This window comes from Haemaphysalis longicornis, unplaced genomic scaffold (genome assembly GCF_048455015.1).
Source record: "Haemaphysalis longicornis isolate Haplotype H1 unplaced genomic scaffold, Haemaphysalis longicornis Haplotype H1 scaffold_8, whole genome shotgun sequence".
In the NCBI taxonomy this organism is placed as follows: domain Eukaryota; kingdom Metazoa; phylum Arthropoda; class Arachnida; order Ixodida; family Ixodidae; genus Haemaphysalis; species Haemaphysalis longicornis.
Window position 1 is genome coordinate 40,022,735 of NW_027526445.1, and position 144,179 is coordinate 40,166,913.

At 46.0% G+C, this 144,179-nt stretch overlaps 1 protein-coding gene across 5 annotated transcripts; it reads right to left on the reverse strand.

Moving 5' to 3' along the window:
• Positions 1-45,786: 45,786 nt before the first annotated feature.
• On the reverse strand, positions 45,787-107,404 carry LOC144149018 (cytochrome P450 2F3-like). 5 transcript variants are annotated; one of them, XM_077680560.1, is made up of 11 exons: positions 107,118-107,404; positions 100,670-100,790; positions 98,461-98,536; positions 96,610-96,853; positions 87,757-87,881; positions 85,340-85,446; positions 78,954-79,051; positions 74,556-74,671; positions 72,235-72,493; positions 52,583-52,773; positions 45,787-47,152 (listed from the first exon to the last, which is right to left on the reverse strand). In XM_077680560.1, exons 4-11 carry the CDS (start codon positions 96,831-96,833, stop codon positions 46,962-46,964), a joined length of 1,311 nt encoding a protein of 436 aa, XP_077536686.1. In that variant the 5' UTR covers positions 96,834-96,853; positions 98,461-98,536; positions 100,670-100,790; positions 107,118-107,404; the 3' UTR covers positions 45,787-46,961. The 5 variants fall into 5 exon arrangements, with proteins under 5 accessions (XP_077536686.1, XP_077536685.1, XP_077536681.1 ...); XM_077680559.1 differs by having other exon boundaries at positions 78,954-79,255; positions 85,379-85,446; positions 107,118-107,403; XM_077680555.1 differs by having other exon boundaries at positions 45,789-47,152; positions 78,954-79,255; positions 107,118-107,402.
• Positions 107,405-144,179: the final 36,775 nt, after the last annotated feature.

Below are 144,179 nucleotides of genomic sequence, written 5' to 3' on the forward strand. Positions count from 1 at the left end.
CGTCATATCGCGGCAAAAGGTGCGCTGTCGGCGCTGGGGCGAGGACAAGTGTTCTGGTGCTGAGCACAAAGACAGAGGTTCTACACCGGATAAGAGCAGTATTTATGGAATTGAAGCTAAAACAAAGACACTTGTGCGCCCAATTTCGGGATACGTGAAATATCCTCAGTGCGTTTTAATTATTCCGTGGCCGTCCATCGCAGCACACCACGACAATCATTTTCGTAAAACGTAGCACTTACAAACAGAATACCAACACCAGTGTTGGCCCTAGCACGTACAGGTATGCGTAACTGGAAATAATAAATGTAGCGCAAGTAGGAGTTTCTACCTCAAGCAAGCAGTAAACGCCACGTTGTTTCGCAAAAGGACCTACAGTATAAGGCTATGTTCAGTCTACCGACGCAAAAGCCATATCGTGATCTATGAACGTGAAAAAACGGCGTGTCACGCAGGTCGGCTGGCTGAGACGTGAATTGACGTCTCTGTTTCAAAGTTAGTACGACATTTGCGGCAACAGTCTAAAACCTGCCTAACGCCCCATTAGCTACATTCCAATACTAGCTGTTCATTCGAAGCCTTGTAGCAAACCCGGCCTCAACGAAGTGTAAGCTAAGTGCTGCAATCTAGCTTTCTGGCATTGTCTGTTGGTTTTTATGAACGCAGAAGAGTGCGGCAGTTGTGGTTATTAAGTGTAGCACTTTAGGGGCCCGGCTTGGCGTCGCAGTTCCTCCGCGGTAACGCTATCTAGCCACCGCAGTCAAGCGCCGTAACGGATGCAAACACAGTCCCACGGCGTCATGCACACAAACAGTGGCTTCGAAAAGGTGCCCGCTGGTCCCTCGGTTCGTCCTTCCGGACAGAGGTTAATTAGAGGACACTTGAACAAGAGGTTTCAAAAGCAGATGCGTTGGAAACTCCTGGAACCTTGGCCACTTGTCAAACATGTCCCCCTTATTTTGTGCAAGGAGAACTTCCGGCATATTTGAGGCAAAATATGTAATTACCAGAAGTCCCCGGGTCCATTTAGCTGGGAATGCTTATTGGGTTGGTTTTTACGATAGTAATAGCAAAAAAGTTGACGCCGAAGAAAAAATTAAAGCAGTAGCGCTCAAGGTTGAACCTGTGGCAAGTGCACACGAGTGATTCGCCATACGGGCTGTGGCGCCGTTCTTCGCTCTTTGCTATCAACCCTCACGCTCATACCCTTTCTGTCTCACTCTGCTCTTTTTTAAAGCAAAGCTTGTATACCTCTACTTCCCAAGGGTTCTTTCGCGACCGTTGCTGTCAACAGAAGACTCCGGCGAACAAATAAAAGAATTTACTGGCACCGCCAGGAATCGAACCTACAACTAATAGGGTCACAAAGTAAGAGTCCGCTGTCTTACCGATGTAGCTACGAGCATTTTGTTGCGCTATTGCAATATTTCAGTACAAAACTAGCCCCATCAAACAAAACACTACAACGATAAAACTGCTAGTCATCACCTTGCCAACAGAAAAACGCTTAAAATTGTTTGAGGTTGGTCCGTGTTTTCATCGCAGGCAACCACTTTGGAGGCTCAGGCTGAGCCCTCCACACTTCAATATACATACGCATTGAATCACCAAAATATTGTCTTGACCATTTAGCGTCAAATGGCCATGCGGGATTTCCAAATTGCATGTAGGGCCAGGACCATGACGAGGTCATAAGGTACGTCGTCACTCTTAATCGGTAAAAACCTAATACCGTGAGCGTCCAGGGGGAAATCTTTTTTGAGTGTCCGCTGAAGCACGTCCCAAAAGAACACCCCGTCCCAGTAGTCCAAAAACACGTGTTCTACAGTATCAGGTTTTCTGCACGGGTAGCAGTCAACCCCACCCGGCAAAAACATTCCCCTTTCCTTCTGGCACGTTTTCACATTAAGGACACCCGAGGGAAGTTGAAAGAAAAACGTCTTAACCCATCGGCCAATCGCCATCCATTTCACACGCGTAAGCACATCCTGTCCTGGCCCTACACGGTACAGCGATCTATACAAAGGAACGGGGTACGGAATCAACCAGGTCATTATACAATCTTTTACGCGTCAGACTAGATAAGTACTCTAGCGTGAAGCGTGCACGCAAAAAACGTGGTGGCTGGTACCACCTCACGGAAGTAGCCTTTCAGTGCGCCGAAAGAAAAAGAAGCTGACGTTACAACAAAATCAGGAAGGGCTCTGGCCAACTTCACCTGACACACAGTGCACAAAATGGGGTCCTTCACATCCCGAAGAAACAAAAAACGATTTACCACTTGACGCAAAAACAGATGCGATAATGACAGACCACCAAGATGCACGCGCCGAAACAGGTTCATGCGGCTGGTTCTCTCCCATGACGACTCCCAAATCAACACAGCAAAAACTCGGTGCAAGGCCTGTACATGCGCCCGCGAACAATGCAACACCTGAAACGTACCACACTTTGCTAATTAAAAACACATTACACACTGAGGCCCTCGCAAATATTGAAAGTCCGCTACCCTTCCATTTCTCAGCCTTTTCACGCAGTTCGACTCTTTGACTGCGCCAGTAAGGGTCGCTGTCTACATAGTTCTCGAGGGGTACTCCCCAGTACTTCACCGGCGTCGTCTGCCAGCTGATACACTCGAAAACACTAGGCGTACTGCCCCCATGTGGCCATGCCAGAAGCCTAGACATTTCTGCCAATTAACACCACTGGCACTGTACTCACAAAAAATTTTCAAGGTGTTTACAGCAATGCTTATGCTTCTCCTATCAACAACAAAAAAGCAATGTCGTCAGCGTGAGCTAACACCCGCACTTCACACGACTGAAGTTTAAACCCTTTGACGTCTTCGCTCCTGATTACACTTAAACAAAAGGCTTCAACGTACAAACAAAAAAGCAACGGAGCCAATGGACAACCCTGACGAACGGCACGTTGAACAGGAACGGGTGTGCCGAATGTTTTGTTAATAACAAGCCTAGTAGAACACCCAGTGTACGCCATGCGCACACTATTAAGAACAACAGAACCAACATTCACGTGTTCCAACATACTTAACAAAAGTTCGTGCGACACCTGATCGAAGGCTTTAGCCATGTCTACCTGGAGCATTGCCAAAGTCCCTTCCATGGCGTCACAACAATCGAGAACACTTCGGGCAGTATGAATATTTGTAACTCTCGAGCGCCCTTTGATCCCGCACGTTTGATGCGGCCCTACCACGTCCTTTATGACAGTCTCTAAGCGGCCAGCCAATATTTTCATTAAAACCTTATAATCGACACTTGTCAGAGCAATAGGACGGTACCCAGGGATCTTAGTTTCGCAACCTGCTCTGAATTCAATATAAACACAGTGTGCGACACGAGAAAAGAAGGTTGCAGTACACCGTTGTTGTACGCCTCAGAGTAAACTTTACATAAAACCGCGCTGATGTCACCCTTAGACGCCTTGTAGAAAGCAGCGCTCTGGCCATCAGGGCCTGGTTCCCTGGGCTCAACTCGTCGATAGCTCTGCGTATCTCTTCTACCGTAATATCTCTTTCGAGATCCGCCGTAACTTCCACGCCTAAGCACGGAAAGAAAGACGTAAACTCTTCTCTAAACTTGACAGCATCGACATGATGACGAGAAAACAAATATTTATGAAAGTCACAAAAACAACGCTCGATATTAGCCTGGTCCGTGTAAACCACGCCTTGGGCTTCAATTTCCACTATCGCAATTCTGCTAGCATACTTTTTTTTTCCGCGCTGATCGCTGCTCTTTCAGTCGGCGCTTCCCCATGCAAGAATCGTTCAGCCCTTGCGCGCACAAGCGCACCTTGATACTTCTCTTTATCTATTACATCGAGCTGCGCTTTTAATCCTCGAATGTCGCCCTTCAAAGCCCCGGGAAATTCACACTCTTCCTTAACGAAAACGTTCAGGGTACCTCGTAACCAGGCTTCTCTTCGTTTCTCGTCGTATTTGATTGCGGATGAACTTTCTATGGCCTTTAACTTAAGTTCTCGTTTGAAGAGCTCCCAATTTAGAGTAAAGTTAACGTTCTCTTCTCCATCGAAAAACGTTCGTGCGCATGCGTTAACGGCCTCAGTGAAATGTTCATCCTGCAGCAGCTTGTTATTAAGCTTCCAAAGCCCCCACCAGAACGCGTTGCCTGGTTTTGCAATCCTACCAACGGTTACAGTCACAAGGCAGTGATCGCTGAAGAAAAGGGGGAGACTCGGTAGCTATCACACCCCGGCAGAATCTCTGCCGAAACATACACTCTGTAGTGGCGCGCATGACTGCTGCCCTGGAAGTGTGTATAGCGAACGGTACTGCTACTGCCCACATCTTCCAGCGCAAAGTCAGCGACGATATCAGTTAAAACTCTCGTACTTGCATCGTGGAAACTTGTCGGGCTACATTTGTCTTGAGCGGAGCACACGCAATTAGAGTCGCCAAGTAAAATGACGAGCCTCTCCGTATCGCAAAACCCGCGAACATCCTCAAAAAAACCCTTCCTTTCCGCTGCCTTTGTGGGCGCGTACAAACAGATCAAGTGCCATTCGCTTGACGAAAAAACAAAATCACACACAACAAAACGCCCACACTGGGGCGCCGTGGCGGTCTCTAGGGTTGCCCCCAAGCTCCGTCGTACCAGCAGGGCAACGCCCGCAGACATCCCTACCGCGTGAGCGACGCACACGTCGTACCTCGACGCAGACGGGCGCACCATACGATCTGTCTGCTCCTCTCTCTCAACTTTCGTTTCTTGTACCGCCACTATATCAAGGTCTTGTTCGGTCACTAAACGATACAACTGATTCTGCCGTCTCCTGTCGGCAAGCCCCCTGACATTAAGCGTGGCAATGCGAATCGGCGTGTTTAAATACAGCAGGTTGAGAGAGAAAACAAATAGAACCCAAAACAATTACGCTGGTACTTTTGAAAATAAAAAAACACAATACCGTAAAACTACGAAAAACACCCCGCCGCCCCCACCCCCCCCCCCAAAAAAAAGGGGCCAACTTGATCCCGTCGATAGAGCTTCACGTGACGCTCGTACATACAAAACACCCCTAAAACCGCGCCATGACAGTAAGAAAAACCATTCGACACCCAACACAGAACCAAAACCCCACAAAATACAACTAATGAGCTTAAGCCCATCGCTAGAACACGCGCTACACTTTCCTTGCTCTTCGACGGCACACAAAGACAATTTAAAAATACTTTTAGCAATCTGAAAGCGAAGGCAAGGATGGCGCTCTTACGAATTCTTTAATGCCGAAGGTCCTCTATCGTATGGCGTGTTAAGCTTCGGCTTGAAGCTCGAGTGCCGCAACGTAGGTCCCACACTCACCGACCCCACCGGTGCGGAGCCGTCTCCCCCTCCTCGTTAACCGACACTGTCTTGACGCGGCCGCTTGGCCACAGACTGGTCCTGGTCGCCCGTTTCCAAGTCGACGCCCTCTTGGGGGGCGGGGGTTTCCAACGCCGGAAACTGACCCGCCACGCTCACCGGGTTCTCACCGTCGCCGTCGTACGTCAGCTGGTCTCCGTCGTTAGCACTTTGCACAGGTTGCACTACGGCGGCGTCCGGCTCCTTCACATCAGCACTCTTTTCAGGCGGTGCGTCTTCCGTCACCGGGTCTCCGCTGCCCCCTGCTGCAGCCGCCTCCGTCTCCTCCTCGTGCATGATGTGCTCCGTTCGGTCCGCATCCCCCACCGGTCTGGCCACCTTCGCGTACGTCCGCACGCACTCGTTTGCTTCGTGACCGAAGCGGCGACACAGAGTGCAGCGCGGCACCTTGCAGTCGCGCCTCATGTGCCCCGTGCCTGAGCAGCGACAGTATTGCAGGGCCCTGCCGGGCACGACCACGGGCGCCTGTTCGCCTGCGACACGGAGCTGGTGGGGCAGGTCCTCAGCCCTCACGCCCGCGTTGAGCTTGAGGGTGACGGACCGCGTCGTCGAACCCTTGTCCGTCACTCCCTGCACTCGCCAACATTCCCTGGAGACGTCGGTGACCCTCCCGAAAGGGGCCAGAGCGACGCGCACATCCTCTTCAGTCACATTGTACATACAGCAGCCACTGTAGCTTCAGCCGCACGTCTTGGTCGGTCCGATCAATGACGAGGCACCGGCGGCTTTTCACTTTGACATCCTTCGCTTCCAAAATTTTCTTCACGCCTTGCTCCGAATTGAATGTCACCGCGCATAAATGACTCATCTGGAACGCCCCCAAGGCGAGCACTTCGGGGAGAAATCCCAAACCAGCCAAAGTATCGCGGAAATCCTCGACGCGATATGGGCGGGCACGCAAATCACAGTGGAAAAAAACAGTATTAAAAGCGATCTGACCTGTTGGCAGTGTTGCAGCGATACTTGGTATTCCTTGTCGTCTTCAGCAAACATCCTGTTTTCACGGCCAGCATTGGCCGTGTTAACCGCCCCTGAGGAGCCCTGCATCCTGCGTCCGTTCACGGTAGTGGCAGGATGCAGAATCGATTTAGCTACGCGGATACCGGAAAAACAGGTGGTGAACTCACCAAGCACATCTACGGGTTTACCCCCTGCATTCTGGCAGAATGCCACGTGATACCGTCACGCACACGTGCCGCTGTGCGCTGCGAGCAAGGTGCATGTGCTAGGAGTTACAAAAAGTAATGCAAGCTCACACCAACGCATGGCATTTCAGTTCTAGTACGCCAATATTCTAAAAATTGTGGCCTCCAGTGTTCACGCCAAAAATTCCCGCTCCTTTTCGTCCGCCCTCACGCCAACCTACACATCAGAGAACACATTCAAATCCTCCTTGATGGCCAGGCCATCACTCTAAGCCCCTGAATCTAGATCCTGGGCCTACATCTCATGGCCAACGCCAAGAGTGACGCATTTTTGCAGCGCCTCAAAGACAGCTTCAATCAAATAGTACACAGGAACAGGCGAGTTGCCACCAAGAAGCGAGGCCTCAAGGAATCCGATACCTTTAGATTATTGAAGCTTTTCTCCGACCGAGATGCACTTACGTCAATCCCCCGTCTTCTTCTTGGCAAGGAGGACGTAAAGATGCTTTATATAATGAATAGAAAAGCGGTTAATGGGTCATTGGGCTTGCCATGAGTTCGTCCACGGACAGGCTGCTTAGGATGGGGCTCCACAACAACGTGTAAGAGTTGATAGAGGGGCATCTTTGTACCCAGAAGTTCCGAATGAGCGGAACAGAGGCGGGTCACCGCGTCCTTCACCAGATTGGCTGGGCAGCATAGAATGTCACTCAGCTTGATGTACTCCCGGAATATTGGCGGCAAGAACTAAAGGTGCCCCCTTTGCTTAGAAATATGAACCCCTCACACGACGAGGGTCGCCGAAAACCACGGGCTCAAGCGCTCAACCCCACCCTCGGTGAGGAACATGCAGTTATCTATACAGACGCCTCCCAACATTGAGGGCAGCAGTACGCCATCATCCTGGCTACCTCCAGAACCAGTCTCCTTGCTTGTGCATCTCTCAAGACCCAAGACATGACGGCAGCAGAAGAGGCAGCCATCGCCTTGGTTCTCACTCAACCAGGGGTGCATAAGCTAGTCAACGATTCCAAACAAGCATTATAGAATTACCAGTCGGGTTTGGTGTCCCGACCTGCACTGCGTGTGCTAAAAAAAGTTAAACCATCTTCCCGTAGGGGAACCCTGAGTAGTGTGCGAAGCAGCCATGGGGTCGATTCAAGAGCCCATTAGTTTGCAGTTCGTCGTTTCCGTTAGGGGTAGGTACGTAGCTACCGTTATATTTACCGCTTGGTTTCCATGGTCCCTACCACAATTTTCACTTACCGGAACTACGAAATGGGAAATTGTGTTAACCCCATGGCTCTTTCGCATACTACTCAGGGTTCCCCTACGGGAAGATGGTGTAATTTTATTGGAGGGGGGTGAGGATGTTAGGGTGAAGAGGCATTAAAGCGAGAGAGACGTTGTACGTGGTAGGAGTTTGTCTTTATTTAAGCATTATCATCATCATGTTCAACGTAGGTGTCGTCGAGCTGGGGTTGGCGTTCCGCTTTGATTATGACCGCCCTATGGGTGTGTGAAATGTAAAGTCAAGGGCTGTTGTAGTGGATGAACTCTAAAGTTGCTGAAGATGAGGTCGATGCCCGTTCCCCGGGTGGTTCTGGGCAGCTTGTAATGACGGGCCACCGAGAATCGCCAACGCACGCCGCTGCCAACGACGATGAAACTTCGAAGGCGCGTGAAGCGTGCTCGTCTCGTGCCGGCCGAGGAAGCCACCGGCAACACTGTCGCTCCAGGCAGCAAGCCGAGCATGGGCAGTGGGAGCGTGGACGGCGCAAAAACAACAAGGGGGGATGAAGGGGGGGACATAGCCCCGACCATGATATGCTTCGAACCTAAAACCGCTCCCCAAACGGTTCCATTCAGCTCATCTGGACACCCGCTCACGCTTCCATGGAGGGAAACGAATACGCCCACCAAGCCTGCACTTTTAAGCCCCGTGCTATGTTGCTGCACAAGGGCAGTCACGCGCTTGTCTAGTTCAGGAATTTTTTCTTGTCCTTCTTATTTTTTCTTTTTTTAACGCTTCATGTTTGTCTTCTTCCTGCTGTAACCCTGATGTCTGATATGCACCACTCATCAACGTAGTCACCCGCAATCTGGGGTAGCAAGCTTTGTCCCTAGCAGGGTTGACCTCACCAGTTCACATTAAAGAGCATTCTCTCTCTCTCTCTCTCTCTCTCTCTCTCATGACCCAGCATTATCGTCTGAGGCAGACCCTCCCTTAGCCTTACCCGGACCTTTGCGTAGACGAACAAACTACCCTACGGCTCATACAATCCGGCTCCTTTTCATACCCGACGCGTCTTCATTTAATGCACCCGAATCGCTGGGACGCCGAGTGTAAATTTTGCTCAGAAGTAGGAACACTCTGCCACATAATCCGGACGTGTGACTTTAGACCTGAGCACCGTCCTCTCTTCCCGTCGACTACCCAACAATAGCAACTGGAGATGGTGCTGTCTAGCCCCTCTCTGCCTACCTGGCTTCAGCTCGTGAACAGAGCTCAGGTGGCGTGGACTAAATATGGGCTACATTGAATAAGGAACCACTCTCCTGGGCCGCCCTTTGGGCCATACAGAAATATGAATAAAAGTATCTCCTCCTCCTGCCCCTCCTCCGCCTCCTCCTCGTCCTTCTCCGTCTCTGCTGCCGATGTTGCCGAACCCTTCCACGACGGCAGAGAGGGAGAAGTGAGATCGTCTAACACCGGGTCTGAGCTTCCTTTAATTTTATAAAAAAGAGTTTCCACTCATGTGCTAAACCAACATAACTCAGCCAACCACCGTTCATGCATCATGCATTAAGTTAGCCTTACCAAGAATATATCTTTGAAGTAATAAAGGGTGTGGTTAAGTGCATTTCACTTCTCTGGTTTCCCTATTTGTAGAGCGATGTGAGTGAATTTAAGGGACGCCGCATAAATAATCGTTGTGGGTGCCGTTTACAGCTTTCCTTTACAACCACATACACAGGGTGGATTGGCGCTAATTTTTTTGCCTCCCTCAGGAGTGTAATATAAAAGAAGGTTAGTCATGATCTCCTATACCAAATAAAGAACGTACCATAAGCATTTGAAGTATGTATGTTCAGCCCTTCGTGGTGGGAGTTGGTACCTCGTACTAGCCGTTTTCACATCCTAGTGGGGTAAATTGGAAAATGCTGCTGACCCTTTTCACGAATTCGTGAGCAAGATACTGAATTTTTTTCTTTCATTCTGCAGGTAACAATCTTATGCAAAGTTAACTTTATTATATCAACGCGCCGAATAATTATTGAGAAATCATACACCATTTTTGAGAAGCGTGTAGTTTACCAACAGCCAACTAAGGCTTATTATAGGCTAGTTGTGATAATGAAGGTAATTTGTTAATGGTGCAGGGCCAAGAGTAGGCAAAGAGCGCCGCGAAAACAGAATAAGAGACTTATTACACATTGGTACGCGTTCCTTCGCACCGAAAAAACAACAGGTCGAATTTGTCGGCGTGTATAAAGGATAACAGAAAGGTTAAATTTTAGCCCTCATCTAAGGACGCCTCTTACACGGAAAGTGTCTTAATACTAGCACTTTGGTTCCAAACAATAAAGTGTACTCATCACCATCACTCCTTGCCATCCTCGCGTAGGTGAAACGTTAAAGCTCTAGTATGTTGAGCTCCTGCCACATGATAAGAATGTCCTCCCGAAATTTCAAGCCTCCAAGAATTTCAGTATGGATAAACACTGATACCACTTTTCAGGTCTTTATTCTTTGTGAATGTTTGTATAAAAAAATCCCTCTCACCCTTTTAGCGACGCTTACAACGAAACATAAGCGTTTTCGTCATTTTATTGGGTAACGTCTGTCAGCCAAATACATATTTATATATAAAAGAACCGACAATTCAGTGAGGAATCTGTAACACAAGCAATTTGCTTAGCAACACAAAATATCTAAAGAAGGGTTACTCTGACCAAATCCATCAAAACTACTTTTACGGGTTTGGCTGTTTACATATATAAGCAAAAACCACTTTACTAGCTGCAAATGGAAGCGGGATAATTAAGAATTTAAAAAACCCAATTTTCTGGTTCAATACTTTAGGTTGAGTTTCCAAACATACAGCTTTAGTGACCCCCTGGCTCATGATAGAAATGAACTCTCAAACTTTCCAGCCTCGATTTCCAGTTGCTTTGGCTAGGAGTGCATGAGTGAGTTAGTGGGTCGGTCAGTCAATGGGTCAGTGAGACAATCCTGCCCATTATTGTATTGATAGGAATAGATTACTTTACTATCAAAATTAATACCAAAATTCAAAAATAATGACTTGGTATTTTAGTGCCATGTAAAGGCGGTTTAGTGTACTCTTCGGATTTTGTTATTCCTTGATTAACAACAAGCATGTGATGATGGTTTAGTAAGCTTTGCTAAACCAAGCCTGCCCTCTCAGTTGTAGGGAATTGTGTCACCCATCCGGCTTACCAGAACTTTGCTAAAAAGCTTGTAAACAACTGAGAATAGGCTGATGGGACCGTAATTCTTGAGGTTCTTGGAATCTCCCTTCTTATGAATCAGAATACCATTGGCGTTCTTCTTTGCTATGGGCCCTTTTAAAATAAAGCTTTTTACCTCTACCCCCCAAGGGTTCTCTCGCGACCGTTGGTGTCAACAAAAAACTCCCGCGAACAAATAAAACAATTTACTGGCACCTCCAGGAATCGAACCAGGAACTAATAGAGTAACAAAGCCAGAGCCCGTTGTCTTACCGATTAGCTGCCAGCCCACACGGAGACGGGCAAGTCAAGTGGTGCACTCAGCAGGCACATCTACGGGTTTAACCCCTGATTTCACGCTAAATGCGACGCGATAGCGATTAAATGAAGCTCACACCAACCCATGGCATCTCACTTCTAGTACGCAAATGTGCTAAAGCCTATGGTTTCGAGTGTTCACGTAAAAAATCTCAGTTCCTTGCCATCCGCCCTCACGCCAAATGACATCACAAGGAACACATTCAAATACTCCTTGATGGCCAGCCCATCACTCCTAGCCCCAGCATCAATATCCTGGGCCCACATCTTCAGGCCAACACCAAGAGTTACGTGTCCTTGCAGCGCCTCAAACACAGCATCAATAAATCATACACCTGATCAGGCGAGTGGCAACTACAAGCGATGCCTCAGGGAATCCAATACCTTTCGATTAGTTCAAGCTTTCGTCCTCTCGAGAATCACTTGCGTCAACCTTCTGTCTTCTTCTCGGCAAGGAGCACATAAAGATGCTTTAAATAAAGATTAGAAAGCTGGTTGAGCAAGCCATTGTCTTCCCATTTGTGCGTCCACAGAGAGGCTGCTTAGCACGGGGCTCTACAACACGGTGGAAGAGCTAAAAGTGGGCCATCTTTCTATCCTGAAGCTCCGAATGAGCAGAACTCCGCCGGGTCGCCGCATCCTTCACCAGTTTGGCTGGGCAGCACAGAATGTGACTCCGCTTGATGTACTCCCGCACTTTGGCGACAAGAACTAAAGGTGCTCCCTTGCTTAAAAATAGAAACCCTCACACGACGAGGGTCGCCGACAAGCATGGGCTCAAGCGCTCAACACCACCGTCAGGGGGAATCATGCAGTTATCTACAAAGACGCCTCCAACCTTGAGGGCAGCAGTACGCCATCATCGTGGCAACCTCCTTGCTTGTGCCTCTCTCAAGGCCGAAGACATGACGGCAGCAGAAGAGGCAGCCATCGCCTTGGCTCTCACTCAACCAGGGTTTGATAAACTAGTCACCGATTCCCAACAAGCCTTATGTAATTACCAGTCGACTTTGGTGTCCCGACCTGCACTGCGTATGCTAAAAAAATTACACCATCTTCCCGTAGGGGAACCCTGAGTAGTATGAGAAACAGCCATGGGGTCGATTGAAATGCCCATTAGTTTTCAGTTCGTCGTTTTCGTTAGATTGGGGTACGTAGCTACCGTTATATTTACCGCTTGGTTTCCATGGAAACTCCCACACCTTTATCTTACCGGAACTAGAAAATGGGAAATTTCGTTGATCCCATGGCTGTTTCGCATACTACTCAGGGTTCCCCTACGGGAAGATGGTGTAATTTTATTGGAGGGGGGTGAGGGCGTTAGGGTCTAGAGGCATTAAAGAGAGAGAGAGACGTTGTACATGGTATGAGTTTGTCTTTATTTAGGCATTATCATCATCATGATCAACGAAGGTGACGTCGAGCTGTGGTTGGCATTCCGCTTTGATTATGACCGCCTTATAGTCTGTGAAATGTAAATTCAATTGCTGTTGTAGTGGATGAACCCTAAAGTTGCTGAAGATGAGGTCGATGCACGTTCCGCGGATGGTTGTGGGCTGCTTGTAATCACGGCCGGCGGAGACTCGCTGACGCACGCCGCTGCCGACGATGATGAACCGTCGAAGGCGCGTGAAGCGTGCTCGTCTCGTGCCGGGGCAGGAAGACACCAGCAACGCTGTCGCTGCAGGAGCCCTTAAAGGGGAAGCATGCTCGTCTCGTGCCGGCCTAAGACGACACTGGCAACACCGTCGCTCTAGGCAGCAAGCCGAGCATGCGCATGAGGGGTGTGGACGGCGCAACAACAACAATGGAGGGACATAGCCCCGACCATGATATGCTTCGCGTCTAAAACCACTCCCCAAACGGTTCCATTCAGCTCATCTGGACACCCGCTCACGCTTCCATAGAGGGCAACAAATACGCCTACCAAACCTGCACTTTTAACCCCCGTGCTATGTAGCTGCACGCAGTGGCGTAACTAAGGGAGGGGGGGCAAGGGGGTACAAGTGCCCCGGGCGCCACTTGGGAGGGGGCGCCGAGCGCCGAGTCGTCCCAACATGTGGCCGAGAGAAAAAAGCGGCAGCGAGTTATCGTATGTCACTGGAGCGGGGCGGCACTGCCCCAAAAGTCGCTGTTGAAAAGAGCGCCAGTTTGGGGTTGTTGGCACGACATCGTAACAAAAGAAGAGCCCTGAGGAAGACAAGGACGACTAGAGGGGGTCACACATGCGGCGCAATGTCGGGGTACACACACGGGGCGCTAGCGCCCCGCGCACTTCCCGGCATAAGGCACCGTATATGTCCCCGTCTGTCCGTCCTTCTCTTCCTCAGCACTATTCTTTAGCTACAATGGGGCTGTTCAAGCAGTTAAACTACTTTCCTTGTCACGAAGCGCCGCCACCTATAGTGTGAATACTTAGGTACGGAGTCCAGAAGGCACCCCCAGATGATATCCAGTATGTGTGCGTGATGCGTGTCGGGGTGAACCACGGGTAGTAGATTTTAGGGATCCTATTTTATATTCATACCAAAGCATTATGGTGGAGTTCCATCAAAAACTACCTGCCGCGAATGCTCAATAGAAGGCGTTGCGCTCCTGAGCGTGCCCGGAACTCAGGGTACCTAACCCGGCTGATAGTTTCACAATTAAGCTTTATTCATTCATTCATTGCGCGGTTGCGTTGTATTTCCTGCCACGGCGGTTATTTTTCTGATGACGTTGAAACCCTGAAGCACCCAATGAACAACCGGTCAATGACTAACGATTGATTTAAGAACTTAGGCGATAATCATGGCGATAACCCGCTCGTGGCTAGCCTATCTTCTTTCAAACAGGCAGCATCTTGCATTCGTTGCCTCGTTTTTTTTTCCGCTCAGATCAACTAAGATCTTTGGAGAAAGAGGGGCGATTGAAGAAGTGGAAAGCACCCGAGCGCATCACACTTCCCGAAAATGCAAAAAGAGTCACCGAACGTGTTTCACACAATCGAAATAAATTTACTCGGTGCCGCGCGAATAATTGATGCCGACCTTCTATCACAGATGGAGAAAGATAAGCACAAGTGGCTTGAAATTTTGACGAGGGTCCTCCACTGGATAAAAATTCCTCGCTACTCAGAACTTAGCATTGCGAGGTCACCGAGAGTCTTCAAACAGCCACGAGAGCAATGTCGGAAATTTTCTTGGCCTTTTGGGGTTGCTGTTTTTGACCCCATCATGAAATAACACTTCCCATATTTTGAATGTCATCCCGCGTCACATCGTACCTATCACGCCTTGACCAAAACAAATTCACCCACGTGATGGTTGGCACAGTTCGCGAGTCCTTGTTGCAAAGACGCAGTAAAAACAAGTATTATGGCATTATGTTCGGCACGACTCCCTACCAGGCGCACCGTCAACAAATGTCAGAGGTAGTGCGATGCGTGGAAGTTGAATTCGACAAGAAATAAGATAATTTAGAGGAGCCCTTCCTCGGCTTTATCTAGGTAAGGAAGAAATATGCTGAGAGCTTTGTTGAGGTGATGTTACGGAAGCTAGAAGCGGAAAAAAATGGGCCTGCAGGACTGTCGGTCACAGTGCTACGACAACGCTGTTGTGATGGCTGGACAAAGAAGTGGTGTTAGTCCAAGAATACCGAAAAAAACCAACTGTCAATCTTCGTTATCTGCGACAATCACTCGCTCAACATGGTTGGAGTACATGCTGCAAAGCAAGACACCATGATGATGACCTTTTTTGGGACCACCGAAGCGCTTTACTTGTTTTTTCTCGCTCAATGTACAGTTGGGAGAAACTAAAAGATGCTGTGCCTGTTGTTTTCAAGTCAAAGTCACAAACCTACCAGATGGAGTGCGATGGTCGATGCGATAAATCCGGTCACTAGATATCTTGAGGACACGCTTGAAATTCCCCAAGGATTTCGAAGCACGTTAAAGTTCCGAGGTGGTCAAAATTAATCCGGAGCCCTCCACTATGGCGCGCCTCATCGCCTGCGTTGCGTCGGCACGTTAAACCCTACAGCCAATTATTCAAATTACCAAGGAATCGCAAATAGCGGCGAAGAAACAAGCGAAACTAGAAGTGAAGCCACACTATTGCACAAGCGGAAGTAAAGTTGTTTCTTTTGCTCGGCATTTAGAGCAAGATAGTGGTTCGCATATTCAAAAACGGATTCAAAGGCTGCAAGATTCAAAAACGGTTCTTTCACTACGCCGCCTTCATAAAAGCTCTCAGAGATCACTTTCGTGACGCAAGGGCAACGCTGGTGAGTGAGTCACTCGATGAAGGGCTTTGTCTCTGTGAGGCGTGGGATGTCGATGTTAAAGGCGTTCAAGACAAAAACAGTCACACGTCTGGTGAGAAACCGATATGTTAACTCACTCGAACTTGGGTAGGATAACAGAAATATGCAATTTTTACGCACAGATAAAATAAAGGCAATAAATAATAACAAGCCCGCAAGCTTTCGCTGACGTAGTGACATTGCTAGAGAAGAGTTTAACTATTTTGTTACTTTTTCGGGAAAGACTGCTAGTCACAGAGATTCGTTAAGGGGGGCAAGGAAATGTTTGTTTATTTTAAGGGGAAAGTTAAAAGCCGATTTTATGGCCCGGGAAAAACTGCTCTAGCTTTTGGTGCCGATGAATTGTGGTCGTCGTTCTCCAAATACGTTATTGGTAGGAGGCAGGCTGAAGTTACCAACAACAGAATTCCTAAATGAATTCTGTTGCTGTCTTAACAGAATGAACTAAAAATAAGTAACTACATCATTGGCGAGTTTTACGGTATCGAAGTTGACGCGCAGGATCTCTTAAAGATTTTAGATTGCCGACTGCTGCTATCCGGCGCGTTGAGAAAGTGTCAAGACCTCAAGAACTTCTGCAGTTTATCGCAAAGTATGAAGCCTATTTCCCAACCGTGGCATCTTCATTGAGATATAGCATAGCATTTTCCCTTACTTGCTGCGAGAGCTCCTTTAGCAAGATAGAATTGATACTTTCCTGTTTGTGGGACACAATGGGCTAGGGCAGAATTTCTGAACTCTATGCCGAGCGTGGGAAGAGTAGAAACCAAAAAAAAAAAAAAACTTTAATCACATTATCGAACGGTCTGCTTAAAAGCACGAAGAGTGGTGCTGCAGATTTTACGGGTGCCCTAGTGTACAGTGTTTTCATATTTGTGTTATTAATAACAAAATGAGGTAAATAAAGCGTTTCAAACATAAAGAAAAAGTTTTAAAGCAGCTTTCTCCCTCAACCATCCAACGGTTCCTTCGTGGCGTGCGGGACAAGAAACTTCCAGCGCGGGTGGGGAGGGAAAAGCGGTTTTCACTCACGGAGCACAATTTAGATGACGCGGCGAATGGGCGGTATTACCCAGCGTTCCCCGAGCTCACCCCGGCGGGCGCGTCGCCGGAACACTTCCGCCGGCTTCGCCGTCTGTTTTAGCGACGATTGTTTTGGGCTTGTTTTGGCGTAGCTACGCGTCCATTGCGCGCTTGCATTGTAGGTCTTGATTAACGTGTTCGACAGCACCTCCTGGGTAACCCGGACCCGACGGAATCAAGTGGTCGTACGGTTAAGGATTGGTTTGCAGGGCGGGAAAACAAAATGTAGAGGCCACATACAGACATCTGGCCGTTAGAGAAACGCTACCTTTCGCGCAGTGCTTGCCACGAATGGGACTCCGTATTATAAATGTGAATATCAATTGCTTATGTTTTATTTATTTTATTTTTTTATTTATTTTAGTACCCTACACTCTAAACTTTTTTTCCTCCCATATACTCCCTAGAGGTTCTTTTTCGCTTATCCTCTAGTGATCCTCCTTGTAGGAGTTTTTTTACTACATGGAACAGGGAGGTTTTGTTTACCTCCTCAAAACAGGGCGTTTTTAGGTTATAGAAAGGAGGTATTTAGGGAGTGTTAAGAAATGTTTGGGAGAATTTAAGGAGGTCAAAATGGAGTATTCTTTACTTACTGAAGGGCGTTTTTAAGTGATGTTTATGGAATTTTTAGGCGGTTGAATAGGAGCCTATTATGGCTCCCTTTGGAAGTACTTATGTTAGTTTAGGGGCGTTTTTAGGAGGTTCAAGGAAAACATTTACTTCTTTTGAATGGAGTTTGACGAAAGCTTGGGGAGTTTTGTAGGCCTTCCGAAAGGAGCTTTTCAAGGCCACAAGGGAGAATTTCTAGTTCCCTGCGGGAGTACTGATTTCACACGGTTTTTCTCGATTTCAGGTTTATTTCAAACGAACTTTCACAGACAAGTTTACATGGTACATGGGGTACACAAGGAGGTTCCGAACTAAATACTTAAGGCGACCTCATATCGGAAATCACAAATGGTACATTGCTAAATAACACGCCAGTTAGGAATTGAAGACAGCAATACGATGCTAGTTGAACAAACCGTAGAAACAATATTACTACAAGAACTCGAAATACGCGAAAAACAAAGATAGGCACAAACACAACCGCATGGAAGTGAAATCATTTAGAATACTATCGGATCGAGAACGCGTCAGTACTTATCAGAACTTATCAGTACGCATCAGCGCTCAGTACACAGTGAAAAAAAAAATGGTTGCAGTGGTTTACAACAACAACAAAAAAATTCAGTAGGTGCTGAAGTGAGCGAGAGCTGTGGGCTAGTTGAACAAATTGTAGAAACAATAATAATACAAGAACTGGAAATACTTGAAAAACAGATAGGCACAAACACAACCGCATGGTAAGTGAAATCATTATATAATACTAGAGGATCGAGAACGCGTCAGTATTTATCAGAACTTATCAGTACGCATTAGTACTAAGTACACAAAGTGAAGAAAAAATGGTTGCAGTGGTTTACAACAACAAAACAATTTTTCAATTTGTGGTGAAATGAGCGAGAGCTGTGCAACGATTTGATATTGAAAGGTAACAAGCATTTTGTAGGGGGTAAAGGCACAAGAGATAAATGATGTAGGAGAGAGACTGCAGTGAGATGGCTATGGATAAATGAGTAATATAAAGAACGAAAAATAGGCTGCGGAAAATACCAGTGCGTTTTGATACAGACACAAATGCGCCAAGAAAAGTGACCGAGTCTGACGGGTTAATTGCAATGATATAGAACAGAATGAGTGGTATCGCGACAGCTTCTTTAGATTGAGAACAAAAAGCCTTGAAATTCGTGTTTTTTGGATAATTTTTAGTTGATTCATTTCGCACCAGTTGCCAATATTATTTAGATAATTGTTTCACGTTAAATTATTTTGTAAATATTATTGCTTCACTGAAAGATAGCTGTATTGTCAGCATACAGAACGGCCCATCAAATATCCCCTTTTCAGTAAAAAACGAGAAAAGAAAAAGTCAGAAATATAATACGGAATTCGTTTTGACTACTATCCAATGATTACAGGATTGAAAACAAATATTAGTGAGCGATATTGATGCGATAAAAGTTAATTAGTTCTAAATCCTTCACACGTGGTTTGGTGCTTGCAAGGTCCAAAAAGGCATGTTCCACAAACGTTAGAGCTCTGTGTGCCTTCTTGGGATATTGAATGTTGAAAACCCAGAACGATGCAAACAGACTACACAGTCCTCCCAGTAAAGATGATGCAGTCAAGACACGCTGGCCATCGATGTGGAGGGTAACTTCCCCGTTCACAGAATGCAGGCAGGGAGTCAGAGGAACATCTGCCTGAAAAAGCAAAAAAGAAAAAAAAATGCCCCACACGTAAAATTCAAAACAGACACATTGGTTAAATGAACTTAATAATTCGGTACCGTAATAAAACTGTAAGGCCAGGTTCCCTCGAATTCCAGTACCTAAATTAGGAATGCAAAGGCTTCATAAAACCAAGTGCTAGTACATTAACCGTCGTGGCTTTGGCAGCAATACAAAAGATATTACTTCCGCACAATATAGTCGAGCACAACTTTAAAAGACAGTGAAGATAAAATGCAAGTCTCTGTAGGTTGATAGATTAGTTTTTGTTTTTGACTGAAAAACACTTTGGTATTGCATGATTTTGTTAACTGCTGTCTCTTGCTTTAAGATGCCAGCTTGCATCTATTCAAGTGAATCGGCACGCAGTTAAAGATGCAAACCCTTACACTGCCTCTCCCCTACCATGGTGGCTCACTTTCATAGAAAAAGTGCAGCTTTTTCGAGCTGGACGGCTGTTGCAAGCCGTGGCAATACTCGCTTCTGCTGGAGGGGCCAACTTGGTTTCCGAATGCAGCCTTGCCTTGTACAGCACAGCCTATCCTGCCTTAAGATCTATGAATTCATTCAACTCGATCATGTATCAGGATCTGCAGAAGAAAATTGTGTCAGCAAATAATGAATTCATGCCGGACAGGCCCCCACTGTTTCAGTTATACTTGCAGATACCTCCACCTATTTCCCTCCTGGTGTTACATCTAAAGCTAATTTATTACGGCTTGTCTCATCAAGTATGGCCATCTGTCATAACACAGCTAGTCATACAGGAAAGTCCTTCACTGGGTCAGAAAACACTTTCTTTTTTTACAGTAGTGATAAACTACGCGACTCAGTCATCCGTATTCTGACAACTTAATATTCTGTGTCACCGAGCTGACAAGCATGATTGGTGCATAAGGTCATTTGTAGCCGCAACCTTTACTACAGCCTTGTTAGCTAACGTAAACCTTGTTCATGGCACCAAATTACTTGTGATTGCATGGCAACCAAAAAAAACAGCTGAAATGGAAACGCTATTCTCGCAAACTTACCAACGCTGCATGCCACACACACCTGCCTTAGTTAATTTACCGTGATTGTAGAAGTTTCCGTCACGCAAAACCACAGTGCACTTTTTGGAGCTGCAAGCTCCATGTCAAAATCGAGTGCCAGATGAATCGAGTAATTTTTGTGTATGGTCTTACTATTGATTATGACAAAGTTATTACCAACAAAAGAAGAGTGTGTGCATTGTTCTTCTAAAAAATGATATCCTTTTTTATGCCCGGCAGACTTGTGTCATGCTACGGCAAACTCGGTTCTCTTCCATAAGGGCATGAATTTGTGTTTTTAATTACGTGGCCTTAGCTGGCGACTGACGGGCCCCGATTGTATACAGACCCCTCATTATCATCCGAAAGGGAATAAAAACATTTCGGTTTCGAACCACGTCGCCGTCGTGGTCCACACTGTATGCATTTAATCGTTCGATAGGCTCATAGCATCTTTTACGCATGTCACCGTTTCCTTAATAGGGTACGTTGTTAGATGTGAAGAGTCGACTCAAGCGAGCAAACAACCCCACCGAATCTCCAGGGCACAGTTTTCGAAGGGGGTGGCCGTCTGATCTGCGGCTTTCGCGAAAAGAGCGCTAAGAATGAGTCAGAGCCTTGAACGAAAACAACACAAAGACTTATATTTGGACAGGCAAGCCATCAGGAGCGTTAACAAATAGATATTACAAAGTAGAGCAGTTAACTAAAAAGAACACGAGCAGTTCGATGCATATGAAAGACAGAGTCCCACAATATTCACCGACCGGGCCCGACGATGCACCGCTGTCGGAGGCGATTCGGCTACCTGAGTAACCGTCACGTTGCTTTGAAACGACTCCGCGCGCGACAAACGATTTCATCTCAAATGCCCTGTTACAAACCGGCCTACAAAAGAATGCGAATGCATACCCCAAAAGCCACAAACAAGTACAATAAAACGAGTGTGCGCTTTTTTCTTTGCCCGTGCGTGTACGTGCTGTGTGCGGCACGGGCACTTCGCAGTTAACCCTATCCAAACGTTTGACAAACGCATCGACTGATGAAAGACCACTTACCAGCGAGCTGTCCACACCTGTCGCCGTATCCAAATGCTGTTTGCGGCCGTTCCTCGTGTGACAGGGGCACATCTTTCCACCAAATGGCACTACTAGTCCTTCACAAATAAGAAAAAACGACGGCCCAAGGCGAGGCTTGAAGCTCCGGCCCCACCGAGTCACCGGCCGCGCTGCGTTGATAGCACGGAGGTTGTTTACATCCGGGCAGCAAGTCTTGTCGCCAGGGCAAGTTGAGTCGCTGCAGTCGGGTGCGTTGGCGCGCTGGCACGAGAATTTCAATCGTCTATATATGCGCAAGCAAGCGAAGCAGATTAGCATTGCAATTGTTTGCAACGGCGAGAACTGTCTCTTTGTTATCAGCAGAGTTTGACAACACCAATCGCCAAAATAAACAGATTGAAACAACAAGGCCGCGCTGTCTGCCTGTGATCGCGCTGGCTGAAGCATCTATACGGGTATACGTACGGTATGGGGTTTGTAGCTGCATGCAACCGTCGCGTCCTGCTTACTCGTTCTAATTAGCATTAGGCCACGGTTGAAGTGCTGATACACGGAAACAACAGAAGACTAACATGGCGACCGCCCGCTTGAGATGATTATCCCAGATGGGGAGTTTATTGTGGACGTGGTACTATACAAGGAACCGAACGCCATCTCCCAAATGGTGTTAAGTGGTTCTAAATCCTCCCTTTTGGTACACGGATGGGCAATGGTACTACCATGGAGGTTCGTCCACATTTTTAGACCATGCCTAGAGAGTACATTTTTTGCTATAAGTACTTTTCAGGGCACATTACTTGATTAAAACTCCATTTCTGGCTAGTTTGCGTTTACAGTGTAAGGTACTAAAGTACTAAGTATTAAGGTACTAAGTTAGTACTGCACTAGGGTTATGTATAAGGTGCTAGCAAGAGCAACCCGTAAGAGCAAAATCGTCCGTAGTCAAATTGCAAAGCATACATACAATAAAATCAAACATTTCCAAACTTTGTGCACATTACAGAATTACACTAGACCACTTAAGCTGCAAAAAGTGCACATTTTAAAGCACTTTTTCAACAAAGCAGTTTGTAAGGCTTAGTGGTCAATGTTTTTGGTGATAAATGAGTGCAACGTGGTTTGAAAGGAAGATGATTCTGTCAGATGAACACGACTTGCCGGGAGCAAGTTTCATTCCTGTTTTGATAAAGCAAAGGGGAAGTTCTGATATTTTTTGCTCCTAGCAAAAATGGGCTGTACTTTGTGCGCATGATCAGTTCGGGAGGAAATGTCATGAGCCGGCAAAATATTGGACGACCTGAAAGATGACTCAGGGAGTGAAAAAAAGGGGGTGAAAAAAAAGGGAGTAAAAAAAAGCGCGAAAATTTCCTTCGAGTATCCAGATTAGGCAGATCACGAGAACGTTTCAGAGCAGATGCCCTTATATCAGAAGAGTAGGAATGCAGGATAAATCTTGCAGCTTTGTTCTGCTCGGCTTCGAGGGAGTTAATAAAGGACGCTTGATCTGGATCTTATTAATGAAATGTACGCATCCAGTTTGGTATTCCTGTTCACTTGAAAACGATATTACAAGAGGCGAAAGGAACAACTGGTTCGGATAAAAAGCGATTATAATATTTCCCTCAGCTTTATCGACTCTCTGATACTTGCTAAACTAACTAGTTTCAATTGGTATGAATAGGAATCACTAAGCTCACATGCCAAATTGTTCCGATATCTGCCCTTGTCGCGCGTGGTGGTGCATCCCCGAGCTAGCACATCAGCATGGCTACGTTACAGTGTAGCACCCTTCTAAAGACGTTCCTCGCCAGTTACTTCCGCTGCCTCACCGCCGGACTACAGCGGCGGCATCCGCCGCTCTAGCTCTGCCGTAGCAGACGCTGCTGCGTTCGTGACGCCGCCACCGGGAATTTTACGTAACGGCTGGCAGAATCTCTGCTTTCACTCTTTGTAGAGCCACGTGTGTGAATTCAAGTGACGTCGCATAGGCAGTTGTTGTGGGTGTCGTTTAAAGCTTTGCTTTCCAACCCCCTTCACAGCGTGGATTGGAGCCAACTTTTTAAATGCGGAGCATTTCTTAGGCTCGCGATGTCATTCGTCGATGTTGTCGGGGCCATCCACACGCTCACTGCGCATGCGCGTCGAGGCGCAGGTGCGCGTCTCTCCCCCGTACCCTCCTCGCTCTCAACAACAGGTGCGGCGGTGCGGGAGGATTGCGTGTACCCCGTGCGCTCCGTCGCTCTTAACAACAGCTGCGGCGGTGCGGGGGGAGCGCGTCTGTGCGCGCATGCGTCGTAGCTACCCGTGCGCTGCGTCGCGCTCAACAGTAACGGTGGCAGGGCGTGTTCACGTGATAACGGCGTGGTGGGTGCGTGGAAAGTTCGCGCGCTTGTGTACGGAAGTGTGCGCATGCGCGTCTCTCCCCCGTACTCCTCTCCCTCGAACGCGGGCCGTGTGTATATAAGCGGTGGAGAGCGCGTTCGGAATTCAGTCAAGGGCGTCTTTGCTTGGCTTTCGCTTGACTTGACGCTTTGCTTGACGGCACCAAGCAATAAAGACAGACTTTAACTTTACACTCTTTGCCTTCGCTTCTCCTTCATTCAATAAATAAGAATAATAAAGACGAAATAACAATTAAGCACTCCCAAACCATACCCAATTACGCAACATTCACGCGATACCCCCACCACTCTGCGGCGCATTTACTCGCGACTTCCCCCGTGGGAAGATGCGGGCGGGTTTTTTAAATGCAGAGCATTTCTTAGCCTCGCCTCTTCCTGCATCGGACGGCGTCCACAGCTTCGCGTCCGCAGCAGGTGCGCCTCTCCTCCTTCCCTCCCCTCTCTCAACAGCAGCTGGCGCGCGCATGCGTCGTAGTCAGCCCGTTCGCTCCGTCGCGGTCTCGGCGTAACAGGTGCGTGATAGCAGCGCGGTGGGGCGTGGAAGGGCGCGCGCTGCTTGCGCATACGCGCTCTTCCCCCCGTACTTCTCTCCCTCTACTGCGCGCGCTGCAAATATAAAGCGTCTAGCTCGTGCTTCAGTCACTGCGTTGCTCCTTCCTTCCTTGGTTGACGCTCGCTCCCACATTTACTCGTGTCTGCTACTCCAGCATCACGGAAGAAGCGATGGAAGCAACACTGCCTTCAACCAGTACTGAGGCCCCAATACTCTGCATTTACTCGTGTTCCCCTCGCGGGAAGGCCCGGGAATTTTTTTTTTCTTGGCAACTTGCTGACGACAAGCATCAGCACTGGCGTCACAAACGGCAGTGATATGCGACGTGGAAACAACAGGGATTGCCAGGATTAGTTTTTTATCGCATAATTTGCACTAATACAAAAATGTAGAAATAGCAATACATTTCATGGGCCTATTTCATTAAAGGAGCCATGAAGAGAAAACAAAAGTTTGTTTTATTCGAAAGATTAGGTGTTTCATAGTACCCCAAGCGCTTTCCCGGAAGCAAATGATGCTTTATTCACTGAGAAATAAGGCAATTTAAGCCAAAATTTTAAATCTCCCGCTAAAATTGAACATTCCGTGACGTGTACAATGGCGTCATAGAGCCGGTCCATGAAACAGATACTTAGTATGTCGACTCCATATAGCACCCACACGCGGGAGTCGATCGAGACGGCGGCCATTTTAAAAATACTAGTAAAACCTAGTGCACCCGCAGCCCTAGTCATGGAATCGCCTGATCCGGAGAACAAAACTCTCGCCGAGGAGCTCGGGCTTGCATTTAACAACCTCACACCACAAAAACGCTCAATGCTTCTACGTTCACGAGAGGCAAGAGTTGTGGGATACGCAGTGGACGGGAAAGCGACCATTCCGCGATAGCCACAACAGACGAACGCTCAGCCGTCGGCACCGCTGCCTCGTCAGCCCCGTCGCGACGGACAAATATAGACTGGTACGTATGTGCCGTATTTTGATTACGGTTAATAATAGTTCAATTTCAGTAGCAGTATCACTTATGCCAGTTGGCCGGTGTCGTGTATGGAAAGCCGTTCGCGCGAGCTCTCTGCTTCGACCAGAAAGATACGAGCGTCAATGCGCGGTGTTTACGGCATTGTTTTCCCCAAGGTCAGAGCGATTTGACGAAGTCGGCGACGAGCGCCAGCATGTCCCAGGAGTGAGCTAACGTAAGGGTCCCTGCCGTAACTGAACAAACTGAAGTTTTCAGTGGTTGTAAACTGGAAACGAGCTCGTAACGACAGCAGCAAGCCAACACCATTCGAAGCTTACGCGACGACTGGCACTATCTCGTCGCTTCTTGCTGTTCCTTACTCCCCTCGTTTCTATTTTTACCCTTGCTGGTTGGCGATATGACGGCCAACCTCCTGTGAAGGGATTACGATACGAAGCAAGGTCGCGGCTGTGCGTGCTTGAACGGTTCGTTGGCCCCGAAGAGCCTCGAACCCGAAAATTCGTCTGCGCGACGGCGAGATGTCGAGCTCGGCCGGCGCTAGTTTCGTACGCATTGGCGCACACGCTTGCGAGTTCGTTCGGACCTTCAACCGTTTGCTCCACCGTTCTTTGTCATAAAAAGAATGTGCAGTATGTTTCACGGGCATTTAGCTTGCTATGCAAACTGTAAGCCCTGCCTAACATGCGTTTGCTTTTGCCGGCCTCCGCCAATCGCAGAGCATTCCCAAGTGACATCACAGGTTCTGTTGCGGAAAATGAGCTGGTGGGTCGCATGGTCATTTCCTTTTTTCCTAATTATGTAGCTTATTTGAGCGAAGTTTGCGTTATAAGTGGTGTCGTTATGGTTCTAACGAGGCAATCTTTCGAATGAACCAAACTTGTGTTTTCTCTTCATGGCTCCTTTAAAGCAACGACCAACAAGGTCCATTTCTTTTTTCACTTTTCTTCACAACTTTATGGACTCCTGGCGTATGGTACGATGCATACATATTCTAAGATAGCTATAATCCACTGTAGCGAACAATAAATCAAAAATCACTCATTCGCTTTCCCAAAACTGCCAGATTGTCTTTTTTCAACATAGATCACGATGGTGATGATGATGATGATGATGATGATGATAAAATTAATAATAATAATAGTAATCAATCAATCAATCGTTTATTAACGTGCCCAGAAACAGCCGGAGGGCCTTTGTGCTGGCGCACGAAGAAAAAAGAAATAAAAAACAGGCAATGTGAGATGCCCACACCTCACACGTAATGCGATTAAAGGACAGCGATACTGACACACGCACACAAAAATTACACAGAGTCGTACACCAGAATATACATGCACCCACAGAAAACACAAACACACACATACACATAAAAGCAAGTACAGTGCCTTGCAGTAAGGCATGTGACATCACGCCAGTGGTCGTCATACACAGATAATTTCAAAAATATATTAAATGTTAAAGTTTCATTCCACGGAAACGGAGTGAATCAAGATAGCTTATATGTAAGAAAAGGAGCATGGAAGGAATGTACATGTAAAGAAAACCAAACATGGAATAAGGGGAATATATAAAAAAGAAATTCTTGTGTTGTCATCACTTCATGCTCAAATGACCGCGTGTGAACAGAGGATAAAAAACGTCACTTACATGACAAGCTGACAGACATGTTTGCGGAACTGTGTGGAGGAATTATTAAATATGTCTAAATATTCGTTGTACTGATTGTACGTACACTGGAGGCGAAACAAGGGGCACAAGCCACGCAGGCAGCTCGGAATTAAAGAATGTGTCTTGTCTTCTGGTGGATTTTTGCGGCACATGGAGTGCAACATGTTGCAGCATTTCACCACAAGACACTGCCGTGAATGATTTTGAACAGGAAACAAAGATCAGCCTTAAGACGTCTGGTGTATAAGCACTCTAGTATCGGTACAGATAATGACCCAAAATTGTTATGGCTAGCAAAGCGATGATTGAAGATAGAGATAAACTTTTTCTGGACACTTTCAATATGCATACAGATTGTTTTGCATGCGCTATTCCATACCACCGAAGCATACTCGAACTGCGGACGACAAATAGTCATGTACAGCTTGAGAAAAGAGCCCGGCTCCTTGAACTCCCTTGATAAGCGACATATAACGCCAAGAGGTCGGAGGGCCCGCCGAGTGACCTCCCGGATGTGCGGGGAGAAGCTCAATTTACTGTCGAAATTAACACAAAGATCTTTAACCTCACCAACACGTGGTAGTGCTTCACCGTTAATGTTCTAGGAGAACAATAAACTGTCAGTTTTTCTAGTGTAGGTCATTACCTTAGTTTTTGATGTATTGGTAAGGAGTTTGTTGCGTGAGCAGCAAAGCTGAAAAAGACGTGATCGCTCGCTGGAAAGCGGAACAGCTTGTAATGTTTGAAACAGCCTTAAATATTTTGACATCATCAGCATATAGGAGAAAGTGACAATCATGAATTACTGAGGAAACATCATTTATAAAAATTGAAAAAAGAAGTGGCCGAGAACAGATCCCTGAGGGACACCACTTGTGGCCTCGTAGGAGAGGGAAGACTGCCCGTTTGCATGCACGAAGCATGACCTATCCTATAAATAATTACATAAAAGGGATGGGATGGATGGTTGTAAATCGAGTTGACACAGCTTTCTGAATAATATATCATGGCAGACGACATCAAAAGCCTTGCTCAAATCGAGTTGTCCTCTTCCCTGCACAGCTTCCGAGGCATGCAGCACAAAATTTACAATATTAGTGGTGGTCGATCACCCAGCGAGAAATCCGTGTTGCTGAGGTAATAATATAGTTTTTACGCTGAAAGAGAGTAGTGTATGTAGTACAGTCTCAAAGAGTTTTGAAGCAGCGCAGAGAATAGAAATCGGGCGGTAGTTGGTGGGGTCTAACTTTGACCCTGACTTAAATATAGGAACAACCCGCGCAGTCTTCCAACGAGTGGGTAACTTACCGGTATTGAGTGACGTTCGAAATATTCGCGCCAAGACCGGAACAAGAAGATCCCCAAACGCCTTCAGTACTGCCGAAGGAATGCCATCAGGGCCGCACGAAAATGAGGGCTTAACTCGCTTCAGAGCTCTTGATACAAGACTTTCCGAAATAAAACATTCTGAGCTTTTATCATACCCCGGAAAGACTTGAGGGGGGCAGGCTGCACTTTTCTTGTCGAATACTGAACTGAATTGTTGAGGAAAAACATTAGGAACGTCAGGGATTCTGTCACCCCTCTAGTCAATGAGGTTAATATCTCCAGGGTTGTTTTTGGAAGTTTGTGCACGGACATGACCCCAGAAAGCTTTAGCATTGCGCGGCACATCAGCTTTAACCGCGGCAATATAACTGGACCTATCGCGCTTAAGCAGATTTTTACAATGCGACCTGAGTTGACGAAACTCGCTCTGCCACCTCTCTTGGCCAGTTTTTTTTTGCTTGTTTGTGAGCTCGATTCTTTCTACCAAGGGCCTTTCTTAGTTCAGATGAAAACCAGTGCGGATAATTGCTACTTTTTTTAGTGTTTTTGGGTACAAATCTGCTTAAGCCATCGTGAAGTACTTCAGTGAAGAAATCAGTCATTTCATCAGCGTCATTGAGAGTGTCCAACAGGGACCAATCCGTCTCAGCAAGGAAGTGAAACAAGCCAATATAGTCCCCACGAGCGAAGTTGTAACCACGGACGCCTGGTGTGTTGACGGGAGGACTGTGGTGGGCAAGAAATACGTTAGAAATTGAAATGAGTAAGAGGGGGTGAAGCCTGTCTGGTTTTACGAGGTCAATATAACTACTCGACACCTCAACGTGTTCCATGTTAGTAAAAGACAAGTCCAAAACGTTTCCACGCAGATTCCTAATTAAGTGGCGTTGCTGTAACGAAGTAAAAGAAATAAAATCTAGCAAAATTGCACACTTCTGTGATATCGGATGGACGCCCGATCAACCAACTGCGTTTCCCATGCAATGCCGGGTGCGGTAAAGTCACCAGTTATTAGAAAATCGTGATCACTGTGAGAGGTCACAACATTTTCTATTGAATTTAGGGTATGTTTGAAGTCAGTGGCATTTGTCTCGCGTGGTATGTAGTAAGTCTATAGTAAGAGGCGCTTGCCCCGAGAGCAAAGCACCTCTAACCAGATAGACTCAGTTTCCAATTCAAGGTCCAGGCGCCGTTTACATTTCATCGAATCGTGTAGGCCAACCAATACGCCATCTCCCCGTTGTTTGCCGCACGAAGGGTCTGAATGCCGGAAGACTTGGTTGTTTGGGGGAAAGAAGGAATTAGAGCTAATTTCCGGGCACAGCCAGGTTTCTGTAAGAATTATTACTGGAAAGCAGTAAGAAACTATATTTGAAAAAAATTCGGCAGATTTAGTACGAGCCCACGGACATTTTGGTAGAAAAAATCAAAACTGCAGTTACTCGCCATCGAAACGGTGTTCCTCGACATAGATCATTTGTTCACACAACTCACCGCGGAAGGGTTTAAACAGGCAGTGCCGCGGCCAAAGCGCGGGGTCTCTCAGTTTCTCGAAACACACGTCGTCCACGGCGACGTAGAAGGAAGCGTACCAGTGAGTCATGCCTCGTTTTCAGTCGCTTGCACATGATCGGCACAGCAAATAATAATAATAATAATCAATCAATCAATCAGTCAACCTTTATTTTTGGTGCCCAGGAACAACCCTAGGGTAATGGTACTGGTACACCATATACAAGCATTCATAAAAACAAACTAAAATCAAGACAACACAACACAGAAAACCATATATATGAAAGAAACAATAAAGTAAAAATAGTTACAGAGATCCCAGAAAGCAAAACAGCAAAAAAAAAGGAAGCCTAGTGTTAGAAGCCATGACACCCGGACAGCAAAACGTTGAGGGCACGTGAAAAATTGAAAATACACAAGCAAATACTCAATGAACATGACGGAGATAGATTATACACATAAAACAAAGGTTTTGTAACAAGATGTTAGGAAGTTTCAAAATGGAAAAAATAATAATAATAATAATAATATAATAATAATATTGATAACAATAATATCACTCATTATTATCATGATGGGCGGGAAAATATATTTGCCATGGGCGCCATACCTTTTAGTAACGCCACTGGCTGCACGAGGGCACTCATCCGCTCGTCTAGTTCAGGGACATAACCCAGCATTATCGTCTGAGACAGAGCCTACCTTAGCCTTACCTTTATTTTTGCATAGAACAACAAACTACCCTACGGCTCATACAATCCGGCACCTTCCCGCACCCGACGCGTCTTCATTTAATGCACGCGAATAGCTAGGACGCTGAATGTAAATTTTGCCCAGAAGTAGGAACACTCTGCCACATAATCGGGGCGTGCGACTTTATACCTGAGCACCGTCCTCTCTTCCCGTCGACTACCGAACAAGAGCGATTTGAGATGCTGCTGTCCAGTCCATCTCTGCCTACCCAGCTTCAGCTCGCGGACAGACCACAGGTGGCGCGCACTGAATATGGGCTACAGTGAATAAGGAACCACTCTCCTGGGCCGCCCTCTGAGCCATACAGAAATATGAGTAAAAGTATTTCCTCCTCCTCCTCCTTCTCCGTCTCTGCTGCCGATCTTGCCGAACCCTTCCGCGACGACAGAGAGGGAGAAGTGAGATCGTCTAACACCGGGTCTGAGCTTCCTTTAATTTTATCAAAAAAAGTTTCCACTCATGTGCTACACCAATACAACTCAACCAACCACCCTTCATGCATCGTGCATTAGTTTAACCTTACCAAGAATATCTCTTTGAAGTAATAAAGGGTGTTGTTAAGTGATTTTTACTTCTCTGGTTTCCCTATTTGTAGAGCGACGTGAGTGAATTTAAGGGACGTCGCATGAATAATCGTTGTGGGTGCCGTTTACAGCCTTGCTTTTCAACCACATTCACAGGGTGGATTGGCGCTAATTTTTTGAGTCTTCAAGCATTCCCCAAATAGTACAGCAAGCTTTTCCAGCACAATATCTCCTCCCTCCTTTAAAAGATGTACGGTTATGCCGTCGTCACCTGCAGCTTTTCCTAATTTCATGCCTTTGGGAGCCTTTCTGACTTCCGCTTCAGTTACTAATAGGAATAGGACATCGCAAGTTGAGGTTGTATTCTCAGTAGTTCCCCTGGTTTAACGTCGCTGGCATACAGCCGAGTGTAGAATCGTTCTGCTTCCTTATTTGTCTCGTCCAAGATGTGCGTAATGTTCCGCTGCTAATCTCTGAGTGTGTACATGCTGTCTTTACCGATGGCTAGCTTTCTCTTAAATGTCTTCAAACTTCCCCCTATATGCACTGTTTCCTCGATCACATATCACCGCCATGTTATATGCACGAATGTCCTTTGTTTAATTTCTGTTAATCAGTCTCGACAGCTCGGCCAATTCAATGCGATCTGCCGTACTCGAAACTTTTGTGTTCTTAAGTTTGGCAATTAGTTCCTTCGTTTTCTCATTTTTCCAGTTTGTTCACTACATAATGCTTTTCCCACCGATGCTGCTAATTCACTGAGTGCGGATAATAGGTTGTCATTTATCTTGTGTTCACCAACCTCGTACTCCTCGTTCAAAAGCGAGAATTTATTTGAAAGAGATATTTTAAACTGCTTTGATCTGGCTCGGACTGATTCAAGGCGAGGTTTCTTAGTTTCACGAGCTTTGTTCTTTTTCGTTTGAGATACAGCCGTAGCTTGCATCTAACAACCACGTGTTCACTTCTCTGAATCTTACTTAACACATCTACGTATTCCACGATACCGGTACGTCATTTAAAATGAAGTAAATGTTGTGTTTGGTTGTACCATCGGGACTTTTCCATCTCCATTTTCTTATTTTCGTTCGTAGAATAATGTGTTCATAGACCTCAGGTCATTTCTCTCTTGAAATCCCACCAGTGTATTTGCTCGACTGTTGTGATTGCCTAATCCGAATTTTCCCACTGACCGTTCTCCCATTTGCTTCTTACGGACCTTCTCGTTGAAACCTCCCATCACAATTGTGAGAGATGCGTTGTTGGGTTCTTCATTACTGATTCGAAGTCCTCCTGGAAGCTATTTACGGCTTCATCATCATATTTGGTTGTTGGCGCATAGTTTGGCACTATCTTTAACCTGTATCGTCTGTTCATCTTGATCACAACACCCGCAACACTCTCGCTAACGCTAAAAAACGCCTCCACGTTTCCTCCTCTTCCTCTCTGAATTAAAAATCTCACCATCCCTTCTTTTATTTTCTTAGGGTCCCCTGCAGCACACAATATGCCCTCTAGTGAGCTCCATGCAGCCTTCTCCTGTCCTTATAACTTCGCTTAAACCTAGATATCCCCCCTAATGTCAGAAAGATCCTGTAGTAGTACAGCTAAGCTTCTCTCGCTAGACAGAGTGCGTGGGTTGAACGTTGTCAGGGTCAAGTTACAATGGCGGCCTTTCCGGACGCAGATATTTCTAGCGCACTCTGCTGAATCGCTCTCGGACAGCCGCCGTGGAGAGGTGCTCTACGGTTGCTGGGACTGAGGGCCGAGAGTTGAGTTGCTTGTTCATGGGAGGTGGCCCCCAACTAGTACACCACGGTGGCCAGATGCTTCTCAGGTGAAGGAGTGCTGTTTGTTTCCGTAGGAGCCTTCCTAGCATGGTTGAACTTTCCTAGTTTAGCCCCTTAGGTATCCGGGATGATGGTGACTTCCGGAGCAGGCAACATTCTATACCGGCATGATTTGGGTACAGAGAGCTAGACGAAAAATAGCGAGAGGGCGAGAGACGTTTCCGCCGACGATGTTGTCCCGCACTCCTGTAGTAATACTGAGCCTGCGTTTGTCAGTTTTGCTCTTTAACGCACGGTTCTGAAGGAGAAAGCTCACACGCTGGCATACTGATGAGGTTCACTGACGTGTCGCCTTTGGAAAGGTAAGCTACTGCCATGCTCGAGTGTATAGCTACGAAAAAAGGGCTCCTTGGAAGCTCAACTGGCCAAAGAAAAGCTGGCCAATAGAAGCTGAACTTCTTAGCTGACGCTCAACTGGTTAGTTTGAAGCTCAGCTCGCGCCATGAATGGAAGCTTCTCGAACGTACGGCAACTCTTTGTTTACATTTCGACTTTTTGCTGTACCTCTACCAAAATGGCCCTAGAGAGCTGATTTAACTTGTCAAACAATCGGAACAGCGACGCCATAACGCGAGTGCCACCTTTAAAGAGTAACGTTTTCGCGTAAGTTAGCTATGTTTGTTTTGCTTGCACGTCACTCAGTGCGCGTGTCCAACCGGACGCCGAAGAAAACAAAGCGTTTATCACTGTAAAAATATTGATGCTACGAGGTTAAAATTCGGTACAAAGGTGCTCTTGATCTTAATGAAACACGAGCGTGAGAGTTAGAACTTATATGGCGGAATAAAAATTCGCGCAATCATGCCCAAATGTGTCCGCCATGAATTACGAATAAGCGGTTGGTTCCGTACTCACCGAAGCCCTTTCAGAAGCAGTACAAGACCAGTGAATAGAGGAAACCTACATGAGACTTCTACAAGTTATGTATAAGGGATGCACAGGCAGGATAGCCCTCCACAAGCAAAGCGACACATTTACGTTGTGAAAGGTAGCAAGACAGGAAGATACCACCTCTCCATAACTATTTACAGCATGTCTGGACGGAGAATTTAAAATGCTTGATTTGGAAAACACAGGATTAAGGGTGAACGGGGAATATTTCGGCCATTCCAGGTTTTCCGACGACATAATCTTGCTCAGTGAGACTGCAGAACACATGCAAACGACGCTTGAGGAACTACAGTCAGAAAGCACGGCCTTGGGGTCATCTTAGGAAACGAAACGGTAGACGAAGTAACAAAACATAACCACCTCGGATGAATGGCTTATGCTGACCCCAGTCACGAAAGACATCCGGCACAGAGTACGTACGGGCGTGGGTGCTGTCGACAAGCAGTCCCAGATAATTAAAAGTAAGCTACCCAGCTACCTAGATCACAGAAGAAACTATAGTTGACGATATCACAGTTCAAATGAAGAAAAACAAATGGACCTGGGCTGGCCATATAGTGAGACGAGCTAACAACCACTGGAAAAATGGGGCAACAGCGTGGATACCAAGTGATGGGTGTAGAAGACAGCGAAGGCCAATAACACAATGGAGGGATGGAAGGCGGAACTTCGGGGTAAACTGGGGACTCGAGTAGCACAGGACAGGAGCGGTTGGAGGTCAGTGGGAGAGGCCTTCAGTTTGCTGTGGGCCTGAGAAGGCTGCACTGCTGCTGCTGATGATGATGATGACGTCAGGGCCATATTGTAATTATCTGCCGCTTCCTAGAGGGTGTATAAATTTAAAGCCAATGTTTGCGTTCTGGAAGTTCTCCTTGTTAATCTGCAAACTAATGCGCACTGCTGCGGGAAACAGACGTGAAGTTCCCGAACCGCATCGTGACAGACTACATTTGCCAACAGAATTAACGGGACTCCAAACAAGAACTGGATTTAGGAAGCGAGAATTGAGTGATAGAAGAGGACAATGTCCCTTCCCAGTCGCGATAGCTGCTCATTCAGGTCGTAGTCATTGCAGCCGCCATCCGCCACCCTCTTCCCCACATCGAGCGGATCGTAACGATGCGGAACGATTGGTTCGGAAATATCTACCAAAATTGGACAAGGTTCGCATCCACTGAACTGGATTCGTTTTCCCAGAAATCTCTCATTTATTGCTTAGTTGACTATTTTCCAACAGCACGCACGTAGTATTTGTACACCCAAAAAAAGGATAAGTGTTACTTCAACTTGACCAGTACACAAATGAAGTTAGTCTTATGCCCCGAACTGCGTGTCGTAACGTTTTATGAATTGTAGCTGACGCATCGCATACGCCATCACATATACTTTTAACAAGAAGCCGACCAGCAGTTTTCCAGAGGAGACTCAATGTACCAATTTGAAATGTCCTGAGACTTTCCTACTTCATCCAACATCAAAAGAACAATCACACATTATTGTATTTTATCTTAACAGCTCTAAAAAGTTGTGTACAGTATGATGGCACACATTTCCCTAAATAACATAACGCAAATCGTATTTACTTGGAACGCTTTGACGTGTTGAACTGATGGAACTGGAAATTCGGTCCTACGTGCTAGGAAATGTACGTTCCGCGGGAAACATCTCTGGAACTGATGACAGAAGACCGCGTGTCACCGGGTCTGGTGTTCGAGCACTGCACCCTCGACCACGCCGGTGGGCGATGTTGGCGACCGCAACGGACGGCAGCAAATCACCACGGCTCCGTGTAATTTCCTCTAAATCGCAGAAAATTCATCTCGACCACGTCACCCTGTTTCCGAAAGTGCTTCTGACCATTCAAACCAATTTTGGACGACATAACTTCGCCTGGAAGAACTTTCGGTGTCGTTTTGTTGAAGTCCACTCTGTGACCGAACGGTAGGCCTAAGGCATAGGGACTGGTCAACTGGACGGGTGGCGCACTACTCGGCGCTCCCGTCGTTAGTGGAATGAGCCGGTGCATTGTACTACGCAGCCTCCCATTGTTTTTGCCTTTTTTGATTCTGTGCTTTGAATGTTTTGGTGGGGTTATGAGCGGATATGTCCGGCGAAACGAAGTCTCGACAGATGTGTTGGGTTCTTAGATGCAGTAACGGCTGCGTAAACTTGTCGGACGCTTCTAAACTTGGCTATGGGCTACAATGACATGAGCGCTATTGGCGGCGATGTACGCTTGGTTCCACCTGATCTGAGTATGAATAAAACTACTATTATTAGTATTCATTTCTTTTTACTTGCACTAACGGCTGTGTAAAATTGTTGGACGCTTCTAAGTTTGGGCACCGCCTTCATAGACATCAGCGTTTTCTGCGGCGCTCTTCGCCTGGCTCCGCGTTATTTGAGTAAAAATAAAACTATTATTATTAGTGTTCATTTATAGCACTTCCTTCGCTTGCTTCAATGACTACGGCTTGCACGCCAGCCTTAACGGTGGGATATCTCGATAGGCGTGCTTTGAAGAGAAAGGCATTTATGTACGAGATCACTACCGTGTGGCCGCGGAAACATCGCGGCAGTTTCCACTCTCTTTCTGCAACCGCGAGCTTTGTGCCTTCGGTTTTCTTGAGTGACAGCATGGAAGCCTGAGAGCTGAAGCGGAACTCGCACGTTTGTAGTGGTCATTGTAACAAGAGCCAAAGTTATTCAACCACCCATGGCCTAAGGTACAAACCACCACCCCCTTTCCTTCTAGTTTTACCACATGCGTGGAAAAAAGGCTGGCCCCGATAGTTAAAAAAATTTGGCAGTAATAACGTCAGCCTGGGTTTTTTATTGCCTAAGCATACTTGGTTGAGTACCTAAAAAATCGTGTAATGCCTTGTAAAGAAACCAAAAACGCGCGACTAGTTGCTTCAAATAGGGTTGCATAAGCCAGAGTCCTCCGGCACAGACGCATTTCCGTCATGCTGGAAGCAGTTAGGATACGGAGCGGGGTCATGGAAGTGCACAACTAAACAGCAAAATCATGCACTAACGACGACAACCGTTTTACACGAAGCTTTCTTTGTGCGAAATAGAATGGGAAATGGTCTAAGTGAAAGACGCTGGGATCAAAAGACCAAACTGCGCGCTGGTCAAATTCGAAGCTCAACTATTCAAACTTTAAATCCACAGGGCAACCAAGGAAATCCACACGAGAAAGCTTTGCGATAAACCATCACCGTTGTTAGACGGAGGTGTGCATCAGTTTTGAAGCGTCGATGGCAGCTTGTAAAATTGGACCGCAGAATTCAGTTATGCAACACAGGGCACAGTTTTAGCATCCTCTTGTCTCTTGTCCATCAGCCACGCAGGTATTGTTTTCTGAAAAACCATTAACCAACTAGCTAGCAACGGTTGCACGTCTTATAAAGCAATGCTTTTCCACGACAAGCAATACCGTTCTACTATCGTGCGCTATTGATTCTGTAAATAATTCCCGATTGCTGTAGTAAACGTATTTCTGTGAAATTAAACACGTTTCTAGCGTGGTTAATGAAGTTACGGAGCGTCGTCTATCATAGTTTATGTTTTCGGGTAAAGCTTATCAGGCACCCTTCCCCTGCAACGTTGTCTTTGCCTTGTGCACGACGCCGTTATGTCATCTACTGTTAAAGGCCAACGCCATAGAATTCATGAATCGGCTACACACGGCGGCTTTGTACGAGCATTTAGCTGCAATATATCCCTCAATACGCCAAGCTGTATGCAGGCATGATAAGTTTGCACGAACGAACGGACTTGCAGTTCCAGCTTGACTTCCAGCTTGGCGCATTGAGCGTCATCGGCTATTGGTACTTACTGAGTATAGGCGTAAATCACACACATGGCATGCCTTGTAAAGTTCGCCTCTACTTTCAAGATTTACCGATCTGAAAGAATCCCTTGTGGTTATTTACGCTTTGAAAACCGTTCCGCAGCAGAAGGACACAAAGCCATGCACACCTACGCTGCGTTGACCGCCACCGGCATTCCACTGACGAGCGGTTCGCCACCTGCGGCGCGTAACGAATCGGTATTCGTTCAAGAAGCAGCAATACCGTGGGTACCGGAATACAAATGTCTGGGCATATGGGTAAACGAAGGTCAGGCGTATCTAAAAACTCATGAGGAGCATTTAAGAATGAAAGGCAGAAGAAACGCCTCTATCATGAAGCACAGAGCACTGTGGGAATATAACAGATATGAAGAAGTGAGAGGAATCTGGAAGGGAGTAATGGTACCAGCACTCACCTTTTCAAACGCAGTAGTGCTTGTCAAATCAGAGATTCAATCAGGGATAGAAGTAAGTCAGAGGGCAATAGGTCGATTGGCATTAGGAGCATACAGTAAAACAACAAATGAGGCAGTGCAGGGAGACATGGGATGAGCATCCTTCGTAGTGAGAGAAGCAAAGAGGAAAATATGTTTTAAAGAACGACTTAGAAATATGGATGATCAGAGATGGGCGGCCAATGTGTTACGGTATGTTTACATGAAAAGCGTGCACATATAGCGGAGGAAAAGAACCAGAAGGCTCAGGACAAAGTATATACCTGGAAGTGCAGGGGACACGACCAAGGCAATAAAAAATGAAGTGAAAGAATCAGAGACAACTACCTGGAAAAAGAAGATGGACGCGAAGAAATCCTTAGATATCTGCAGGATCGGGAAGCAGGAGATCACAAGGGAAAAATAATTCGATAATACCAAATTGGCTCCATTGCTTGTTGAAGCCCGGGCGGGCCCGGACAAACACGCTTATCCGCGAGCCGGTACAGGAAGAACTATGCGGAGGCTGCGGAAATGAGCCAGAAACCATGCGACATATTGTAACGGAGTGCAAAAGTATCTGTCCAGTCCTCGGTGATGGAGCCATCCGGCTTCCGGAAGCCCTTGGCTTTAAGGCTAGCGGAAAAGTGAATTGGACAGCAGTACAGGTTAGTAAAAGAAGGCTACAATGTTGGTGGGAAAAGAGCAGAGAACAATCTAAGAAGACATACGAACACAGAAGTCAGACTAGCACAAAGATTTCGTAAACGTATTTTCTTTTTATTTTGACATTATGTTTATTTATTTTGTTTGTATTTTTGGCGAGGTGATTGTACAGTGGCGTTGCGACTAGGCCGCTGTGCAACGCCACCCCGTTACAAAGGGGAAGCCACTAAGCATCATCATCACGGTGGTGCCATACAACAACCGCCCGGTCCCGAGGACGGCCGCCCGGACGCATCGAAGGAACTCGACGGTGGCACTCCCAATGGACGCGATTACCAAATACAATCAAGGCGAGGACGAATGGTTTAATCTGGTCTCCCGAAACAAAGGGGGCAGCAATGAATTCACCAAACATACTACGAGCGATTGGAGGCCTTACCCTAACCGCATTCAACCCCCGCGGGCTTCACAGGAGCTAACCCTAAGAGCTGAACTCACCCCCAACGAGGGCACTAACTCAGCAGCGAGCATCGATCCTACCAGGAACCTTGCCGTCATATCATGGAACGACCCCACCGCAGCCAAGACATTGGAAGCATCGTAACGCAGAAGGGCTTTTAGGAGGTCAAAATACATGCGTCGGCCGCGAGGAAAACCTGGTACGGCGTCATCCATAACGTTAGCCCTCAAAACGAATTAGCGACCCTGAGGAAGCTTTCAAAAGAACCAGGCTTTGAAACTAGTGGAAATTCTACTTCCCTGCGCACGCCAGAATTGTCTCCTGAATAATTTCCCCGTTGCGTTGCTGTACTGAGCTCATCCGTAACACTGTACTACGGCTGTACGGAATGCAACAAACGTCCCTCTATATTGTCATCAGTTATCACCACAGGCGGTGCCTGACCAAGACCCCGCCATTCGGGAAATGTGGTTAACAGGGCCGTCCTCAGAATGCATGCAACAACTATTTGGCGGCGTGCAAGACTCAAACACTCGCAACGGCAGGTTGACTTCTTGTTTCGCTGAGGCTTCGCCCCACTTAACCGCGCTAACTACTACACGACAGCTCCGCACAACTCAGCTTCCAAGAACCAAGAATAGATCTGTTACACATGGACTAGTACAAAGCAATCTCTTCGGCGTTGTGGCGGTTTTTCACAATGTAAGCCTCCACATTTTTTGGGCAAGAGGACCACGATATAGAACGGTGAATATTGATAAACGGAATAACGTAAATATATTTATTCACAATGGTAATTATACAACCTGAAAACACCTCATATAATAAAGATTGCAGTAATACGCCCAATTTTTAAACAAGTACCTAAAAGCGAACAAGGTTTTATTGACCAGTTTGCTTTTTTTCAATAACTTTGCCGCACGATCGCATAGGCTTTTTATAAAGGAGGATGATCCTGTGAATAGAGTTTTTGGCAATTTTAAAACGCGTAATCCAGGTAGTGAACTTTCCCAGTCCGTTTTCACTGTTTCCACCAGAACACAGTTATGCTTTTTTGGCGACGTGATTGCTTACAGAGAATTTGCAAGCGGTTTGGGCTTTCGTCGCTCATGAGTTCAGAAGCCGACGATTTTACACATACATAACCGTTGTCAGCTGAACAAACTTGCAACACAATACAGGCGTCAATGAGCTAGCGGCGTCTGACGTTTAAAAATTTTGTGTTGATGTCTAATGTATGCTCTTCTTCATCATTGGGATTTAGCTGTTTCTCGCGTATAAGGCGCAGCTTCATTAGTTTTCTCATGTGTGGTCGCTAAGCACAGGTTGTACTTCTTGTTGCCTTAAAATTAAGGAAACGAAAGCAGTGTACATTCCCTGAGCGGAAACAATCCAAACAGCCGTAGAACAGAAACTGGTCTTGGTTTAAAGAAAATGTGAACGACCTAATGAACAAATACGTCTCTTTGCGCATGATCTCATCCCATTCTCGAGCCCCGTGGTAGATTAAAAACTTAAAGCGCTCTTCGAACAAGAAGAAACGCCTGGACTGTGCTGCAAAACATTCTTCTTGGGCTGTAAATGGGATGCTTACAAGGCGGCTAACCTTGACTACGTGTCAAAGGTAAAAGAAGCGAAAAAACATTTCTTTGAAAACACTTTACCTAACATGCTCTTAAACGATCCGAAAAAGTTCTGGCTAGTCATTAACCCGAACACTTGGAATTCATTCAAACTACTTGATGAGGATGGCTCGGTAATTTCTAATACAGTATGTTCAGTTATTCTAAACGATGTCTTTTGTAGTAATTTTGTTACTTCTGGTGCCAACATTGTAATTCCGAAAATACCGACTTATGAATTCCTACAAATGGATCCAATAATTATCGAAGATCAAGGAATAGAAAAAATAATTCAAGAGCTAAAGGTTTCCTCAAGCCCTGGTATTGACCTAATTATCCCCACATTCTTAAAAGGTACAAAATTTTATTTTTCTCTTATTTTTTCGAAGGTTTTCCAGCCATCTAGGGACTCCTGCACTCTTCCTGAGGACTGGAAGGTCGGGAACGTGGTGCCCATTCATAAGTCAGGTAGTAAAAATTCACCTTTCAACTTTCGCCCAATCTCTTTAACTAGCATTCCTTGCAAAATACTGGACCACATTTTTTGCTCGGGCATCGTAAAATTTCTCGAATCTAACTCGTTTTTTACCAGCGCCCAGCATGGCTTCCGCAGAACGTTCTGTTGTGGAACCCAACTTATTTCCTTTACTCATAGACTTAACATCATCCTCGATCGTTGTTCACTGGCAGACTGTATTTTTCTAGATTTTTCCAAACCGTTTGAAAACGTATCACACAAGCTATTAATTTTTAAATTAAGCAAACTAAATCTTAGTAGCGATCTTTTAACATGGCCGGAACACTTTCTTTGCAACAGAACGCAGTTTGTTTCTATTAGCACTTTTAACTCATCCTTTAGTAGTGTTCATTCCGGCGTCCCTCAGGGTTCAGTTTTAGGTCAGCTTTTCTTTTTAAAATATATTACCGACCTTCCCTCTGGTATTTCTTCTAACATTCACTTATTCGCGGACGACTGTTTAATATTTCGAAAGATTAGTGATATAAATGGCGTTCACATTCTGCAGACTGACATGAACGCAATTTGAAACTGGTGTGACACGTGGATAATGGACCTTAACACTACCAATTGTAAAGCAATGCGGGTTTCTCGCTCCTTATCTAGTCCTGTTACTTGCTATCTTAACACTTCCCTCTCGAGTCAGTCACTTCTTACCGCTATCTTGGTGTTCATATTACTTCCTGCCTCGCCTGGTCACTTCATATTAACACAAATATCAACAGTGCTAACAGAACGTTAGGGTATCTTCGCCGTAATTTCTTTCCCGAACCTATGTCAATTAAACTAACGTTATATAAACATTACGTCGTAGTACATTAGAATAAGCCTCTTCCATATGGGTTCACAGTACTGATTACTTAATTAGCTCCTTAGAACTGGTACAGAATAACTCCGCTCGTTTTATACTGCATAACTACAACCGTGCCGCAAGCATAACATCCATTAAAAGAACATTGCATCTTCCTTCCCTTGCACATCATAGTCAATTTTCTCGCCTATGGCAATTTGACAAAATATTTGGTCAAAGTTCTCATTTGCGCACCGAACTCATACTTCCACCAATGCACATTTCCCCACGAGTGGATCACATTCGCAAACATAGAATCCAGCCCTGCCGAACAAGAGCTTCCCTTCAGTCCTTTATACACCGCACTTCAAAAGAATGGAACCACCTTCCCAGACCAACAGCCACCATTGTCGATCACCAACTTTTGCGTAGCGCAATAGCTAATATTGTATACCCAGGAACCTAACAAGCCTAACAAGGAACCTAACAATCAATTTTGTATATTACCTGTATCTTTGTAATCACTCCCTGCTTTAACGCCTCTGGCTTTGAGGGTAAATGGAAACAAACAAATAAATAAAGGAACCACACCATGAAACGTGTCAAGCATTTCGTTAGAGTGCTCTTCCCATGGCAGATACTTGCTTTCCCCTAACATTAGAAATAAGTAGAATTTTTATTTTGCAGAAGCGTAAAACTCAAAACTCATCACAAGGACACACCCAGTGTTTTATAAAACTTCGCTTAATCGCCAAACGAGTTTCATTCACCGCGCCTAAAAACTAGCTTGCTCGAGCCAGTTGTAGTTTGACAGCACTAGTTCAGTCAAAAATCCGTCGTCAGTAGTACGAAAAATATCCGCTCTGGATATAACACCAATTATAGTTAACGGATGACACACAACACACGGCCTACTGCTGATAGGCTTCGTGTTGCCGTCTTTTTGAGCGGCTCTGGAGCAACGTTCCCGGTCGGTGTACTGACTGTCCGAGCATGCACATATATCCATGGCTGTTGACCCTTTATGCGTACGAAGGATGGGAAGGGATGCAGGCGCGAACAGGCTATGAGAGTTCAGCGTCATTCAAGGGCCACTGCATGGCTGCTGGATGAAACGCAGCAAATGCGCCCTGCCACATGGCACAACCTCGCACAAGCACGCTAATTGTACCATTAACAATAACTAGTTGAAAAAAAGTATGTCCCTGCTTAATGTCATCTTTGTTTGGGAAACAGGAATGCTTGTACTCACTGATTTATTACCACGCAATGAAGAGAAAGACACAAAAGGTAAAACAGGATGATAACAATAACAAAGGACATGCCCGTCCTGCAATTCTACGCTGAAGTTTTCGCATTCAGTGCATAGTAAAAAGGGCTTAGGTGACCAAGTATTTTTGCGACCGATGAATCTGAGGAGCACGAAAGCGAACGCTCGAATAAACAATTAAGGAATCGCAAGTTACGCAAAAAATATGTAATTCACCTGACTGCGTTTAGCAGTCATCGCTCGGTATACCGACGCAATCGCTACAACCAACAATCATGAACAAACAGAGAGAATCACAGGAGGAACCAAGGAGTGCAACCACGAAAGGCGAAGCGCAATTAGTGTACTCTGGTGGCACATTTGAACCTATGCTATGCTGGTAGCCCTATGGCACGTCTTACACGTATGCTGAGGCAAAACAACACCCGCAGCCACAAATAACCCTGCACATCCATTTCTCTAGGCGCATATTGATCGAGCTGCAGCCTAAAGATGACGGTGTAGAATCACACAAATTTTCAACAATCAAGGAAGCTCACACTAACGCGTACGACTTGAAGGGAGTGAACCTGCACGCAACCTTCACGACCACCATAAAGGTTCAAGTGCACGATTGCAGCCGATTTCCTTCTTTGCTGCCCCCGTGAACCTCACTCCATCATTGTTGCTACAAGTGTACAGGGTCTTTCCCGTTCGGTGCAAGTGTTGCCGCCATTACGAATAACGCTGGAGTTTCTTTTTTTGCCATTCTTGGCGAATCTTTTTAAGTGGCTATGCTTGGCTTGATAAAGTTGCGCCGGCAACGCTGCGTGCTAGCCGCGAGGCTCTCACAAATGAGCGCTCGGCATTGTCTTGGTTTTAGATGCGACGCTGAGAGGAGCATCTCTTGCCGGCGGCCCTGTCCTGCGTGCGACCGTCGTCCGCGTCCGCACAGCTGCGTCTCTCCTCCGCTCGCCTCCTCTCCTCTCTCCGATAGCGAACACTCTCTCCCCACATCTGCGGTCGCGCTGCGCGCGGCTGCGCACTGTGCGCATGTGCAGTACTCTCTCTCTCTCTCTCCGCAGTCTCCTCTCCTTCGGGCGCGCTGCGCATAGAAGCGGAGTGCCGCGCTCCGGCCGGTCTCTCAGTCGACGGCCGTCCGCGCTTGCGCTTGCTCTCTTGCCGTACCCGACGATTGCTTGATGCGACGCCGATGGCACCCCCTTCAGCGTCGCATCACACCAGGGTTCCCGCGAGGGGAGGTGGGCGTAATTTTTTGTTAACTTCCAGGCGGTCGCCGAAATCTTGACCAATCTCCGTAAGTGGGTATGCTCCGCTTGACAAACGTGCGCAGGGGACGTGGGAGGTCGTCGCGAGGCACGCACAAACGAGCTCTAGGCATTTTCTTCGGTTGTTAACTGCCGGGCGGTCGTCGCGAGGCCCGGGCTCACGTACGCGCGTTCGGCATTTTTTTTTTATTTTTAACTGCCGACAACAAAAATTAAGATTTTCTAAAGATCTTTGCTCTTAAAAAACAAGTTGAACACAAACTGCTAATGTGCAGCCTTGTCTGCAGATGATGTTTTCTGTAAAAAAAAAGGAGTTTTTTGCAAACTTGGATTAGGTCGCATCTTCTCGACATTGTAGCTCGCATTAAGAGAAAAAGATGGGTATGGCCGGGACAAAAGGTGGACAATCCGTTGGTTGGAGCGGCTGCCATTAGACCGTAAATGCAATAGAGGTCGGCAAAGGGCTCGATAGAAGGATGAGTTGCGAAAATAAGGGGGAAAAGGTGGACTCTGCTAGCATTCGATTAGTGTGGCTGGAAATCTTTGGGAGGGGCCTTCGTCCTGCACATGACATAACCAAGATGATGTTGATGATGATGTACGTAGACATATAGAGGTATGCAGTTCTCGCTGAATTGCGATGGTCACAGTTCCTCTAAGGCTAGTTTTTCTTTGTTGAAACACGTACACCCTTCATTACTTTATGTGGAGCCATGGACATTGTACCTTGGTTTCAATAAAATACCGCTGTTTGGCGCAGCAATGAAATTATTCAAAGAGTATTGTAATTTTCCGCGTCTGAAAGTTTTCCAGCCCATCAGATTTATTGAGTTGATTTCTCTCGCTATAATTAAAAATAGTTGTCGAAACAAGGAACCCATGTTTCGAACTCTTTTCGCAGTGAAGGGGGACGTTTCAGTCTCTGGGCTGAGCCGCGTTTTCCGCGTAACCGAGTAAACGATAGCAAGACCGACCAGTGAAAGAAAAAGCGAACGATAAAAGAGAGCGAAGGCGGAGAGTGTCACGAAATTGGGAGGGGCTTGAGCACGGCTCACCGTGGCTGCGTGAGTCAGCGCTCTCTGCAAGGGTGCGGTGGGGGAGGGGAGGGGGCAGTATTCTGGGCCCGCACGAGGCGTTCCACGGCGCGACGCTTGGCGACAACGTAAGAGGGCGTGCACGTGACTATGATGTGCGTTCGCTTAGGACGCAATTCGCGCTCCTTTCTTGAGACGCACTTCGCGCCGCCGACGTAGAGACTCATCATTGCTGCTGTCGACAGGACCCGCGAGTACGTACTCACTCAGCGCAATTCTGCTGCGCCCCAATATCTCCTTAGGGAGAATCGCAATCGCCAGCCAATTTTTTCTGTTTCTTTTATTTTCGGCATCTCATTTGAAAGTGGTGCATGAGTGAAAGAGACTTTATTGATCGCCGGCAACAGACGTAATATCTCCACTGCGCCAGGACGTAGCTACTCGTCGATCCTGGTGGCATTCTAGTAAGCAACACTTTCGCTACTCACTGGGGGGTGGACACCCTGGACCCCGAAGGGAGGGCGTCGGCCCGCAGCTTTGTCTCCTGTGCTGTCGTTCGAGAGCCGTTAGGACCTGCTGGACGGCTGAGGGTTGGATGTCCTTGTCGTAACTGCATTAGCGTCTTGCAAGGTTGGTCCTGGTTGAAGCTTCGTCTGGTCGCACTTCACAATCCCATAATATATGGGTTGCTGCTGCCCTGGAGTTATTGCACAACACACACGTGTCGCCCGTGTAGAGCTCTGGTTAGATATGCTTCATAATGAAGGGAGCATTAATGAATTCGTCTGTAGCTGTCTGAACGTGGACGCTTGTTCCCTAGTCAACTCGAGGTGAGGCGGTGCCAGCACCCACCTGTTATTCGTGTAATATTTATTGATACCTTGAAAGGTATCGTACGTATCATTTCTCTCCGTCGAACAGACGAATTCATTACAGCCGTGCGGGCTGCTAATCCTCGCGCCACTGAATTTGCCGCCTCGTTGTGGTTAGCAACCGATTCTGACACATCGTTCCCTGCGTGAGCGGGGAACCACTTCACTGCGACCTTACGTCCGTCTACGTTCACAGATTCGAGCAACCGCACTGCTCCACAGCACATCCGGCCTTTCGCGAAGTTACGCACTGCACTTTTGGAGTCACTTAGAATATCAGGATACATTAGATATGAACAAGCAGTGAACGATATGCGTAAAAGGCAGAGGCAGTCAACAGTTTCCTAGGTTATTAAGGTACGTTATCACGTTCGTAGAACTATGTAGGTTGGAAAAAGCCCGCGATTAATATGCTCATTCTCTGGAGGCCGTAAAAGGGCGACATTTCGGCTTTTTGAAATTTGTGTTTACGTTTTCGATATTGTTTTTTGTGTGCGTGGGAGAGAAAAGTGTCTTTAGCATTACGTGCAGAGCTCGGCAATTTTCGTACAACCTTAGGCCTCGGTGTGACGGCGGGGCACAAACCGAAGTTTGATTTGTCGTATTTGATGTGGAAGCATGTTGTAAAAATCCAGTTCTGAATTAATGGATTCGCAGGGAAGAACGCGGAAGTTTTGCAGCAGATATGTAACCATCAAAAATATTTCCATGGAAGCGAATGTTTCAGCGGGACAGCATCGACGGCCTGGGAAAGATATAAAAAATGGCGCATATTAAAAGCATTGTTATGCAGTTTAATGCAGAAAAAAAGCACAAATATACAAAGACGGGGGAAATAAACAGAAAATGCCGCGTTGTAGATTACTTTCCGGCAATATTCTCTCACAGCATATTTGGTTCAAAATAGTCGCAATTTTTGTACATGGCCAATACGCTATACAGAGAGGCAATTTATATAGGGACCAGGTCACACATAGAGATTACATTTATGGTTACCACGAAGAGAGTATTTAAAACGCAATGCAGAACAGGGCCCTCATATTTATGTACGCAGCCGTGGATGGTAAACTCTTCTTTACATAAATGGAAGCATTCGTTCAGCCGACAGCCGTGAACTCGTGATACGAGCCCTATGACTAGTAATAGTAATCTTGTTAGTCTGCCCGCAATAAATTTGCGAGCTTTCTATTAAACGGTTGGCCATATTCTAATCTGGTAACGAAAGTGACCTGTATGAGAGTGATTATGGCATCGAGAAAACGGTTTTTGACAATGTAGCGATTGCCGGCATGTAAGGATGGGAGAATAAGAGATCGCAGCGAAGTATTGGGTGTTTAGACATGATTACATCTACTTGTACTTTTCGTTAAAGTCACATAACACAAAGAGAACACGAAGAGCTTTGTTTTAAGGTTCCCATTTGCATTGTTAGCAAATTGCGTCTTTTAGAGTCTGTGGCCATCACGGTAGAGGAATAGCCATCCACATTGCTATACTAGTGCAATGTTACAGAGCGGAACTGAATTTCGCAATTGTACGCGCACAGTTTTTAAAGCGACACTTTCTATGCCTCACTGGTGGCGACTGTTCAGTCACCAAAACACACTGCAGGAAATTGGTTTTACAACGCTATGATAATGATAAGCGGGCACAACAAGTGCCTAAAAATATACGGTTCTCGTGTTCGGGATCGAACATGGGCCTTTTTCGTTATAAAGCCGATGTCTATCCGATTGCGCAATTCTGACACGTTCGACGAAGCTTTGTCCAACCTATGGCTTTCGTACCACCACCCAAACTCGATCAACCCCTAAAACCCCAACGACAACAAACGAATTTCTTACGGGAAAGCTCGACGTTTCAATCATCGTTGTGGTTAGATGAAGGTGATCGGCATTTGTTAATAATTATGTTCAGGGTTGAAAAGAAGCTAGTCGTGCATAAAGTGGTGTATAAAAATAGGTACATTAATCTTTTAGTTTAAATCGTGGTCTTCGGCACGTACACCAAAGGAAACACAGTTATCTGCGTCTACTCAACATTTTTAATACAGTGTAATTAAAATCCTACCTGCATTTGTTCCTGATAAAGCGAGAATTGTGGCATAGAGTCTCAAATCATATTTTAACATATCAACTCTTTTTCCTAACTACCAAAGTATGGAATTTAAGAACGCACGCACCCACACACACACGCACACGCACACACGCACACGCACGCACGCACGCGCACGCACACACGTGCGCACACCGGCACGCGCATGCACACGTACGCACGCACACATGCACGTACGCACGCACGCACACACACACACACACACACACACGAGACGCATACCCGCTTGCACACAGACACGCACGCATACGCCCACGCACAGGCACACGCGCACACGTAAACAGGCACGCGCACGCACGCACGCACACACACAAGCACACACGCCCACACACACGCACACATGCACACACGCGCACACACATACGCACACGCACGCATGCACACGCGCACGCACATGCACACACGCACACGCACACACAAGCTAACGCACACACACACGCAAACGCACACGCACACGCAGAAAGACACGCACGCCGCGCACGCACACGCTCGCACACACACGCACACACACATACGCACACACACAGGCACAGCCACACGCGCACGCACACGCACACGCACACACACGCACAGGCACAGCCACATGCGCACGCACACGCTCACACACGCGCACGCACGCACGCACACACACACGCACATGCACAGGCACACGCACACACGCACACACACCACACTTGCATGCACGCTCACACGCACGCAGACACATGCAAAGACACACACACACGCACTGGCACACGCACATGCAGACGCACGCACACCACACGCGCACGCGAACGCACGCACGCACACCCACACATGCACACACTCATTCAAACGGGTGCGCACGCGTACACGCACGCGCACACGCACGCGCACACACACACACACACACACACACACACACACACACACACACATGGACACACATAGCGAACCGCAATCGGAAAGGTGGGGCTTGTTGAATACATACAGGAATAAGGGTAGGAAGTTAAGAACGCCAAGGCAGGCAAAAACGTAAATTAGGTAGGTCATTTTTTTTTCTTGAAACATAGTTTTTCAAAGGTTCGAACGATAGAAAGAAAGTGAAGAAAAAATTCACCCCACCTCCCCGAAGGGAATCGTGAGGAAATGCGAAAACATTTCTTTTGCGCGAGAGTGCGCGGAATTTACAATTAATGAGGAGACGGTGATTGGTAGCGTAACCATTTATTTAGCACCTGTTTGTGTTGTCGTTGTACTTGACGGCCACGATCACTGCCTTGTGGTCGGTAAAGTGCACAGTCAAAGGGTCTTTGAGAAGCATGCGGGCGCGGGAGAGTGGGGCGAGCGTCGAGAGGAGAAGCACCGATGCACCGCGCCTACCCTCGCCTACACTCTCCCACACACGCGGGAGCACCGGCGAGCTCCCGCGATGCGAGCGCCCTCACACGCCCGAGCGCGCTCCTCCTCTCCACTCACTCGCCGCTGATCCGCCCGCACCACGTGCTCCGGTTGCTAGGGGAGACGAAGAGCGCGTGCGCTCACAGCTGTTGCTATGGGAGAGGGGGGGAGAGCGGAGAGATAACACCTGCGGGCGCGTGGACGCCGCACGGCGCCTGACATGGCTCGACTAAGAAATGCATTCGCATTTAAAACATGCACCCCGGGTGAGATCTCAAACAACGACCTCCAGAGTAAAGGTTTGGTGCGTTAACCATTACGCTACCTGATTGGCTGTGTTCCCTCCGCTTTGTTGGAAATTTGTGTGAAGGTAATTGTTTCCTTCTTCTTCTTCAGGGACAATATTCCAATGCATTGTAAGATTGTCTCTGAAGAAGAGGGTTACACTTTCGAAACTGCTGGACCAATTTCTAATGAATAAGGTATCCGTGAAAGTGTTCATATCTTTTGCTTAAATGTTTCTTCTGGTCGTTTGCAAAACTCATCGAATTTTACACATATATATATATATATATATATATATATATATATATATATATATATATATATATATATATATATATATATATATATATATATATAGATATATATATATATATACAGAAATAAGGGTTTGTAGTCAAGAAAACCTCGGAAAGCAAAAGAGATGATGTGGTAGGTCATTGACACAGATAAAGAATTTTGATAGAAAGAAAGTGGGTTCGGATCCAACCTGGCGGGCGTCTTTTCTCCACTTTTTTTTTCGAAATTCTTTATCTGTTTTAATGACCTACCACATCGTCCCCCTTTGCTTTCCCAGGTTTTCTTGACTGCCAACTCTTATTTCTGTATACAGGCGAGCCCGCTTATAACGAACACCACGGGAAACCGAAATAACTTCGTTATATCCGCTTTTCGCTGTATCTGGACAGAAAATCTATGTATACCAATGGTAACGGGAAATGAAGATTTCTTCGTTATAGCCGCTATATCGTTAAAACCGGGTTCGCTATAAGTGGGCTATACTGTATATATACATATATAATGGTTTCTTTTAAACCATGCTCTGCAAATGAAACCATTGTTCAATCCTCGATCTCTTGGGCAGTTGGTTTAAAGGAAACAGAACGTCTGAGTCCTTCTGTCTTTATTTCCTCTGCAAAAAAAATCGATTTCGGACTGCGCTTTTCTCACCAAACTCCCTCTCCTTCTCCTGCACTCCAGTTCCCTCTGAGGGCGTCCCAAGAATGACGGCGTTGGCCATGATCGTTAGCACCACGCTGAGGCTGTTAGCTTGTCGTGTTAGCACCACGGTGAGGCTGTTGCCTGCCCAAAGTTTTGTTCCCGGTTTTCCCCCTACCTTCCAAATTTCATCCGGCTCTCTTTCTCTCTCTTGATATTTATATATATTTAAGTACTCTTCTTTGCCGAATTAACAAAGGAATACTCATAAGTTAAAGGGACAGACAACCGATTTTTGTCGAGTATATATTCTCTAGCCCAAATAAAAGGGCATCACTTAAAGCACCTTGAAGAGAAACGGTTTTTTTGGTAACGCCCTAGAACTTTTTAAATCGAAATTTTTAGATCTACGAGCAGTATGTGTCCCTCCCAAAAATAATGCTGGCAACCATGACATGGAGTAGCTCGGCAACATACTTTTGTCTGTATGCGAAATAAAATACGATATTTAAAAACTTGTCTCCAGCTAAAAAAGTTTATTCGCAGGCTTTCCTGTTCCTTTATGTGTTTTTTAATGCAACGGTCTATTTTACACGAATGCGCCATCTGTTGGGATAGACGACAGGTAGAATCTGGCTTCACGTTGTGGAGGTGGGAAGTTCGATTCTCCCCGGGCACGACGTTTTTTTTTTTTTTATTTAAGCTGCCGTTGGCGTACTTGGAAACTGAAATCAAATATTATTGGCAGAACAAACGCCCCTGACTCAGGCAGAATCGTCAAATCTTCTTCGCTGGGTCTGTTTACTGAACGCTGCCGTTGATTCTGGGCATGGAGGCTCGTTAGCCACACTGAGAGCCACCCAGCGATGGCGAGCGGCGTGTCTTTAAAAATTGCAAAATAATGTTTAGAAATACATATACAATTTAACCTTGTTCAAATACTTGTGTTAAAAGGTTTTCAATACGTAAATAAACGTTTCTGCAGTTACACTAGCTGCTAGGTTTGCAGCTCACGTGACAGTGACACATATTGTAGTGCCAAGTTTTGACACTACGAACCGCCACCCTTCCGATTTCAGGAAGTTTGCTGCCAAATTAAAATTATTTCCGCCAATTTGTTTATAAATTGCTTGTGGTTACCGGGCTATGCAAAACGCTGGCTTTCATATGGGCTAGAGAACATATACGCGACAAAAATCGGTTGTCTGTCCCTTTAAATGTTGTGTACAAGTGCCCAATACCTGTCCTTCTATCAGGTGACATTTTTGTTCAATAGCTAATTGCCACCGTGAATGATCAGATAATCCTGTTCGACAAGCTTCAATTCGCGTGGAATATGTTAACTCAGTTTTTTCTTCTCAACTGTTGCAAGACAGACAAAATGTGTTTCCAGAACCCAAACGAAGGGCTTCCCCATTTTTTTAAATTCAAGGACATTCTCTTAAGTTAACACTTTCACTAAACGATGGTTAATACTTACCGGTGCTAAATGGAATCAAGTACTCGGGTTTATGTGCCAAGATGGAGCCGTCTTCATTTAAGAAGCGACCAGGATTAAATTTTTGTGGCTCCTTCCAAAGAACCGGGTCGTTGTGAACCGCCCAGATGTTGGGAAGAACAACTGTACCTCGTGGTATGAAGAAACCATCAATAACAACGTCTTCTGAACACCTGGGAATAGCAGGAAAATGCTCTCTTTAGGCACGCTCAGCAACATTAGAATTAATGGGATAGCGTCATACGTAACATGAATGTATAAATGACAATCCCTAAAACAAATATTCCTGTAGGTGTTAGTAAACCAACAAAGAGCATTACAAATTCCAAGAAATTTCTGACAAGACTTTCGTTCGAGAGAAGAGATGCTACTTCGTACCACGCATGGGCTTATTTAAAATTGTATACTTATTGACAGACAACCGTCAAAAGTTCGAGAAATCACACCTAAGCATCAACATAAACGTAACGCAATTGTTAAATTTAACTCAACCTAAAAAACACATTCATTCTAATCTATATTTCAGGATTAATATCCTTCTACATCTTAACGGGACAAGAAGCACGGGCAAACGAATTTATATTCCCAAATCCACAGAAAACACATTAAACAATTCATGTCCATTCAATAAACCCGAAATATGCATTGTTATCCTAAGTTACTGAATAAATGGGCACGTTCCAACCATTAGCAGCCCTAGCAAGCGTGCCTCGTATACTAACACTCTGACTAAGGCTTATCATCCTTGATTGTAAACCACGGGAATAAAAATATCCGTTCGTGGCGGGAACGTGTTTTGGTGGTGAATAAACACGACCGATGTTTATGTGCTACAAGAGACAACCATGGTCACATTGTTAAAGTGGACAGTATTTCTGTGAGGGTAAGACGTCCTATCTGCATACTCTAACTAACGTCCCCTGTAGACGGCGATGTGTGGCAAAGCGTATATACGTTCTTTGTGTTCAGACACGCAAAGAAGGTACGTGTGGGGGAAGCAGCCAGTGTAGACGATAGAAAACGGCCAATGTAAGAGGGGTTGTCCGCTTCACTATTTTGCTGTGAGTTTAGTGTGAAAAACCGAACCGTAATCAAGAATACGAGATAAGGTTCAAAGTCGGTTGGTGACACAAACGGTATTTACGAGGAGTGTAGCCCAGCCGTACATGAAAACACAAATTCGGCGTGCTTCTGCGGTTTTACTATAACCCTGATGGAGTCGGTTCACTTTCTGTGTCCAATAAGTTATGCAAAATAAAAACAAAGCAACGAAAGCAAGTTTCACGTTATGTTTAAAAAGAAATCGGAAGCCCTTTCGTCTATTGACGACAAGGGTTGAGACGCGAAGATTTTGGTCCCCGCAAAAACCAAATGACGAAGATAGAGCCAAAGTCACAAGCGTCTGCCACCGAAGCCAAAGCAGCAGCGACCAAAAGGCAGACCGCCTGAGAGTCAAAGTCGAAACTCAGACAGCAGCAAACGAATCCCTGAAAAGAAAGCGGAGCACCCCCCTACCCATCGTCGCTCAAAGTTGAAACTCACAAAGCGAAAAATCAAAGTCTACTTCAACTCACTCGAAGTCCAAAGCGAACGCCCTTGCAACCAACCCACAGGAAATACTGAGTGATCAAAATGCAATGATGGAGCAATCGGATAGCCATCGGCTTTATAACGGGAGAGACCCTGTTTCAGTTCTGACAACAGGAAGCGTTTTTTTTGTGCTGCATTGCCATCGTCATCATCAGGTGCCCTCACAGTCTGTAATGGTGGCTTTTCTGTTTTGCGGTTTGGGTACAACCCTGCCATCAGTAAGGCCATGAATGCTTAGCTTTAAAAACCTTTTTGTCGAAATCAGGGCCTAATTAATTTCAGTTTAAATCTCGGAAGTACGACTAAAATAGGGAGTGAATGTTTTTAAACGCATAGATTCGAGGAAGCCAGAGTTACCTTTGGGAGGTAAAAAATTACACTCATACTTGGGTTTCTGAGAACAGCTCGAAACTTAGAAATCTGTGATAGGAACAAATAAATCTGAAGAGCAATGGCTCTATTATCACGATTATTGATATGCATTACCGTTGAGCATAGAACGCGGCGTCCTTCTTTGAGCAAAAAACAAAAACAAAATTCCCGTTTTTCAACATTTTGAACCTCACTAAAAGGTCCACGCAATATAATATTTTAGTATGCACCCAATAAGGCGCACCTCAGATCCCACGTATACTTTCGTGTGTCAAACCGCCCCATCCTTTCCTGATCGAACCAGCCTGAATTAGCTGTGAATTTTCCTCGATTAGGTCAACCAGTATGTTTATTTCGCTTGGACTCTCAGTGTTTGCCTGAAGTTTCAGAGAGAGCGCCTGACTCCACCTTACGGAAGCGGCACAAAAATCAACCCCTTTTGCGACACAATCAAGGTATCGCACACTTGTTTGATCCGGAGCAGGTTAAGCGCACTCTGGCCCTCCCTGCTCTCTCCCTCAGCCAACCGATACACATGGCGAGTTTGTTATTTAAGCACAACCACTTTCCTAAAATTCAGGCGGCCGCCTAATAAGTCTCAACTTCATAAAATACCCCCCGAACTCAATCACTCTGAACCACACTGCAAGAGAACAGAGCGTGCCGTCGCAGCTTGCGCAGAGTTCCTGCGAAACAACAGAGCATCACGTGGACAACAATTTCGCCACCTAAGCCTACCCAACTCTACTGGTGTTGATGCTGGTTAGAGAATTGAGTGGAGATCTCCAACCGGCAGAATTACGTTTTTCGAGACTCTCAGATGATAAAAAAAAAGTGAGCACAACACGCGAGTTGGGTGTTTTGCTGCATTCCTATCTTCGGTTCACATCTCATGTTAACTACCTAGCCCAGTCATCTCATCGTTCAACGACTGTAGGCGCAGCGTGAGGAGAATACGCGGGTATCGGCATACGTACTGTTACCAGTGATCTTACGAGAGGCGTTTTGTCGCTACTAAGCAGGCAGCGGAATTTTTCTCAGCATCGCCAAATGACGTTGTTTTAAGAGCTGACCTCACCTAGCGGAGCAGCAGTCACCAGTGTTGGTGGATTCCGTGCGCACAGCACGGTGCAACTCACTGAGACGGCAGCGTTATTTATATGGTGGCACCCGCAATACAAGTATATCCGTTCGCCATCACGGAAGTCCGCAGCTTTTCAATTGGACGTGTCGCTTCGGCATTCGCACTCCCAATTTATTCCTGGTGCTAAAACGTTTTAGGTGATTTTGGACGTCATGAAGCTACGGCGAAATACACAAGTTTATCTGTAATCCAACATAAGTCCAATCCAGCCATATTATTTTTTTGCCCGCACTGGCCAACGATATGCGATTTTCACCTGATACTCCGAAGCGGCAGCGCCTATAGGCACACAGCGCTTTTTATGCTCTTTCGGTATTTCTTTGATGTTTGGGGCTATTATAGACCTTTTGTGACGCCAGCGTTAAGTCACAAAGAAGCCGAGAACAGGGAAAGGAACAATGAGTTTTGTGGTCTACATCGAACAAAGAAACCACAGTTTGCAGTGTACTAGGCCGTAACGGCTAGGGGACTATCATCTTCGGAATAGAATACAATGTTTCAAAGGCGTCAGACAGGCACGCAGTGAACATCTCGTAGCTATAAGGGTGGCGTGCACCGTCTTAAACCTCGACTTATCACGCGCCTCTACGCTCCTAGGCCTCAATCTCTCTACTCTTGGTTTAGGTTTTCTACTCTCGCTTTTGTGTTGCTCGTGAATAATTCATCACTGCTACTGAGTGAAGTCTTCAAATAAGGCAATGCTGTATCTAGATGCTTCCTCTGTTGTTGGCAATAATAAGATTTTATCCTCCTAGCAGGAAGCCGTAGAGCTTTCACTTAATAATTTTCGGTAATAATTTCTTTCCTACGCAGTTTAAAAACGTTTAAAAGTTTAAAAATGCTTTGTTGTCTTCTTTCCTTACATTACAAATGTCGCTCCAGAAGCAGCTATTTGGGTGGAAGAGGCAGAACGTTTACTCTAAAAAGCACTTGTAAATCCTAAAATACGCATGTCTTCACCAAAGAACGACAATGTAAGTACACTCTTAACCTGGTTCCATGTACAGTCGAGTTACAAAGGGTGATTCACATATTTTATGTGGATCTAAAGGAAACAATAACTGCAAAGAGGCATATAGGTGGATCTTATCTGGAACCGTCAACTTGTTTTCTTTGTGTTTGGGGTTTTTATCGGGAACCGAAAAAATGGGGTCATGCGCTGTCGGTGGTTCAGGTTACTGTTCCACTTATGTTTCAATAAACGGTTGTGTAAAGTGCGTTTGCATATTTTTTGCTCGTGTCTTGTTCCACATAACTCGGGCACTGCAGTGAAGCATGCACTCTTTCATGCATCAACTGGAACAATGAACCACATATATTTGGCGCTTCTTGTCCGAAGATAAACTTGCCCGTTAAAAATACACGCGCACACTGCACATAAAAATTAATGAACTTCGCCGACATCTATGAAACTGCCTTGCGGCAGTTCACTTTCATAATACGGCTAAGGTGTAGTTTTAGTGATGTCCTTTGACAGAAAACGAAATCCCACTTCTTTGCCAATGCCGAAAAAGCATTAAAAATATTGAGAGAAGGATATCCTGGGGAAAAGAAGAAATTAAAGAAACCTATTTCCAGGTGTTTTGCGGGACTCAAACCGCTTTCGTGAACATCGTATTTTTCTAATTTGTGGCGTGATGTACAAAATCACCAGCGACTTGAATTAGAGGACTAAACGTCTTCCCTTTCCCCATCTGCCGTTCGGGCGAAGCCATAACTGCTTAATTGCTGAAAAATTCGTAGTGCTTTTGTGAGCACCTTCATAACGAAATGGTCGTTGAGGCTATTACTTTTTATGCATTTGGTTTACAAAGCTTCGCAGAAACGGCAGTTTTTGTTCAACGCTCAGTCATCATCTCGCTATGGGGTAGTAAGCGCACTATTTTAACTGCTTCATAGGAATGCTTAAATGGCTATATCCTGCAGTGGAATAGGCACTAGTGCTCGTTGCTTATGTTGTTATGGGGTACATACATAATGTTAACCGACTGCGTCACATTTTACACCGCACACATCATGCTACGCATGAAGTTATATGCTAAGAAGTTCGTTCGTGTATTTAGTCTCGTCCCGGCTACTAATTTCCACAAGCAAAATCCAAAGCCTCTTTGCGCGAGGAGCACGACACAAAACTTCGAGAACAAAATCTGTCACGTGGCATCTGCCTTACATTTTATATATTAATACTGAAATGGCATTCGTATTTCAAAATGCATAGCAGTATCGGAAAAATCCACACTGTTACCCTAATGTTGTTACTTGTCATAGTAACTAAAGTTCACTTTCCTGAACTATTTGTGTTCAGGAAGAAAAACTTGCTGGAAAACGGGCAGATGTATTATCACTCGCTAAGTAGCTATGTCGCACTGGATTCACTATACGGAAGTAGTTTTCTATAAAGTGGGTATCAAAGAGGGTCGCTGTATATTTTATTGGTATTGGAAAGGCTTGCTGTCAAGAGATCGCAGTCAATAAAGCAGGGTCGTTTTGTTTTCACTGCAAACAACGAAGTAAAGCTGTCATGAAAGTTTATGCCCACATATCGCACGCGCTCACGGCCCGCGGCGAGAAACAACTTTAGCCCAACTAATGTGTTAAAGTGGCTAATATCTCTTCCTAGGACTGGTCAGTGGCGACGGAGTGCATCGCCCAAGCCTCGGAGGAAGAAAACGTTGGCCGAAACCATTACGAAACGACAGCCACTTCAGTGCGGCATGCCGTGCGCATGCGTTGGCAATCGCAAGGCAGCGCCGTTTGCGTTGATGCATGGTATAGTGGGACGGCAACGGGTACAACGACGATCAGGGACAAACGGGACTGCGTGAGCACTCTTAACGACAGCAGTACCTATTGGCGGTGAGCGCGAACACAGGCGGCGCTGTGAAGCGCGCCTCCGTGACGTCAGCTTAGGGATTCTCGCATTTGTCGTCTGCTTCACTCAGGATCGCTCTCCCTGCTGTTTCTTTGCTCTCGGTCAACGTCTGATGCTTGACCGCACGAAAATTGGCGTGTGGGTAACTTTTTGTCATAATAATAAGCTTAAAATGGCATACACTAGCTCATGATGTCAATTAAAGTATAGTTTTGGATACCGCTACGGGAGAAACATTGCCGGCGCCACCCCATTCCTTGCGAAGCCGGTCCTGTGCGGAGCGCGAGGAGTCGGAGCTAGGCGTCAGCTTCTCATGTAAGCATTCGAACAAAAGGAACAGTCAGCTGCTAATAACCGACAACAGCGAAAATGGAAGACCAAAACTAATTCTAGGCTTTCAGGGCTGTCGGCTTTGGTAGAAGGCATCACGATTCCCGGTAATCATATGTAAGGTAAAACAGTTTTTGCAACCTTGCCGAACGCTCGAACGCGTTTTGTCACATCACTTTACGTTGTCAAGGCATGAAAGTTTGCCGACATGCACTATAGGCTGCAAAAACTGTAGGTTGAGTTCCAAATAAAACAGTGTGTATATACGCGCGTGCTGATTCTATACCAGGCATCTAACCAGTATGGAGGTTTATTGAGCAAAACGAGTCACGTCTTCGTTAAATTTATAGTAACACATATATATGTTTGTTAAGACCTGGAGGGATATTTCGGAACATTTTGCACATCCATATCTTCCCGATATTCGGATATGCGTTATAGGAAAACTGCACTCAAGAGGAGGAGGAGGAGTAAGGGGAGTAGGGGAAAACTTTGTTTAACAATTAAATCGATCTGGTTAGTGGGCCGGGTCCTCAGTCCAGGACAAGACAGTAAAAGTAATTTTCTTCAAATCATAGAACGCCGTCCCGAGTAGAGTAGGATTTGTTATTCGCGCTTGGAAGGGTTGAAAAGCAATAAAGAGCTACTTGGAATTCTTCTTCAGTTTCGAGTCGAAATATATGCAGGTATACTATTTATTACGTTAGTTAGCGAGTATATCATGCCTTCAACACCGTAACCATGTCATCATTGTTCGAATTGAGAGTCAGTTCGTTATGATAACGATATAATTACGATAGAAATTCGGAGCACAAAAGCCGCCTTCGAGTACTGTGGACCACGTTGTTTAGGGCGCGATCGCGGTGTCGTAGCACAAACCTTCTCATTGTATTAGCATGTGAATAAACAAAGCACGGTGCGGATATGCACCTTCTTGCACGCAGCCGTAATTAAAGCCAATTTGTGAAGAAGGGAATGCGTGCCATACAAAATGAAGGAAATATCCACACGATCTTTGTGAGGCTCCCAAACATCCCGAAACCTCCTAATAAGAAGTTGGTGACGGCGCAGAAAAATCAATGCGTTGGGCAGAAAAAAAAGCTAGAAACATTATTTCGATACAGGACAACAACGAAAGAAAAAGAAGAAAGCCGCTTTATTTCCTACTGCGCGATGAGCGTGTAGAGGCCGCTACTTGGTACGTAGTATTAGACTGTTGAGACTTCATAGGAGCATCTCAAAAATACTGCAGGGAAGCCTACGCATTTTGAATACTTATCGAGAAGCTCTTATCGCTGATCCTCGCGAATAAGCAAGAAAGGACGAGTTACACACGATCTTCTGACCGATACTCTGAAGAAAGTTGTTCTCTATCTCTTCGTGTGTTGCAAACTTGTGGCAGATACACCTTCAAATTATTCAGATGCGTCAGAAGCTGGCAAAATAACTGAGTCACTAGGAATACGCTTTTTAACGCACTACAGCAACGAAGCGGGCGATTTCTAGCCCAGGCACTGTTGCCCCTCACAAGCGGAGTGTAGCAGACGACAGCGGCGCGAATCCCTAAGCCGACGTCAGAGCCAGGGGGCGCCACTCAAAGATCTCACCGCCAATATCTCTCAACGCATAGAGATAATATACTGACTCTAGAGGGAAAGCGCGCCGCTGAGCCAATGCATTGGAACCATGGAGGAAAGAAAAGCTTAGGAGAGGCCCTGACGTCACACCCAGCGCAGCCGGAAACGCCATTTCTGTAAGTCGAATGGCGGACCATTGGCCCTCCATGCCATTGGCGGACTCTCTTTGCCTCTCTCTCTCAGTGCACCTTCTCCGCCTCCTCCGTCCTGTATCGCCTCTCTTGTCGTCTGCATCTGCCAGCGCCGAGCCGGCGGAAATCAGCTGATAGGGAGGTAGAAGGCCGTTTTGCAGCGCGTGACCGTGAACCTAAACGCGCGGTTACACTGTTACACGTCTTCAGTGTGGCCGCAGCAGGTTTGCGAAGCGGCTCGCTCTAACAATGCCGCAATGCTCGGTGCCAGGCTGCAAGTCGCGATCGGTACCCAAGGAATTGGGCGTCACTTTCCACCGGTTAGTGCATCATTCCGCTGGCAAGTATTGCTGTACATTGGTGTGCATTCATCCTTTGTTTGCAATCGCCGCCGTTTATAGGTTCCCAAGCGATGGAGAACGCCGCAAACAGTGGGCGAACGCCGTGCGGCTACCGGACTGGAAAGTGCCCAAGTTTGCGTTGCAGTTTCACTGGCAATCCCAGAGATGACTAGTCAATTAAACGGCCGTTCTGTATATATATAGGTAAGCAGTACTTCATGCAGATTTCACGCTAAAAAATTGTGGAATGTTTTTACCGTTGTTCGCGTGCCTTCGATAGAATTTTTTGCGAAGGAGGAGGAGGCAAAACGTTTTATTGAGTAAAAAAAATGAGAGGGTGGGTGGCGTCAATAAACTTTTTTTCGCCAAGTTTCAACTTGTCTCAGTGTCAATAAATTCAAGGTGATATCAGTTGAAAACGTTCATACACAGCTAACCTCGCAGTATGAAGCGTTGAAAAGCGAAATCCAGAGCGAGACCACAAAAAGATCCAGATTCCAGATCCAGCACTCTTCCAGTCAACAGACAGACACCTACTAAGGTAATAGGACGATGGAATTATATCAACTGGGAATCTACCTTGTAACAGTTGCAAAAGCACTGCCGCGCATTGCCGGCCTAGCAAACTATATATTGCAGCGGCGATAACCAAAAAATTGAGTTGCGAATCGTTCGGTTGCAAGTCGCCTACGTACTGCACACCGTGTATCACTTCCCGAAAATCTACCTGACGGCTGTCCGCGCGTACGACGGGACGGCGCGTTCACGATGCACTTTAATAGGCGCGTCGTGATCGCGACCGGAGCAATAGCTTGACGCGGTACAAGGTGCTCTTGCAAGTAGAAATTAAATGACATATTCATATCGGCGCAGCTCTCGCAACTCGCAGCATCCTTTTCGAGTTCCGCAAGACCACAGCGCAGCAAAGCGAAGCAGCAATCTTCGCAATCGGACGACAAGGCAGGCGCTGCCTTTCCTCCATGACTGGCGAACGGCGGGCGGGCTGTTGCTAGGACGCCGTTGCTAACGCGACTTCAAATGGCCGCCGAAAACACGTGACTTCCTCCACACTTTTGCCAATGCGCGGGGATAGCTGGGGGCCTCTCCTAAGCTTTTTTTTCCTCCATGATTGGAACCGTACGACACACAGTGGCAGACATGATACAACGATTTGAATGTTGCCAGCTGAGCTTTTGCTTACTAAAAACGGCGAAAGTGATGGGTTGTAATCTGGTAACGTGCTACTGTGGCGTTTCCGCGTCCGGCTAGCGAAGCATGCCGGGATTAATTGTAACATGGCGGACCGCTATCCAGGCGGATTTTGTGTAGGCGGCGTCGACAGCATTGCGTAGTTTATCTCCTGTGGGTAGGTAACCGACGTGTTTTCGGTTTAGCGTACGTGTGACTTATATGTACTGAGACTATTTGAGCAAGATGTGGCAACGCTCATACAACACTTGCGCGCAAGCTCGAATGCGACTGATCGCATGCGCGACGACGCCAAGGAGTCAGCTGATCCGTACTGGGCGCACAGAAAAATGAATCTCCGTATGATCTGCGTGAATTTTTGCGCTGTGCCGCTTTATTTGCCATTCTGTGACATTTTGCGAGTCGCGCAATGCTTATCAAACGAAGTGAAGTGAACTGTGGCTTTAGCTCAATGTCAAACCTTTATTGACACACACACAAAAACATCGCACGGGCCAACGCTGATATTGCCGGTGAGTCGCGGCACTTTGAAGCACACGAACGAAAGAGCGCGGTCGACCGCAAGCCAACGGAGTGGGAAATGCATGCCAAGGGTGTATGTGAAGTACAGACCGCGGCGTGTCCCATTTTTCTTTCTGTATGTATTCGTCAAGTTAGCTGCTTTCCACCACTTTAAAGGGAAAGCTTGCGGGACTGAATGCGCTGCATTGAATGGGCAGTAATTTACCGCACAGAGCGCGCGAGGAGAGAACAATGACTTATTGATTTATTGTGACGGATTAAAAAAGAAATCGCATTTCGTTACCTATTTTTTCGTTCTACCTTCACGAACGTTTGCGAGAAAGTTCGAAGCACGAAGAGCTGTAAGAAGTTGCATGACTAAAACAACTGGAACCGAACGATTATAAAAGCTCCTTTTATTTCTCTTCCAACGGGAACGATCGCTGGCTGCCACTCCGTAGACTGTAGTGAACTGCTTGCGGTAGCCAAGGTCAGATCGGAATCGCTGTTCCGGCGTCAGTTCAGGGGCAAAGAAAGAATGCCAGCCTCGCAAGCACCCGGGGAGGCACTTGCTCAGCGCGTGCATCCGAGTTGTACCAGTTGTACGCATTTTGTACGCACGCAGATCTGAGCTGGAGACTGCACACACACACTGCGCAAGTCAGGCGCAAGGGCCCCGCCACTTCCTAGCACACTTAATGAAAATCGAAACCAAAACTGAACTACGCACTTACTCTTTCTCCACTAATTAGAGCTTAATTACACTAAAAGTTTTTTAAAAAGCTAGTTTTAATTACTGAGGCAATTATTTGTAACTATTTTGCTTCAGTTCATTGTTTTAGTTAAATAATTACGGAACAACTTTTTAGAAGGCTGAATACAATTGATCTGGCAACCATGGGAATTGTATTAAGTCAGTATATTATCTCTATGGTCAGCGCCCACGATTCGTACGGTCTCGGAGCTCGCTTTACCCCCCTGTCTCAACGTTAGGCGGATAGTTTTTGATCTTCCGCATGCAGCGCCACTAGTGGCGTTCTAGAGCGGGTTTCTCTATTGCTCGCGTTATGCGCCTGGTGTACTAGATTAAGTGCCGGGCCGACTAGCGGGAACCGTTACCAGTTTGGTTGTGGCCTGAAACTGCGGATTTCTTCATATCCTCGGGCTGTGTTTACTGTTCGACGAAGTGTAGTTTTGCCAGGAGGCGCAAAAAAGGTCAGTGCTGCTTAAATACAGTGAACTCTCATTTCTACGAACGTCGGTTTACCGAATATTTCAGAATAACGAACTTTTAAAAAATCACCGGCGGTTTTCTTTGGAACTCAATGCAAAAATCTTTCAGTTAAACGAATATCGGAATAGCGAATATTTCAGTTAAACGAACTTGATCAGTGGACCCGGGCTCATTTTTGAAATCAGTTCAACGAAGTTTTGCCCTCTACATCGCTGTCGCAGCCGACGCCAGCCAACCGAAAATAGCCGTTCCAGCAGTGGCGGCGCAACATCGCTGGCGTTGACAGCGCTGCTAAGACAGCGGCGGTGAGATAGATGAACCACGGCGGCACAGCGGCTGTGCGGGAGTGGAAAAAAAAAATGGCGCGTCTTAGTTTGTGTGTGCTGGCTGTGGTCACGTAAACGTTGTGGTGTGCCTGCTTTTGGACTGCAGTTCGTGCGCCAAGCGCCCACTTTCGCAATGAGTTCTACGAAGCGGAAGCGGTTGTCTCTGTCAGACAAGCTGCAAATCCTTCAGCGTCTGGACAGCGGTGAAAGGCAAGTGGACGTTGCGAAGGAATACGGCATTGCACCGTCGACGCTGTCAACCATAGTTAAACAAAAATCGAAACTCCAAGGTGAGACTTCGATGAGTGGCACTAGAAAACGACTTTGCACGGGATATTTTAAGGAAGTGGACGATGCCGTTGCGGTATGGCTCCGCGATCTGCGATCCCAAAATATCCCCGTGTCCGGCCCGATGATACAAGGCAAAGCGAAGGAATTTGCTTTTCTTCTGGACGTTCGCGGCTTCGAAGCAAGTAGCGGATGGCTCACCCGATTTCGGGATAGGCATGGGATCGCATGGAAAACGATTTGCGGTGAAAGCAAGGATGCCGACCACGAAGCAGCGAGAACCTGGAGGGATGACAAACTGCGGGATATCATTAATGGATATTCACCCGATGACATATACAACGCCGATGAAACGGGTGTATTTTATCAGACTCTTCCAAACAAGACAATGGCATTCAAAAATGACAGTTGCAAAGGCGGAAAGCAGTCGAAAGTAAGAATCACTGCGCTGCTGTGCTGCAACGCTACTGGCAGCCACAAGCTCAAGCCGCTAGTGATAGGGAAATACGCAAAACCACGATGTTTTAAGGGTGTCCCTTCCCTGCCATGCATCTATAAAAGCAACAAAAAAGCATGGATGACCAGGAATATTTTCAGCGAATGGCTCCTCAGCATAAATGAAGAAATGCGGAAAGCGCAAAGAAAGATTCTTTTGATTGTGGACAACTGCTCTGCACACGTCGTCGATGTCCACTTAAGCAATGTGCGCATCGAGTACCTCCCGCCAAACTGCACTGCTGTGCTTCAACCGCTCGACTTGGGCATCATTCAAAACTTGAAGGTAGAGTACCGACGGCGACTTGTTCAGAGGATTTTAATCAACATAAGGATTGGCAAGAATGACCCCATCAACGTCAGGCAGGCGGCCGAGATGCTGACAGGCTCCTGGTGGTCAGTAACACAGGCTACAATTAGGAACTGCTGGCATAAGTCCGGCCTTTCCCCCCTGTGCAGTGAAAGCGTGCAAGATGAACAGTACGAGGAGGCGGTCGAATCCGGGATGTGGACGGAGTTCTGTCACCAGCTGGACGTTGACAACAGCACTTCGTTTGAAGACTATGTGCTGTGTGACAGTGAGCTTGTCACCTGTGCTGAACTGTCTGATCTGGAAATTGTTTCCAGTATTCGCCCCGAAGAAGAAGAGTGTGACGAGGAAGATCCAACTGCAGAAACCACAGTTGCAGCAGAGGCCGGTTCAAATCCTGTAACTCTAACCGAGGCTGTTGGGTACATTGTAAAGTTGCGAGACTTCGTGTCTCAGCAACAAGCTGTGCCAGAGGAAGTACACAAAAGCATAGACTCTCTGGACAGCTTTGTTGCGTCTTGCGCTTTAAGAGCACCAGTACAAATGAAAATCACAGATTTTTTTTCAAAATGAGGTGTGCTGCAATGCACCGTTACTGATGTACTTAATAAATTGCATTTCCCACTTTTGACGATGTCTTCTGTGCCCTATGTTGTTTCATATTTTTTGGTAGCGAATTTTCAGTTTAGTGAACTTTCAGTTAAGTGAACTACTTCCTTGAGTCCCTTGAAGTTCACTCAAGTGAGAGTTTACTGTATTTTCCTGTAACGGTTGTTGTTCATTGACTTGTAAATCACTGCGTCCGATAAACATGCCGCTCCGCCGCCTGTTGTTCGTGTGCGAGGAACGTTTGCTGCCGTAATTGGTGTTCGTGGGTCGGAGTCGGCTTGGCATTTCTGACTGCGTACGTTAGCTAGTTCTATTTAGAAAGTTGCTGGTGCGCGCATTTTTCGAGTCTGCATGTCCCCTTACGGTGTGGTGTTGCTTAGTTGTATATTGACGGTTGCTGTACCTGTTAGCGGTACTGAATCTTCTCGGTTAGTCGCTCGCTATTCTCTCTCGCGCACACACTGAACAACTTGTTTGCCGAGGGTCTGGCTTCAGACTTATCGGTGTTGTCAGAGCGTCTGTCTTTAGACTTATCGGTATTTTCAAACTTTCGTGTTAACTGCGTTGTCTTGGTCTACTGGAGACCATAAATTTCCTGTGCTAATCACGTTATTCCGCCTAATGTTGATGTGAGTTCAAGGCGTTAGTGGCAGCACTGGTTACGCTCATCTGTGCTTTTTGTGTTGTTGTTCCATGTTTCTTCCAATGCCTTGGATGAATTCAGATGTTCTATTTACACTAGTAAACTTTAGTTGGCTCCCTGACGTATAGTGAAATGCAAGGGAAAGTGGTTGTCTCAGCAGTAGCGTAATAACAAAACGTTCCTTTTGTGGAGGGGAAGGCAGGTAAATACACGCACAAAGTGTGTGCCGCTTCAATGCTGTCAATGTCAGTGGTAATCTGAGACCTCAGAATAATTGTCCATGAAGTTCACGTGTTGACTATTAAAATTTCTAACATCACAAAGTAAGTTTAAAAATAATCCATTCCTGCAATTATATGCTATCAAAGTCAGTGACAGCTCGAGAGTCGGAATAATTTTTAAAACGCTTGGGTGCAAAGTTGTTGCATCACAATGCACCAAACATTAACCCATTTTTGTTCTTTCGTCAACTTTAAAATTATACTGCAAAAGGAGATTGCTACGATCTGTATTCATTCTCTATGACCTGTCCAGAAACAGTCTATGGCTGACTGCGGAGGCATTTGGCCCTCCACTGATAGGCTGTGAGAAATGTTTTTGTTCCGCTGCAAAACAGAAATGAAAACAAATTATTTTCATTCCTTACATCAACCTGTGAAGTCATGGCTGTGGTATTCACTAAGGCTGAAGAGATCTTCCGCATGCTGAATGGTCGTGGGGGAGAGTGTGGCGAATTATGTATGTCCTGTGGAGCTCATAAGCCACAAAATAGTACCTTTTGAGTCCAGCATATTGTGCAGATATTCACCAGTTCGGATAGACCAAGGACAGGTGAGCTTAAAATATGTTTAAATATGTTAACATCTCTAATTGTTTAGCGATAAAAGATTACCAGGGCTTCCGCTGTAAAAAACAGTTAAGTTTCGTGGAACGAATCAGACATTGTTTAATATTTTCTCGTGCTCCCTTGGTAAAGCAAGGCATAAATTTATTCTCTGATGTTTTTGTACTGGCTCTTTTCTAGGCAATAGGGTGACAGATCAAGGAATGCAAAAGGCCATTTTCCTTGTATTTGTACACCCTCTTTGTAGTGTATGATCACAGGGCAACACATTAAGGGCAACACAGGGCAACACAGGGCAACACGGGGATGAAATCATTGAATTTTACAAGTAAGTACGCACTGCCATTTTTTGGTCTTTCCTTATGCGCTTTTACGTAGTTGCTTTTTAAATAATAGTTTGCAATTTCTTTTCAGTGACAGCTTGACCTGTGGTTCAAGGTGACAGTAGGAGCTTTTTGGTATACGTTGGCAAAACTTTCCTGGAAGTGCACTTTGAGACGGCCCTGGCAGAAACACCCAGATCTTAATTTTGGTTGGGTAAGCTGGCATTTTGTATTGCAGGACTCAGTTTGTGGGAATGTTCATTCTAATAAAATTTCACTGTTAAGAAGTCATCGTGAACGCCAATATTGGGCATTGTTTTCACATTATGCCTATTACGGATGCTCCAACAGTGGTCAAAAGGGCCACTATTTTGTATTTAGGTTTTTTAAATATTTCGCTTTTACACCTTGAGATTTGTTGCTGTCATAGGACAGCACCATGGACACGCCCAACGTGGTTGCTGATGCAACAACACGGTGGCAACTGAAGATTTAAACTGCCCTCTTTTAATACTGCCGTAGTACCAATAATACTCCCAAATACAGGTGTAGCATGAGTAATGCTTGCATTGGATTTCGATAGGCGGCTAAATAAGGTTAAATTCTTGCTTGAAGGGAATTGTTTAGAACACAGAATGTGACGTCTGCAATAAAATTTGCTATAGTTGTGATTTATAAGGAAATTGTGCAACAGCCTAGTTCAGCATTAGTCAGCTCAACTTCTGGCTCATACCACTACGCCACCATGGAGGTAATACATATCGAGCGGGAAATATTTCAGGTGGAAATAACTCCATAAAAAATTACATTTCTCCCACAGTGTGATATTTATGATTTCCTATAACTGGCGATTTATTTGCGGTAGAAACATCGTTTAGCAGCAAGTTATATTAAGGCAGCCTCACTGGTGCATTCTACGGAGCAGATTATACAGTACAGAGAACATTTTTTGCAGTGAGAAGGTGTGTACAATATAATTCCGAAAGGTGTATACATTATTTGATTAATAAACACAACCTATCAAGGATAAAAAACCTTATATTCAGACTACTGAGGCAGCAAAGTGTGATACTTTTCAAAATCACAGCAATGTCATTAATTGTCTGTGCTGATATTGTTTAGCGCACTTACACCTTTAGCAGCACTCCCAGAAAAACCCAAGAAATCACTCATTTTAAATCAATTACTTTGTTATGACAGGGCCTAAGCAACTCACTCATTTAAGGTAACCATGTAACAAAATTTTCTTGTTTTCTTAAAGGTACATGAGATGAGCAGTAAGCCTGTTCGGGGCCCGGATAGTCTGAGAGGAGGGAATGGCTGCATCAATATTCTCCGCATGAAAGAAATCATAGATTCGCCGCCTGCATTGTCACTTCTTTAGGATGTGGTCATCCTCTTCGCCGCATATGTCATCTTCTTAATCGTGTCATCATGTTCTTATGCTTATGTGCCTTTGGAGAGTTCCTCGGAGTTCTTGGAAAGCAGGAGCAATTTGACAGTGGCCTGGTGTCATTTAAGTTGGGGTCTCTTTTGAAATACTTGAAGTTATCAGCTGTACTTGGGATTTTAAATTATTGGTGGAGGTTAACGTATCTGTTGAAAGGCATGAAAGAGGTCAGGTGAAAGGCATGAAGGGGGTCAGGTCTGATGAAGAGGTTGAAGTTACCGGCTCATGCAAGTTGCATGTCAACTGAACACTGAAGTCTTGCCTTGTTTTACGATTTTTCATAATCGGCACAATGCGCACGCTGCCTTTGAATCTATAGTGAGTGTTAATGTAGTTAATGGTACCGCATTGCAACGTCCTCATTATTCAAGTGTAGCTCATGAGATTTTTTTTATGGCAGTGCTGCTGCTGACGCTAAAGTGACAGTGCTTATTTAAGCAGACGGCTTCCGCCTTTATTGGTAAATTTTAGTACTGTATGTGAGCAGACAACCATGCCCTGAAAGAATTGAAAATGTGCGTATTTGGCTTGAACAAGTTTTCTGCTTTGAATAAAGTTGCATTTCTTGCTTGGCAGAAGCACGGCTTTGGTCACAATTACATTGACAGCAAGACGGGAGGGTTTGTATTGCACGCAACTGTGAATTTTACCTCAGGTAAAATGTTGAGGCTGGAAAAAATCCTTTCAAGTCTGCTTTGTAAAACTGGTCGCCGGTATGTTTCAACGCTTGCTTCTTTGGTTCTTACGGATGTCTGACTTGTTCCCGCTGGAATTGATGACGTGTATATATTTAGTCTGCTTTTTAAATTTTAGTATGTGTAACATGCTCCAAGCTACCTGGTTTGCAAAATTATATAAGATTCAGGCTGGCGTTTATGAGATTTCTTTGGATGAATTATTTTGAAAGCTACAAATTGTTTGGGCAAGTAACATGCCTTAAGACAAAGGCATTTTCAGGATGCTCATAATGTCTTGTTTGGCTACAAATAGACTTCAATAGCTACAATCTTACACTGACGTCTGGTTTCAGGAAACTGCACTATCTTTAATATTCATGTTTTAATTGTGGCATACTGTCACATGTGACCTCTCGTGTTGAAATGTTTTATCGTTATTCTTGGCTCGAGCGTTCTTTCCTAAACTCTTGCACTGCACTGTTGCAGGTTTGTGATAAAACAACCGTGTATGGCTTGTTTTTAGGCCTTTCCCTACAATTTAATAGCAAACTGCATTTTTCCAAACCGTTATACGTAAACATGGTATGGCAAGCACAATGGGTACTTCCGCCTTTGAGTTAGCTTATTTTATCTGATAAGACAGCATATTTTATGCTCACTGTTGTATAATCTCTGTGGCAGTGCTGCGGTAGACGCACAAGTCTATTTATTTGTGACGCAGTTGCCCCTAAAACCATCTTTATTACCCATGTTTTTGAGTAAAGGGGAATATTTGAAAATGCCACCTAAAGCCTAGTGTTATCGTTATTGTTTTTAGTCGTGGTACGTTAGTCATTTTCTGTGCGATTTAAAATACAGAGCTATCCATATCTGAAATGTACGCACACTAACACCCAATAAAGTTGTATAGTATATTGAAAAGCAGTGCATGAGTCATAGTAGTTGGTTTCGTGTGCATTTTAATGCAAGTATATTGTTTCTTTTACATGCAGCTGAAACCCAGAACAGGATTCTGTGGGTGAAGCCAAAGACTGTGTGCCGCTCTAGGTGCCCCAGACCAACTTTTATATAAAACTGTGCTCCGATAGGGAACTGTTGGGAACTGTCAGGGACCACACTGCTGCGGTGGTTTCTGCTTTCGAATTGTGAGTATAACTGCGGGCCATATATCAAGGCTGTGTTAAAATGGTGCTTGCGGTGACCTGCTGACACCAATGCATCCGCCCGCCTGGCATATGACCTCAGTGTATACCGACAGGAAAGCGGAAATATTGGAAAAGTGGAGTCCCATAGATAGCTTCCCAATGTCTATAGGAACACCGTTTTACGTAAACAGCTGGTCTGAAGGTACCTGTAACAGCTCACCGGATAAATTCCATAATCATTTTACGTGGATCAATGTTCCAGTTATTTAAAGTACCGTTTTATCTGGAACAGTGATTCGTATACTTTTATTTGGAACAGCGATCCACATAATTTATTGGCAAAAATATGTGGTGCACTGTTCCACTTAATTTTCATGGTATGGGAACACGGTTCCAAATATATAACGGGAACTTTTTCGCAAAAACGTTCCCATTACTAAGTGGATATTATGTGGAACATTGCTAAAGATATTAGAAAAGAAAGGGGTGAGAACAAACATGATGATGGACCGTCATTTGAGTTGTTGTTGCGGGAAAATGTATTCTGTATATGGATAAGGATATAGGGGCCTGCGAGAGAGCTTCTATACCTTCTACCTGACGACTCGGCTTCTGATCAATCCTTCAGCGTTCAGCCAACTGTTTCTTGTAGCCGCCTTGCAGTCGTGTTGTCTTTTTTGTTGCCAGCGGAATTCCTTTTTGCAAATAATAGTGTGTCCGACTTTATTGTATATAAACCACGCGAGGCACGTATAAGGAACTTAAAATGTCACGCCTTGAGCCCACATAACCTTTAGCATTATTCTTTTGCTGCGACCCCTAGCGCACAATGTTTTTAGGGATAAAAATGACAAAACACCCGTTGCAGTCTCACTACGTTACGCTTTTCATGCCTACTACCTTACTCCCCGAATGACCCACGTACTAGTGCAGCCATTTCTGGCATCGCCATAGGTACTTCTTTAGGCACTTAAGAAGGTATGCCCTTGTGTGCCATTGCGGTATGCGGATGGCAAAGGGGAGTACAGCATCTCCCGCCCCCGTCAAAAAATCAATAGTTTACGCACACGTGCAAACGCCATCTGGAGCATAATCACTCATGGTGTTCCTTTACTAGCTGTGTAATCAGAAGGCGCTTGTTCTCCGTTGTTTAGTATGCTTACTCTCTTGCTGCTCCGAGCACCGAAGTAGTGCTCCAGCGGTCCATCTCCCACACGCAGGCCATGGTGAAGGGCATGCTCTTCCTGTCTTCCCAAGTGGGCCAGCGCTCTTGTCCAATAACTTCATCGATCTCTTTTTGTACACGGTCTTGTATGTTGTTCTGGTTGCTAGCAAAGTTCACCATGTGCATCTGCATAGCAGCGGTGGTGGTGAACGTTCCGCCAATGAGGAATCCGTTGATGGTTCCCACCAAGCGGCGATCTGCACGCAACGACCATAAACCCAAGTAAGTGTTACTGCCAGTTGCCGCTCGCAGGCAAACCACATGAACACATAATGGGGCCTAAATTCGCATTTTTTTTATTTCTCCAGTAAGCGTTGAACAAAACACATTAGACGAGTTTCCAATTGATCAGCAGTCACCCGATACCAAGGATTACCCCTAATATCCGGTCACCTGCACCAGGGCTGACGCCAGAGCTCAAGGGCACCTTTCCCGAACCCAACCATACCACCGAGTTAGAGCCCAACCACGACCGCTTGCTCCAGTAAAGAATAAATCTCTCTCCTTTACTCAAGGAGACCCCAAAATTTGTTTCTTTTTGGTATTGATATGTCGCTTTTTTGTGATCAAATTTCCACAGCAGCGGAGCTATATATGTAGTAGTTTTATTCATTATGCTTCTTCTTCTAGAGGTCGGCCCCTGGGCACTCGCAGAAATTGACTGTAGCACAGATTTTAGGATCACACAAACACAGCGCCGTATTTGTGTGATCCTTCTTTCGTCTTGTTCCTGCGCTGTTTGTACTCGCAGAAGTATTGCGGTCATTCTGGAATGCCTTTCTGTAAAAAGTATCATCTTATCACATGTATCTATGGAAGAAAATAAGGTAAAAAAGTGTAGAACGGCAAGTTTTACTCTTGATATTCCTAAACAACACATCCCGTTATATTCGACGGATATTTTTTTCCGGAACAGCGTAGGTCGTAATATATTTGTGAGTCATGTTCAAAAAAACCAAAAATGCGCCCACACCCACACTCTTCGTTTCGCAGAAAAAAAAAGCCTGGAAACAGACGCGTGGTTCAAAACATTCGCAACCACTCTCTTCTTGTCTACCGGATCAATTGTACAGTTACGCCTTACACCTATTTACCTCTATGTTGAACAGAGCACCGGAACCGGCTTAAACGCGAATTACGCCAGAGCAGAACACAACGTTAGGCGCACCAATAGACTCCTTTATGCGTCTACAACGACAAACTACTTCAAATTGGTCATGACAAGGCTGTTCATCGTGATTACCACGCATTCACTCACGGAGAATAACACTAGATTCCAATAAAGACCACTTTAAAACCTCAGTTTTAAATGGAATCTTTCAAAGATGCCTTTAGCCGAGGAATCCCAAAACACGAGATGCCGAGGCCGGACGCACCTACAACACTTCGGTCTTGCATTTTATCTGGCAAAACTGCTCTAACCTTCTGGCTTCGAAAGTAGTGCAGGGCGTGCTTCATGCTCTGTTGTGGCATTGCTTCGTGGCATTGCTTTTCCCATGCAGCTGCATGCTTCACAAGCATACCATACTGTATTGAATACCTAGACAATTGAGCAAGAAACTTCATACAATGGGCAAAGATACCAAAACCCTGCTTCCTGAGACGTTTTAATCAACCCTACGCACGCTCTTTTTTTCTGGTATGATACTACTATGGCAATAATGAAAAGAACAAATCGTACAAATCAGCCCTTTTATCTGGATCAAAATTGTGACTCTGGGAATACTGGCTTCTTGTTTTCAATAGCATTCACGGTTCCTCGAGTCTCTTTACGGTTTGGTAATGTAGAATCCCCTTCTAATAAGACCGAAAAAAAGTTTTTCTATTGCAACGAATAACTTCTTTCATCAAACTACCCAACTTTCCACAAATATGTTGACAATTTTGCAGGTGTGAATTAGAAAAAGTTGTTTCTACACAGTATATGTAATCATTATATTGATAAAAAGCCTCATGTTGGGCATTCTTGTGTGCGTAGTTTTGTGCCAACTGGTCTATTGTACTGAGAAAAAGTTCTAGAACTATAGTGCAGTCATTGAGATAAGACAGGCAACTCTTTTTAATAAAATAAAAATTTAAAGATAGAAACAAGAAAAAAATGCAATGCTCCAAAATAGAGTTGATTTTTCCACGTGCTATCAATAAACAGTATGCAGACTAAATCTGCCCGCGCCACAAATAAAAAAGAAATTTCTCCTTCATTCGATCAGACCATTTTTACGTGTTACTGTAGAACGTAAAAACCGTAGCTGAACTCACACGTAAACATGGCGTCAGGATCAGATTTCTCTTGTTCAATTTTCTCCATGTACCGCTGAATAAAGTCCGCTGTCCCGTCTTGGTGATTGCAATTTATGTTGTTTTCTATCTGCGTTCTTTGAAGTATGTCGCGGAACAGAGTAAAAAGCAAGCCAGGGTAAATAAACATATAGGGCAGTAGTTTTGTGGCTCACCTGAAACAATTCTGATTTAATGTGTGCCTTATATTGAGCAACAACCCGTTAGGGAGCGAAGTTGTGTGAACTCAATTTAAAATGTTATGTTGTTTATAATTTCAAGGCCTATTTTGTTCGTACTCTAACGCAGGCAAAGACGAAGCAGGTTTCTTTAAGTATCAAAGTTTATTGAAGCGAACATGTGATCCGTTAAAACCACTACCGGCTTTATAGATAGCGACCTGCCCATTGAAGCCACCGACAATAGCTGGCAGTGTGCCAAAACATTGCCGTGTAGGGACGGCGCACTCCATCAGGTGAAGCCAAGTTTAATCCCCAAACTCACCAGCTTCGCTTCGCTCGCAGTGGGCCCCACGACTTCTCGCATAAAGAGTAGCGGTCATACCAATAAATTCCGATTGTAGCGATCGCTACTATAAAACCGGTCAGAAAAGAGAATTCCCAATGAAGCCTAGAATCGTTTCCTAGCAAGGCAAACATAAAAGTCCAGAACTAAACCACACTGCTACCATAAGCGCCTGCCCCACTGGCGTTCTCTTTTAAAGCAAAGCTTTCAAGCTCTACCAGCCAACGGTTCTTGGTTCTTTCGTGGCTGCGGTGCAACAAACTGTTAAAGCGTTGAAGGCGGCGTCAGGGGGAGGAAGGGCGCGGGGGGTTTCACTCACGGAGCACACTAGAGATGGCGCCGCAAATTTCCCAGCGTTCCCAGCGCGGGCGTGCCTGCTCGCCGGCTGCTGCGTCCGAGGTTCGACTTGGTCGTCTGCTCCAGCGGCAGTTGTTCTGGCCCTGTTTCCGTGCAGCTTCGCGTCCATTGCGCGGTGCCTTCGTACTGCTTGATTACGTTGTTCGAGAGCACCTCCAGGGTACCCCACACCCGACGGAATTCAGTGGTCGTACAACAAACATACGTTAAAGATTGGTTTGCATGGCGGGAAAACAAAATGTACAAACCACATACAGACATCTGGCCTCTAGTGAAACGCTACCTTTTGAGCACTGCGTACCGCGAATGGGACTCCGTTTTCTAAATTGGTGATTACCAATTTGGTTGTGCTTTAGAGGTATTACAAAAGGCGAAAGTAGCGACAGGTTCCGATGAAAGCGGAATAATAAAAGTTCCCTCAGCTTTCCCGCAATCCTCAAAATTACTAAGCTAGCGAGTCCAAATCGGTATAAATGGGAATCACTAAACTCAAATGCCGAATTGTTTCGGTGTCTGCGATTGTGTCCCGCGGTGGTGTAGCCTCAAGCTAGCACATCAGGATGGCTAGCTTCCGCTGTCTCACCCTTCGAAAGACGCTCCTGTCCATTTTCTCTCTCCCGACTCACGGCCAGGCTACAGCGGTGGCCTCTGCCGCTCTAGCCCGGAAGTGGACGACGCTGCTGCTCCGTTCAGGACGACGCCCCCGCTCATTCTGGGTAACGGGTGGCAGAACCTCAGGTTTCCCACTTTGTAGTGCCACGTGTGAGAATTGAAGTGACTTCGTATGGGCAATTGTTGTGGGTGTCGTTTAAAGCTTTGATTTCCAACCACCTTCACAGCGTTGATTGGCCAAAATTTTTTGCGTCTAATATTTTGAGTATTTCCGTTCCAAAAAAAGCATTACATGATAGCTACAATTAACAAGTTCTCGTTACGATCAACGTATACTTATTTCTTAGGAGAACGTCAATTATTTTCGATGCGCAGCATTCCTTGGTTGGTTACCTCAGACTTTGGTATTCAGCGATTTCGACGCTTGCCTCACAACTAATTCCCTTCACGAAAGCACGTGCGTCCATTTAACATCCGCTGTAGTTGTGAGCAAAATGAGGAGTGGCGCAAAACAATTTCAAACTACTACCATCGTAGCCACCGTTCATTGTCGCCAGTAATACTTACAGCACAGGTGGCCTGGGTAGACATAAGGAGAAACGCATGTAAACAAATACGTTCTGTTAGGTAAGAATAAGGAGGTAAGACGTTAGGTACGGTGAGAAGGTACGACGTTCTTTTAGGTAAGAATATGCGAAACGGAAATAACAAGAAAGTTGCACCCGGAAAATGTTCTGTAGATATATCGGTAATGCTCATACAAAACCGTGACCTCTGTTTCATGCTCAAAATAGTACCTTACAATGCCTCAATCTTGTGATCAAACATGTTGAATTTGTGGCATTAATGTTGAAGCAGGGGGTTCTAGGCGATTGAGTTATTTTGCCTAATGGAGTTGTTTCAACTAATGGAGTTATTTTACCTATGCGTTCTGCGCCCTGTTGTCATTTTTCGTCTGTATCCAGCTTCACATGGCTTCCTCTCATCCAAGTTTCTCAAGCGGTATTCATAGGTTTGCACGATTACATCTTGTCAACATGCAGTCGTATTGTCACGAATGACACTTGGTCATCCAAGCTTCAAAAACGATCTTCATAGGTTTGTACCAGTGGACGCGAAGCTGCTCTAAAACAGGCCCAAAACAACCGTCGCTAAAGCAGACGACAAAGCCGTACCGCCGAAGCCACCACCGGTGAGCAGGCACTTCCGCGCAGGGAACGCTGGGTAAATTCACCGCGCCATCTACAGTGTGCTCCGTGGGTGAAACCCTCCGGGCGCCACACTCCCCCCGCCGCCGCCTCCTCTGCGTTGGGAGTTTGTTGTCCCGCACGCCAACAAAGAACCGTTGGCTGGTAGAGCTAAAAAGCTTTGCTTTAAAACAACAAAAAACCAGTATAAATATTGCGTCTCAATTTACGGGAATACAGCACACCTCCCACGCCCGATAGTACTACGTACTCCATAAATTACCCCTAACGCCCATATATATCACGAATAGCGAAATAGGCATCCCGACATGAGGGTATTTGTAAAACTCCAAAACGAATCCAAGCATTTTGCTTATGTGAAGTAAGAATTCACACTTCTTCTTGGGCAGTAAGTTTAGAGAGCGCGTCTTCCCAAAAATAACATTTTCTTTCTCTCCACTTAGCATATCAACATAAAAATCATACTGTAATTCGCGTACGCCTTAAACGCAATAATACTCTTCATTCTTTAAATGACCTCATACAATTTACGTTTCCTCAACTGCTTTCCATCTCTTCAACAAACCCACCTTCTTTACAATATTGGTAGAAATAAACCGAACAATACCAACCCAACCCAGTTTTCATTGAAACATTACTTTCTACTTCCAAAGGTACGAACGAACTACCACTGGAAACCGTGAATTACCGTGAATTACATTTTCTGCAATGTGATGCTATAGGCGACAGGCCACTGTGATTGTGAAGATGTTTGGCGCGCGTTCGGTGTACTCGTACTACTCGATCTTTCTTTGTCAGTATTTTTTTGTTGTTGCTTTGTTTTTATTTTTTGTTTCTTCTAAGGCTAAGCATATATATTTGCCGTCTTGTGATTAAAGAATCAGTTGGAAGTGAGCGCTAGTTCGTGTGTATTTTTTCCCTCCCTTGTGTTTCTGCTGCGCTACATTTGTTCACTATGAATTACCAACTAGCCCAGTCTACAGCTTTACTTTGCAAATAGACGTTCGGCTTTGCTCCAATAGAGATTTACAACAAGCTATCTTGTACCATAACCCAACGACGTCCATCATCGTTTAAGTGTTTTTCTGATCATAATTTACAAACCGTCACTTGAAATTTTGACGTAATTATAAGAGTTCGCGTGGCGTCGTGTTTTTGCTACATTTGCTCATCGTGATTCTATAGGTGATATATACACGTATATATTCATTGTACCGATATTCATGTAAAACAGGGGACTTTCGGTATAAGATTCCTTAATTTGTTTACTTATCCAAGTTGGCATTTTTGTGCCTGTATATTTGATTTGTCCAATCTGTTCTGCATTATTTCATTCAATCTTCCATGTTAACAATAAACCATGTGCACGTATCCTGTTTCTTCCTCTAATGATATGGGTAATATATTCAAGTATCATTCGTGCCCGAAGCTGTATTTATCCTGAATTGGTGTATTTTATGAACAACAGGTTGTCGAAACCCAGTTTGTTACTCTGGAATCCCTTTTCGTATAAGGTACATTGTGATGTACCGTACTAACAGAGACAATAAACTTCCAAAATTGGGAACTTTCAATTTTGCAATACAAGCCCGTATGTTCATTATATATATAGTTTTTATGTTCACGCTAACAAGGAACACTATTCTCCAAGTTTAGCACAAGAGAATAGCTTGCTTACTTCGAGAACTCCTCCAGTTCCATCATAGCAGTGTTGAGAAGGCCGTTTCTAGTAAAGCTCAGACGGGAGTGCAGGCGTCGGACAGCGGGGGGAATGAACTGGAACAAGGGCCCAGTGTTGAACACTTCAGATAACTTCTTTATAATGCGAAGAAGCTTGAGGCGATTTGGGTGGTCAGGGGCCCACGATCCGTAGAAGAACGACGCGACGTTGTTGAGAACGGCTGACATCAAAAATTCGTGCACTTGAATGGGCTCACCGTTTGTGTTTGCTATTTTCTCAGAAAGCCGTCGAATCTCTTCCTGTTAGTAGGAGGGGAACAAAAACAAAAATGGCGTTCAAAACCAAATATTTTGAAAGAACTTGGAACATTTTATATTATGAATGGGGGTGAGGTTTTTTTCCTACATCATATTCCCCACGTGTCCAGGTGTGAGGTGCTCATACGCAGTATTGCATCGAACCCTAAGATATAATTTCTTAATCAGCTTAAATGAGAAGCTGGACGGCCATGCCACTTATCACTAAACTCTTCCTTTTTGCGAAGGAATGGGTCATCCATCGATGAGTAAGTACAGTAGAATGACGAACAGCTAGTTGCCATCCTCTCGTGCTGCCTGCTGACGAGGTACAATACCAAACACGTATTAGTTTAAATTATTGCCACGAAAGCGTCTCTTATGAAGTGGGGACAACGAAGACGGCGACGACGAAACGGTCCTCATTGTGGCGCTTGGATGATTACGCGCGAATTGGCGTGCAGTAGAGAACACTTTATTTATTTATTTATTTATTTATTTATTTATTTATTTACTGCTAGTGGTATCCCTTTGCAACGAGGGGAGGGGCTGTCATCCTTCCAAGAAAGAAATAACATATCTGTTTCATACTCTTCGTTTAATACTAGCGCTGTTCTGACGGCAGGCACAAAAAAAAGTTTTTTTGTGTTGCAGGTGGTAGCTGTCTTACGCATTATTCCCCACTCTGCTTCTCGTATAGCAGCTCTATATTCTTCTTATAGAACACTGGTGGGCCGCTGAATCGGCAGAGCAATCGAAAATGTCTTTTGGTTTGTACTTTGTCACTCTTAAAAACAGTTTAATAAATCTTCCTTTGCATTTTCCATCACCTTTGGCTAATGCAATTATGGACAAACCACAGTAGAGTAGGTAAGATGGCGTCTTCATTAGTGATTCGTAACGTAGACCTTGGTTCAGCCTTGAATATTTGCGTCGTAAAGCCGGACGGACAGGTCACCGAAATATCTGGGGTAATTATGAAGGAGAGGTATTCTCGCAAGAGCCCCATGCCCATGCAAAAGTATTTGTAACATTGCGCAAGGAAACAAGTGCGGCGTTAAAGTCGGTATCGTGGATACAAATTCTTGATGAATACTTGTCAATTGGTATCATAAACTCGTCGCCAGCGGAACAAATCTGTGGCCCAGTACATGGAAGTTTCAATTGTAGTTTAGTTTGAGAGTCATATAGTTCAATTCCTTTTGCAGCACTTAACTGAGCCTGCTGGCGAGTTGTTGACTTATAAGTATAAAACCTGCGCCAGTGTCTACCAGAGAAGACCTTTCCTTCCCGTCGATTGAAAGAGATAGCTCGGCTCTCACCACTTAATCTGTGCATTATTATTTTGAACCCTGATGGAACATTCGAAGGCCTTGAGGCTACCGACTTTGTAACCCTCGCTTCTAGAGATTGCTGCTACTAGTTTCCCTACCAAGGTCTTCGCGTCTTTCCCTTTGGCGCATCCTGTGAGTTCCGAGGAATTATCCCGGTGTTCATGTGATCCGGCGACGTCGAGGGTAGTCGTAACTTCGCAAACTGTTCTTGCATGGTCCCTAAATAGGCGTCGATCTCGAGTATCTTTCCGCGAAACGAGGACGAGAAGCGGCAAGGGAAAAACCATGCATTCCTATCTCAGGATGCGGTACACAGATGAAACACGTGACCCGCTTCCCCGCAGTGGTAACCCAGCGGTCGGTGGTCTGTGGTGCACTGCAAATCAGTCTTGTATACCCGTGGATGAAATCCCGACTCTGGTAGAGACTGTTGTTCCGCGGAAGTTTGTGTAGGTGGAGGCGGCCTGGAACGCCATGGGCAGCGAACGGTATTAGCATAGGTCATCTTCAACACCGTTCCGTTGGAGAAATTGCTGGGTTTCGTTGGAGCAATCGCTTCTCAGATCTCCTGGGGTACCAACTGGACGATGGAAGAAAGGGCCGGCTTAGTAGACCTCATGGTAAGCTTTCCCAGACCTTCCTGCATGAGGGTGCTGACGAGAGTCCGCAATGAACTCTCGATCGCTGCATACAGGACGGCGGTCTGCGTCGAAGCTGTGCTGCCTAATCGTTTTTTTTTGGTGGCAGCGATACAGCATCACTCGTTTGATTAACAAAGCCTCGTTAATAAACTCTTCTACCGTTCGTGGTGGATGTTGAGAGGCTTCGAAAAAAGCAGCTCTTTCAAGCTGTACATGAGCTACCGGAGCTTCTTATGCCGAATATACCGAATAAGATCAACGAAAGAGCGACGCCACGTATTGAGTTTTTGGACGTGTTACTCATAAAGCCTTAGGGCAAAATATCTGCGGTCCGTGTTTGAGAAAGGGTCATGAGGCTGGTTCAGGAAGTCCTCCCTTGTTCGGAGGCTCGCTTCATGGTTCTAGAACCAAGTCTTGGCACCACCCTTTAAAAGAATGTAAATTCGTAAGCTTCTCGTTGGAATTTTAAGTAACAAACTAGAGAACTGGTCGTATTGGTTGAGGCAGTCTATAAAATTCTCGAACAGACTTCCGTGAAAACAGCTCGGTACCCGGTGTTGTGCCGAAGTCACCTGTGAAGTCGGCGTTCTCTCCATAGTTTGCGTTTCACGACCTCTACGTGTCGGCGGCCACAAGGGAAAGAGAAGAAGTCGGGGACTGAGCAGCAGGCGTCGCCTGTAGCGATGAACAGGGGGGACGATGAGATGAGCACTCGCGGGGCTTGACATTTGGCTGCCAGGGGTGGGGGAAGGGGGTGGACATGGGGCTGCTTACCCCGAACTTCAGCAATGTTGCGGGCCAGGAGTTCAACCGCCGATGGCGATATGAAAGGCAAAGCAAGCTTAATGGAGGTGAACATGTAGCACAAAAGGGAGTACTTAAACTCATCGTTACCACCGTTGACTCGTTAGCATCGTTAACTTGTCGTCACAGTAAAAACACCGATACATTCTTCCCTTACTTGGTCCCGGAAACTGTGCAGCACTTTGCGAAGTCTTTTTTGCGTACAAAGCTGCGGAATATGGTGGACACGGCGCTTCTACGGACTGGGCAATCTTGTGAGGCGTTCAGAAGAGAGGTACCGCACATTTTCTTGCCACAACCAACAAGTCATGACAAATTTAGCCCCACTCCAGCTCAAGTCCACCTCCTGTTAGTTGATTGAGCGGATGGCCTCTACACGAATAAGCAAGGAATACTACTCCACCCAGACGCGGTCGCCACCAAATTGAGCACCCACGACAGTGTTTACCTCCTAGGGAAGTTGCTGCGGGCAAGGTGGTACAAGTGGCCACACATTCTCGTTGCTATAGACATACAGAAGGCGTCCGACACCGCATCCCTTGCAGCGGTCCTTCATGCTTTGTGGATGATTATCCTAGAAAGACTCTACAAGACTTATGTACAACAACGACACACCTCTAGAACCCTCCGCGAACGGAGACAACTCTTGTTGTACTGGCTGACCCGTGCGCAGATACCACAGTGGCAGCATGCTACTCTGAAGACCCGGGTCCAAGTAACGAAAAACAACAGTTATTTTCTCCAGTTACTTTTACAGCAACGACGGTTTTTCGCACGACGGGGCAGTGAAAGCTTGAGCCTTAAAATACGCTCGGACCATTTGAGATTCTGGGCCGAGTATTGCACGCTCCCGGGGATGAAAATATGATGCTTCCTTCTTTTCTGTGGTGCGTCACGCACAAGATACGCAAAAAGTGGCGCAACTTTAGATAACTCCCAAATGCGTTCTTGTGGATATTTTTAATAATTCTTTACGATCCTAAGAAGCTTGAAAAACAACTGGGTTCATGGTCATTGCTCGCCAAGACTTACGCGCTTGTTTATCCTGGCTTACTCCGCTTTAAACATTTTTAGAAACGTTTAAATGCTAATGCTACGGACACTGAGGACGCTGTCGTTTAGAGAAAGCACATTACATTGCGTGTGCATATAATATGTTCACGTACAAACCTCCGGTGACAGAATTCACTACTTTTATACACCACAGCTCTATAAGGAGATCTAGGTGTTACTAGAGCTTTGTGTTTAAACACGAATTGAAGATTCAGTGCCAAATCCAAAAGCGTGCGTTAACATGTAGGTCATCGGTCTCGCTCGCGAACATAAGGCTCGCCGCTATGCGTACGCCTTGCTTCAGCCCCTGAAGTGCCAACCAGGACTTTCCTGAGGCACCCCTTGCACGTAGTCCCAACCTCGCTGTTCATCTCACCATATAATTGATGACGTTTCGTCGTTTTGGCAGTGGCATTGGCTTCTTGTCGCGGAGTTTGTGGTCCTCCAGAATTACAATTTTGCTACCATGACTTCCACTCCTGCTGTTTTGCACCAGAGTGGTGCTTCACAACCCTTTAGACACCTTTTACGCGGCTACGCAGGGCGAGAGGCATGTCGAGGGCGGGCGACGACGAGCAGAAAGCCGGCAGCTGCACGAAGGCACCCCCACCGTCTATAGCTCGGCTTTACATCACTTCACCCCGTACGTGCCCTCCCATTCTGTTGTTCTTCCACTCTGTCTCCACTAACCGACGGTGGAAATTTCAGCCGAAGTTGGCCATTTATTACTCGGGCTGTAACTAGAAACGCGTCATTTACGATATACTTAACGACCACGTGGCAATGCAAAGCTACAACCAATTAACATTTACCTCTACAGTGTATTTTAATTGTTTATCTTGCAGTCAGAAGGACATTCTTATGAAAGTTCAAGTTTTCAAATAATATATTTGTAGCCGGTCACTGATAAGAACTGCACTAAAGAACGCTTACGCACCTACATCTTCGTTTTTAGGTTTAAATGAACCCCCCACGGCGACTCATAGCTAAGGAGCTGTGCCGCGGAGCCCAAGAAACTGGGTTTGATCAAGGTTGAGGTGGCTGCTTTTCTGACGGAGGTGAAAAGCGAAAACAACCGTGTGTCGAGATTTCGGCGCACGTTGAAGATCCCCGGGTAGTCAAATTTAGTCCTGAGCTTTAGGTTCGGCGCGTTAAACCCGGAAATCAATCAATCAGGTTTAAATGCCACTTTGAAAGTGTTGCGTCCCGCTGTCACCAAAGCTGATTCAATAGCACAGAGAAGAAGCTACGTGATATTGCTACGTGGTGGCAGGACAATAATGGGCGAACAATGTATTCCCACTATTTACGCGCCTCCCCTACTTCTTCCTTGTTCTTATCCTCGTCGTCGTCTTGTAACATTACCCCGCCGTCGAGGGAGACCATCCCGGTCGAGGCCTTAGTAGATGAGCGAGTGTTGTGAGTACGAACGATGAAATTATAATACACAGTGAATATGACGTTGCTACCAGGGTGAGGATGAAGAGCTTGGTGAACACTGGCCCCAGAAAACCCATGCCCGCCGACGTCACGAAGCAATGTCCAAAGCCCTTGAGAAGACGCGCCGGCGAACGGGGCAGGGGGATGGCATCGTCGTCTTGTCTGGTCGCGGCTTCTCACGTCTCGGCTGATTTCGGCTCGTCATAGGCTGGGTCTCGGGCTGGGGAACAGATGCCGTGATGGCTCACCGGGGCTGGGGCATGCCGACGCGTTCCAAGAGCCTGGAGAAGATCGCTTCAGGAGTCAAGACGGAGAGATGCTGTGGGCCACGATGAAGGTGATTACCCCGCACCTTCACCAAACATGTTATGTGGTGGCAGGACAAAGGACGTGAACCATGAGATGGGCGAAGAATGTATTCTCTCTATTTACAAGATGTCGGCCATGAGATGGAACCGGCCCTGGCGGCGCGCCTCCTCTACTTGTTCTTCCTTGTTCTCATCCTCGTCGTCGCCTTGTAACAATATCAAACAAGCCTTATTCTTCTGCAGTTTCCTTTCTTTATATAACGACGGCAATTAAATTGTCTTTAATGGAAGAAAAGGTTCCGTAACGGGAAAATCACTCCCTATAGAGTTTAACTGCAAAACACGTAAAACATTGCTTTGAATGATGAAAAATATCCCGTTTGGCTTTTCCGGTAGTAAACATGATTATGGCAGATACAAAACATTAGTTGTAGTGCTTATACCTATTTTAAATTGTTTTCACACTTGCGTATATTTTTCCTAAAATGTCATAAACGCCCTCCTCACCATCATGTTATCTTCCATGGCAGTTTTCGCAAAACCTACGTTCCGCAGCATGTTCAAACAGAACTTCCTGGTGGCCATCCACGGAATTCCACTGAGAGAGCCGACTCCTGCACGACGAAAAATAGGTGTTTCAGTTCTGGAAAATCCTGTTACTTTTTTTTTATTTCCACCATTTCAGGCATGACATATAAAGATTTCTGTAGGGTGTCCTAACATAATCTTTTTGAATATTGGAGGTTCCATTTTATTTCGAATGGCGAAACCTCATGCTGCATTTAGAAACTTGCGTGTTTCATTAAGAGTCTCTGCAACCGGGCAAGAATATTATTGCAGATCGCTTACGGCACACAAGTGCTACCAAGTAAAATTTACAAATAAGATAAATAAGTTAGAAAATTCATACCGCCTAAATAAAACCGCCTTGCAAATGTGCGATAAAGTTAGATATCTGGGTGTCACATTTTCTTTGACTATGAATTGGTCTGCGCACGTGGACACAGTTTCGGCGAAAGCATCCCGGATGTTGTTTATTTTTTTCAGAGGAAATTTAAGCACGCCCCTACAGGTATGAAGGAAGCGTTGTACATCACTAACATTAGGCCTGTGCTACAATACGCTTGACAATCATGGGACCATTTACTAATAAGAATATTGATAAGTTATAACGCGTCCAAAGACGAGCAGCACGCTTTGTCACAGCCAATTACGATTTCACTGTCAGAAGCTCAAGTATTGTTGAAGGACTTGGATCTAAAACTTTGGAAGCACGTAGGAAAATTTTGAGGTTAAGAAGTTTATGTAACATTCTAAGCGATAAGACAGGAATTAACAAAAACATTTATATAAAAGAGCCTCATTACATGACTACTAGACGAGATTACCCAAGAAAAATTAGACCGTATGAGTGGCGCATTGATGTCTCCCATTTTTCCTAAAGTCTTTGAAGATTGCAATGCTCTACCTAGTGAAGTAGTTGCCGCATCTGATTTTCAGACTGCCATCGATGATTTTGTGATGTAACATGTAACAGTTGTGTATTATGCTCCGCCATTGTATTTCTAAATGATCTTGCCCTTTTGTGTATTGCCCTTTTCTGTGATTGCTTTATGCATCAAGATTGTAACCCCCTACAATAATGCCATATCGGCGCTGTAGGTATATGTAATAAATAAATAAATAAATAAATACTACCGTCACACCTGCGCTCGGTATACACCCGAAAGCAAACGAAATAAATGTAGTAATACAAAAGTTTGATGGTAACAGAAAGTATGAAGAGAGTATGCCAAATATGTGTATCAAAGGAACACATAATTGTTCCGCAACGCCTCATAAGTGCTTTCAAGAGCCTTCGAAAGTATAATCAAGAAATCGCAATACGAAAACCGGTGTGAGCTACTCATCACCTCTCTTCTAAACGTATTCAAACAGAAACCTTAAGGGATAATTTTAGGTGAAGAGTGGAGAAAGGCATTTCAATTAATTGATTTGGCATGGATACTTCTCACTGTTCTGTATAAATTGCTTTATTTCGTCACCCTAACTCGGTGGTAATCGATAAGCACGGTGTGGTCTCATGATAGTTTTAGCCGAATTGGAGTACTGGGCTTCAGTATTTAGATAGCGTATATTTGAGACGGTTTATGAAAGTAAACAGTGTGCCGTCTTGAACCATTAGGCATGTATGTAGACTCATTTTCCAAATACACACCAATGGCAGCGCACAGGGAGGGGGCGATAGCGATTTTCATATAATTTTCCGCGCTTCCTTAAACTGTTTTCACGATAAATTATTCTTCATTTTGGTAACATAATCTGCGAGGTACTACGCAGTCTAGTTTTTTCTGGAAGTTGAGTGACTGCGTTTTTTTAATCTCCGAACTATATCTACAATGGAAAGAGGAAAACTTGCTTGCAGGAAGATATACTTGTACTAACCTTGTAGCTGTGAATAAAAAAGTACGTTGAATTTATTACACTTTCCTGCCACGTTCCCTTTTGCTTATAACGTGATGTAAGTTTAACATTAAGTTGCATGCGAGTTTTCCTGTGTGTAGGTGGTAGCCCGATTTACGCCATCCCATTTAGAGGTGCAGTTTTCAGTGCCAATTTGAATAAGCACTCGCGAGTTGCCAGTACAAGAACATTCTGACAGTCTAACTTGCTTGGGCAAACTATTTTTTCTCGACGGGCTTACTGCAGTTCTCAAGGTTCACAACACTATAACCAAAGGCCGAAAGCACTAGTGCCACTGTTCAACATGGCAGTAGATCCCGAGAATCAGCCAGAGACGAAGCATGGAGGTTTGTGTGTGAAGACATTGCGGGAAATGAAAACATTACTGTTTCCCTACCAAGACGGGTACTTTGTAATGTAAACAACAGCCACAGCGACGTGGTCATGTGAGTGTACATTACCTGCATAATATTCCCGAGCCGTGAGAAAGCAATGGGATCTATTCAGTAGCTCCTTGGTGTTCAAGAATTTCTTTATAGCTTCGATGCTGTTGGGAATCACGATGTTGTAGAAGTTCACCTTCAACCTGTGGACATTGAACCAAAGCAGAGTAGGTGTTTTATTTTTGCAGGTATATAAAGTAGACAACTAATGATTGGGTATTTTTAGAAGAAAAGGACTATGAGTCAATACATAGAAGGACTTCTATTTGAGGAACCATACTGCAGTCACATAGCAACAACATGCAAATCAGGATTTAACCGTAAGGAAGACCATAACACCTGGAATATTCATTGCCACGTAGGATACAACTTCAATTCAAACAATTCAATTCAAGTAACGTTTTAGATATTGCTGTCTGTGTGCGTACTCTTTCGCCAACATCTTGAGCATTTATGGTGGCGTGTTTTTGTCGTTTATCTTGTGCATCAGGAATGCAGCATGAGAAAACCAAGAACCATTAAAACAGTGAACGCTGTAAAGGCGTTCTGTTGCTTCTGCAAAGAAGTGTTGTTATAAAAACTTCGCACAACATTTCCGTTTCGGCTATTTCACGCCATTTTCACTGAACGAAGAAGCAGACAATTACGCAAATTTTAAAAAGCTAATCCATACGTATTAGTGACTAAAGAAGTCACAACATAAATAATGTAGCCGCTTTTACAATAAACTACCTTCGCTCAAGATAACGCCCCTAGTCAAGTGTAACTATAGAATACTTGTCATATGCAGCAGGCTGCCGACAGTACGCGGTGAGCAACCATTGTACAGTATTTACCTCTACGGCAAAGAACCGTACAATGTGGCGGTAAACATTGCCTAAATATTTGTTACCGACCTTTATCAAATAGGTCCCCCTCTTGGAAGGAATACATTGATGCATACCCATACCCTATCTGAATTGTCAGTCTGACCTTTGTTTGAGCCCTTAGACAATTTTCACCTACTTATCAATTCCTACTGAACCAAAACAAGCGCGTGGTTCAGTCTTGTTTCTTCGAGATAACAGGACATAAAACCGCATCGCAGTCGTCATGTTTAAAGATAGTGTTGATCGGGAGAAATCACTCATTAGGTATTCATAGGAAAGTAAGGAGCATAATCATTTTCAAAGTGGCGTCCCCCAAACCGCAGCCTCGAAAGCTGCTTTTTCAGAAAAGCGCTTTTGATGTATTCCTAAACCTCGTAGCAGTTCACACCACAATATAGCCGGAAAATTAGTCCCGCTCTGGAACACGGCACAATTTCCCCAGAAGTTAGCAAAAGGTTTCTTCATGAGCGCGCTTCGTCTACTTTGAGGTCGACTATGCTTACTCTGAACCAATTAGTATTTCTTGCTCCCGAGTAGCTCATCCAGCGACGTGGTCATCTCGGCACGGAAAAAAAGGACTACAAATAACCAGGTCAATAGACATTGCGGCCCTACAGGAACGACGCCCACCGTGCCTAGTGCAAAAGGACCTTGCGTTACCTTTATAAGTATTTCTCAAATTGGGTAAAAATGTTTTGTTCTCCATTGGTGATCTTCCTGAACATCAGCTACCTTCATTATTACAATTCCGCCAGGAATATGGGTGTACATATGGAGTATGCTCGGCCTCTATTACAATCTTTCCATGGGTGCAATAATAAAATCTCGGACACAAACTGTACTTTTCTCTTATTTGGTGGAGTTATATTTGACAACCCCAATGCAGCCCATTTATACTGTGGAAACGGAGTGTCATTGGCATCAGAGGCCAAGGTATTATGGTAACAAAAATATGAACATTTAAATTAGAAATACAGAAACAACAAATTAATGACTTCCAGTCACAGCGCCATTTTAAGACTGTGTTGCAATGAACGTACAACAATTTTCGCATGATTGGAGATGTACGCACAGTCTCATCGTCCAGACTTTTATTGCAGAGTGATATTGCCACACGCTCCGACACAGCGTTCCATTTTTAGTGAGAGCGGGGAGTGCCAGCGACCACCGGAACAGCGCTGCGTCATGCGACCGCGTTCGAGAAGATTCTGCGCCGGGTAGGACGCGCAAGTGTGCCGAGTGGCGTCCAGCGCACAGCTCGCGGACGCACGTGGAAGGACTCGACGAGGAACGCGTTCGCAGTGCAAGAGCGCTCTCTCTTTCTCGACGGCGGCCTCCCTGTTCGCGTTTCTTCAGTTCGGTGGGCACAAGTTCGCCTAATTAAAACAGTTTTGCCCTACTCTATCCATCTGCCGTCTTGTTATCCGTGACAATATAAACATTGCAGGAATTCAACTACCAATTGTGACCGGAGCATGGCTACGAAAAAACAAACTTCGGCTCCTTGAAATGGCAACCTTTTTCTTTTCTATTTTCAACGTATTGCAAAGACCTGAGGGTCCAGCGTTTGTTTAGATTTTTTGCAGTCTTTTGTTTCTCTTTTTTGAGGGTATTGGCAACAGCGGTCGCTGCAGAGTTATACTAAACATAAAATAACGACACCTTTAGGTTGAACCATCAATTCCTCCCTAGAAAATGTTTGCAACATCTCTCTTCCGTGCTCTTTTGGGCTACGTTTTGTTTAGAATACAGGCCTCTCCATTTTTAAGCGCTGGGTTATGGTAGTCACAATCCTTCCCTATAATCGCTTCCAAGCAGTGGTAACAGTAATGTTGTGCGAAATAAAAATGTTCCCATGGTGTGGCTCACGAAAACTAAATTAGTTTTGCATTTATTCGTGCAAACATTAATAGCATTGTAACAACGTTTATTCGGTGAATTTGAGAGGCGATTCTGAGTACAGAGTTGTGCTGCTTCGAACAACATGCCATACGGCAAAGTTTATAGTTAAGCTAAAGAGCAAGGGTGCATTATTCATGTTTATTAAAAAGAAACAAAAATATCATGCGGTAGCAGCACTGCCGACGCACACACACGCTAAAGGCCACAGATGCCCTAGTTGCGAAGAGTCACTACGCAAAGCATGGTCAGGCTAAATGGTGTGGCTTTTAAATAATACGTCTAAATTAGCTGGAATTTTCAACATACAAAACAATAAACATCCAAGGTAACGTAAAATCAACTGCGGTTTTAAGGGTTCTTTACAGGTTGTTTACAAATGGAGCTCCTCGGTACTGTGTTATGTTACCAATTTTAACAGAATAAACTAAAGTGAAGTGGACAACCTAAAAAAATGTAGGAAGCTCATACTACCGCGTAAGACTTGAAGATAGCGAAGCTGTGCGCAACCTTCACGACGATCACGGCGGTTTCAGTCCACTATTCCCCGCAATTTGCGTCTTTGCTGCCGCAGCGACCCTTACTCCGTACTTGTTGCTATAAGTGTGAGCTCCCTTCATTTTTTAAGTGATTATCATTGGATAACCCCTTGAAGGGGCCTAGGCTATGACAAATCGTTCTGTTTTCGAGCAAGTGTTGCCACGATAACGGCTGACGCCGATGTTTTTTGCCAATCTCTGCCAATCTGCCTCAGTGGTTACGTTTTATTTGACAAGCATACTCCGGCGACGATGGGCGGTCACCGCGAGGAACGCACACTAGCGCTCAGACTTTTCTTGATTTTAAGTGCAATGCACTTCTTAAGCGACCCTGAACCTGCGTCCACCGGCGATGTCCGCGCACGTGGAAATGGGCGCGCGCAGCCTGGCCGCTGACATGGCACATACCCACGTGGGGGATTGGCCAGGAATCTCCTCGTCTTCCTTGGCAACGGGGGGAGATGGGCGCGCGCTGCCTGGCCGCTGACATGGCACATACCCACGTGGGGGATTGGCCAAGAATCAGGCGTGAGAAGGGCTAATGCACCTGCTTAAAGGAGTACTGACACGAAATTTCAAAGCTGAGATCCGCTCTAGCAATCAAGTACAACGACAACACAAATAGGTGTCTGTGAATAAATGCATCTTTCTTTCTTTGTAGTTGTGTGTGTGTGTGTGTGATCTCTCTTTCGCGAACATTACCGAACCACGCAAATTCAACTCGTGCATTCGCACTTTCACATTCTTCCCCTCTTGGAAATGCGGCGAATTTTTTTAACTGCCGGGCGGTCGCCGCGAGGCATGCGGTCACGTTTGCTCGTCATTTGCTTTGTATTTTTTACTGCGGACAGGCAAATTAACGATTTTCTAAAGAGCTGCGCTCTTAAAGCGATGACTAGAACAGTTTATACTTACACCAGTCGTGAAAATTTACAACTTGCGTACTTCTATATTAAATATTTGTGCCGATAGACAGCCTTATAATTATAACAGCGATATCAGTACCTACGTGCGTAAAACTCAATTTAAGTGTGCTACTTAAAGGGACACTGAAGTCAATTTGTCAAGCTCCCGTTTTTGCTTGCACTGCGTAGACTGGCTCAAATTAGCACACTTTTCATCGTTTATCCGGTTGACAAATCCGTAATTATTTTACAAAGCACGAAAGAAGAAAAACTACCCAACTAAGGCTGTGACGTTGGAAGGAGGGGGACCCTGATTGGACGATGCCCAAGGTTAGCAATCAAACACGTTTCGGTTTCGGTTTCGGTTCTGTAAAACACAGCCAATGGCGTTGTTGGATGGGCATTCTCAATATCTCAGTAATCATTGTACCGCGCTTCTGCCGTTGTCGGCTGTAAAATGCATAAGATAAGCCTCCCAGGATGGCTTGGAATCGCAGCATTCACTAGCCGAGGCCTACGCAGTGCATGAACGCCCTCTGCGTCCCCGCAGACGCTCAAATGCCATGCGCTTTTTCCCCTATATTTGGAGCTTTCCTCACTCATGCCTGTATCGTAAAAAGCATGTTCGCACCAGGCCAAGGGACTGTTGATTCTGGCCTGTGCCCACTGCCCGCAAGCAGTCGGTGCTTATGGCAACAGCACGCCAACGAGAACTCGCTAGCGCGCCAGTGCCAGCCTGCGCGCGTTCTGTGAACTAGTTAGTGGAGCAATGAACGTTGCAGCCCAAAAAAAAGGCGAACTCACTATAGAAAACATCTCTGGGCAACGAAAAAGTTAACTTACAAAAAAAGAAACGCAGGTACCCGCGGGGATTCGAACTTGTGACTTGCAAAACACTTGTGCTGACATACCTATACTCCGTTTCCTACATCAAGTGCAACGCTGTCAAAGCTAGCGCTCTTGTTTGCGCTCTGTGCTTCTGCGACAAAAAGTAGTGTGTTGCTTGCGGTGAGCCAAAAACAATAAATGCTTCGCCGGCAATCTTAAAGCATAAATATTTATCATGAGCTTGACACAAAACGCCCGTGTTCCCGGACAAACGATCGAAATATGCGAGTTTGTATTTTATGTTCGTCGCTTTCGTATCAGGTTTTCGCTCTCCGCGCAACCTTGAACGCCGTTTTTTGTTTACTCTTTGAGGCAGCGTTGAAAAAAATGGCGTCCAGCTCTCGGACTTCAACCACGCCTCCTGAACGCATCAACCACGCCTCCTGAACGCATGGCGACAAAATCGCCATTGCTGGTCAAACAACGGTGCGAGCTTGTTTCGGCCCGCACAAATGAGCACGGTATGCATCCAATGAACCCATACGTGCTGTTCATTTCCGCATGCGCGTAGTGTTTAGGTTACTGGGAACGAAATAAGATTTACAATTGAACTCGCAGAAGACATGATAAAAAATAAATAAAAAAAAAACGTCGGAATGCGGTTTCGAACCCATGTACTTAAAAATTCAGCGTCCTTTCTCCAGAGCGACGCGTTAGACCACACGGCTAGAAAACAGCGCGGAGCGATACACCTTCTTTCTTTGCGGACTACTTATATAGCCTTCACAGCGTTGCAAATGATGTATGAAACGGAGTATAGCGCTCCAAACCACTCGGCCACGGGCGAGCGCTGCCGACCTTGGAAATATAAGGTATATAACGTATAACCAGTTTACACTTTTATTTACTTTCAGCATTCCAAGTAGCTTAGGTGACTATTTGTTGTTTTGCTCTTGTGCAGTAAGCATCCCCCAAGTCTCCACAATATCTCACGTCTAGCAATTGGATTTCTTAGACGGAAAAGCGTTCGCAGATGCGTAGTCGTGCTGCTGGCCGCTGTGCTTTTTCGCCCAGCGCAAACACGTGCTTCCCGCACCCTAGTTTTACGCTGTACAGTAAAACTATCAGTTGATTTTATTTCCTTAGTACCTATATTGACTTCGCTGACTCTTCTCTCGCCTTCAAGAGGCCTTATATTTTCCTACTGGCGTACCAGTCAGCGAAGCGTCGCATGTGCGCTTGTGCAGCGCTTGTGTGAAGCGACCTTGACTTGGAGCTACATACAGTGTACAAACTCACCAAGTAAAGAAAGGCACATTATTACATTCACAAACGTGTCCTGGCTTCGTTTCAACTGAGCGAACGAATTGCGACGACCCGTCGGCGGCCGGCGGACGAAACGCTGGGCCGACTTACTCTGTCTGAAGGCCGAGGATCCGTGCAGTAGCGCAGCCAAATGCGAGCTCGGCTCCTCCCGATGTCACACGAAAACGCCACAGAAAATGGGCGAGCGTAAAGAGAGGAGGACAGCATTTTCGAATTAATTTTTCTACTAATTAAAATCGCGTAAACGCGCCCAGAGTGGTCGAAACATGGCCTGGGGACTCCGGACTACAATTTGCGCTAGTAATCCCGCAATGTTTACATATCACTTCAGTGTCCCTTTAATCGCAACACGCTCAATCTGCTGCACGACTGCCCTCAAATTACCTAACCCTGCCGAGAAATGCGCTCGACGCTGCAGGCCATGCTTTAATTAAGCAAGAACAGTGAGCCTTCCTGCAATACAGGTAAGCTCTTCAGTTGAGGGTGTGACATTAGAGGATTAATGCGCTCGACGTTGCAGACCACGCTTTAATTAGGCAAGAACACTGGCGTTCTTGCAGTAAAGGTAAGGCCTTGAGTTGAGGGTGTACCATTAGAGGAATTTATCTGAACTTCCTTTTTGAAACACATAACTTTTTACTTTAGTGGCACTATGCTCGCGTACCCACTGTTCTTCTTATCTGTTTTTTCCTCTGCGACTATTCGGCTGCCGGTCATGTCACGGCGATTGATTTAAAAGTGAGTAGAGCGTTTACTGCACAATCCAAAACTGAAAGAATCCACAATGAAGGTGAATTCGCGTGTAACGACAACGGGACAACTCGTGGGAAACCGCGACATCGCAGCAAAACAGCGATCTGAAACAGGGCTGACGTAGCACCACGAAAGCCAAGTTTCGTCGGCGCTAATCTTCCTTGTGTACCCAAACAACCTATAGCCCCGATTTCTGATAATGCAAGGCAGCACCCAGGAACGTTCTGCCATGAGGCGAGAAAACAGATGGCGAGGCAAATATGCAGGTAAGAGTTGTAGTTCTTGTACTTCTTTTAAGTGCTGGAGAGTCGGTAAGGTAAGCGGCTCCACAGTGTTACCACGAGCATGCTGGGTGAAATTGCTGAGCGGCTGAGAGATTGAGATCGTGCAATATGCGATGCAAGTGACTCACGGGACCTGACATCAAACACGATATTACAAAAGACTTGTGCGCGCTTCACTGTACATGCGGTACACTCTAGTGGCTTACAGCGCTTACAGCCCTTCACTCCGCCTCTTAACAAATCGCGATGAATAATTTGTTAAGTAAAAACAGCTGTTTTACCCCTGACTTTCTCTACCTGTTTTTGACTTTGCCCATCGTCTGAACAAACCGTCTCGTACGTTCAAACGCACGATGAACTGCCTCCTTCAACGAACACAGTCAGCAAGCGTACCAGCAAGAACACCAGCGATGACCAGTTCGATTCCTAGCGGGAGCGCAACTTTATGTCCATTGATTTACTTAGTGCTAGTCCCGAATTCGCTTTCTCTCGCAAAGCAACGCAAATTACGCGCTGCCCTTCCCTTACTTGGCGTTCTCACCTCGTGGCTTTCTTTATATATATATATATATATATATATAAATATATATATATATATATATATATATATATATATATATATATATATATATATATATATATATATATATATATATATATATATATATATATATATATATATATATATATATATATATATATATATATATGTATATATATTTTACATTTATACATTAAGCTGGCAGTCTAATTCATTGCCGCCTTTTTAACTCTTTGCCAACTTCTTGAAATGTATGCACGGCGGGTTTGTTTTCACTCGTGCCCAAATCATCGCTCTCAGGTTGGACATTTTGGCTAATTGTAGTAATGATTCGCAGGAGACATGTGCACACACAGAGAAAACTCAAATGAATACGGAGGAGGTTAGCCCCACTAAATTAGGGAATTGTTTGTACAGATTGGAGAAGAATGTAACATAAAAAGCGGTGAAACCAGTGAGGTCAATTCATGGCAATACATCAACACTTACGCTCAAAGAATTCAGGTGTTTTTCCGCTACGGGAGACATCAATTTGGATTTTTCTTTCTGTTGTTTTCTCTCTCTTCTACTTGGGCTCCCGAATATTAGAAAAGAACTTGAATGCGTTTCATTTGTGCTCTGGAGAGTGTTTACTGCGACGCTACGCAGAAACAAACGGTGTGGCAATGACGGAGACATTTTGATTGTCCTTGCCTGAAGCTTTAGCTGCTTCACTTTCGGCTGGCTAAGTTATTTTATTTGAGCCCATAGCCATAGCGATTATCAGGCTTTTCACCTCGTCAGGGTTATGAGTAATTTCGTAATCGTGTTTATTGAATTATCTATTCTGTATCTAAAAAGCACCATGTTACCTAAATTCTAAAAAAAAGTGTAATGCCATTCACATTTTTCATTTGTTTGCATTATTGCCCAGAGATATCTGCTCACCGAAACACCGGCCCGTGGTCATTTGCCCATTTCAAAGCTTCCCTTCTGTGAAAGCCGTAGGCCAGTAGTTCCACGTGGCCCCACAGGCTGTTTGCCTTGGGCATTGGCGGTAGGCGTGCTCCTGGTGGAATGCGTTTGTGTATGGCTTTTTTCCCGTGCAGAAATATTAGAAGCCACACAAGAATCACTAGTCCACAGGTGATGAAAATCATATCCGAAGGCATACTGCACGCTGAAGTATTTCCTGCGCCAAAACAATTTACTACTTTATTATGTCTAGAAACAAAAAAATTACGCATATAACAACTTCTCTCTCTGACATGCCCTCTTTCATTCCAAAAATTATCATGGTTTATTGAATTGATTTGTTTGAAGAAAAAGAGTCTCGTTAGAGCATTTGTATTGTTTATTTCTTTGGAACCACCAAATATATTAGGGCATTTCTTTGTAGCTGTGCTCGATAGTTTGTTTGAAGAGGGTGTATTATGCAACTAGACCTCCACAAGTTTTTTTCTCTAAAAAATGCCAGTACAATGCCAAAAGAGGAGGATGGACAACGATGAAGCGGAATAAATTTTCCATTTGGGCGGTTCAATATCACGAGTGAGAACGCACGGGCTTCTTGTACAGCATTCGTCTCAAGCTACCCTAGTCAACCGTTTCAGCAAGGAAACCATCATTTCTGTATGCTGGTGCAATTAGGCCACAAAGCTGTCAAGTAAGCACACCTGGTGCGTCTGTAGTCACCCCACTGACGACGTCACAAATTCGCGGCAGCTGTCATGTTCTGGACGGCGTCCCTCTCAGGTGCCTCTTCGTGCCTTACATTCAAGATCCAAAATATACATAGGTCATGGCCAAACCTCCGCTCATTCTACGCAGTCAACCTCGCACTCCCGCAACATACTGCGGCACGAATGTAGTTCAGGACAATGACGTGCTTAAAATATCATCATCATCATCACCACCCCCACCACCAGCCTGTCTACGCCCAGTGGAGGGCCAAGGCCTCTGCTATAGATCTCCAAATATTCCGGTCCTGTGGTAACTGCGACCAATTTATCCCTGCAGACTCGTTGATGTCATCTTCCCACCTAACTTTCTGCCACCCCATGCCATGCTTTCCTCTTTTAGAAATCCACTGTTACCCTTAATGATAAACGGTTATTTTGCTTTCTCATTACATGCCATACCCATGCCCATTTCTTCTTCCTAATTTTTACTGAAGTGTTCTTTAAACGCGTTTGTTCCCTGACACACCGCGCGCTCTTCTTGTCCCTTAATGTTACACCAATCATCTTCCATTCCATTGCTCCTTGAGTCGTCCTCAATTTAAGTTGAACCCTTTTAGTGAGCCTCATGGTTTCTGCCCGTTAGTGAGCACTGGTAAGATGCAGCTGTCATACACTTTCTTCTTCAGGAAAAATGGTAGGCTGCCATTCATTATCTGAGAATGCCTGCCGAATGCACTCCACCCCATTCTTATCCTTCTAATTATCTCTGCCTCATGGTTGGGATCTGGGGTCACTACTTGGCCTAAGTAGATATATTCGCTTACCCCTTCAACTGCTCGCCACATATCTCATATCACTGGGCTCCCCCGAGGCTATTAAGCTTCAAATACATAAGCATGTAGATTGCCACACTTGAGAAGATTCCAGTGTTATGCACTGAGACGTTATCCTTCTTCTCAAAGTACTGCAGAAGTTGGGCACGAGACCCATAAAGCGGACATCTAAAAGTGGAAGAGTCGTGAAAGACAAATTATTGAACATCTTCACGAAGTCAACAGATGGTGAGTAGTCCACCAAAAATAATTTGCATCCGCGGTGAGAGGCGACTGAATGATACCTTGTGGATATGACAGACGTCTTCGGAAGATTTCAAAAATTGCACATCGCAATCTTGGGAGCCGATATGGTCAGTCCTGCGTTGGAGGGAATTGGAGGTGGCGCATTCAATAGGCTCGCCTTAAAAACTAACTTGCCGTCGGAGCGATCATCACGCAATGGCGTTCCTTTGAGCAAGCCAAATGTCGTTGCATTCCACATCAACTCCTAAAGCATCCCAAGTAGACGACAATATCCTCCTGCCTATCACCATCCCCAAAAACGGACCGTATTCCCGTGAGCAGTGGGAAGGCATGTTATCCAGCCGTTTCCTTGAGAACCAGTATATCTTGGTTTCCCAAATAGCCAGCGCCAGGATTTCCCGTGAACGACCTCACTAGGAAGCCACCCCACAATATTTATTTTTCCTTAATAAAGTTTCTCTTCTTCTTCTTCTTCAACTGACTCTTTTGGGGACCTGCGTAAGAAAGCCTGACAAAAATAATCCGCCAGAAATTACTCCGGCACACCGCTACTCCACCACACCGCCTCGTCGATTTGGCTGTGCCGACTACGACAATGATAGAAAACGTCATTGGCGAACAGCTTGTTAATCTAGGCCTGTTGATTGTGCACGTGGTCAGCCGCCGGATTCAGGTTGCCAACCGTAGTTTTCCTGACCATACTAGCAGCTCTTGTCGGTACCCTTGGCGTCGGCCCAAGGATACTGAAAAACGGCGCGCCCGAGATGACAAGCCGATCTGCTTTAATCGCGAACCATTCGGCCATACCGCTCGTTAGTGTCAAAGCCATTGGCTGTTTTTAGAACCCACACTTTCATACAAAGGTAAATGACCAGCAAAGCTCCTCAGTGTGTTATCCCAAATACAAAGAAAATTGTCACAAAGAAGTGCACAATGATCTTGTGCAGCATCAAGTGGACCTTCACAGGCGCGAAAACAATTTCTCTTGGCTTTCGCGGCGATGATGCGTTCATTGTTTTTGGCATTATAGGATTTAACAGGTTCTCAACCACACAACAAAAAATAAATACAGTACACAGAAATACACAAGAAACAACACGTCAAAATGAACGAAACTGCGTATGCTTGCTTAGGTACGATTACACCCCCGGCAAAATTTCTCACAAACTTTCAAGCCCAATTTCTTGGACTCCAGTTATTGAACTTATAGGCAAAACAATTCTGAACAATTTCCTGAACTGTTCACTAATAGAGATACACTGTCAGTGGACCTTTTGTTTAGAGTTTTAATTGAAAGGTTTCATTATAAATAGCTAAGCCAGTCTACATATACCATTTTCATTTTTGTCGGGTACGAAGGGTTTACCTTTTATTCTCGCCAAATTCTCATCGTTACACGATTCCAGCGACCAAGTGACCTAACTTCGCGAATATTAAATTATTTTCAGATACAAGAGTTTACAGGTTTTAATTGTCCGTCCTAAGCATCGAAGGCGATAGTTTATTTCGGCCTTGTGTTTTTAGAGCGATAGCTCTAAAACGCTACATCTCTTGCGCTGATTCGTCGTCTCATAATGACCTTCAGCTGTTGCCGCACAAGCTGCACCTTTCTTACCGCTTCGCTTGATCAGAGCTTCGCCGTAGTACCACGTGACTGGGCGAAGTTCACCGACAGATATATGACAATACTGCGCTCATTTACTTTGCAAAAACAAAGACTAGAGAAGCGCATAATGCACGCGCGCAAACGCGCTGCTTTGCCAGCACATAGTTTTTAAGTCTCGCGGGCGATGCCGCGCCAGCTGGAGACAGAGAGAGAGAGAAAGCTCTTTATTGAAAAAGCAGATAGGTTTGCCGGCGTTTACAGCCTCCTACATGCTCATCTGCTAAGGTATAGGGAGAGGGGAAGAAAAGGCCCAAGAAAGAGGTGGACAAAAAAGAAAAAGAAAAAAAATGGTCGTGGGCTTCGCGCGATAACAGACTTTCACAAATTTGGTTTTTGGTCTAAGTTGGGCCGCGTAATTTACAATTTGGAAAGCACGTCAATGGCATCCAAATAAGAGAACAGACTCAGAAGAGCTTGGCGCTGCTTTGAGGGACAAATCCACAGTCCTAATATAACCTTGAGAGTTATTGGGCCCTGTTCTAGACGCTCAATGTTTTCAAAGAAGTGGGATCGCGGTTCCGTGTAGGCGGCACATTCTAATAAAATGTGTTCAACTGTTCCCACACAAGAACAATTATCACCGTGCAGATTCGGCGTCGCTCCAAGGCTGGACACAATATCAGGTTCCAGTGGATACCTGGACACAGCGGCATCAAAGGGAACCAAAACGTCCACGAAGCGGCCCGTAAAGGCCTTCTGCACCTGAAATACCGCAAGGTGTGTTTTACGAAAGCAGAAGCTTCTGCCATAGCTCAGCACTTTGCCGTGACTGAAAGAAACCGCCTGTGGAGTAACTTGCAAAATTCCCGCTGCTTTCTGTACAGTTTTGACTCAGAAGTGAAGTTGAGATTCCCGAGACTGTTCCCTCGTAAACTGGAAACGTTGTATCATCGTCTACAGCTGCACAATGCAGACATAAGTAGTAGTTACCTATTTCACCTCAGAGCGGCGTAAAATCCGCACTGTGATAATTGTTTATGTCTGGAAACAGTTGGCGCTCTCTGTGCGCGCCCTTCAACGAAAGCAAAAAGAGGAGCCCAGCCATCCAGTAGATATATTTACAGACGGCAGGCTACAAAATCTCAAGCTAAGGCAAAATCTACGAACTACTGTGTGCACAGTGTTTGCTCTCGCTCCTGATAACTAGGTTTAGGAGCGCTAAACCAGAGCCATTTCTTACTGTTCTAATATTTTTTATTGCGATTTCTTTCTTTCCCTGAATTTTCTAAATTCCCTAGGAAACGTGATGCTTATCACACAACTGGATATATCAAACGCGTCTGTGTAAATAAATACGTGTTTTTTGTGACGGTACAAGTCATTACACGGTTTATTCTAGGCTGCTGCCTAAATCGTTCTTACTCTTAAAGGAATTTGAAAGGGCTAAGGCACGAAACATTGTTGAATGGTTAAAAAGTAGCCGGCCACTTGACCCCAAAAAAGGGCCCAAAGAAGGTGAAGCATTTCAACCACCGACTTGATAAATATAGTCATGAAGCAAACTTCGGCTCTTTGAACATCACCGAAGCGCACGTCCTTACAACATGGACTGGAGAGGGTTCGGTCCAGACATGAGGCTACATTTTTAGTAGTACAGTAGACTGTCAATAAACGGATCTTCAAGGGGCCGAAAAAATTAGTCCAATTTAATAGAGGGTCTGTTTACTGGATGGGCAGTGCAAAAGTACAAATTTATGTGCGTACACACTTTCAATACCATTCCTCGTAAATCTAAGCCCTAGAAGGTGAATGTAGTTGATATTTTTTCAGAAAGCAAAAAAAAACTACAAGAGGTTTAGTCACAGCATCAAAAAGTTTTTTTTGGCATCAATTCGTTACCGTGCCCGAAAAAAACGCAACTTTGTTATCGGAACCCTTGCAACTGCATCTTCAGGATCGTTTTTCTTTCATTGCACGTAAGCTTTGGACAAACGTTTCAGATCCTGGTTCCTTCTGAAAAAACTTTCTTAGATACTACACAGCTGACTGTGCTCCTTGAAGTGTGGTAGTTTCTAGGGTAGCTACATCTTCAGATTCATCTTGCAGCTCATCCTCCTTGTTCTCCTCTCTATCGCACACCTTTGCAACAATGCTCTCCTCTGTGTTGTCAGGGCAAGTCGCAACATCCCTGTCGATATTGTGGGAGTCGTGGAGAACCGCGACCCCCGATCCCGAGCCGCCGCGTGCTTCGGTGAGAGACGCGTCGCGCTGGTTCGTCGGCACCCCCGATGGATGGCACCACCCGTCCGTGCGCTGGATAGGCACGCTGGCTGCGCGAGCATGTGCGTGCGGGTGATAGAGAGAGAGTCTGATAGAAGGTCCAGTCTCGGTGACATCGGCGGAATGACGGCTGCGGCGTGCCAAGTACCTCAGGTGGAGACTTTGTTCTCGCGTGCTGTCAGTGCCTGCCTCCCGTTCGCGATCACGACCACATTGGCGTGATTCGTGAACGCCATCGAGCTTTGGGCTTGCATTCTTTGGTGTATATATTTGTGGGTGTATATATTGTGTGTATATATTTGTGTGTTTTGACGATTAAACGCTTCAGTTGCTAGTAGCGCTTCGTCCCGTTGTCTTTCTTGTCCAAGTTTTGTTTTTGCGCTGTTTCCCATTATGATTCTTTGCGAGTTCCCAAATAAACGGGTGTGCTTCGGCACTACAGTGTAGTGTGTTCTCGTATCGGCGAACCTCGCTTGGCCGCTCTAGGTGCGCGGCCCACGTGTTTGACACGCCCGGAGCTAGTGTGGTGGCCTACGGCGGAGTGCTGGCTAGGTCGCCCCTAAGAATCTCACGATGTTCCACAATGTGCATTTACTCATCACAGGCCAGAGGGATTTCCTTTAAAGCACACCGCTCTATTACCTCCTGCCTCTCAATGGCATCTTCACTGTGACCTTCTCTCTAGTCTGGCAAGTAGGATGACACTTGAGAACAGTCCAATCATGCATGCCTGAATTAATTTGCTATAGCGTCAGTCAGCTACCTCCAGGCATCGCCAATAAGGTGAGTGGCGCAAAGAATGCCCATTCTCTACTCCTTATTCTGGCTCATGCACACCAGCATGCTGGGCAGGAGACCCTCGCGGAAACGGGCTTTGGGGGCTCGAATAACTCCCTCATCGATGCGCTGCAACACAGATAATTAACGAGACTAACGACTACTAATAAGGCAAGGCTTACAAGCGTAACAAGGCTAAAGAAAAAATAAAAGTGAAACAAGCGGAACCGGGAAAAGCTGATGCTCATGGCAATGAGTCAACGAGAAGTTCCGTTTTCGCTTTCATTTACATCGTGACGAGAAACGTTTAGTTCCGACTACCGAAAGTTTTTGTTACGTTATCTGAATATAAGATCAACCAAATCACAAGCTACTGTTCCGCTTAAGCGGTAATTCCGTTTAAGCGATTTCCGTTTATTAAGACTCTACTGTACAGGCATTTCACCAACCAAAAAAAATACCTGTAGATGACGAGTAGTCTTGCGTAACATTTTCTGGCATGGTTGGGTTTTTATGTTTTTCGCGGGTGTCCCATAAACAGGGATGAAAATGTGGTATCTCGTAGGCTTTTGCAAACCTTCAAAAGGGAACCAAACCAAGACTTCAAGGTTTAATATCAGAGTATGGTCCTCCAACTGTCAAATACCGCCGCTTCCCGAATTTCCGCTGTGATGGCTATTAAAACAATGAGTATAATTACTACCACCCCCCCGTCCCTTAAATTTTTGACAACATTCAACAGTCACTTAGGTCAGTGTAGTGGACGGAGAGAACTGATGTTGAACTTTCAACTAACAAATTTGAAGTTTTAAGCTCGTCAATTATTTTCAGCACGTCAGCTTACTTAATGAGAGAAAGCTCCAAAGACACCTAGGCAATTACAAGCGGTGGAATTCGAAATAATTATTAAAAGGAAGCCTTATCATCGCACGGCACACAGGACACGGCTTTGCTGACTGCTGCTGTGCGGCTGGACCAAATTTCAACACCTTGCACGACGCTAGGACGTGAAAGAGAAGCACGCGCCAAGTACCTTTTCTAGTGTTTTTGAGACACAGTCTATGGAGCGAATGTCGGCGAATGGGTGCCCTCCATGCTTTTTGCGCAATGTTCGAGGCAAGCACTAGGGAACACGTCGCAGCCAGGGAAAATGTAGGAGCCGGCTAAAGACCGCGCATGACGCCGAACTGTACATTTTCCCTCGGTGGGCCATTCAATGCTCCCATTTCAAAACGCATTTCTGTTACCCGACACAACTATTTTCTCATTAGAATCACACTTCACTGCTAGGCGATTTTGTGTTCGATTTTTTGTGACGCACGGTCAAACAATTACCGAGATTCTAGCAACTGCAACGGAAGGACTTTATGCCTTTCGCTCAAGCACCGAAACACGCCGCCGAGAGGGCTTTCCCTGTGGTAACCAAGATGGACTTGTTTGACTCGAAATGCAAATCAGATGAAATAAAATGACCGCAATCATGTTCAAGATTGCAAAACTTTCCCTTCGGCGGTTTTCTTAGCGCTTTGCAAGTCGAAACTCCTGTTATTGGTGCTGCTGTGTGAACCGATTTGTAACCAAAGAAGTCATGTACTTCAACTTTTCATGAGACCGGCGTGAGACAAACCAATACCCTACGAAGATATTTGTGAAATACAATTGAAAAAAGGTTCTGCTTTGGCATTTAGTCCGACCATGAAGTTGCAGGAGACTTGGAGGAGCAGGCAGGGTAGCCTGGACCAAACGCAATGTGCGAAAATTTGCAGGTAGCAACTAAAATTTTTCAAGGAACTTTTCAGAGTTTTTCATAACTTGTTTCATGTTCTTCTCATTTGGTGTATTTATAACATACCACTTTCAAAACATGTTTGTGGGGTTCTTTTAGTGCGAAAACGAAGACTTTCTATTGATGTGCTACCAGGACGAAACTCTTAAATTATTCTAAACATTTTAGCAGAATTAGTATTCTATTTATGAACCTGGCATTTGAACTGCGCTTCAAAAATCCATATTTGTACAAGTTTTCTTGTTGAAATTTTGGTATGGATCAAGCCCAACGTAGCTTTATGAACAATAATCGGTTATTTAAAAAAAACAATTGTCCCAAACCCATTGCCAGATTCAATACATGATGGAAAAGGTGTAAGCGAATTTGTCTTTATATATCCGGTACAAACTTGTTTCAGTCATTGAATAGGTGCTTAAATGAGGAAGAAGAATCCGGGAACCACATTATTCCACATAGCGATTGTATTTTGATTACTTTAATTTTTAGCGTCATGAGTTAGCGTCAGCGGGTTATATGAGGCATGATGGCACCATGAATTAATACCGTTTCTAAGCAGATATTCGAGGCTGCAGGAAAATGCAATGCGCTTGTTTCTGAAGTGATTATAGTACGATTTGGGTTTAAGGTACATGTGAAAATTGGGCACGGATAATTTGAATCATAAATTGCCGAATATGTTATGTCCTACAAACGTGGTGTGGTTCTCGAATAAAGCTTCTTTTTTTAGAAGTAAAGTTAAAACCAAATATAATGACGTTACCGGGAACCGCTAATTATTTCGTTAAATCGAAAGCTTGGTAAAATTGGGACTGTCATTTTACAAGCAGTTCATTCCATAAATTCAATTTTTAAAGGAAGGCGCATCCAAGCAGCTACCATGACATAGTAATTGCTGTGGAGCTCGCCTTCCGATAATCTAGCGATGCGCTAAATGTTTGTGGGGAAAGTAATATCAATAAAACGCCAGTGGTTGTGGAGAAAACGAATCTATTTCAATGCAAAAAAGCATTCGATTTTTGCTTGTGTGCGCTTCGTTATCACTATGCGGTCAGAGTTTTCGTAGCACGCAAGCACTTTCAAGGCGTTCTTGGTTAATTCGTGAACAGCGCCATCAAAGCGCCTGAGCAGGTCAATAGCGTTCATCACATGGCCTTCAGCAGGCCACCGAGCTTCAGCAGTTTCTCCGTCGCCAGCATCGTCTGACAGTTCTTGTGTGCCAGAAACTGACTGTGCGATTTGTTCTCCGTTCAAAGCATCCGTCGTGTCGGTACTCAAATAGTCGTAAAAGCTCGGATCGGCTGCCACATCGTTAAGCCGTCGAAGGTGTTCCCAGGAAATGGCCGGGATTTTTTTCTTCTTGCTCGAGTATAGTGCTTGCGGAGCCCGAGTCGGCCTTGGCAGGGGACGTAATGAAGCAGGTGTGCTTGAAGCAGGTGACGGCGACCTGTCGAATAATCTTCGCAACGTCCGACGAAGCACATTCGAAATTGCTGCTTTTTGGAAGTGTCTGTTTAAATACTTCATTAAATCGGAAATGGCATTGAACTGTTTTGTTATTCGAGTTCCTAAAAGTATTGAGTCGCAGAGCAATCTGCGGGTGATCGGAGTTTGTTCATTAAGTTGGGAAATTCGTAAAATCGGGTTTCGTTCGATTCGATTCGATGGTACTTTATTCAACACAAGGAAAGTACATAAAATGGGTATATACAGGAGGAGGTCCCGAAGTCAAATACTGCAGGGGGACCTCCTATAATACAAGCATCAACCAGTGCATGTTTTAACTAACAGTGTTAGAGTAGAATGTTGAAACAGACAAAACAGATCGCGTTTTGGTACTGTTTCTTTCTTATGCATGCTGGAATACATAAAGAGTAATAAAAATGGTAAATAAATGCGTAATTAAATAAAAATGCGGGCGTTCTCCGAAAAGCCATGAATACTGGCCACGGCATCTATTTTTGTTTTTTTGTGATCGGTACATGCGGTCGTATATAAGGACAATAAAATATGTATGATTTCTTGAATAACACGCTAAAGAAGTAAACAAACTCAATACGTCGTGGAGAGCGTGTGCCACAAACAGAAATTGCCTCTAGCAGACATCAACGCAACCGCAGCTTCTACACATAATGCCGCTATCATTGAAAGTGGCAGGAATCGGAGAATAGACAAGGCAGGTTTGCAAAACGCCTTTCTTCACACTGCCTAATAACGAAAATGAGCCACCGCTAAGCGGAACTCACCTCGGGCAACCGGAAGTAGGAGTTCAATGTGTTGGGAAGCACTGAGGCACCGCTTGCACTGGCTTAGTGCCTAGTTTAAAAGCATCGCAGCAAACACCAGCTGGAAAATCAAGCCCCTATGGTCTCTGTAGTCGCGTTTTGTGTGGCTTGCCGCCGTCATTTCCCTAAAAACCCAGAGTCAATACTAGGTCAGTTTCCACCAAAAATGTAGGCCGATGAGGTTTTCAAACTAAGCATGAAAGCGACAAAACCGAGCACCTGCTGTTTACGTTTTACGCTTTTGCAAGAGCGGGCTCATTCCATAAAAACGATCGTGAAATGACACCATAAAGAAGAGGTTCACCCACTTATTTTCGTGCGCCATGTGTCTCTTTTCCAGCTGTTCAGCTTAAAAACTCGGCCAACATGGATCTTTCCTTCGGTCTTTTCAATATTTGCTTCTCAATGTTGTGTTTTATTCACCCTGTAATTACTCTTCTGAAATTTTTTCTACCTTTTAACTTATTGTATATATTGCTTGGTACTAAATGCTCATACAATCCGTCCCTGCAATATCCCGGCATATTCACAGTACCCTCAAATATATAATACACTACAATAACTCAGTCGCCCTTCTTCTGCCCTAACTTTAACAAAGGCCGGGAGAATGAGAGTCTACATTTTTGGCCATGTTTTATTTAATGTGTTTGTGGGTCAAATCTAACGCAATAAAAGCATGAGAAAGACCACAAATTTATGTATTTATTTATTTGTTACATACTGCAGATCATAGTTAGGGACAAGCAGGGGGGCCCAAGAAGATTAAATGCAAAAAATACAAACATACAAACAAACAAACAAACAAGGCACGTATACCAGGGGTAATAAATGTGTACACATATCTCTGAAGGGGACGTGTCATGGTCCTCTGGTAATGCGGTAATGGATATTAGAATCAGGCTAAGTACGACCAGAAGAAACTTAAAGGTATTCGTTATATTTAGATTAGCTGTGACAGATGTTCTATGAACAAACCTAATATGGCAATGACCAACTGTCTTTGCTTATTTTTGGACGCCTGCAGGCCGTCTGGCAAGTTTACACTGCCTCAACTGAAGCCATTTAGTATTTGTTTAATGAATCTTGCCCGGTTTTTATTTCACATTCTCAGTTGTTTCACAAAGATATATACGCAATCAGAATAAGCTGTATTCCTGATTCCCGGCACCCTTGAAATTAATGGCGGCCAGCGTCGCAGCACAGCGCGGCGGAAATGCAGGTGTATGAAGCCACTTCAAAAAATGTACCTCCGAAGCACGAAAACTGACCATTTGTTGATTACATATTACGCAGTTATAAAGCAGAGGCTGCATACCAGGAGCCCGATTATTAGAAGGATTGAAAAAGACCTTAAACATGATTTCAACCATATTGTTTCAGTATATTGACTTTCTCCTTCGCTCAACCACTCTTGCGAGATACCAGCGATATTGATTTATTCGAGGGTTTAACGGCATTTATTTCTCTTTATATCTTAATTATTTTTAATACTGTAATTACTGATTAGTTGCTTTTTTTCGATTAATGACTGTATATTTACGGCTTCCATACGTTTGTATACATTTAAATTTGTCTTATTTACATACTCTCGATGTGCAGATATTTCGCATTTCTGCAATATGCGAGTGTGGCAAAAAACTTTCTAATATTTTTCTTTACCGAACAAAGACAACAAAGGAGCGATCCCAGCCCCACGCCCGTAGCACAGCGTTCGGATCCAGATGACGCATCTCGTATGGCGCCGTGTCGAGCATAATCAGCCACGAAAGCCAAAACAACAATTCGCCACGGGTGAATTACCGGAAGCAGACCTGACCGTCGAGAACGGCGCTGCGCTCAACACCACCTGCGTTTTACCAATCCCACTGCTCAAACGGCACAGCAGCCCACGGGCGAAATTACGCACCCTGCGCAAACGACTTAGCCGACGGAGCACCCTGACAATATATTGCCGGATCGCAAGCATTTCAAGCAGCATAAAAACGCGTTATCCGCGAATAAACACGTTAAATTTCTGACATATTCGCTGAACTAAAATTCAACGCAAGCAACGGTGACCGAATCTTTCTGGTCTCTGGGTGCGCTTCTGGTCTCTGCTGAGACCACAAGCTTCTGGTGTCTGCTGAGACCCCTTTCTAAGTTACCATAGATTTCTTGAATTAATCTCTCAACAAGAAAATTTTCACTGGCCTCATAATTTTAACCTCTGCAGGCCCCAGAAAAATTTCGTGTTCGAGAAGAATTTTATAAACCCTTCCTTCCGTACAGGTGGTGAACCTATTTTGGTGATTGCGGCGTCACTTGCAGCTCTCTTGTTTTCGTGCGCAGTTCAGGTGGCCACAGGGCCTGGAGAGCTTGTCAGGTACAGATGCATAGCGACTATTTTTTGCGATCTGCTTTCAGCGCACCTGCTACGCTCGTATGTTCCTATCCACGTGTCGGCGGGATAGCATTATTTATGCGCATAAAAATTGGTCTCCGTCTGCTAGTCTGCTCTCCGCAGCGTCTTCTTTCTGTTCGTCGCGTCATTTTCACCGCGAATTTCAAGATATTATCAGAACCAACAAACTGGTCCCTCCTCTGGTGTAGACGGGTGGTGGGCATCTAACTCTGAATGGTAGATGCTGAGTTATGCATTACGACACTGTGCATGGGCGTATATCTCAGCAAAAGATGTGGCATTGCACTCAGCACGGCCATATTCACCGCAGTTTTACATACCTGGATTATGTAGTATTGATGTTGGTATTGATGCAATTATTTAGATATATATCTACGTGATATACTGCTTTTTAAAAAGACCTTAGCAATATCAGCAAAACTGGTCAGTGAATTGCAAATAAGGAATAAAAATTTAAATTTTTAGACTATAACGTTAAGCTTGCATCTGAAGACGCATTGTGAGGACGTGTGTAGACTGTCAGAAATTCCAAGGTTTATTTTGAGAAGTCAGTTTTATGCAGACTTTTATTTATTTCACTTGCCCTTAACTTGAGTAGAAAGGGTATAGGTTTTCTATTTGTGTTAGATTAAACACTGCGCATTTCGTACGCCCTCCAATTCCAAAACCCTATATAGGCATTTACCTAAATGAGCGTGGTTTAGAAAATTTAGCACTTGCGGTTATCCCAGGTTCACGTATTTCAGTAAGGCTGCATTTGTGCCGCTGTGTTAAGGAAAAGAAAACGAGCGTAACCGCTTGAGGCATGCGAGATTCTCGAGCAACGTGTCTCCTTCCATATAGTTGTTCCCCTTGAGTGTTGTGTATGGATGATTCTAATTTCCACCGTAGGCTACTTGAAAATTATTTTAGTCTTATCAGAAGCAAGAAGGGCCAACTGCGAAGTAGCAGCGCAGATATTATGAATGTTATATTCGTGTTTTTTGTAGCATCGCAATACGTTTTCGTTACCAGGACTTGAGGTCTTAATGGTGAACATTACTGCGACATACTCCTAATGTGTATGGTTGCCGAATTTGATTTTCATTTCAAATTTTATGAATTGGAACCGCACGTCCTGAACATATATTTAAACCTTTAGTTCATACGAACGCTTGTAAAGACGTCGCTTAATTCTTCATGCTGAGGAAACCTTTGTGGCAACAGCGAGGCAATGTCATGATTGACCAATTTGGGAACACTTGCATTACGCAACACAGTGCACAGGTAAAAACTGGCCGGGTGTGTGCTTACTTCCCGGCAATACATGTTGCAATGAGGATAGTCTTGTGCCACCCATGCCACGTAAACGTCCCTGTTCTCTCAATCCTCCATGCTCTCACGCTCTTTACCTCTCGTCTCGCTCTTCCTATAATAAACACGTGGAAGGTTTTCTTAAGTACTTCCCATTTTACCCTGAGTGATAATTGTAAGCTGTATCTCCTATGTAAAGGGTGATGACGTCTAATCTCCCCAAAGAATCTAACATACCTTTGTTACAAGTGGTAGCTGTCTTTGGCAACATTCCCTTCTCTGCTCTTTTCAACCGGCATTCTATTGTTATTTTAGTCACATCAACCGCCTTAAAGTTTCCTCCCTGTATGCTACCCTTAAAGGGACCCTGAAATGAATTGGTCAAGCTCCCGTTTTGCTTGCACTGCGTAGACTGGCTCAAATTAACACACTTTTCATCGTTTACCCTGTTGATAAGTCGGAAATTATTTTATAAAGTCCGAAAGAAGAAAAACTAGCATGCACGGTCGGCGGCGGCCTCACCAACTAAATGCTGTGACGTCGGGAGGAGGTGCACCGTGTTTGGACGATGTCCAAGGTTATCATTCAAACAAGTTTCGGTTTCGATTCTGTAAACCAACATGCTTGACACCCGATGTTATCGTTGGATGGGCATTCTCGATATCTCTATAATCAGCATACCACATTTCTGCCATGTTTTCGGCTGTAAAAATTGTAAGATAATCCTTCCAGGACGGCTTGGAATCGTACCCGCAGTCCGGTCGACTGCCGCTGGTCCGCCAGGCTACCTGGGGTATAGACGCTCCGCTGGTTGCCCTCGATCGCTTCTCGATCTTTCTCGAACCCCGAGCGTCATTCCTCTTCTTTCTCGCCTCCCTTGTCTCGAGACCTCTTGTTGTTGTTGTTGTTGTTGTTGTTGCGCCTTTAGGGATGGCACATACCCAATCAGAGGATCGGCCAATCAACAGAGGATGGTTAAAATGAAAAGAATTGTTATCTAATCACGAGACGCTTAGGAAAGATAATTTAGACCGGTTGGAAAAAGTTTTGAGAAAAAAAACCTGAAAATCAAAGCGACGGTGACCAATCTCAATCATAAAGAGAATCGTTTTGAATTTTCAATGTAGCGCAGGAGGGCAGAGCATACATCCTGGCGGCAGAACCCCGTTTCGGATGCCCCAAACGATGGTAAAGCCGGCACTGTTAGGGATATCCCCAAGCTGTAAAGCGGCACCTCCAGGGACTGACGTCTCAGCCGGGAAAAACGTCGGCATGTCAAGAGGTAGTGTTCGACAGACTCGTCTTCGTTGCAATATCTTGATTGATTGATTGATCGTGGGATTTTAACGCGCCGACGCAACGCAGGCGATGAGGCGCGCCGTAGTGGAGGGCTCCGGTATAATTTTGACCACCTGGGGATCTTTAACGTGCGCCGAAATCTCGTACACACGGGCGTTTTTGCTTTTCGCCTCCATCAGAAAAGCGGCCGCCGCGGCCGGGAATCGAACCCGCGACCTCGTGCTCAGCAGTGCAACGCCTTAGCCACTGAGCCACCGCGGCGGGTCGTTGCAATAGCTGCACACAGCTGTTGGGGCCAGACGAGACCTGTGTAAATACCTGTTTAACTTGGGTACTCGACAACGTAAGGCTGTAATAACCACCTCTAAGTTCCGTGAAGGGCACCATTCAGGTTTCCATGAGAATTTAAGATGATTAAAATCTCTTAATGATAATAAAATCGATTCTTGCCGTACTTAGAGTTTCAGCATCCTACGGTACCTAGCTGCTGTTATTAAAGGTGTCGGCTCTACGACGTCTACTACAGGCCCAGAAAGTGCTATCCTTGCTAGAGAGTCGGCAGTCTCGTTGAATATGATCCCTGCATGACCAGGAACCAAAAGAAGGTTAATTTCCGGGACGTAAGGTGGCAGGAGTGACCTAAACGTCCGCAGAAGGGGAGTGTCTTTAGGGGAAGAACGGGCTAAGCATACCGAAAAAGAATCGAAAATTATCATTGGAGATGCAATTGAAACATCCAGCTTTCGTAGCGCCAGGACAATTGCCAGGAATTCCGCGAAGAATATGGGGATAAAATCACCGAGACGAACCGAAAAGGTCCAGTTAAGGGAAGGGGAAAATATTCCTATACCGGATTTTTCTTCTCGTTGAGAGGCATCTGTATATATTATAGCCCCTGGCTGCATGGAGGCCAAATAATCTTCGAGAAGACGATTGTGCAGCCGGGCTGGAAAAGTTTAGCATTTGTGGGGGAAAATGTTCCGGAAATTGATAGAAAGAGGTGAACTCCTGTCGGTATATGGAATAACCTGATTTATTGCTACACCCAATGGAGAAAGGAAGCTCTGTACCAAAGTGCTTTGTGGACATAAGGACCTGGGCCATTGGTGCACCATACACGCACCTGTTTATGCAATAAAGATAAATTGCTCCCTGTTCACCTCAGAGCTATAAGCTCTCAGAAAACTTTCAACAGTCAGTATCCGGAACCTATTAAGCAGAGGAGGAACGCGCGCTTCCAAGTAAACTACTGCATTTGCTGCATTCTTAGGCAACCCTAAGCAGCAGAGAAGAGCCTGGCGCTCCAGAATAACCACACGATGAAGCTTATTCGCATCCACCGAATAACACGTGCCCAAACTCTAAAATGGAGCGAACGTACATTCTATATTCTGATATTCGCTTCTTCCTCTTCACTCAGCCACTCGCGCGCTTGCTGCGTCTTTTTCCCGCGATTTCTTCTTGTTTTTCCCGCGCTCGGGGCACTTCACTACAAACATAAAAACGTTGTAAAAACGTGTCAGCAGAAATGCTGTTCAAGTTCTTGGTTGCGCCGTCCATGAACAGAAAAAAATACTCAGAAAAAATTCCCCGCATTTCCCCGAGGGGAAGAATGTGAAAGTGCGAATGCACGAGTTGAATTTGCGCGGTTCGGTAATGTTCGCGAAAGAGAGATCACACACACACACACACACACAACTACAAAGAAAGAAAGATGCATTTATTCACAGACACCTATTTGTGTTGTCATTGTACTTGGTTGCTAGAGCGGATCTCAGCTTTGAAATTTCGTGTCAGTACTCCTTTAAGCGGGTGCATTAGCCCTTCTCACGCCCGATTCCTGGCCAATCCCCCACGTGGGTATGTGCCATGTCAGCGGCCAGGCAGCCCGCACCCATCTCCCCCCGTTGCCAAGGAAGACGAGGAGATTCCTGGCCAATCCCCCACGTGGGTATGCTATGCGGTCATCGCCGGTGGACGCAGGTTCAGGGTCGCTTAAGAAGTGCATCGCACTTGAAATACAAACGCACATCACGTCCGTCTTGTGAGAAGCGCCCGGCATCATCCAGGCTTGCGCGTGGACTTATGCCACGTGAAGGGCTCGCCAAAAGAAAAACTGGCCGCGTATCTGATCCTTTCGTTGCAAATGTCGTCAAAAGACGATAGTCTTTATCGACTTTTGCCAAGTAAATGTCTCCCTTCGCTTTCCCGCATACCTCTCATGTTGTTCCTGTTGCGTCGCGCACCTCCCAAGGTAAAGACGCCAAAGGTTTGCCTAAATCATTTCCCGCGTTCCACTGCTCCAAACTGGGTGTCCCGATGCCAACGCTGCCGTACGGCGAAGACGCGTGTGAATCGAGGCGCCCTACTTCAATGTTTATAGAACCGCGTTTCCCTAGTCCACGTGCGTTCCAAGCAGAACGTGGAACCTATCTAGTGGAACCTTTCGTAACCCTTGCCACTTGATTTCTTCAAATGCCGCCAGAAGCTATATGGTGCGCGCGACAGCAGGCGACGGCGCAGTGATATTTCTTTCTTCAGTTGAACTATTTAATGTCGCCAAACTCAAACATGTACGATTTTTTATAAAGGAACGCTGCAAATATCACTTCTATATTAATTTGTTGTCTTATATATGCGTAATGTCTTGTTGTTCTTCAACAATATTGACAAGTATGAACATTACACCGGACATATACGGGTAGATTTAGCTGTGACTATATAAGACTATTGCGCAGGCGTTGTTTTACTTTGGCCAGGTGGCTGAATCGAGTCACAGACAGACAGACGGACAGACAGACAAACATACAGACAGACATACAGACAGACCAAAATTTCTGGGTTTAAGTAGACCAAGAAAGACTATCGTCTTTAAAAAACACCGAGTGCACGTGAGCACGCTGCTCGTTACCACCGCCCAGCATCGTCGAACTCCACCTTCGAGTACACTCTGCCCAGCGTTCGTAGCATGATATCTCGCGTGCTCTTCTCTTCGCCAGATCGCCTGCGTTCGTTCCTAACGAAGGGAGCACAGACCAGGTCACGCCACAGACGCAGAGTTTACGAAGCCGGTGGCCGCCAGTTCTAGCGCTTGCTTATGCGGTGCACTTTGTGGTAGATGTGAAAGCCTGCTTACATCGCCAGCCTTGCACCACTAGTGCAAGCCACGCAAACATTTTTCTTTTCTTTTTGCGAGGCCTTCACTTACGGCAAGCCCAAAAGGAAGCCTGGCCCATGCCGGGCGCTACTCACGAGTTCCACGTTCACGTGCGCCCGGTATTTTTTGGTATTTTTTCTGTTCATAGAAAGCAGAACCAAGACTTTAACCAGCTCTGCTGTCAGAAATAATTGAGATAATCTGCACTGAGGGAAGCGTATTCTGAAATCGATGTCCTGACGTGAAATCGTCCCCGTTTTTTAGAGCAGAACCTCTGCTGGGATTCTTGTGATGCAGCATATATGAGTTAAATTATTTTCACTGTCAACGGGAATATACATGGGGCACTGAAGTCTCCTATAAGGACACTGAAGTAAATTGTCAAGCTAGTGTTTTTTTCTTACACTGCGTACACTGGCTCAAAAAAACATTATTTTCGTCATTGATCCAGGCGAGAAAGTGGTTTTTATTTTATGAATCCTGAAAGAAGAAAAACTACCATGCGTGGCTTACAGCGGCCTCACCAACTAACAGCAGTGACGTCAATACAAAGTCCTACGTCATTGGACGATGTCCAAGATTAGAATTCAAACCAGTTTCGGTTCTGTGAAACAACATGCTTGGCCTACGAATTCATCGTTGTATGGGCATTGTCGATACCTCAGCAATCGGCATACCGCGCTTCTCCAATGTTGTCGGCTGTAAAATACGTCAGATAAGCCAACCAACACAGTTTCGAATCGAAACAATCCCCACCCGAGGCGTACGCACTGGATGAACGCCCACTCCGCGTCATCACCCGAGGCACTCAATTGATATGCGGTTTCTCCCATCTTCGGTGCTTTCCAGGCTTTTGCATGTATCGTAAGAGGTGTTCTCACATCAGGCCAATGGTCGGCCATTTGAGACGGTTCCTGCAAGCATTCGGTGCTTATGGCAAAACCACGTCAACGAGAACTCGCCAGCGCGTCAGGGTCAGTCTGCACGCATTCTGCGAACACGCTCGTGGAGCAAAGAACGTTACAGTGCAAAAATGGTGAATTCAATAGAGAAAACATTGCATAAAAATAAATAAATAAACCTAAAGAAACACACGCACTACCGGCAATTCGAACTTTCTACTTGCAAATCGACATACCTAGAGCTCCAAGCCACTCGGCCATGAGCCTGCGAGGCGAGGCGCGGAAGTATAACGTACATAATGCATAGACAGTTTGCTTTTGTAGCCTGAGCTACACTGGCCGAGGTTGAGCAGTTTCGCGTGGCTCCTGGAGAGCCGTACTGCGCAAGCGTGGCACCTGGCGGGCCGGTACACTTTATGATCATGCGAGGGGTGGCCGGGTGTGGAACCGATGGCTCGCGCGTCGCAGCGACACCAGCGTGGGCCTGTGGAACCACACCCCACGCATCCAGCGTCTTCGCCGACCACTGTTCCACACGTGGCGGGCGGGTCCACTTCATCATGCGAGTGGTGGCCGGGTGTGGAGCCGATGACTTGTGCGTCGAAGCAACACCAGCGTGCGCCTGTGGGACCACACCCCACGCGTCCAGCGTCTTTTCCGACCACTGTTCCACACGTGGCGACCGGGTATACCTTAATCATACGAGGGGTGGCCGGGTGTGGAGCCGATGACTCGTGCGTCGGAGCAACACAATCGTGCGCCTGTGGAACCACACCCCATGCGTCCAGCGTCTTCGCCGACCACTGTTCCACACGTGGCGGCCGGGTCCACTTCATCATGCCACGGGTGGCCGGGTGTGGAGCCGATGACTCGTGCGTCGCAGCAACACCAGCGTGCGCCTGTGGAACCACACCCCACGCGTCCAGCGTCTTCGCCGACCACTCTTCCACACGTGGCGGCCGGGTCCACTTGATCATGCGAGGGGTGGCCGGGTGTGGAGCCGATGACTCGTGCGTCGCAGCAGACAGACAGACAGACATTGAACTTTATTAGGTCCGTAAGGTCTAACCTAGCGGCCCAGACGACCGTCCAGAGTAGACGCGGGCCGCACCTGCGTGGGTGGCGGGAGGTTTAGGACCTCCGCCCTTACGCAGGCCTTCTGGACAGCCCGGAGTTGAGTATAGTAGTCTTCGCTGGGGAGCGCCATGGTCCATTCTTCCTCTGTGATGAGTTCGGCGTCCTCTTGTAACACCGGGCACTGCCATAGCATATGGTCTAAGTTACAGTAAGCTGCGTCGCAGAGAGGACAGTGAGGGTCAATGTCCGGGTGAAATAAGCTAAACCGGCTCCTGGTTGGGAAGGAACCGGTGTGAAGCATTCTAAAGGCTGATGACTGTGGGTGTGTGAGAGCAGGGTGGGGCAGCGGGAGTGTTCTTCGCGTAAGTTGGTAGTGTGTGACTATCTCGTTGAACGTGAGTAACGCGTCTCGGAACTCTCTGGGGGCCTCGGGAGCTCGGCCTGTTCGATCGCCACGGCTGACGGTTTCTCGCGCGCGATCGTGAGCGAACTCGTTGGCGTTGGGGAGGGTGTCATGGACTGCGTGGCCCATGTGGGCCGGGAACCATGTGATGTTATGGAACGTCTCTTGTTTTCTTCCCTGTAGAATCCTGGCTGCCTCTTTGGCAATAGTTTCTTTGAAGAAGGCTCTTACCGCCGAGCGGGAGTCCTTGTAGATTTGCTTAAACCGGGTTTCCGTCATGGCGATGGATAAGGCGATTTGTTCGGCCGTAGTGGCCTTTGGTGCATAGAAGGACGCCGAGGTGACGAGGTTTCCTTTGACATACACCGCTGCCATGCCAAACCTGCCCGAGCGGCCGTACTGGGCGAAATCCACAAATAGAGCTTTGGCCGATCCTGTATTTGCGAGCTGTAAGATGCTTCGGGCCCTGGCTCGCCTTCTCCCCTCGTTATATTGGGGATGTATATTCCTCGGTAACGGGTCTACCTGGAACGTTTCCCTCACCGTTCCGGGGACCTGTGCAGTGTGATCCACAAAATCTTCGTTCATGTAGCCGATGTCTCCAAGAATCTTCCTGCCGGCCTTTGTGGAAAGCAGCCTCTGTTCTTGCGCGGTTCTTTGCGCTTCTGCGATTTCGACCAGTGAGTTGTGGATGCCCAGTTGTTCCAACTTTTCCGTGCTTGCGGATAAGGAGATACCGAGCACCCTCTTTATGCTCTTCCTCATGAGCGTATCGACTTTACTCTCTTCCGTGCGGGACCAGTCGAGGGCACCCGCCACGTAGTTAATGTGGCTCATTAGGAAGGCATTGTACAGTCGCAGGAGGTTGCGCTCGGAGAGGCCACCCCTGCCGTTGGAGATGCGCATCATGAGTCGGATCGTCGCTTCCGTTTTACCGGTAAGGTTCTCGATGGTCTTGGTGTTGTTCCCAGGACTTTGAATGAGCATACCGAGTATCCTGATAACATCAACCTTCGGTATGACGGACCCGTCTCTCGTGCGCAGCTCGATAGCCGCTTGATTGGGGTGCGGTTGCCCCGCTCCGCCCTTACGGTTGGACCGGTATAACAGGAGTTCCGACTTGCCCGGCGACAGTTTTAGTCCTGTGTGCTGAAGGTACTCTTCTGTGATGTCTAGCACCGTTTGCAGGGCTTCTTCCGTCTGAGCTTCCGAACCACCACGGCTCCAGACCGTGATGTCGTCCGCATACAGAGCGTGATTGATTCCGGGGATACGTCCCAGCTCGAGGGACAGGTCCCGGATAACGAGATTGAAGACCAGCGGAGACAGTACTGCTCCCTACGGGGTGCCCCTCGGACCGAGTCAGTACTCCTTCGACCGCACCTGGCCGAGTTTGAAGAAGGCCGTGCGGTCCCTGAGGAAGGATCTTATGTATGAGTGAAAGTTTCTGCCGAGGTTGAGTTTCGATATCATCTTCCACACGTATTTGTGACGAATCGTGTCGAAGGCTTTTGTGAGGTCGAGGGCTAGGATGCCCCTGACATCTCTCGAATACACTTCCAGGACTTGATTCTTGAGAAGCAACATGACGTCTTGCGTGGACAGTATCGGTCTACGTGAAAGCCGACCAAGTTGTGCGGGGAAGATCTCTTCTTGCTCGATGTGACGTGAGATCCTTGCGTTGACCATGTGTTCAACGACTTTCCCGACACAAGAGGTCAGCGAGATCGGTCTCATGTTCTCGGGCGCTAGGAGCTTACCCGGTTTGGGAATAATGACGACCGTTGCTTCTTCCCAGCTTTCGGGAACTTGGCCAGTTGTCCAGACCTTGTTCGCTTCTTCTGTAAGGGTCTTGACCGATTTGGCGTCGAGGTTACGCAGCATGCGGTCCGTGACACCATCAGGCCCCGGGGAAGAACGGCTGTTCAGCTCCTGCGGGCCGCCCAGACGTCCTGCTCAATGATTGGGCCGCCAAGAACCTCGTTCTCTTCTCCTTGGTATTCGGGGTAGTCTTGGTCTGAGCTCTGATCCACAGAGAGGTAGATGCTAGCTAATTTATCGAAAACATTTTTGTCCGTCATGCCCGACGTTCGCAGGTTGTGCATGAGTTTGTCGAGTGCGAGTTGTTGATTGCCTTTCCACTGTTTGTCGTCGATGAGCTTCTTGAGTAGATTCCACTTTCCACCCATACGCATGCGACCGTCTGTGAGGGCGCAGATCTCGTCCCATTTCTGAGTATTGAGTGTGAGTGCGTGTTCCTCTATCTTGCGGTTGAGTTCTGCAGTCTTCTTCATCAGTCGTCTATTGAGTCGTTGCTTGCGCCATCTTGCTTGAATTGAATTTCTTGCCTCAAGCAGATTCGCGAGTCTTGCGTCCATATGCGCGATATTTGGTGCGGCTTCGACGGTTTTGCTGGTGGCCGCGACATCGGTCTTAAGCCTGTCGAGAAGATCCTGCAGTGTATCGTATTCAGTTTGGTCTTCCTTACGGATCCTGCGAAACGCGTCCCAATCAACGATTTTATGTTGCCTGGGCTTTTGCGCTCCCATCTTAAGGGTAGTGGCCAAGATGTAATGGTCACTGCCTAAGTTCTCCAGGGTATTGCGCCAGGTCGCTTCCTGAATGTTCTTTATGAAGGTTAGGTCCGGTGTTGTATCTCTTGTCAAGGACGTCCGAATCCTCGTAGGAAATTGGGGGTCCGTGATCAAGTTAAACGAGCAGTCCATGACCGCCTGTAGGAGCCTAGAACCTTTCTTCTGCTCCGTTGTTTTCTGGTAACCCCAGGCCTCGTGCGCCGCGTTGAAATCCCCTGCCATAACAATCGGGACGTCCCATGCTAGCGTTGCAGCCTTGGAGATTAACGTGTTGAAAGGTTGTTTATAGTCAGACGGGGAGTCGTAAACGTTGAGAATGAAAAGCCGTGTGCTCCACTTGACATTGGGGACAATTTCGATCATGGTGTGTTCGAGCTTGGCCGAATTGATTTTGAGCACGTGCTCTTGTAATGAAACTTGCGTAGATGTTATTGTTGCAAGTCCTCTCTTTCCTTGCTCTCTAGCCGCGACGAATCGATATCCTGGACTTGTAAGGGTTTCGCAGAGCATTTCTTGTAGGAGGATTACCTGGGGTTTCTCGGGGTGCGATTCTAAATATTGCTGTAATGTGGCTCTTCTTTGTTTGAAACTAGCGCAGTTCCATTGCCAGATGTGAAAGTCCTTTGTTTTACTGGCCATTGCAGGGTCCGTTTTGGTTTGGGCATATCGCCAAGTGAGGTAATCCTGTTGCTCCGTTAAATTGTGCAGCATTACTTGGTATATGTGCCGCCATGGTACTCTCCATCGTGGCCATACATTGGAATATTGCATTGAGGTCTTCGGATTGCCTTCTCAAGGCTTGCATGACGGCCTCAAGTTTGTCTTCCCCCTCAGCCCCCCGAGAGCACGGAGACATTCTACGCTTGGTGCTGCGCAATGGGGTCGTTCCACTCTGCGACTGTAGCTGATCTCTCTGTTTTAAGCGAGGCGTTCTCGGCTCTAAGTGTCATGTTTTCCTCGGTAATATTGGTGATAGCATGTGTGAGCTGATCGAGCTGCTCCTTAATGTCTTTGTTTTCCCTCAATACCTCGTCTATCCTGTTATTGATATGCTCTGGCAGTGCCCTAGGCGTTACCTGGGCGTTCGTAGACGAAGTTGGCAGCGTTTTCCGCCCGCCCTGGACTCGATCAGCCCAGAAGGGAGACTGCAGGCGCACCTGCTGGCTGGAACGGTCACGTCCGGATATCGATCGTCTCCTGGACTGCGACCTGCTCAAACCGCGTAGGCTCCGGTACTGCGACCGATGGCTCGAACGGCTCCGCCTGGCACCAGAACGGGATCGCATCCTGGATTGCGACCTGCTCGAACTGGCGTCGACATTCGCACTGCTGCCTCTGTTACTGGGCGAGCACGCCCCTCCCTTGAGGGCGCTGCGGAGGCCACAGGCGCCCACCTGGTGGTTGAAGTCATCGGCGCCACCGGAGCGGTCTCGCGATTGCAACCGCTGCTGTTTGCGCTCCCGGCTCCTCTGACGTCGGCGCTGACGCACGAAGAAAGGCACTTGGAATTTTTGCTTGTAGGTCTTGTCGCCGGTGACGTGGCCGCCGACGCACAGGCCGAACTTCGGTCTACAGTTGTGTTCTTCACCCGGGTTTTCGGCTCCGCAGCCCCTGCAATTATCCCGCTTGGGGTTGATGCAGACGTCGGCTCGGTGACCCGGCTTGCCGCACGAGTAGCACACGTCGACTTGACGCTTGTAAAGAGAGCACTTGACGAGGCACATGCCAAAGACGACATACCTCGGCACCTGCATGCCCTCAAAGAGGAGCACGACAGTCGTACAGGTCTTGATACGCTTGGCCTCGAAGACCGACGGATTTCTTTCGGTGAAGAAAAGCTCCTTAAGTTGAATGTCCGTGAGGTGCGCGTCGATATTGCGGGCGACCCCTTTGCACGAGTTTTCGGGCGCAGCTACGTAAGCAGCAATTGCATGTTGCTTGGTGCCGAGGATTATTTGGTTTACCTTGGCGTATGCCTCCGCGTTTTTTACAGCCGGCGTCGTAAGTACGTAAATACTTTGCATCGGGTTAGGACACAGCCGGTCTTGCTTGCAGGCTTCCTCGGTGATTCCAACCGCCGTCGTCAGGGCTCTCATGACCGCGTACAGGCTCATTTTCTTCACATCAATTCCGTCCCTGGGACGAATAATAACACGAACTTGGCCCCTCTGTAAGCGTGGGAGCCGCGAGGCTGCAGCCAATCGCCTTGCAGTGCTACGCGGGTCGGGCGTGCGGCGGCTTACCGAGCTGCTTGTACTTGAAGGTGAAGTGTCCGCCGAGTATGGGAACTCGGGGCGGGATTTCCTCTTCTTTGATAGTGACGTACGCCATCCTGGACAGTTGACCTCTTCGGGGGAAATATCCACCCTCTCTACCATTTCCACCTCGGGCATGGTCTCGGAGCGCTGCCGCTTAGGCCCAGGAGCGGCCGTCGGCATTAGGCTTAGCTACGCTCCGGCGTGGCCTTCGCGAAAAACAGTTGTAAATGGCCGAAAAGTCCACTCACCGACAAAAGGTTTATCTCTGCGTGGACCGGAACAGTTTCTGCGTTCGATGAGCACTAAATCGCCATAATATTACCGAATATTCTACTCCAGAGCCATCAAAAAAGCAGGAGCGGGACACATCAACACTCCTATTCTTCGTGGGTATGTGCCGTCCATCTGCGTAGCAGCAACACCAGCGTGCGCCTGTGGAACCACACCCCACACGTCTAGCGTCTTCACCGACCACTGTTCCACACGTGGCGGCCGGGTCCACTTGATCATGCCACGGGTGGCCGCGTGTGGAGCCGATGACTCGTGCGTCGCAGCAACACCAGCGTGCGCCTGTGGAACCACACCCCACGCGTCCAGCGTCTTCGCCGACCACTGTTCCACACGTGGCGGCCGGGTCCACTTGATCATGCGAGGGGTGACCGAGCGTGGAGCCGATTCCTCGTGCGTCGCAGCAACACCAGCGTGCGCCTGTGGAACCACACCCCACACGTCGAGCGTCTTCGCCGACCACTGTTCCACACGTGGCGGCCGGGTCCACTTGATCATGCAAGGGGTGGCCGAGTGTGGAGCCGATGACTCGTGCGTCGCAGCAACACCGGCGTGCGCCTGTGGAACCAGCTTAGCTCCGGGGTGATTGGTGACGCTGCGCCGAAGCCGCTTGATAAATATACATGTGTCACGTAAGGTGTTTACTGTATGTATGTCATTGGAGCAGCAGTAAGCATGATAATCAAGCTAATCCTAAACAACCAGGAACGCTAAGAATAGGCGGCTAAACCTTAACTCACGCTACGTATATCCTGGCTTAGAAGAGCTAAGCCACTCATAATTTTTTCTTTAGTTTTAACATTTCTAGCTGCTTACCGCTTGTGCAGTAGGCGTCCCCCAAATCCGCACATTATCTTATGTCTAGCCTCTGCATTCCTTAGGCGTAAATAATTCGCAGTTGTGTGGTCGTGCTTATGACCGCTGTGCTGGTTCACCCAACGCAAGAACAAAGTGCCTCACGCACCCTCGGTTTTGCGCTGTACGATAAAAGTTTCGGTTACTTTTATTTTTTTGTACCTATATTAACTTCGATGACTTCTCTCCCGCCTTCAGTTGGCCTCAGATTTTTCTACTGGGGTACCAGGCAGCGAAGCCTCGCATGTGCGCTTGGTGGGGCGACTTGGAATTGCAACTTCGTACAGTCTACAAACTAACGAACTGAGGGTGCATTCTTCCTGGCAAGATGTTCCGTGGCTTATTTGAAACTGAACAAACGAATTGCGATGGCCCGCTGGCAGGCGGACGACTAAATGATTAGCCGACTCATGCTGTCGGATGGTCGGCGAGCCGTGATGTAGCGCAGTCAAGCAAGCCATTTGTTGTGACGTCATGCCAAACGTCATAGAAATAGGCGAAGAGGATGCAAAGAGAAGAACAGCATTTTTAATGTATTTTTCTACTGAATAAAGTCAGGTAAACACCGCGAGGGTGGTAGAAACATGGCCTAGAAACTCCAGACTACAATTTGCGCTAGTAATTCAGCAATGTTTAAAAATCACTTCAGTGCTCTTTTAAGTGATTTGAAGGCCAAAGACAGTGATTATCAAAGACTTCTTCACTGCTGCATCATGTTTGCGCTGCCGTCACATTCAGCCGTCACTCGGCACGCATTCGTATAATCCTTGTTCCATTCTGTTGCGGTACACAGTTAGCGCTTAAGTTACCGCACTTGGCTGCTGCTCCGGCGACCCTGGTTGAAATAGTATTCGAACCCATATGTGTTTGTTTTCATATTTTATTTAAATATTTTTCCTTTACAGCGCCCATCATTTTGGTTCCATTTTGTAGTAGCCAGCAGCCATGGTCGCTTTGCGTGTTTGATGAGACTACTAAAGCTTTCGCCTGAGTAAATACTTCGGCTTTTCATACAGCCGTGCAGACTGTTTTTTTTTTCATATTTAGTGACAAAAAAGCATGAAACAAACTTGCTGTTTTTTTCATGCCCCTGAAAAGTTTATAAAATATACATCTCTAGACACTATGCCCCGTGTACGCCAGTTACAACACATGCATGTCACTTTTGCTGTAGCCTCTCCAAAGTATGCAATCAGAACATTCGCAATTTTTTAGATCAATACACCGCGGTGGCAGCACGTTCTGCAAACTGGGGCATGGCCACTTCTTGCATCGGCACGTTCAAGGTGCAACCTTATCTCAAAGTACTTATAGCTAAGGCAGTTGACGAGGCTCTGACACTCAATGCAAAGCTAGCTTTTGTGATTATATTACCCCCTAGGTCAGCCGGCCGCCGTCAAAAGATGAGGCTGCATACATTGTAGCTATTGCATTTTTACTATGTCTCACATAGCAACGTAAGCGAGATGAAGAAGAGGACATGATTCCGGGACGCTAAGCAGGAAAGAAGAGAAAGAAGACGATGAACGCTCGCTTGGCATGACCTATTTCGATTTTTGCACAGTTGGAATGTGGCTCCTCCAGAGCAAAACATTGAATCAGTTATCAGCTCCCCGGATGAAATCCAGGATTTTATTAACCAGATTGCACAGGGCTAACATGCACGTTTTACTTCGGCATTACCACCAGTCCTTACGAGACTCTGTCAAGACAACTTTGAGGAGGTGACCCTTCAGGAGATTGGTGAGGGCTTGAGCCGTGTCCCGGATGCGGCTCCTGGACCGGATGGTATTACAGCCCACATGCTAAAACTCTTGTTCAACGAGTGTCCCGACTCACTGCTACAAGTGGTTAACCATTCCCTACAGCATTCATGGGTTCCAGTTGAGTGGGGGCTGGCAAAGATCGTCCCCCTCCTTAAAAAACAAGGTCTTGGATACGCGTTAGATAATATCAGACCCATAGCCCTCACATCGAATTTTGTAAAACTAGTAGAAAGAATCTTGCTACATCGAATTGAAAACATTTTAGAACGCGAGAACGTCTTGAACCCTAAACAGATAGGATTCAGGCCTGGCTGCTCAATTTGGTCGGCCCACATTGATTTGGAGAGTCGCATTCAGCTGGCACGCCAACGTAAAGAAGTGGGCGTGTTGGTTACCCTGGATATTGCTAAAGCTTACGATAGCGTTGAATACCAAATTCTTTTTGACACAATCCAGCGTTATCATTTTTCAGGCTACATTGTTTCGTGGATTGGCACTTTTTTGTCGGATAGAAAATTCTTTTGTTCACAGCAGGGCCTGTCCTCTCCAATATACAGTCAAACTCGAGGTGTTCCCCAGGGCTCCGTTCTCTCTCCCGTGCTGTTCAATATTTTAATGAGCTCGGTTCCGGTAAATCCAAACATTCAGGTGTATATTTACGCGGACGATATTGCTTTTTTCACTTCAGACAGGGATATACACACGTTATATCGGCGTATGCAGTCGTATTTAGGCGCCTTAGAGGCTTGGCAGGATGGCCTTCGCTTGACCCTAAATGTGAACAAATGTGCTCTGCTTCCATTTCCAGTGAGCGGCCCAGTCTTCATATCTCTTAGTTGCCGGCAACAGGACATTCCTCAGGTCAATTCCTTAAAATACCTGGGTATTTTGTACGAATATACCCTCAATTGGCGTCCACACATAGATTACATTACTACCAAAGGGGCTAGGGCCGTGTCATTCTTGAGAGGGCTAAGTCACAAAAGATTGGGCATGCGTCGTGACACCCTACTAATGATTTACAAAATGTACGTCCGACCAATTCTAGAATTTGGATGTGTGCTATTCTCCGGGAGTCCCCACTACAAACTTCGCCCGTTGATAATGCTCGAAAGACAAGCTCTACGTTTATGTCTGGGTCTTCCCCGTTATGTACCAATTAAAATTCTATACATGGAAGCCCGTATTCCTCACTTAGTCTCACGCATGCATGCCCTCACCGTAGATGCATTTTTACGAGTCATGGAATCGCCCATATCCAGGCCGCAAACTGTCTTCGTTACATGGCCTTCATTGTTCTTCGATAGCTCATGGCCGCGGTTCAAACATCCACAGGCGGTCTTTGTACAATCTCTGCTTGGCCCATTAAATGTGGCCCTCTTGTCGGCTCCAGTACTTGACAGAGTGTCGCATTTCGATATTTCTTTTGATGAAATCTTTCCCTCTAACGCGAAATTACTCCCTCTGAACCTTTTAACAGGCCTCCTACAGGATCATCTGAACGGTTTCCCATTCCACGCCATTGTTGCAACCGATGCTTCTGTCCGGGAGGAGAGGGCAGGCGTAGGTATTTTTTCTCCCGGTCTAGATTGGGCCTTTTCCCTCCGGCTCCCTATCTTTACTACATCTTTCCACGCAGAATTTCTCGCAATAGTCTTGGCCCTTCGTAAGCTTGGTTCTTCGAAACGACAAGCAATAATTCTCACGGACTCATTTTCTGTTTGTTCTGCCCTTACTTCTTCAACTTCATCCCCCCTACGTCGAGTCCTTGCTTCTTTAGCGCCTTCCTCCCTTCGTGAACTTCGTCTGGTCTGGGTACCTGGATATGCAGGTATCTGGCTTAACGAATCGGTGGATGCTCTGGCGGGAATGGCATTGGGCGGTCCAGTAGTGGAGGTTCTGCCGCCCATTTCCCTCATAACTTCGGCTCGCTTCCGTAGGCTGTGTTTACTCCAAAGTCTGCCTGATTCTACCTACGACGACTCGGAGCTCGAGCACCTCCGGTACTCATTGAAGTGCAGCATAAGCCAGTCGCGAGCTTGTGAAGTAACCCTCACTAGCTTTCGCTGTCGCGTGCCAAATTTAAAATATTACTTGCACCGCTCTAATCTGGCCCTGTCGCCGTTATGCGCCTTTTGCAAAGAACCAGAAACAATCGACCATTTCTTCTTCTCCTGCCGACGGTTCTCCTCGATAAGACGAAGATACCTACAAAGTGCATGCAGCCGGCTAAACCTCCCGCTGTCTGCTACAGTTATTTTGTCATTCGGGGCGAAGGAACTGGGATTCTGCCACGGGGATCTTTGCAGTGCGTTGCACTCATTCATCCTGGAATCAGGCCGTCTGCCGTGCTAGACAGTATTTAGCTTAATTGGATTTTCTTGTCAAGAATATGCGCGCCAAGCTCACTGCTTCGTCTGTACCACTTTCTTCGTGTTTCTTACTTCCAATTTTCATTAAATGGTGTTCGTTGTTACCTTTTTTTCTTTCTTTCTCTGATCTCCTTACTTTTATTTCTCTACTCATCTACTGCTAATCCATCCTAATAATTAAAAATTTTTCTTTCCCTTCAAAAATTACCTAATTTCTTTCGGTAAGGCGCCCATTTCCTGGCCAATCCCCCTGAGTGGGTACGCGCCATTGAACTGGAACCACCACCACCACCATGTTAAGCAGGAATTCACTCGGATGTAAATACAGGTTTTCTGTCTTAGGGTGGCTTCGGACTCTTTCCTTTATCATCTGGTGCCGAAACCCGGGAACGGAGGTGGATCCACCAAGGCGACGGATCAGGGGCTAAGAACAGTGAAAGCGGCATCAATGTGCACAAAGCGAACGAGGCCTCGCTAAAGACCGCACCATGGAGAAGCTGAAAATGAAGAGCACGGCTCGTCGGCAGCAGAACACATGTCTTATCGATGAAGCGAAGGATTTTTTGGGTACTGCTTATTTGGAGACTTTGGGTGCACTCATACAAAGGCTGCAGTCCAACAATGAAGTACTTGGCAAGCTGAATGCGCAGCTGGAGGGAGCCATACCGAAAGAAGAGTTCGCTGCAGAGTTCGTTGCATTGAAGTACGTGGACGCCACCAAGGGCATGCCGGGCCACCTAAAGGCCAAGGAGAGATCACTACGGTGGATCCACAAAGTGCCGAGTGTCATCGCCATGGCAGCTCTGTGAAGCTCCCGATGCTGCAACTCCAGTCCTTCAACGGCGAGTTTTGCTAGTGGCTGAGCTTTTGGACGCAGTTTATGTCAGTCGTCCATGAAAACGCTCGCCTGTCAATGGAGAGAAGTTTCAGTGCCTTCGGTCACTGCTGGGTGTGCCAGCGCCTGCGTCCATTGCCAGGCTGCAACAGACAGAAGACTTATTCATACGCCGTAGAAATTCTTTCGCGACTTTTCAGTGACACCCGCCGCATTGTGCAGGAGCATCTGTCGCAGCTTCGAGCGCTTCCTTCAGCGATGTTCTCGAAAGATGTCGGTGGACTACGGCGACGGCTAGACCATCTGCCATGTCATGTGCGTGGACTCGCGGCTCTGAAGGTTTTTTCTGCAACGTACTCTACGATATGACTGATGTGCTACTGAGAGACGTGCCATCAGACATCGTATTTGCGTAGCGCACAGTTCGCACCTGTCAAGCCTGAGGGACGGAGAGTCCTCCGTCGGCGAAGCAGCTGCGTCACCACCGTCCTTTGACAGTGAGCTTGAAAAGCTCTTGCCCCCCTCACAATTGAAGTTGAGAGTACAGAAAGAAGTATGATCGGTATTAGAGAAGACCAAGTGGACACCAAGTCACTTTATGGATAGGAACATGGGCTCATGCTTCAAATGCAGCTGTGCTAGGTTTTAGCTCCTCGAATGACTTCAGTTGTCTAGTCTGTAATTGCGATAAGCACTCTACAGACGAATTTCGTGAAAGCATCGGATACAAGGATAGAATAAAGATGTTGGCAAAGGACCGACGATGCTTTCGTTGTACCATCAGAAAACATTTTAAGGGAATGTCGGCGTAATGTCGAGTGCGCAAACTGTTCTGCCCGGCATGTCCCTTCGGTATGCGATTTTGGCTGGCAGCGCAGTTGAGCAGACAGATTGCGGAAGATGGACGCCAGAAACCTGCACTGCCGCACTCGCCCTTCTCTCAGCATGGAAGTGCTGCTGCCGACGTGCAGGTTATGGATTCAAGGAAGCGAGCAATGCGCCTACTTTCGCGGCCTAGTGGATGGAGGCAGTCAGCGCTTAATCATACGCGAAGATGTTGCATTTACCCTACGTCTTCGAGAGCTTGGGAAGAAAATCTTGCACCTTCATGCGTTTGTCCAGGATGAGTTATTAAAAAAAGAATGTCGTCTAGTGCAAGTCATTGTGGGGAGCCAATACAGCGACGCTGTGTTCCCTATAGAAGCAATTAAAGTCCCCTTCATCTGCAAGGATATCATTCATGTACCCCCTCAAAGTGGCTTTGTTACTTCTATCGAAACCAGTGTCGAACCTATTGCGGGCAAACTTCTTCGGCCAGGCATGGCCGCTGTACCTAGGATCAGCCCTCTACTCGGAGCCGACCACGTTTGGAAGGTTCAGGCGGGAGAGGTACGCCGTCACCCTAGAAACAACCGCCTGGTTGGATAGAAATCGGTGTTTGGTTGGATGTTTCAGGAGCCCTTATCTGTAGCCAGTTCACCGGATATCACAGCGAATGTCACCGTCTTGCGAGTGAGACCAAAGTCCAATGATGTGGACGAAGATTTTGAACCGTTCCGTGCTCTTGAAAGTGCAGGAACTTCTGGGGCTCACGAAGACTGGAAAGGCAACGAAAATGAATCAACCTCGCTAAAACATCATCTGGCTCGCCACACATGCAGGAAGAAGAAGAAGAAAGAACGCAAAGGCCGGGAGGTTACCTAGGTGTACAGCCCGGTTTGCTACCCTGCACTAGGGGAATAAGACTCAGGGATTAAAAGGGCGGGAGAAAAGGAAAAAATAGGAGTGGGAGAGCGTGAACTCTAGTCCGTTTCGGGCACTATATTCTTTCACGCAAGTTCGTTTCACTCAGGAAACGTAAAAGGGCTTTCATCACCTTCTGCGAGGTCGGTAGTAAGGACCGATGACTTAAAATAGTTTCTACTGTAAATGGCCGATTGCTCAATAGGCTGAGCGCGGTGGCAAGCACGCTCCTCTCCGACGAGTATTCGGGGCAGTGACACAGCCCATGCTCTATAGTCTCTTCCGCGCCACAGGCGTCACAGTGGGTGCTGCTGGCCATCCCGATTAGGAAGGTGTAGGCCTTCGTGAAGGCCAGCCCCACCACAGTTTACAAAGTAAAGTTGACTGGGGTCGAGACAGCCCGTACGAAATGCGGCGCTGAATAAAAGGATCCTGAATATACAGACGGGGATTCGAGAAGTCTGGCGTGTTCCATTGCTGCATGGTAATCCTGGGTGCAAAGGAGCGAAGCGTCCTGGCGGCATCGGTCCTTGAAAGCGGAAGCATAATGATGTGGTCGCTCTCATGGCCTGTACGGGCAGCTTCATCCGCCAAGACGTTACCGATGGCTCCGCAGCGACCTGGAACCCGCTGGAAAATTACGTCATGGCCGGCTGTAATGGCTTGATGGAATTTTTTTCTTATCTCCGTCACCAGTTGGCGGAGGGGGCCGTAGCGCAGGGCTGCGCGTAAGCTCTGTAAGGCAGCCCTGGAATCAGAGATCATCGCCCAATTTTGAGGAGTAGCTCCGATGGTATGATCAAGGGCCTCACGAATGGCTGCAAATTCTGTAGCTGTCGAGCTCATGGTATGGCCAACGCAGAATCGAGTTGTGGCTGCAAATCTATCCCTCGACCTTCCATAATACCGTCCAATTGCCCTGGAAAGCTGCCTTTGCAAGGTGAAGGAAAGAATAATACTCACGCGGCTACAGTGGTACATCGAATACAACAATATATACGCTACAGTCATGGCTGGTTTTCGGCGCGGGCGTTCCTGCATAGACTGCGTGGTGGACTTGGTAACGTTTGCACAGCACGAAAAAAGTCGCAAATGCATTCAGCAGCCCTCTTCCTTGACGTAAGGGCGCCTATGACAACGTCGTTCATGAGGCTATTCTAGACGCCCTGGAGCACTTCGGTCTTGATGGGTGAGTTTACCGATGGATAGAAAGCTTCGTCTCCGGAAGATCTGTTTATGTCATGACGGAGGATGACCCGACCTCAGAGCACCTTATTCAACGTAGTGTTCCTCAAGGTGCGGTTCTAAGTCCAACGCTTTTCAGCCTAGCGATCGTCAGACTTGTTCACGCTCTCCTCAAGACTATCTGCGTCTCCGTTTAGGCCGACTACATTTGCCTCTGGGCTTTCGGGGTCAACCGACCACAGCTACGGGCACGACTTTAAAACGCGGCCAATGTAGCGCGATCTTACCTGCGACAACAAGGTTCGAGTATCTCGGGTCACAAGTGCGCGCTGGTTGCATTTACTCGCAAGCCCATGTTTCGATATCCCATCAAGATCAATTGGTGGGAGGTTGGTTCCCTACTCCAGGCATCACAAATTCTTTGGCGTCATCATCGACAGGGAAGTTTTCCAGAGCGCACATGTGTCTTTCCTTAAAAAGAAACTTACCACCTTTGCCCACATATTCAGACTTCTTGATGAAAGGACGTGGGGAACATCTGTAAGAGAAATGCTGCAACTGTACTCCGCACTTTTTTAGGAGCCTTGCGTTACACCTTGCCAGCGATTTCCGATACTTGCACCACTAACCTGTGGGTAATACAGAGCGTCCAAGCGCAGGCTCTGCGTACGTGTCTTCGTTTGCCGCGGTGTGCATCAAGAGTGGGCACCACTTGCATCGCTCAGGAACACCCAATAGCAACGTGCGTGGCTACTGAAACGCTACGCCTGCACATCAGGCTCCTCACGAGGTTGCCAACTCACCTTCTGGAGCAGCTTCCTCAGAATAGACCATGAACTACGTTTTCAGCCATTGTCACAATGCACAGGGCTGAAATCCTTCCAACGTACGCCCCTGCGGCCAAACCGTCCTTCCCGTTTCGGCGCCTGGCACAACCTGAGATTCGTCTCAGTGTTCCGGGAATTCAAAAAAAAGCCGACTTGTCACCATTGGCCCTTCAACAGCTTACGATGCTGTTACTGCATGAACGGTACAACGACCAGAAATAGGTGTGCACGGATGGCTCAGTAACGTCATCCAGTTCGGCAGTTGCGGTGTTTGCACACATGCAGAAAAAATTATAATATAGAGCAATACACGGAGAGACCAGCCACGGTCATGGAGCCCCAGTCAAAGCTTGTCAAACTAGTAAACAATTACCTGAGGGAAGTTACGCAATCTTTCAAAGTTGAGTCCACGAGTTCCGGCCTAAACGTCCACAACAAAGTCAAGCCACTGAATTCAAAGTTGAACTAAGTTGCGCACGTTTCAGGAAGGCGAGGCAGATGAAAAGTAAGAGAAGAACAGAAGAGGGCGTACATCACTCAGGGAGACAGACGATCTGCTTCCGACAGTACGAAGTGATCACAATGAGAAGAATCCAGGTTGGAGATAGCCGAAGCGGCTGAAGAAAGTTTAAGAACGGTGGACGCCTATGATAAACATGTAGGTGTGACACAGAGCTAGTTTCTTCACAAGACGACCTCGATTTGCAGAGCTATAGGGGTACTTCGACTGAAAAACTTGGGGCAAAGGCTGTACGTACAACGCCCGGAGTTTGCTAACATTTTTTGTGGGGTGGAGAGGATATTGCATTTTTATGTTGTCTCACTTAGCAACGTAAGCGAGATGATGAAAAGGACATGATTCCGGGACGCTACGGAGGAAAGAAGAGAAGGAAGACGATGAACGCTTGGACGCAATTATCATGTTCAGCTAGAATTCAGTCTGATGTAAATACAGTTATTCTATCTTTACGGCGGCTTCGGACTCCTTTCTTCATCAGTAGCCTTGGCCACAATTTGACCAGAAATACATTCCCAGTTGGTGCTTGATTTCCAGAAGGACTTTGAACGTAACGTCACACAAAGTGTCAGATGCTTCAAAAGAACATTCGACAAAAGACTCTGTGTAAGTGCAAGTTTACACGACTGGAATCCAATTTCACAGATGCCTAAGCCTGGGAATAACGAAACTATTTGATAAGCTTCTTTTGAATTTCGTTTTTATTCGTACTGAGTAACACGACAAAACACACACAAGTTGTAGCGGGTGCTCTTTCAGGTGAGTGAGCTGCGGCATTTATTTCTTATTCTTGAAGACACGCTTATGCTGTGTGTTGCGAGCATACATATTGTTACCTGGCGGTAGGACGCATGACATGAACCATGGTCGATGCTGAAGCGATCTATTTACAGAAAGAGATGCGGGCTATTTACAATTCGGCCATCACAGCACGAGCGATAACCCCCACGCCAACCGTCTTCGTCTTCGTCGGTGTAAGATGCCCATCACACTAGGCTGCACAGTCCACTTCCTCGTCTTCTCTTTACAATATAACAGTCGCACAAATATTTTCGCACGCAGTTATTTGGATATATACTTTCCGGTCAATACCTGAAATAATTTGAAAGCTCGCACTGAATCATTTCCGTTACTATTGCTTTACCGTAAAACGTATTGTTTTTGACAACCGTGTTAATGTTTGCATGAAGTCGGTTGAGGTATTCCAACGATTTCCCAATATCAGATGCAATGTGCATATGCAAAAAAATAATCTACTATGATTTCCGCAATGAGTGCAAGTGTAGTTCCCGCTAGAATTACTGCGTATTGAGAGAGAAAGCTCCATATCTCTAGCTCTTTCTCATAAGGCGTCTCTTTTACCGGAATAATACCATTTACTTGATGCAACAGCGAGCCTTCGCTGGTTGCGCGCTGAATTCTTCTCATTGCCTTGAGATGAGTGGACCGTTTTCTCATGGGGTAGCCGAAAAGATGGGGCTTAAGCTTCTCATCAAACTCCAGAACATCTGCACGTAATTTCAGTGAGTCTATCGAGTGCAGCTCGAACCACAGGCAGACTCGGTCAAATCTACTCGCGTATTTGAGGCATTGATCTTGAGTATCGACGACTATTCCAGTGAGTTTCTCACGAAGGTACGCAGCTTGCAGTTCGCTCATTATATCATTTCGCGTTTGATGCTCCTTCTCCAGCTGCGAATGAAACGTCGAACCGTTAACCACGCAGGGGGCAATCTTGTTTGAGCTCAGCTCATCATACAACTCTTCTAGTGTGTCCAATGAGTTCGCAGGACGCTTGACCGTAACCCTTGAGCTCAGTTCTCCACGAAAGTACAACGATAAAGGAAGAACTCCTATGAGCCAAGCAGAGCACAACATCCTTCTTCTATAATCATGCTGACCTGTTACAGAAGTCTTGGTAGAAGTATACAACAGTGCCGCAGGTAGGAACATCATCTCTTGAGTCACATGTCCGAAGCCCCTATTTGAAGCCATGGTTCAACCTAAAAAACACGCAATGAAAAGAAGAAGAGCCACAGCAGGGATCAAGATTCGCCAGGAATTACTTAGTACCGTAAATACAGAACGTATGCAGGAATCCTGTTTTCGGGCAAATATCGCCTCATACGTAATGCCAATATCTGCGAATGACAAGTACGGGGGGGATAACGGACAAGCTGAAAGAAGCGAAATCAATTTTGCCTGTTTTCAGAGCGCACTTAATGCGGCGACGACTTTTGAAATAAATGTGTTCCACACAGAAATTCTTTGACTGCAGTGAGTCAAGAAAAAATAAAAAAGGGTAAACCCCGCACGTGCTCCGTCGATTTTTTAGCTGCTGGAATTCGTAATGCCGGGATATTTTGCACCCAACTTTCAGATGCTTTTTTGCGACTTTAAATTCCTGTTCTGAATGCAAGCTAAAGACTTCGGAGTTTTTAACGCAAAAGGACTTACACTTGTGCTTCTTTCTGTACGAAACACAGAAGTCTTCGATCGTGAGCACAGCAACGTTTTCATATCTCGGCAACTTTCGCCATAGATCAAATACTGTACTCCCATTAATTGTGTTTAGGACCAACACCCACTGAATGGACAACTCTTGAGAGTCTGTCAGAGTTTTTAGTTTGCGAATTGCGCCTGTTATGTTCTGTGGGTGAACCACGACTGCCAGGGTTCTGCGCCCGCTAAGGCTCTTTTGTAACCCTTGCCAAGACACGCGAGAATTTTGCAGTAGCCAAGTTGTTATTGGAAAAGGGATCTTGCGAAAAATTCCATCGCTTTCAAGGCTGCACATTTTTCTAAGGCACACCCGCATAACATAAGTGTCTCTGCCGGCCATTTCCGTAAGCACTGATGCAATCTTGCCTGTTGACGTAGCCACGGAAATGTTTAGGCTCCAAATGTGCACAGTCCAAAAAAGTACCACCCCGAGTGAAGCTGCCATGACGGTGTCCATGACGGTGTCCACAAGCTGGCGATGCTTTAGCAGTTGAAGCACAACACCTAGAGTGGTCTGTACTCATCCTCCTCTGAGTAGCGTTGATGGCAATGTTGAGAAGCGCACAGTGAAGACACGTCGTGAAGTCGCAAATCCCGATGCTGCTTTCAAGAAATACGCGACTGCGTATTTTCACATCGTTCCACATCACGTGTACTGGCGCCACCGACCACACCTTTACATTGCTTTTGTAAACAATTTTCCCCCATTCGAGTTTAAAAATCCGATCACCCCAGTTGTCCTCCAAAGGGGGCGTTTTCCCTCTGCATCATTATTGTTTGATGGTCCTATCAAGTCCATCGATTCTTCTCAGGACGAAGGAGGGCGTGACGCGAACATTGAAGAGCAGGCAAAACGTTTCGTGTGGGCAAGCCAGTATCTTCGTTTCTTTTGTTGGAACACAATCACCACTGCGTTTCTATCAACCACAATTTTGCAAACTACCAAGATTTATGTTGTGATTTGTTCCTTCAGAGAGCAAAATCTAGCATGAGTGTTGCCACGAAATTTTATTCGCTGCTCCGTGAGTCTTATCTCTTGATGTATTTTCCCAGCGACCTCATCTTAAAATTGGTAGTAGTGTTTATTTATCTGCGCAAGGGTATCTCTGCGACCAAAGAGCGTCAAGACTCTGTTAGGGGGTCCTTCAATATCAGGTTTGAGCTTAAAATGTAAATGAGGTGCGCAAGGGTATACAGTACTGCTTTGAAAACTATATAAATATATATATATATATATATATATATATATATATATATATATATATATATATATATATATATATATATATATATATATATATAGCGAATCAGAAAATGGGAAATGAGGGGCTCCGTGAAATAAGACAGAAAATGACGGTTGGCAGTAAAGAAAACCTCGGAAAGCAAAGGGGAGGTTGTGGTGGGTCATAGAAAGAGATGAAGAATTTTTTGAGTCGAAAAGAAAGTGGTGAAAAAATGCCCGCCGGGTGGGATCCGAACCCACGACCTCCAGAATACCGGTCTTTTTCTATATATATATCAGAAAAGAAACACTTCGTACAAGGTAGAAACCACGATTCTTGCCAACGGTTCAGCAAAGAGACAGCTTGTGGCCTGACATCTTACCGTAATTTCGTTATATGAGTACCGCCAGGACGATAACCACGCAGGCGCTGCCTGGAGCACACTTTTTATATCGGAACTTAGGCCGCCTTCATATGTATTCGCATGCCCTGGACTGTGTAATTAGTGTAATGGTGAGGATTTTCGCCAGTAAATCGATACTTAACAATCCAATAATACACGCCACTGTTTGGTGTAACCCCAACGTAAAAATATTGCTGAGGAGTTCCAAAATAACCCTAATAACGATAGAAAAAGTACTGTAAATCAATCCAATAACACTCGAAAAATGGTTTTTAACTGGTCTACTCAAGCTCGTGCCTTCTCCTTAGCTTACTTCTGGAGACGAGACTGGGAATTCATGGTGAAATGGCCATATTACTGGCTCATTAGATGGCGCTCGGGCGGGGCGATTGCAGGCACTTCTTGCCAGGCTAACACCGCTTGATCCAACAAAACCACCACTACCACTACCACTGGTTAACGTTGGCGTACACTTAACTCGGCATGAATATACGGAAAATGACAAACTAAGGCAGAAAGGTAGAGTATTTCTACGAGCATTTTGTTTTTCTTTCCTGCAGCACAAATATCACCCAGGGCATGTTTGCCCCCCCCCCCCTTTCCAACCCAACCTTCGAGCAGTGGAGGGCTTTCCTGGCCAGCCCGGACCCGGATATCCAGCTTAAGTTTGTGACCCGAGCACGGACGGCCAGCCGAAGTCAAGGCATCCCGGACTAGGGACGCCTTCCACGGGGCGACGCCCACACATCAGCCTCTGCTGATGTGGGGGCTCTCTCCCTCTTTCTCTCTCTCTCTCGCATCGCTTCAGAACAGGAATGTTAAGAACTTCCCGCTGCACATTTAACCCAGTGTCTTCACGTAATTGACGTTAAGCCAGAAGATGGATAGCATTTTAAAAGTAAAGACAGATTTTTCCGAAATACGTGAGGTTATAGGTAGAGAATTTACGGGATATACTCAAAATGTCAGCGTAGAATTTTACACCGGAAAACATGCAAAGACGGCGAAGTAAAGGCTTATCAGCTACCGCTATATTCGAACACAAAGGGGGGAAGTAACGTAAAACACGCAATTGTGTCAGTAGCAAAAACTTCTCCTTTAGAATCTTTTCCTACCCGCACAACAACGAAACGTCTGACCTAGCAACAGCTATATTAGAGTTAAAAGCGTAATTGCGGTTTTTAAAAAGCCTTGATACACCATTTTGGCCAAACGCACGCCACTGTGATGGTGATGAAGATGATCGGAGTGCAATGGCGCAACGCCACCTATGGGCAAAGAGCGCCAAAAAGGAAACATTTCATGCCAGTAGAGGGAAAGTACGCACTAAAACATATCAGGATATATATACACTGAAACGAATTAAAAGTAAATGAAGATAGCTGGTGCAAAGGGTCAGTTCTTGCTTATCCATGATATGACATCAGCTATAATATGTCCACTGTGTTCCTGATAATATGAATTCTCATTATAAATGATACGATGTCTCATAAATGAAATAAATGATATAAAGTATATGAACTGTTCAGTTTACTCCTAAAAGCAGCAGCACGAGTCTTTTCGCCTGGGAACTCGTTGTCGGCGATCCAAGCCTGGCCTGGAACCGAGCAAAGAACCAGTTGAAGTTTTTTAGCATCCACAAACATTATACCTTTAAAAACTAGAAGAACTACGTGGGTTTTTCGGGGCCTATCGAATGGCAGTGTACAAAAAGCGCTGACGGAATTTGTACACGTGATGGACTTGCGAATGTGATGTTGAAGAATGTGTTGTACAATGAATCGAATACCACAGGCTTCTGCGGAGAAGATAGTGGTGTATACGCTCATGGTACGCTCAAGTGCGGCCCATGAGCAGCTCGATACACGTTATTGAAGGTTCTGGAAGCATCCCGTAAAATTCTGCACATTTATATTTATCTTAAAGAGGTAAAAGGTGCTGCAAAATCGCAGTCTTTTGTGTCCTGTTTTAATACATCTTTATGAACATGTCACAAGAAAGGCAGAAGTTTCCATGGCGAAAAAATGTCAGTAAAGGATGATATGTACACATCTAAAAAAGGGATGGCGATACCTAAAGGTTCCGCTCTCACTGCAAGTGAGAAGGGCAGAAAAACTGATGGGCGATTTACAAACAACGAGGATGTGGATGCATCATCAAGGACAGTATTATAGGGAAGGTTGATGAAGAGGGGTGTCTTTTTATGCTACGAGGCCAAGAGAGGGCAGAGAGCGTCAAAAAAAATAAAGTATATAGCATCGGTTTACAATTTTAAATCGGTCCTTAAGGGTAGGCCGGATGATAATGACAGCCGGTGTAAAGGGCCGAGTGGTGATTACATATGATATGAAATCAGCTGCAAGAAATTAGCTTGTGATATATGATTAAAAACGTGCGTGATGAAAAACATGCGTTCATCGGTTTAAAAGGATTTTTAGATATTTATGATGTCTCGCTTGACGAAGGAATACCAGTTTGCCATCCGCCACGACACCTAAATCTTGTGCTCCTTTTTTCAGAAATTAAAATGACACTGTGAGTAATGGTAGGGTGTGGCTGTATTTCGTGCTCCCTTGAGAACACAATGCAAGTCCTTTTTCCGGATTCAATTTAAAACCGTTCTTATCTTCCCAGCCGGCAAGGGTTTTGACGCCGCGCTGAATTAGACGTTCACAGATTGCGATATTACATGATTTACAAGATATTTGTAAGTAGTTTAAACAGAAAGAATATTAAATTTCAGATGGCAATTGCTTCCGAAGACAGTTGGCCCTAATTATGAACAGTGTGCTACGACTCAAAAGGCCGCCTTGAGCCCCACCCCCCTTTCTTGCACGTGAACCTTTGAAAGTGCATGAGCAACTCTTAAGCAAAATATTCTCTCCGACATTACCTAGCAAGAGTGTTTAACATGTTGCCAGAGACACCGAATTACTTCAGGTCACTGAGAATCGCGTTACGCCAAGCGGTGTCATAGGCATTCTCGAGGTCATAAAACAGCGTTACGAAAAACTTTTTATGGGCGAAGGCATCCTTGATGTATGTTTTATGTTCCAAGAGTTGGTCGCTCGTAGATCGCCCTGCCCAAAAGCCTGCCTGCCAGCTCTCGAGAAGACCATTGTATTCAAAAAAGTACACGAGTCTCCTGTTTATCATCTGGAGCAGTTTTCACAGGCAGTTTGATGGAGAGGTGGGTAGATAGCTTGAAAGAGAGGAAGGATATTTCCCGTCCTTTCGGAAATCCACTAAAATGACCTCCCTGCAAAACCTTATAAGGTGGTCCGGAAGCCGTAATGGCTTATATAAAGGTAGAAGTTATTCAATAGTGTCTGCGTGAAGAGAGAGAAAGGACTTTAATGTGAACTGGTGAGGCCAGCTCTGCCAGGGACAAGGCTTGCTACACCAAATGGGCGGTGATACGTTGATGAGTGGTGAATATTAGACATTAGGGGTAGAGTAGGAAAACAAAAAAGAGACGTTTAAAAAAAGAAAAAAACAAGAGAATGCTGCCAGCAGAGTCCGGGCATAAAAATGCAATTCAAAAAAAATCGTTAATATAGATTCTGAATCAAAATGAAAAGTAAACGACGAAAAAAAGAGTAACAACACCAACCCAAGAAAAATAAACAGGTCAACGCCAAAGTGCGAAAGAGTAGATACCATGACACACTTGCTCTGTCTATGTTCTAGAGAGATTTGTCCAGCTCAGCCTCTCGTAGGAACTGGAGCAGAACGTTTGTACCAAAGGTACACACAGCACTATTGGCCCAGGGCCCAAGAAAATGACAAAGTTTGAGACTGCTTCCATGATGCACACGAGACAGAGAGAGAGCTGCAGTTTTTCCCGCAGCAGCAAATCGAGGGCAGACACACAGCAAGTGATTTACAGTCTCACGCACAGCACAAGTCCGCCACAGGGAGTAATCTTCCCAACCTATCCTGAACTTATACTCCGAGTAAACGCTACATTCAGGCGCATTCGGTGCAACAGTCCTTCACACCGCTTGTTGAGGCCGGGTGGAAAACGAAAGCTACAGTTCGGGTCAATAGCCTTCAGTGGTGGATACCTGCGGTGAGGGTTCTGCAACTCCGACATTTGTGCAGTCCATCCTCTTGCGAGGATAAGGGCGTTGCTGTTCTCTCGGGAGAAAGGAAGCTGGGTCGTGTTGCTCATTAGGTGGCCTCCGCGGGCGGCTGCGTCGGATCTGATATTATCTTATATGCCCGAGTGACCCGGCAGCCACTGAAGAATGATATCACGATCTTCGCGCACTGCCATTGTGTCAATTTTGGCAATGGTGTTGTATCATGGTGTCTGCATTCTTGTCTGGGCCTGCAGTTGAAGGCTTACGTGTGCCCAGAGCAACTATAAGCTCAGAAATTGAAACCATGGAATTGTACGAAGTATGCGGCCTATTGTTGTCACGCCATTCAAGCAGATTTTCTTGGCGATGTCAGCAGAAAACTATCACTATTAAGAAGAGAGGCACATACTCACCCAGGAGGACTGGCCACCCGAGAACATGGTGTATGTACACAATGAGCACAGTTGCGAGTCTACCACCTGCGCTAATTCAAAGCCCTCATGTCAAGTGTAAGCCCGATACTATATGATAACGCCGTCTAAGAGTGCTCCGAAGCACGTTCTTCCCTGCGTCTGTAGCCACTGCCATCATGCCATCATTGGAATCCTTTTACAGTCATCATCAGCGGTGCGTGGCCTCCAGCGTCATCGGTTCCTGGTAGACCACGAAAAGTGAAGGCGCCCGAAGAACAGCGTGAAGATAATGCTTGATGAAAAAAACAAAACTGTATCGCTCAACGGCATCGTATTATCATCATCCGACTCCTTTCCCAATCCTCATCAGTGGTGCGTGGCCTCCAGGGTCAGCCGTTCCAAGCTACCATGGATACACCACGGGAACTAAAGACACCAGAAGAATAGCGTGAAAGTAATTCTCGGCGAAAAGAACAAAAGTGTTTCGCTCAAAGGTGTCGCAGGTAAAACCCAGCAGCTCTCACACAAGACGCGAAGCGCAATAGACAGGCTAGACAGGACCCAGCATATGCCGCCAGAAAAGCTGAGCGCGAGGGATATGCCCACCGTGACAAATCAACGGATGTGTTTTCCGCGACTTCAAGCGATCTAATCTTATATTCAGGGTCTACGTTCGACTAAATACACCCAAACGTGACATCAAGCGCTTCATGCGAAAGTACTTCTCGTCACTGGCAATGGATTACGCCACACCCGTGATCATTGTGGGGGACTTTATTGCGGATATCTCAAAAACATAAAACAAGAGGTTTATTCAATTCGTCATAAAAGAGTTTGCACTCATGTGCTTCGCAAATACAACTCAACCAACCACCACTGATGTTTAGACCGTGAGAACTGAAAATCTCAGTGTTTATAGCAATCATCATAAAGCAGGGGTAAATGTCTTGTAACTTAATAAAGCGTGTAGTTAAGTACAGTTCACTTGTCTCTTATTTCACTCTTTGTAGAGCCACGTGGGAGAATTTAGGTAACGTCTCACGGATAATCGTTGCCAATGGAGTTTACAGATTCGCAGTCCATCCCCCGTTGGACTGCTATGGTTGGATAATTTGTGATTCATGGGCTTCAAATCCTGGCTGCTCTGACATATATATAGCCCACCCGGCGGGCATTTTTTCACCACTTTGTTTCTGTCTCAAAAGATTCTTCATGTGTTTTTATGACATACCGCACCCTCCCCTTTGCTTTCCGAATTTTTCTTGACTGCCAACCCTTATTTCTGTCTTAATTCAACGAGGCTATCATTTGCTTTTCAGATTCGCTACATGCATAGCGAGGCCTTCTGTTTCGGCAGTTTTGGTCCCATAGGAAGCTTAAGAAGGTTCAACGCTGGTCGACCACTCTCGACATGTCGTAGACACCCGCCTCACGGCCCGGGGGTTAAAAAGAAGGTCTTCTTCACCCCAAGGAGGTTAAAAAAATTTTTAACCTCCTTGCTTCACCCCGAGTTGTCCCAGTGGCGCTGGCTACCACCCCCAAGTGCACGAAACAAAAAATACCTTTACATAAATGCCCGAGATTGTGGTGGTAAAACAGCCCCGCCGGTAGCGTAGTCGTCATCACACCAGACCGGTATTCTGGAGGTCGTGGGTTCGTATCCCACCAGGCGGGCATTTTTTCACCAGTTTCTGTCTCAAAAAATTCTTCATCTGTTTCTATGACTTACCGCATCCTCCCCTTTGCTTTCCTAGGTTTTCTTCACTGCCAACCCTTATTTCTATATATATATATATATATATATATATATATATATATATATATATATATATATAGTCCGGAAAAAAACTCACACAGAGCGCGAAAAAATAAGGTAAGTAGAGACAGTGACACGAGACAGCCATTACAAATAAAAATAAAAGTTTAGTGACGGTCCAGGAACAGCACTTCCTTTCTTCAGAGTACAGAAAATAAGTTGGTTTCCGGGTTATATATATGTATATATATGATGGTACGTAAGAGAATGTTGAGTTTAGATGTATTCAGGGGATTTCATGCTGCGCAAAGTGACGGAACCATACAAGAATTAGTGGCAATTTGCTTCCTCAACTAAACCGATCGAAATGAAAAGACCGTTTCTTCCATCGCTTCGAGGTATGCCCCTCCATCACGCTGTGCCTGGCCTGAGTCATGCCTAAACGTTCACCTTCGACAACGCTACACTCCTCTTGTTGCCCACTGAACGTTTCCAGTGTAAGTCTCGCACTCGCCCACCTTATCCTGACCTCACCTCGTGCATCTAACATTCGTCCTTTTTTACCGCAATTCAAGGTTTCCTATTCAGGCTAATCCTCCCTCGTTCCCACGTTTCCGTTGATACTTGTCTACATTTTTTTATCCTTTGCACTTTCACTTCCGCAATTAAAACAGCCCCTTTGTTGTTAAAAGGGCGCATCGGGAACCCGGACGCGAAGCACGTCTGGTCGGTAAAAAACGATGGAAAGGCTTTATTTGCGTCAAGCCTCGTCTACCGCTGGAACCTGGACGTGATTTTTGCATGCGATTCCTCAGTGTCATAAATTTCAATTCACTGCTCAGCGTAATTGGTCAGCAGGGAAACAACCT

What these genes read in the sequence shown, in the direction of transcription:
- LOC144149018 (XM_077680558.1), bottom strand. Translation starts at nt 96,833, where the DNA reads ATGCCTTCGGATATGATTTTCATCACCTGTGGACTAGTGATTCTTGTG. An exon ending in GGCTCGGGAATATTATGCAG is followed by an intron (nt 85,447 to 87,756) that starts GTAATGTACACT and finishes TTCGTCGTGCAG; the next exon opens with GAGTCGGCTCTCTCAGTGGA. An exon ending in CCATGGAAGATAACATGATG is followed by an intron (nt 79,256 to 85,339) that starts GTGAGGAGGGCG and finishes TCCTACTAACAG; the next exon opens with GAAGAGATTCGACGGCTTTC.